Below are 135,364 nucleotides of genomic sequence, written 5' to 3' on the forward strand. Positions count from 1 at the left end.
GCAGAAAGAAGGGAAAGCCCTTCCTGGAGGTGAGCAGCAATCCCCATCAGCAGGCGGGGCGAAGGAGGGCTTCATCCCGCTGCAAATTGCTTGGGCGAGAGAAGAAGGGAGTAGAGGAGAACTCCCCGTCCTTCCTGAAAGAGAGCACACAGTGCCTCAGCGTTTTTCATCTTTCTAAGAGGCTCTTCAAAGGTTTCTCCACAAAGAACCCAAACTTTCAGATCTCCTTCGCTGGCAGCCCGGCCATGCGAAGGGTTTGCTCGGCTGGTGGCTGGCCCTGGGCTGAGAGGTGTTCAGGCAAGGAGCAGCCCCAGATGTCTTCGCACAGCCCCCCCGTGCCCCTCCCCTGATGAAGGGGAACCGCAGCCCCCCCCCCTGCACCCACCTCCCTCTGCAGTACTGCAGCTCTCGTGGCGGGGGCAGACACAATTTGGCTCACGGAGCCGACAAAGAGCTGCAAGAGCCTGGCCAGGTGGCTCCCGACACCGCAGCGCTGGGTTACGAGGGCAGCAGGGGAAACTGAGGCATGGAGGTGCTCCGGCAGGCTGAGGGATGCAAACAGGGGAAGCCCATGCCAGGGTTACGCTGCAGTTAATGATGCTCTAATTCTGCTGGCAGTCCACTGAACGACATCTACGATCGCTGTCAATTAGGCTAGATTATGGGATAATCCCTGCTAATTACATACTGTTACATACCGAGCAGTTATCTCCCTGTAAAGGGTGCCCCTATGATGGACAAACGCTCTTCTTTTAACGCAGCCAGCCCAGATGGCAAAACCCTTTTTCCTGCAGCCAATATTTTGCCTCAGCTGAAACGCCCACACTGCAAACACCGCGCTCTTGTCCCGGATGGCCGGAGGAAGAAGAGGGTGGCCGTGAGGGGCAGGGCCAGCCCGAGAGGGGAGGCAGGGGCAGCCTCGAAGCCAGACCCCGCGGACCTGCCATGCTGCCAGGGCTGGGAGCGAGCACCCCAAGGGCTGTGCTGCAGCAGGGAGCCCTGCCAGCCCCCAGGGACGCTCGGGCAAGGCTGTTGGCAGCTCGGGGTTTGGGGTAACTTGTAAGGCGATGCCATCCTTTGAGCATAACTGCTCCCCGCGTTCCCCAAATGCCCCGTTTCACCTCTACACACCAAAACCCCCAGGGAGCAGGGGGGGAGGATGACCTTGCCGTCCCCAGGGGCGCGACGGCCGGGAAACGGGAGCGATGGCTGCTTAAAATAAGCCGGGAAACAACAACTCCCGGTAAACGCTGTCGTTGCATTTTTAATTGTCCATATGCTTGATCCATTATGTCTCCCCAGCTGGCGGGGCTGACGACGGCTGCCTCCTCATCTGTGCTGCCGAGGGTCTCCGGCGGGTACCTGCATCCACAAGGTAATAGGGCAGGTAACCAGGAGCACGGTGCTGGGGCTGGCTGTGTCCCCACGCTGTGCCCACCTCTACCCCGGTGTGCTCGGGGAAGCTGGCGTTAAACACCCCCCAAAAACCTCCCCGGGAGCAGCAAGCAAGGAGGTGTGAGTCTACCAGCTCCCCGTGCCGCCGCCCCAGGGCAGTCGCTATTAAATGAAATGTAGAGGCTTGCTCGAGGAGGGGATGCAGGTTTGGGCGGGGAGAGCGGATTAGAGGAGCAGAGCTGCCTCATTCCTGGCATTCTTGGAGAAAGGAAAAAATAAGATAAAGAGTGAAAGCGGGTTCAGAGCCAGACTTCACGGCCCCTGCACGGGACATCAGCTCACCGGGGCTGCCGGTGTTACAAACCCCGGTGTCCTGGATAACCCCAAACGTGTCCTGCACAGGGAACACCAGCATCTGCTCAGTATTTTGGAGCTGTTGCCTCTAAGGAGCATCTCTTCCCCGAGGCAGACAGTGCTGCTGCATACCGTGGCACGCTCCCAGCCACAGGGCATGCTTGGTGGGAAGGAGAAACAGCTCTGCCGAGGGACCCTCCGCAGCAGCGGGGTCTGTGCCCAGCACCAGCATCCCAGGCACCGCTGGGCTCACCAAGGAAAAAGCTCTTGCTGGGTATTTCACGGAGTAAACCACCAAAGAGGGGTTGCCTGCTAAGGGGGGAGCACCGAGCCAGTGCTCAGAGTTTTCTTTTTTTCTGCAGCCACCAAGCCCACAAACGTTGTGTTTTTACCTTGAAAAAAAGGCGAGAATCAGCAGAATCTCACTGCGCCCCTCAGGCCACATAAATCCCCGGCAAGCAGAATGTGCGACACGTCTGCTTGAGAAAGCATTGGGACGGCGTTAGCTTTTATGGCCGGGTTAGCGTGCAAACCTGGACCTTATAAACCACCCCTGGATGGAGACGGACAGGGCACCAGATATAAATGGTGCCCCGGCCGCTGACCCTGTGTGCAGCATGCCCAGCATTCAGAGCCACAATAAAAGGTGGAACAAATCCCTGTGATTATCCAACATTTCTCATCCTGGGACTCGCCGTCTCCCGTCACGCTCGGCAGCTCAGTGAGCACCATGTGCACAGAGCCCCATTGACGGCGAGAGGTTGTCCGAGGCCAGGAGGGTGGCAGGGAGCCCAGCCTGTGCTTCGGCCCCGCGCCCTGACCGGCTACAAGGGGCTTTTGTCCAGCCTGGGAAGTGCCAGCACGGTGACCTGCCCCGTCCTGGGGACAGGGAGGGGACGTGCTGGCGGTGCTGCCCGCAGCCGGGTCCTGTGTGCAGGGGCAGGGGGTGCTGGGGCCGGTCCTGCACCGTGCCCCTGGGATGGGGACACGGGTGGTTTATCACCGGTGGCTGGCTGTGGCTAAAAACTGGTGGCCAAAAGTCCCTTCCCGGCCTCTGCCACCACTTTTGCCACCCAGGACACCTCGGGTGGTCTCCATCCTGTCCCTGTTTTGCCGCAGGACAGGAAGAAGACCTTTCCCAACCTTTCTTACACCAAAAATCCCAAGGAGGGAGCGATGCTGAGCAGGCACCGGCAGCATCCATCCCTCACCGAGGGGTCGGTATAAAGCAGAGGGAGCCAACCTTTCTGTGCTTTCTTTAGATGCCGCTCCCCCAGGTGCTCAGCGATACCTGCCCCCGGGTTTAGGTGTGAGGGGCACGCTGCTCTTCTGGGCGCGCTGGGAAGGAGGAAAGCACAGAGGAAAGGACAGATTGCTCTCATTTTCTCCAGCCTTTGGGTGGCTGAAGCGTTCAGGTAAGCCCTGTGAGAAGACGACACGTGGAGAAGCAGTGGGGAGCTCAAGGACACGAGATGAGCACGTCTCATCACATCCCCACCGCTCCGACACCGCATATGGGCACTGGAGACACCTCCCCGAAGCACCTACGTGCGCTGCACCCATCGCTACGTGCCAAGGGGAGACGTCGGCGTCTGCAGCCGCCTCCAGCACGGATCCATGGCACCCACACAAGCACGGATGGGAGCACGGAAAATATTTGTCGGAAATATTGCTATATTTGGGGGTAGTCTGTGTGTTCAAGAATTCAGCGAGAAATAATTGACAGGATTATTTGCAGCCATCGGCAAACAACGTTACTTTCCCGAAAGTAGCGGCACCAGAGGGAAAATAAATGGAAGCAGGTGCGGGAAGAGTTACGGAGCACGAGAAGTGCGTTCCTGAGCCAAATGGACAGATTGAGAGACAGAGGAAAACCGATGGGGAAGGGAAGCGGCTGCCTATTGCCCAGATCCCTCAGGCGCGGGGAGGAGGTGGAGGCTGGGCTCGGGCTCCGTTTCGGGGCCTCCATCTCAGCAGCTGCGTTAGCGCTAAGCCTAGGCCGAGGGAGGATTTTGGGGAGCATTTCCGAGCAGAGCAGGGACGAGTTCACTACAGCAGCACGAGCCCGACCACGGCGATGACCATGAGGAGCCCGGCCAGGATGCAGATGCTGATGAAGACGATGTCGCTGGTATCCTGGCTCTTCGCCTCGCGGGCGTCCGCCCCTCCTGCCTCCCGCTGCTGGGCCTCCACCAGGTTTTCGGCCTGGCTAAGCCTGTGCGGGCCGGGGCCGGCGACGAGGGTCACCGTGGCTTCCTTCCTCTTCGGCTCGCACTGCACCTCGTACCGGTGGACGTCCTCCTGGTCGCCTGCTGAGAAGTCGATGTAGAGCGTGCTGACAATGATGTTGGTGTTGTTTCGTCTCTGCAAGACAAGGGTTGCGGCCCCTCAGGGCTCAGCTCCGTGGGGGCAGCTCCAAGCAGCCGCTGAGAGGAACCAGGGCTAACCCCTGCCCAGCTGGCTTTAAGGGAAGGTTTGCCAAACCTTTACCTGGGACTCGGTGCCGCAGGTATCGAAGCGGGTATGTATCTTGAAGCTCGAGCCGACCACGTGGGCTGCACAGGAGGGCATCCCCAAATAAATCTTGTTCCTCTCCAGCTGGGCCAGGGCCCGCACGGGGATCTGGATGTGGAAGTCGGTCCGCGTGCAGCTGACGTTCATGGGCACAACTATTGGGGCAGAAAAACAAGACATGGGTGAGGCATTACTGGCATTTCCCCAGCTGTGCCACCTACAGCGACCACTGCAACTCGGCCCAGAGCCACCGCTGCTGTCCCCGCGACACACGGAGCTGGTGGTGGCACTGGGGCTGGCGGGGACACCAGCCTTACAGCTTTGTTGTGCCTCGTGTGGTACCCAGCACTCCTGCCAATTTGATCAAGGCAATTAAATGAATATACAGGGAAAAAAGAGCTACACCTGTAATGCAGAAAGTGTTATTTGATACGAAACACAGCCCCTCTCCATCGCTCTCCCCCTGGCACCCTGTGTAGCCCCTTGGGGTGCAGAAAGCAAGCAGTGCAGGGAAGGCAGTAGGGAGGAAAATGCCCCACTCCTTTAAGGTTAATCCTCGCTGAGCTTGAACCAAGCACTTGGGCAGTATGAATTATTGAATTATTCCAACTCCCTCTGAATCTTGGCCTTACGAAACTGGTAAGATGCAATAAAATCAATATGAAAAAACAATGTCACTTTGCTACACTCAGTGCATTATAAAACCATTAGAAGATTTACCAAATAACTAAAGTGCATTAGATCAAGAGGAGAAGGATGAGAAAATGGATCCTCTCTCCCGGCGTGAAGGCTTTCATTCAAACGGCCGTAAATCACACACGCCCTGCCCAACTCACTTTGTGGGCCCAGACAAAAGGGAAATATTTGCATGGACTAAGAGCAGTGGAAGCTGAGATGCCCCTTTTTTACATTCCCATGGTCCTGGGGATGATATGTAGCCCTGCTGGGTGCCTGGTACAAGCTCTCTCCCTCTTAGGCTGTAGAGACCTAGGGGAAAACTCCATCCCCTCTCCGACTCCCACAGCCATGTACTCCAGTATCCCTCCTGCTACACCCCAGATGATGTACGGTTCTGCTGCTGAGGGATAAAAGCTTGAGCACCTGGCTCAGCCGCCACGGCTCCTGTGCCGCCGTGCGAGCAGCTCTGCAGGGCCATGGGCAGGACACTGCGCCCAGGTCTGCCCACGGATGCCGAGGCTGCTCCTCCGCTCCATGGACCCGAGGCTCATCCTGCACCGAGGGCAGGCATGAATCATCCCCGACACGTGGGTCAGCTCAGATGTAATTATCCTGAAATACAGCGAACGCCATAAATTCGCCGGCTTTTGCGGAGGCTGACAAATCTCTGCACAGCATTCCTCCTGCCCGCCACCGCTTCGGGTGTGCCGGCTGGGAGACAGGGATCAAATGCAGTGGGAATGAGCCCGTGGGGCCAGTGGGGTCCTGCCCCTCCTGTGCCGCTCATGTTGGAGGAGAAAACAACAAAAATTTCCACCCGTGGCTGTGCCACGCAGGGCACTTGGTGGCCTTCCAGCAAGCGGACATGCGATGGCACAGCCACAAAGTGACTGGTGTTAATGCATGAGCTGGCACCTGGGTGCTTGGCCACCTCCCCTAGTGCTTTCATCCCCTAAAAGTCCCCTGGCTCCTGCACCCCGCCGGGAGGAGCGGACGCCTCACCTCCGACGTAGGCGAGGGAGAAGCCCCTCTTGGCCGTGCTGCGGTCCGTGCGGAGCACCAGCAGCAGCCGATGGCCGCGGGAGGTGACGGGCGCCGGGCTGTCGCGCCCGCACCACGTCCCCAGCAGCGAGGCGTTCTCAGCCCCGCCGTCGAAGGCAGACAGGCGGTCGTAGTCGCAGCCGCCGGTCAGGCTGCTCCGGGCCTCCAGCTCCAGGTCCAAGAAGAAGATTTTGATGCGGTAGCCTGGGGGCAGCTGGATGCTCCACTGGCACTGGAGGTTGTTGGGGTAGAAGCTGGGGTACTGAGGGCTGGAGAAATTCCCCTTGATGGCGGTGTAGACTTCCTGGCACTCTCCTGCTTGGGGAAAAAGAAAGGAAAGCTGAAGTCTCCTGGCTGCTGAGCACTCATTTATTGCTAAAACTTGTTCTACCCTCCACATTACTGCTCCTCAGCCTTGTGGTTGGCCAATGTCCACCCGTGAGTTTTGGGGGATGGCAGCAACCCAGGTAGCTGGGCCCATGGGCAGTGTCCTACAGGGGCAGAGAGGGAGGGCACTTAACCCATGGCACATCACAAGCAACAAAGTGCAGTTCTTGTTCGAGAGAAAGAGAAGCTAAGGCCTGGAGGAGCCGTAACGCAGATATTTGCTTTGCATCATGGTCTTTAACTCCCACCATCACCTCACGAGATCTCCCCAAAGATCTCCCCCCCAGTATCATCTCCTTGAGCTGCCGTGGAAGGGAAGGCACCAAAACCCAACACCCCTTCCCCACATCCCAGCCACCCCCTCCCCACCCCCTTCCCACCAGCCCCCCCAAGCCCCGCACCCGAGTAGAAATGGGCCTTGAAGCCCCTTCCCACGATGTTGAAGTCCGACTTGAAGAGGACGAGGAGGTGCCGGGTGGAGGAGACGGTGCGGGGCGGCCGGGCGCTGCCGCAGTAGCGACCCAGGCGGGGGGCGGTGGCGGTGGGGCCGTCGAAGAGGGCCACGTAGTCGAAGCCGCAGCCCTGGCCGCCCTCCATCTGGAAGTCGGCGAAGACCAGGGTGATGGGGCCGCCGGCCGCCCCGATGCTCCAGCGGCACTCGGCGTCGTTGGGGTAGCTCTCGGGGTACCGCGGGCTGGTGATCTCCCCGGACAGCCCCATCAGCTGCCCGCCGCAGGCATCTGAGACACAGAAGCTGAGGTCAGAGGGAGGACGGATGGACGGGTGGATGGACACATCTGCCATCCCCCACTACCTTTGCGGTAGGCGGCGGCAAAGCCTTGCTTGGCCACGTGCCGGTCGGAGCGGAAGACGACGGCCATGACGTGCCAGGCGGAGGCGAAGGGCGGCGGGGTGCTGTGGCCACAGAAGGTGCCCAGGAGGTTGCCCCGGTCGCGGGTGGCCCCGTTGTAGACCTGGAGGTAGTCGTAGGCGCAGGCGGCGTGGTACTCCAGCTCAAAGTGGCTGAAGGAGAGCAGGACGGAGGAGCCCTCGGCCACCACAATCAGCCACGTGCACTCTGTCTCGTAGGGGTATGGCCCCGGGAAATTGGGGCTGGAGAAGTTGCCGGAGGGTGCTGAGAGCACCCCTCCACATTTGATGCCTGGGTGGCAGGAGAGAGGGGTGGGAGGCAGATGAGACACCCCCCTTTCAGGAAAACCCTAAAAGGATGGTGTCTGGGCAGTGGGACAGGGTGCGCAGCACCAGCTCCATCCCACCACCAGCTCCATCCCACCACCAGTGCTGCCAAAACACAGGGCTCACCCAGCCCTGAGAAGACATCTCAAAGGAGACCTGGAGGACACGTGTCCTCCCCGCTGCCTTTTGTCCCTCCATGTAAACCCCTTCTTCCCTCCACCCCAGCCCTGCTGAGCGGTGCCCTCCCACACCCAGCCGTGTCCGTGAGCTTGTCCTGCTGGTCGCAGCCCTACAGCTCGGTGCCCGCTTCTGTTTCTTGATGGGGAAAAGAAGGTAGAGTTAGTTTTAATAGAGCCGTGGTTACATCCCAGCTGGTTTCCAGCAGCCCCATCCCTCGTCCTGTGCCTGTGGGGAAACCTCAGCACCCTCTGGACAAGAGGCGCACCCCAGCCCCCCGATTAGGGGATTTAGGGAGAGATGGTTAAATGTGGGGTCAGCCTGCCGGCTGCCCAGCCCTTCAGCTTTTTGCTGTCTGCTGCTGTTTTCCCTGATTATAAAGGTGATATTGGTGAATTTGGGCTCAGAGATGTACGGGTGAAGGGCTCAACCCAAAGCTCAGCCATCGCACGCTGCCGTTCACTGCGACCTCCTGGCGGTTGCGGGTACCTCGGAGGTGCACGGTGCGGTGCCGTGAGCAGTTCTGGTGTGCACACGTGTGTGAGCAGGAGTGGCAATGTTGGTGGATCCGCCACCGCCTTGCTAATTACCGGGGAGAGGCGACTGAGCAGTACAGGGCTGTGCTAAAGGACTGACGTTATTGAACTAAACTTCCAGGAGGGAAGCCCACAGGAGGGGGGGGGAGCAGATGTGGCGCAGGCAGCCGGGTAGTTAGGGACTCGGTGCCTGGGGAGCTTTGTGTTTTGGGGAGGGATGCTGCCAGTTAGCGAGTTGCTGGGCTGAGCTGTCCCCCAGCCCCTCAATTACTGTGCTGTGTGCTGAACCCGTTCTGCATTCAAGGGGCACGTTGTACAGATAACAGGCAGGTTTACCACATACACCGCAACTTGTATGTGTATATATACACATCTATATGCGTCTGTGGGTATATATACATATATATATGTGTGTGCAACTCCACGAGCTAACAAACCCTTCAGCAACGTGCCTGTAACCGCAGCAGGATGATCCCTACCTGCAATCTTCAATAAAACCAACGTGATGCAGCAAACCAAGCGCACACCCATCTCACACACTTGCACACGCCTGGGTGGCTCCCGGGCTGGATCCTTCCCCCGGCCAGCCCTGGTGTCCCCGCGGTGTTCAGGCTCTTACCTGTGCTGGGGGCCACCCCGAGCGCCCCGCAGAGCAGGGCCAGCGCCGCCAGGCAGCCCGTGCCCCCGCACCCCATCCTCCCTGCGCGGGCAGCGCTCCCGTCACCGGTGCCCGAGCATCCCTCCAGAGCTGTCTGTCCGGGAGGGAAAAAAATAAATACGGGGAGAAATAAATAAAAAGCAGGAGGACTGCAGAATTAATAGCGGAATGAATAATTCATCGCTTGTTTGAATTAAGAGCGGCAAGGTAACTTGATCTATTCCTCCCTTCCTTCACTCAGTTTTAATGATCTGGATCAAATGTCCCAAGGATTTACACCATACCAGATACCTTGTCAATACACTATATTTAGAAGAGATATTAATGTTTCAGATATGGTGTATAACGGCAGTAAGTCTGGGCTGACAATATGCCCTTAAGGGGCCATGAAAATAATTTAGTTCGCCAGGCAAGACAGCGAACCAAAATGGGAATTTCAGACTCACCACGGAAAAGCACCTCAGGAATTAACGTGATTTATACTGCGGCACTCGCTGCACAAAGCCAACTGTTGATAAAAGCCGGAGAAACACCACGAGCGCTCTGGCCCCGCTTCGGGTGCCCGGCCGTCTCTTGGAGGCGCGATGCTGCAGCACCAGACCTCGCCATCCTGCGGTGGACGGAGGGCAGCAGATGTAAACCTCACAGCATCGGGCTTTTCACAGCCTGCCCGGGAGCAAAAAGACTTCGCAGCCCACTCTCGGATGAGTGCTGGGGAGGAAAAAGCCACAAAGGCCTCAACAAGTAAAGGAAGGTGTGGGAGAGACCTGTGCTTCTAGAAGTCACCTTCAGAGCAGTGGGGAAAGAAGCAGCAAGTAGCTCTAAATCTCAGCCGGGGAGGCAAGTTGTGTTTATTAATTAAGCAATGAGGATCGATGCCTGAGACATTTCCTGTGGATTAATGATGGGCTGGGAGGAGCCGATGGCCCGAGGTGCCGCTGAGGACCATTAACACCAACTGGCCATTAATCGCCAGGAAGTGCTCTGTGCCAGGGTCATTAAGTGCCTGCATATATTTATGGGTAATAACAACAACAATAACATTTGTCCGGGCTCTCTGCCCCATGCCTGGCCTTGCTGGAGCCATGCTGGTGAGCACCAGGAGCACGTCCCAGGGACTGCATGTGGATGGAGATGCCCGGTGGTGCCGGCTGATTGCGCTCCAGCCGCCCGGTGTGCCCGGTGTGCTGCCTGAGCCACAGCCATGAGGGTCTGAGAGCAGCCCTCCCAGCCATGATCCCCTGGGAGCAGGGGCAGCGTGCTCCTGGCTTCTCCTTCGCTGCGACGTGGCCGTCCTCGCCGTGGCCCCATCGCCAGCATCACCCACCTTCCTCCAGCCCACGCACTGCTGTCCTCAGCACTGCATCCAGCACACCCACACCTACACGGCCGCTCTCCTCCAAGCCTCCAGCTGCTCTCAGCCGTCCTGCTCCGTGCCGTGGTACCCCCCCCCCCCGAGAAAACAGGAGGATGGGGCTGTGCAGCACGGCAGCTGTGACCCCATCCCGAGGGACGGCATCCATCAGCCTCAGACACATTCACCCTCTCCTGACCTGGGGATGGCAATTCCCCGGCTGGGCCCGAGCCCAGGCAGCGCCATCAGAGCGGGCTGGAGGGCAGAGGGGCCGAGGGGAGGCCGAGGAGCAGCAATAACCCTGACGAGGAGCCAGGCAGGGCCTGCAGCACGCAGCTCTTGCCAGAGGTGCTCTGGCTCAGCCCAGGGTGCCTTGGCTCGGGCCAGAGACACTGCGGGGTTTTTTTTTTTTGAGGCGTGCTGTACCGGGGGCTCCCTGAATTCCTCGGCGGGCAAATCTATAAATCATGAGTCAAAAAGGCATTTGATTCGTTTAAACAGAAAGGATGTGATCAGGGCTGCGAGACTTCAGAGAAGATCAAAGGTTTAAACACAGTCCCCAGGAGGAACAGGAATTATTTAGGCAGGAAATAATGAGATGAAATTAAGAAGGTATTTAGGCTGCCCACGAGGAAGAAGAAAGAAAGCGAAGTGAGGCCGCTCTCCCCAGCGGAGCCGTGGGGGCCTCCGGGGGTGGCCGGTCCCCGTGCCCCTTGCTGGGGTGGCCGAGGCACCTGAGCCTCCTGCCAGCACCCAGCAGGACACGCAGCGGCCACCCTGACCTCCGAAGGGAAGGAAACCTCTCCTCTTCCTGCCATGGGGCACAGCCTTTCCACCCCGTGTGCCTTGCGGTGGCAGAGGGGACCCGCCGCACGCTGACATCCAGCCTGAAAAATGACAAAAGGAGAGAGGGGGAAGGGAGAGAGAAGGGCAGAAAATGCAGAACAAAGCGCCGGGGGCTGTTTAAAGGCCCCTTCAAGTTGACCCCGCCAAGGACATCGCCTCCCCTACAGAGAATTTCTCGCAGGGACCCCTGTCCCCTCCGGCGCGGCGAGCAGGGCTGCCGGCTCAGCGTGCGTCGCCTCCTCCCGCTCCCCTGCAGTCTGCCTTTGCAGGATTGCAACCCGCAGCATTCACAGCTTGCTCCGTCTCTCACCACCCTCCCTTTTAGCCACGAACAAAGACAGGAGGCTTCGCGGCAGAATGGCCAGACCAGCTGGGTAGGGTTTAACCATCGTGGCCCATATGTGCTGAAATACCCAGACATATTGGGGTTGCGCTTAAAGGAACAGTCCCAGCTTTTGCTCGGAAATTCGTCGCTTTCCCGAAGCAAGCACCAAGTTTTACCTCGGGCCTTTGCAAAAAAAGGCTTTGCGGATTTGTAGCAAAATCTCAGAAAGGCAGAGCGTTTAAAGCAAGAGCGAGGTTTTCAGAGTATGTGATATCTGAGGAAAATACTTTGTGTTCCTAGCTAGGGACAAAGCAGGGAGAGCAACTCCTTACTTTATCAGCCTGCTGCTGCAGAGAAGCACCTCCGCTTCAGGGTGGCTTATGGTGGCTGAAACGTGGTTTGGATGGGAGCTGAGAGTTTGTCTTGGATTTAATGTGGGCAACTTTATGGCATCTGCTTGTGTTAAAGCCAGAACCCATTCTGGGTTAAGGGAACAGCTTTCCTGCAAGCCCTTGCTCTGATGAAGTCAGCATAGAAGCTGCATCCGTGCTGGACTAAGTCCGAGTATTTGGTAACTGGAGACAAATCCCACTGATGTGAGGGGAACCTGTGTAATTCAAGACCATATTTTGTCACGTAAATGAGCACACTTGTGCAAGTGCACCAGACTTCTTGTGGTTTAATGGCAAGCACTGCAGACTGTGTCCTCAGGGCCCAAATTGTTCACAGCTCTGACCCTGAACTGTGCCACTGCTCAGCATGGGAAGGCAGACCCCCCCATCATTTTAGTGTGCTCTGCTTCTTGTGAGTAACTCTCACAGTGCATCTTCTTTGTGCAAGGTGTATTGTTTGAGACGTGTAAAAATGGGACAGGAATGACGATGCATCATCATCTGTCACCCTGGGAAATCCCAACACAGGATGAACAAGGAATGAAGGGAAAAACACAAAGGTGTGCAAAAAGGCTGTACTTGCAGGTGAAGTTAGTGAACATGGTAGTCTAAGAAGGTGAAAGAGTGGAGAGAGGATATCTTAAGCCAAGGGCAACAGCATCTTGGACAGAAAAGAAAGGGGCCGGAGCACACAGAATGTGATTCCAGGGCAGCCCCAGGGCTGCACAGAGCACGGCTCTGCCCGTACCCATGGGAGAGCACCCCAGCAAGTTCCTATGAAGCTTTTGTTCCTCGGGTGTTGCTGTCGTATGCTTAGAGCATTTTCACTCTGTTAAAGTCCTGTGACAAAAAGAAACAGCTATTTACTTGGAAAGAACTTTGATTTAATGAACCAGGGCTGTTACACAACACTTACGGGACGTGAAAAGCAGAGAGCCATCTTCCCGGACAGATAGCAGCTATGGCCCTGATGGCTTCTCACAAGGGCATTTAGGACACTCCCTTTCTCCCTCCAGGCAGCACTTTGAGGGTTAAGGTTCAGAGCAGGCAGTGTAAGTCCTCACTGGACAGCACATGTAATTCCATCCTCATATATATCTTTAAAAAAGGGCTCTTTACAGAAAGCATCCCCCTATTAGTGTACTACAAGGCAACTGAGGCACAGAGGGGCTGAAGTGACTTGTCTAGTATCACCCAGCAAGATAACAACACAGCTATGTGAACCCCACAGACTGCAGAGTGCTGTGCCAGTGCTCTGCTGTTCCTCTGGCCATGCAATCTTCTCCCTGAGGATTAAATCTCCCCAGGGTACCTTTAGCAGAGCACAATACCACTGCAGACTAACATGGATTTCAAAGCGAGTCATTAGTCTTCATGTTACAACAGAGCTGTATACTTGGATGTTTCTTAGTACCCTTAAGAGATCTCTCTCAAAATTGCACATGAAGACTTCCACTGAAATTAGTATGCTGTTCCCTGACATATGGGTGGTTGCAGCAGTCATTCTGGAAGGCCACCTGATCCTTAAAACACTCTCAAGATTGAGAATCATAATGGAGGCAAATATTTGATCCAAAGACCTATGAAAGTATATGCACAAGGAACTCTGCTCAAAATCAGTCATCTCGATAAACTATGTCTTGAAACAAGGATGTCCAAGGCTTGGCCTGAGGTTCCTTAGGTCAGGAATATCCTGTTAAAAGACAAAACAGGAATTTTCTTCAATCCCTGCAGCTTTCAGATATCGCCTCATATCCTCACTGAATGAAGAAGAGCCACAAATTAGTACGAATGGCTTTCTTCGACAGGAATTTATTATCGTCTTCATCAAGTCTTCATTTAGGCGACCAGTGTATGTGTTTTCCTGATAGCTCCAAGGAAGTTTTTCCAGTGATGTTTCCTGCAAAGGCAAAAAGGTTTGCAGTGTGACACAGTAAAAAGGACAGTCGATTGCTTACTGCCAAGTCTCCCTCCTCCCCTCAGGGTACTGCACAGGACATTTTTCACCCTCGTGACTGCATTTGGGTAGAAATGACCCACTCTGAACAAAACCAGAGTGTAACTACTGCCAAGAAGCACTGCAGAACCTTCTCCTTTGGGAACCATTTCCCACCATGCCTTCTCTATTCCCCAGTCCTAAGTCCCAAGACTACTCCTCCCTATTGCCTCTTCCATTCCCAAGTCTCTTTCAGTCCCATCTCCCTTGACCAAAGCAACGGAAAGGAAGCCAGCCCTGCTCCAGACACGGCTCTGATCCCATGAGAAATGTCAGATCCAGTGGGACCCCCTGTACTATTAACTAGAAATGGAAGTGTTCAGATGTGATGGGAGCAGTATTCACTCTGGCAGCAGAGTGAAACGCTGGGACAGGCACATATAATCCTAAAAGGGAAGATGCACCACTCAGAGCTGGAGTACAACAAACCTGTTAAGAGAAGAGACAAAAGGGAGAGATGTACGTGTGGGGCAGGCTGTGCTGACAGGGGTCAGAAGGGTTTCTTGCCCTTCACTGAGTTGAATTTCAAGACCTCCTCGGGCTCTTGAGAAAGCACCGTCCTGAAAAGGGTATCTAACCTGTGTCACCAGAGACAATTGCTGATTACAGTCCTACAGAACGGCTGAGGGGATGCCTAAATCACAAGTACTTTTCTCTATACCTAATTTCAACTTGCCAAGGCCATATGTGGAACATAATGTATGAGGCAGATCCACCATGAGATACAAAAAATGATTCATCTGAGGAGCTAAAAATGCAATGGGATTCATTCCCTTAGCATAAATAATTCTTTCTATATCCTCCCTGCAATGAATCCTCATTTCTGAGGGAAATAATTTTCAACTACCAAATCTGTGCAGAACACAGGCAACTTTGGGACTAAACGAAAATGAAAAAGACTGCTCAAATCATAAGACCACTGAGAGAGGTATGCCCTCATCCCATGGATTTGGCATAGAAAATAATTTTAGAGAGTGGGACACAACTTTAAAAAGTTTGAAAATGGGTCAGCTGGGAAAAATAATTGCTGGGAAGTTGGTGCTAACATACTAGAAGAAGAGAGACGTAGCCATGAGCAATGAATGGAACATAAGGACAGACTAAGGTGCTGGTATTAGGAAAAAAGAAATAGTTTATTTGCTGCGAGTCTCCCAGAGTCAAGTTTTCTTTACATAAATGCTTAGGTGCAGCAACAGCTGTCAGAAGTGGGGGGAAATGGTCAATGGTGAATAGGAATCAGGGGGTCCTTGCCAACAGAAGGGCTACCGAGGGGGTCAAAGAGGGACAAGCAGCGATGGTCACTTCCCTGAAATTCTTCAGACTGCTAGCAGCATGAGAATATTTAGTAGATTTAAGAACAGCAGCTGCTAGATCACAAAGTAGCCTTGATGACTTGGGAAAGAATTAAGATCACTGACAGAAAAGGATCGTCCAGCACACAGAACCCTCACATAAATCCACTTCATATCCATTTATTTACCTGGCTTAGAACGTAAAATATTCTGATGTTCCAGTATCGAGCCAGATCCTGGAGAAGAGGTTTCAAATAAATTGTTTCAAATGTACGGAAGCAGCCAACAAGAGTTACAAAAGTTTCATCCTCTTCATCATCTGTTATGGACTGGAGAATGGGAAGCATCGGTGCGAGGCCAGTGCCAGAAGCCAGCATGAGGAGTTCTCCGTGCTAACGACAAAACAGAATTTTGAATTAACCATCGTGACTGAAAACAGACGTGCTCATTGCCAGTTCCTCCTTCTGCCACACTGGTAAAGGGTCCCGACACAGAGACCACATCAGGTATCAGGACATGAACTGGTAAATGCAAATCTCAAAATGTATTTTTCTACAAAATCCATCAGACGGCAATCTACAAAATCCATTACAGACGGCACTTGCAGGATTTTTATATACCAAACTTAATGAAACTGGATTATATCCGAATATAAACATTTATAACTTCAGCCTTCATTACAGTTCATTTATATTTCGGTTTCAGTTCAGCTGTACTCTTTGCTGACCCACTGTGGGTTGACACGCAGGCAGTAGGGTGCTGTGCGCAGGAGGACAGCGGGTTCCCAGCACCTTACCTACCAGTGCACCAATCCCAGAAGTGGGTCTTAAGCCAGTGTTTTGGGGTCTTCCCTCCTAAACCATCTTATGCCTACCCTGTTCATCATAGCAGGGGATTTGGTAACCCCAATCCTCTACAGCCAAAGTCTGATGGGGTGCTGGAAGCCAGAGGGCTTCAAGATGTGGAGTGCGACTACATATAGCAGAGAAGCTATCAGCACGAACAACGTCCAGATGGATTTGCTACATATAGGAACTGGTCCAACTCCTACCAACTTCACTGAGAGCTTGAACACATCTTTTATGCACACATCCATCTGAATTTGAAATGATTTCCTTTGTGCTACACAAGACATTAATTAGTCAGAGCCAGTGGGAACACACGGCCTGTCAGATCGCGGAAGGTCAGGCCTTAAGTATGACCACCTTGCCACGAAACAGGCTCTGAAGCTTAGATGCTCACCTATCCTGACAGTCAGCAGCCTCTTGGAGGAGGCTGGTGGTGGGAAGGGGCTGCTGCTCAGGGGCTGCTCTGAGGGCAGTTTATTTCGAATGGCTTTGATCTGCCTGAATCTAAATCCTATCCTATGGGCAGCAAATAGAGAAAAAAAAAAAAAAAGAATTTTTACTCTCAAATTTATATTCAGGACCTTTGTTATAATTCATAAATATTAACAGTTCTTCTACAGCAAGCTGTTTTAAGGATCACTCAGGTGCTTTGTCAACTGCACCTACAAGGATCACCCAGCCAGCCCCTGAATGCACCCACTTCTAGGCACCGCTGCTATGTTCTGTCCCAAATGATCTGGAAGCTTTTAGGAACAGAAGTGAACAGTAGCCTAACACAGCAGGGACACTATTTCAGGAAGCAGAACACAATTGCTCTGCATGGAGCTTGGCCACTGGGATTTTACAGCCCTATTTTTGCTGGTTAAAAAAAATTAAAGAAGAAGAAGAAGAAAAGAAAGAACAAGAAGAAATGAGGCTTTGGGATCTTAATGACCAATGTTTCGATTCTGCTTCTCATTTGAAAGGTCAGAATTAAGTAACGCAATTAGTTTGTGTGAGAAGCCTTCCCCTGAAACTGGATCTGCCTTTCTTTGCAGAGAGCCCGGTATCAGTAGATAGGATCAGCATTTGCAGAGTGGTTGGGTGACGTGACACCTCACTGGAGCTGCTATAGTTCAGGGAACACCCAGGAGAGAAGAAGATCAACATCTCTTCTTCACTCGTGCTCAGTCACAAAACAGCAACGTGGTTCAAACAAATCAAAACCAATCTGCACTCATTGCTGGTGCCGAATAAGTTCCCTTTGTTAAACAAATCAAGAACGTTTAATGCAAGTGATGAACAGACAGCCTTGCTAATTTTCCAGTCTCCCACCCACCTCCCTCTCCTCTTCTTCCTTAAATATGCTGCAGTTCAGTAAGGTCTACTTTCTCCAGCTGACTGCTAATGCTGTAGCGCCGTACAATAACCCAGGAAGTCCCTAAAATAATCATGAAAACAGTAATCAAATTGATGTCTTCCCTTTGGAGTATTAAACAAAGCTAGCTGCCACAAGCTGATACATCCTATGTCTCTTAGGAAACTAACCTTATTAGGTCGATATGGGAACCCTCCGAACGGCCCACGCCAAAAGACCGTGTCTCCTTTTTTCCAAGTTTTTATGTATTGTGACATTAGCCCAGCTTCATAGCACTAATAAAAAACATTGCACAAAAGAAAAGAATAATTATACTCTGCTGGAAAGTTTCCCAGCTTAAAGTCAATTATAAAGTTATCTACATTTAAACGAGAAGGGGGCAAAAAACATTTCATGCATTTAAAAAGAAAGAAAGATCGTTCTATTTGAAAAAATAATTCAAAGTTATACCCAAAACAAAGACATTTAAATTAAATCATATTGGATCCATTCCAGCTTGACTATAATGTAAACACAACCCACTCTCATGCAGTCTGAATTTCCAAAACTGGAAAAAGCTTATCAGAGTTCTTGCTTACAAAGCACACAGAGAAGAGTGTCTTGAATGCAAAGCACAGTCCAAGTCTTCAAGTGTTCTCCAGATCTCCGGGTATGGGATCTGGAAATGCCCTCTGGGTACTGATAGTTATATAAACACTGCATAGCTCTTTCTTTATTTCAGTCTCTCAAATGCTGTGTTGATACAATTAGTGACCCAAAGTCAGGTTTCTCATTTATAAAACTCTGTTTTCAGAACAGATCATCTGGATGCTAAGGGATGCCTCCACATTTCAAAAATATATATGTTAATTTGGGCCTCACAGAAGAAAAACATTGGCAAAAAAAAATGTTTCACTTTCTACCAGGCACAGAAGAAACATTATCTAGGCTTTTTCCCCACAGGAATGCTAGCTTCACTTGTGACTGATGAGAAAGGGTCAGTGCTTGCAAGAAAAAGAGAAGCAAGGAGATGCTGAAAAATGAAGGGCTTATCCAAGCAGTCTTGTTGCTGGATGTAACGTGCTCTCTTGCTCGCTGTGTGTGTCCTATTTGTACGATGACTTTATGGTTGACGAGAATGAATACGCGCAAAAGAATGGCCACACTTTATGGGGTCTGGCCAGAGAACAACGTCTGGCCCACCCCACAAGAGCAGATAAGGCTAACAGTGGTGGCAGACAACTGGTCTCGCACGCAGGTGATGCCACTGATAAGCCTGAGGAAGAGCCACACAACCGGAGGTCAGAAGATGGGATGCGATACAAGCCTTCAAAGTCTCCAGCCCACATAACCTGAGAGAAAGGTACTTTGGGGTGTTTTCTGCACACACGCTGGACAGAAGCCCAGCGCCACACCCCAGTGCCTTGGCTGGCCACCAAGCAGCACTGCAGGCAAACAAAACTGGTGAACCACAAAGCAGCTAAGAAAAAGTGAGTGAGCGAGCAAGCGTGCGTCTGCGCTTGCAAGCAATGTTGGCTAATAAAGAGCACGGATACTCTTCCCCTTGTAATGACCTCACTTAAATAAGATATCTTAGCCATTAAGATCTATTTGCACTGGTTGTTAGATTCAAAATGTAAATGCATCATATACATACATCCAGGCTCTGAGTTACTGTCAGAAACATTTTATGTTCAGAGGGCCCTGGGCTGGCACTTAGTTTCGTGCAAACAGTGTGTGGTTGCATCAAAGGAACAGTGTTTGATACTTACCTTCTTCAACCATACATGGAAACCCAAAACAAGTGGAAAAAAGTCAGCCCCACCTTATGGCCCGTTCCCAGTGGAACATGGTAATGGCAACTAAAAGAATCCTTCTTTCACCAAAATTATTTCCAAAAATTGAAGTGAGAAGTGATTGAGTGGGATTAAAATGAATTTTTCTAAACAAAAAGAAAAAAAAATAATTATCTCCTGGGGGAAAACTTCTACACCCAGTTTTACATGGAGAGAAACCCTAACATTATAAATCACTCAAAAAGAGGGTTATGCTCTGTAAATGGCAACTCCCTCACTCTTAACTGTAGTATCACAAATGCAATGCTATAATAACAGGAGACAGAAGGGTTTGAACAGTGCTTGGATTGCATAGTAATAATAATAATGTAGTACTTTCCAAAATTGCCTGAATAGTGTGAAATATACCACAACCTACAGAGTGAGTTATAAAAATGGCTGCTTTACACTAGGTGTTACCAACCTCTTTTGTCACCGTCAGAGAGTAACTATAGCTCCCTTTGGGATGAAAGGTTCTATATAAAGGAAAGGTATCATTACAATCATTACTATTATTATTGAAATGCAAAACCTGTGAGTAATAAGCAAGTATACATGAAATTTCACAGTCATCTTGTGAATGTATCCTATTAATACAACTCAAATGCAATGTTTCTCTCCCCTACCACACACCAATTGCCACAAGAATGGTGAAAGGACCCTCCCACAGGTGTCTTATACAAGCTGTACACATTTCTAAAGAACAGGGCTTTCGTTTGAACATACAACGCATAATAGACCTCCAAAATGTGAAATCCTGGAGGACAGGCAGAGGACAAACGGTCATTTTGTGCAAGCCACCCGGGACACTCAGCTATCAGACTTTCACACCTATACTGAAGTCTCTGTCTGCCCTGAGGAATCACTAGTGACATACAAATACAATATCAGAAAAATCTTCAATTCGATATTCGCCACACAAAATGATTATTTATAAGGGCCCTGCAGACTTTATTCAGACAATTTTCCAACCAAGTTCTCCTATAAAACCCTTTCGAACTCAACCAGCATTTTGTGGTTGCCTCCAAAAGGGCTAGGACGCTCATCCAAAATGGGGCTTTGCCACCGCATCCACCCTGGTAGGTGCAGCCTGTGCCTGTGGGTTACCTCTCTGCCCTGTGGGCCATGGGGACACTGCTCAGACCACAGGCAACTCCAGAGCCCTACCTGCGCATCAGGAACAGCTGCCTGTTTTCTTTCCATATTTCTCACCAAAATGAAAGCTTTTTATGAAAAATGTCCTTAATGCAAAATAAGGCAGGGAGAGTAAGGGCTGGGCAGCGACTTTCCAAAATCAGTGGTTCAACTGGGCAGACTGCTGGGTGTGATTTCAAAGACAGATTGAAAAGGCAAAATGAAATCAGGGAGGTGGAATGGGCACCTCTTTCCACACCGGCAACTGCAAGGCTCCCGAGAGGCTCTCTCAAACGCTTAGCAGGGCTTATGCTGCAAAGCAGTTGTTTGTGTGTCACCTTCTTCTGCTTTCAGTTTTGTGGGAGGAGAAAAAAAAAAAGAAAAAAAAAAAAGAAAAAGCAATTTTTATCAGCAAAGCACAACTGCTTCAAAACAACACAGAAACAGCCCATGAGGGATTTGACAGAGTCTCACTTGAAGTACTGACAGCGTGCTTGGTTCCTAAAAGAAAACACCGTCCCCAGCACCTTCCACTCTAATCTATATTGTATAGACTTACTTACTTTCATTAAAACTTCAAAGTAACCTTCTGCATTCCTTGGGCTAATCGGAGTGTAGGCTCGCTGGACCTCCAAACCGTTCACCTCTCCTCTGAGAAGAGAAATACAGGAAGCCACTGTAACTCGTGTCATTGACAGGTATTACCAACACTTGTGCTTTTCCCTGGGGAGATGAGGCAAGGCTGAGGGAGGCAGCAGATCCTCTTCCCGATGGCCCAGCCTGTGCACAGATGCAAAACATTTCCCTGTGAGATGTACAAATCGATGGGGGACATAACTTCTAAATGCATCTATTGTTTTCCTGGTGCTGGCCCCATCTGTACCCCACACTCAGCTCTTGGACACGTCCATGGAAGGAGGCTTGAGATGTTTTATGAGAAACTGTTCAGTGCGCAAGAGTGGGAAAGGAGAGAGAAAATGCTTTCTTGGTAAGTGTGCTATTCCTTTTGGACTGGGGTATACCTTTCTTTCTGTGTTTGGACAGCATCTGGCAATTAACTAATGAAATTTAGGGCACAGCCTTAAATTGAGCTCTTGTCAATATACACTGTATTATCATGTAAGTCTTCTCTTTCCATAGAATGTATCCACATTGCTCTTCACTACTGACTACGTTAATTGACGGACGTGACCAAACCCTTTCCTCTGCTGCATTAGGAGAGAGGGTGGAATGAGAAGCATGTACTTTCAGCAGCCAGCCAGCTGTATACATCAGCTGTTAACGTACAAATAACGTCAACAGATACAGATCAATGGCATCATAACATGACTTTTTCTAACTGGCAATGATCACCACAGATGGCTGAGAGAGACATAAACTTTTCCCAAGTGACCCCTTTCTGGCAAGCAATAAACTACACAGGAGGGTTGTTTTTCTAGAAATCGGGAGATGCCTGGACATCAGAAATAACACCATGGGTGCTGAGTTACCCCAAGATACAGACCCTAAAATACTGAGCCCTGGGGTTAGCGCAGCTCATTGTCTTCTTCCAACACGCTGGAGTAAATCATCTGTTGTAACATCTATTCTTTGACTCTTTCTTTCTGCAAATGGATTTTCTTAATCACACCTAGTTCTTTCTGACCCACCGATGCAAGGATAATGCTGAAGAAAAATACAGCTTTGGAGTGGCTTTTACCATAAAATTAGTAGAACTAATGAGCTCACGAGGCCTTTCATCTGTATCATCATGGAGCTATAGAAATTATGATTTGCCTGGTATGAAGGCTTTGTCTATTGACAAAAACCTATATATTAGGTTACATAATGCAGACTGTTTAACTAGCACAGAGAACAATACCTTAACACGATATGTTGTCCTAAACTCAATCGCAGACTGCTATTTCCCGGTAATTCAAATTTGTACTGGTAGGTGTCCTCTGTTAGCTGCTCCACTGAGCTTATGTTGAATGCAGTAAATGTATCTGGATTTAGTTCTGAATTATTGCTCTGCAAGAACAACAATAAATAATTACTTGGTTAGATGGTGTCTTTTATTATTTCATTTTTCTTTGGAAGCAACCGTGTATGCTAATTTAGCGCCTGAGATACTGACTCCAGAAGAGCGCATATTAAATGCTAGGGCCCAGTGCAAATTTCAGCTCTCTGCTGATTCATTATGGTGTTCTGCAGTATGCACTTTGGGATCTTGGATCCCCCCCCCTTTAAAATTACATTTTTACACCTTAGAGCAAGGTCATCTTATTATGACTCACTGCACTCATTTTCTCGTGTCTGGAAACAAACAGAAATAATACTGCTAAAAGAGCTGAGCACTGCTTTGGGGGCAACTTTGAAACCTACTGATGACCATTCGGAATAGGAAGTACTGTTAGCTGTTTCAACACTGAACATTTTTGTTTGACCCAGCACAGTAAATCTTACGTAACAGGGCACTGACAAGCTTAAAATTACACTCTGAAGACAACTATTTGAATATCAGGCCATGCACAGTGCAGGCTTTCTCATTCTCAAAATAAGAATCTAAATACCAGGAAAAGACAAAAAAGGTCAGGAAAGTGGAACTTCTCGGAGGAAACCATCAGCAGAGAACATTGTGATTCTTTGCATCTTTCCCTCTGTTCCCACTTTTCACAGAGGTTTGCTCTGCCTGCCCGGGGGACGCTTCCGCAGCACATGGTCTGGCAGAAGCTGCAGACCCAGGGCTGTAATGCGACACCAGGGCGAACTCGACACTTGGAAAATCGCATTACAGCAGGGAGAGAGCAGGCAGGGGGAGTGGGTCTGGGAAGGCCGAGTTTGGGGAATTACATTTACAGTCTTAAGACACCGCTTTAATCTATAGCTGCATCCCTCACCCACCAGCACAACCCCACATGCTAGCAAGTATATGATCAAAGCGCTGGCTCTAGGACACGATGAAGACAAATTAACCTGCTCCTTCTTTTCCGTGAGGAGGCTTTTGTCTTGCTTTGCTTTGGCCCTTTCCCATCGTGCAAGATCCTTCTCATATACGTCATAAATGCAGGGTTTGCAGCCGCTGCCACAGCACTGGGATGGAGAAGGTTCTTGGGGTCTGAGAGCCAGCCACTCATCCTCATTTCCACTCATTGTCTGCAAAACACAAGCCTTGCATCACAAACAGCAGGATCAAGAGAAGCACGTGCTCATCAGCTGAGCGTTACTTGGAGAAGGACAGAGAAATCGCTCTCGAGCATCTCGCGTGCGTGTCTCAGGGGAATCAGAAAACTGAAAACCTGCGAGCTGAACTGCTGCCTGCAACGCTCCATTTCTGCTCAAGCGCCCGCTGCCTCTGCTTTGCGCGGAGCAGATCACCAGACACCGCCAGCCCTGAGCTGCAAAGCAGAACCCAGCTGGCCTTCCCAGCAAGAGCTACCTTCGGCAGCAGCAGGCTCCTGCCTGTCCTGCCACCGAGGTGGTGATTTCTAGAAAAAAAGTGGCCCAAAAATCTGGAGGTCAGTCCACAAGAAGGGCTAACCAACCCCAAACTCTACCAGAGCACTGCCTTAAAACGGAGGGAGGGCACGGAGCTGAAGGTGGGTTGTAGAGCCAAGAAGCTACAAGAAAACAGTAAATTCACAGGCAAATGAACAAACAATTTGGTTATAAGCAGATTTGGCTCTGGCTTTAAATGTAGACATGTAGGAAAGGCAAGAAGCACACGCAGCGTGATTTTCATCTCCTACCCTTGGCCCACACAGAGCTACACCCAGAGAGTGCTCCTCCAACAAAAACCGAGATGCCGACCTCTCAGGGACTCTGTTATTTTTATACAATGGTTTAACAGTATCCCCAATACATTTATATCGGTACCATTTAAACAAAAGGTCTGGAGGAAATTATAAAACCACGGGTGACGAGGCTGAAGAAAAGCACACTTAGCACTCGGAGCAGCTTCATTTCCAAGCTCCCGTGCAAGCATTAATTAATCTTCACCCCTGTGCGAGAAGGACGATAATTTGGATTTGGCAGGGGAAGAGGAAGCCAGAGGATTGCCGGCCGTGCTCCCAGCCGGATTGCTGTGCCCGGGCTGGGAGGCGAGCAGCCATCGCTCAGCCTGGGGACCCGGCGGGGGCTTTTTGCTCAGACAAACTGCCCGAGGAGCGTTTTTGAGGGAAAATTCGGGCAGAGACAAAGATGGAAGACGCTGTTAGTCAGGGGCTCGGCCACGTTTGTTGTGCTTTGTGCGTTCACTGGGGGTTTACACGCGCCCAGAGGCCCCACGGCCTCGGGCTGCCCCCAGGGCCCTGAGGGGCCACAGCTCCGCTCCCCCCCCCCCCCGCCCCGTGCCTCTCTCCCCCCCTCCCTCCCCCTCCCCTCACTTACCCCCGCACCTGCCCTTCCGCCCGCCCCTCCGCCGCGCCATTGGCCGACCTCCCTCCTCTCTCGCCTCCCATTGGCTCCCTCCTCTGTCACTCACCACGGCCAGCGGCGCGGCCCCGCCCCCCGTCCGCCCTCCTGAGGGCGACAAGATGGCGGCGCCGGCGGCCCTTGAGGCGATGGCGGCGGCGGCGGCGCTGAGGCGGGCGGCGGGGGCCGGGACCCAGACCCGCGGCATCGTCACCCACACGGGGCCGCCCCGTCCCCGCGGGCCGCTGCCCCGCACGCCCTGGACCACCCGCGGGCCGCCCCCGGAGGTGCTGTCCCGCAGGGCGGAGCGGCGGCCGGTCCGCGAGCAGGTGGAGCTGGACGCGGTCACGTACGCGGGCCGGCAGCACCGGGTGCCCGGCCTGGCCCGGCCCCGCTTCCCGGCCTGGCAGCGAGGCTGGCACGACCCCTGGCACTCCCCCGGGCCGCGCTACGAGGACATGGCGCTGCGCAAGGAGCGCGGCTGCTTCGTGTGCCACCAGCGGGTCCGCATGCTGGAAGGTACCCGCAGCGCCCGGGCCGCCTCCCTCGGTGCAAAAATAAATGAAATACAGGTTATTTTTCTCTTAGAAATCCACGCTGCGAACCCCTGCCAACCCGCCTGCTGGTCTCAGTAACAGGCCCGCTATTTTAATGGGAACGGCCTCAGGTTGCGCCAGGGGAGGTTCAGGTTGGGAATTCGGAGACGTTTCTCCTCAGAAAGAGCGGTCAGGCGTTGGGACGGGTTGCCCAGGGAGGTGGTGGCGTCACCGTCCCTGGGGGCGTTCAAGGGAAGGTTGGACGTGGTGCCTGGGGACATGGTTTGGTGGGTGACATTGGTGGCAGGGGGTGGTTGGACCAGATCATCTTGAAAGTCTTTTCCAACCTTAATTCTCTGATTCTAGGGGTTCGGCAAGCGCAGTGGCTCACCAAGACGAAGCTGGTGCAAGGTTTGCCTCCGTCGGTGCTCAGCATCGTCAACGACCCGGCTCACCAGCTCCAGGACCAGGACGAGGCAGTTCACCGTGCGATCGCACACGCACGGCTCTGGGAGACGACAGAAGTTTCTCCCAGCAGAGAAAAGTATTGGTAAGTTCTCAGTCCTGCGCATGGCTTTAGTGTAAGCCAGCCATTAAGAAGATGGTTTAAGGACCAGAGTTTTTAACACTACAAAGAAACTCATGCATGGATCTACTCCTGAGAGATTCGCTTACCATGCAAAACTGTCAGAGCCTTTGTATAAGGTTGTCACCTTATAAAAAAACAAAACAACGCAGGTCTGAATGTTGACAGTAGTACCAGTGTAAACACGTACACTCTATTAAAGCTCCTTTTAGGCGAAGGTCTCTGTTTCTACTTGAGATACAGTTCTAGCTGATTCAGAATGTCAATTTTTAAATAACTAATGGTAAGCATTACCTCTGCCAACTTGGAACCAGGCTGGTTTGTTGGGTATTAGTCTGAAATCTGTGTTAACCGTTTGGAAATGTTATGCTGTTATATATTTTACAGGCAGTAGTGTTCTATAGCATTCACGTCCCAGAAGCATCTGCCTACCATGATAATATTTTTACTTTATGTAACCTTTCTTTTTTTCTCTCCTTATTCTAAAGCCCTGTGCTGTTTGAAGACTTGATACAATTGTGCCGGTTAATGACAATGAAGTATCCTTCCCTGGCTAAAAGAATGTTGGCTAGGAACTACAGGATTGCCGCTGTGTGGGAAAGAGGTTGGTTGCTGCTGGGGTGGAAGCCTTTGGTTCTTTTGGTTAACGTGAGAGGGGTAACAAAGTCACTAGCTTGAAAGCTGAAAACCTGGAAAAAATGAAACAAGTTCTGGAATCGAGCAATTCTTCCAATTTTAAACAGTGCTGTAAGGATAGACATGGTGACAGGGCACTTGCCCCAAGGAGATTATTGAGGTGTTAGACAACATCAACATGACAGTGGGGGAAGAGAGCCAGCGTCTTAGAACTGGTTATTTATTTTTGGCATCCAAATCTGTTCTGTTGTCTTTGTAAAATATGCTTAGTTAAGAAACTAACGCTAGTAATTAACGCCGCTGTTTTGGAAAAAGAACCCACGGCGGAGCTGCTATTCAAGATTAGTCTGGAGGCGAGGGGGAGAGAGTGGGCCTTGCAGAACAAAGACTTACTAGAATGCTGTTACCCAGAAGGAAACGTACGCCTTGCCCTGATGTTGTTTTAGTGATGTCTGAATGCAGCCTAATTTCCGTCCCCAGAATCCTTTCTCCTTCAGGTCCGCGGCCTGAACGGAATACTTATGAACTCTGTGGCCCCGATACCACCAGTAGCCTCCAAGGAGGAGATACTGGCCACCGAAGAGCACGTTCTGGAGACCTTCTATCCCATCTCGCCTACAATTGATCTTCAGGAAGTGAATGTGTACAGGGAGCTCAACGACACAGGTACATCTGGCAGTTGAAAATAATTTTCTAGCGGTCCATGCCTTTGTGCCAGACGTCTGTGGGAGTGGATGGGAAGGGGAGCAGCGGAGCTGGGCGCAGGGTGTGCAGTGCAAGCACTCCGGACCAGTGGCAAGTTTACCCCGGCCTAGGCAGTTCTGTGGAGAAAAACCTGGGCAAATTCTTCAAACAGTTCCTGAAGATACGGGAGAAAACGTTGGCCGCGCTGTCTCTTACCGAGCGATTTCTGACGTGGTTATCTGCCGTTTAGGTTTCAGAGATGGTTATCCATACCCTCATCCTCACACTCTGTATTTCCTGGAATCGGCCAGCGTTCGCCCTGACAGGTTCAGACCAGAACAGCTTCGTGCTAAAATGCTGATGTTTGCTTTCGGCAACGCGCTGGCAAAGGCTAGGGTGCTGTATGGGGTACGTATCGGAGATGGCTGCTCTCCTGCTTTCTTCTTTCTCTAGCACTGCAGCTAAGGGAAGGAACTGTGAAATTCCCTTGCCACGGCGGGTACAGTAGTTTTCAAATCTGCACTGATCTTACTATATCATAGCTTCCCACTCCGGGGGTCTGACTAACCTTCAGGAGTGGTTACTGCTGATCCAAAAAAACCACCTCGGCAATGAGCGTGTTCATGATGTAACATGCACCGGGGCGGTATTAGGTAGGAAGCAGGGTGTAGGTTTAACTGTAGAACCTAACCCATCCCACAGCTCAGTATGCAAATTGATACTTCATTGCTGGCTGAAGGAAGAATTTTAATTAAAATCCAAAATCTACATTCAAAACTTGTTTGACTAGAGTAATTTTCTGGGCAAGGTAACAATACATTTATTAAAAACTTGGCTTTAAACCAAGTAGAAGATGCAGAATCAGCAACTAGTCCTACAGTTTTTGTGGTAACTGGCTTTTTCAATGTTCTCCTTCTTCCCTTCTTTCCTAGGACGATCCCAAGGTTTTGGAGCAGCCGATAGTGGTGCAGAGCGTTGGCACAGACGGCCAGCTCTTCCAGTTCATGGTGTTCCAGTTAAATACAACGGACCTCGTGTCTAGTGATGGCATAAAGAATCTCGTCTGGATTGACTCTGATCAGAATCTGTATGAAAAAGCCCAGTGTGTTCCAGAAGTCAAGAAGAGAGTTGTTACGGTAAGCAAACCGGGGTGAAACAGCCCTGGACGGGGAAGTGGCCCTGGAAGTAAAACCCTCTCATCTCTGCCAGAGGTGTGGGAGCTGGCAGAAGGCTGTGGCACGGGTTTTAAACCAGCCGAAGGGAGCTGATGCAGGCACCGTTCTGACTGGAGAGCCTTAAGCAGGTGTAACTGCCAGGGAGTACTTGTACCGCCGCGGCACCGCACGGCGTACGAGCCGCAAGCCAAGCTTAATACGAACTCCTCCACAAAGATCGCCCCAGCTGTAACCTACCGTCTCCTAGCAGGCTTGTTTAAAATCAGCTTGTGCTCTGACGGAGGAAGTGCTTACATGCAACTGTCAGCTTCGCTGTCGAGTAAACAGAGCGCAGTTACACGGGAGGGCGTCTCGCTTTGGTGGGCAGTGCTGGTGCAGTCTGAGACTTACACCAGTGGAAGTACCTCCACACAAACCGTTCGGGGATGGAGAGCACGATTTGGAAGCTACCACCTTTGTTCAAGTGCATTTAAAGCCATTGTTTGTCTACATTAATTACTTCGCTGCAAACTGAGCATCCATGTCTTCTCTCTGCAGAAGCCCGCTGGAATATATGGCTTTCAGCCAGAAACATTCAAGAAGTTTCTGGCACTGTATCTGCATGGAGCTGTGTGAAATTCAGCTCAAAAGAAGATTCTTCACCAACTGTACCTGCTGCTTCTCTTTGCCAGAACCATCACATATTTAAAGAAAGGTGGATTGGTTTACTTTCAAAAATAAGTTATATTGCTACTGAAAGTAAATTCTTTTTTTTTAAACAAAGTTGTGCCTGAAGAAGTTTTCATTTGAGGGGCTTATCTCTGGTGTCTGGTTAGAGTCATCCAGTGCATCCTCCTGCTGCCTAGAACCAGTCCGATTCCTTTGCACAGCTTCTGCTCTCCGTGTGCTTTGCACGTACTGCCCAGTGCTTAGCTCCCAAATTATTTAATCCTCAAGCTTGCTTTGTCGAATTTAGAACCACAATTCTTTTACCTCTCCCGCTACCGATGAAGAAACCTATCCATTTTGGGAAAGCGATGTAGAACGTAGCATGAAACTTTGGTGCCTGGTAACGGGTATTTGCTGCTAAAAACAGGAATTTCTTCCTGCCACCCAGAGTTAAGTGAGCAGGAAGCATATTCGTTTTAAGATGGGAGGATTAAGTGTGTTTTTTGTAAAGTGAAGGCTAAATTAGCTCCTACCAAATGTAAAATGTTTTGCAGCTCTGCACTGATACCCTTCAGCACATGGGAAGGCATAGGACAGCCTGCGCTATTTTAAGGTGTGGAAGAGCACATTTCCAAGAAATTCATAATCGCTGCAGAATCCTGTGGCAGAGACTGGTCTGTGCTTTGTGATCCCGCCTGGCCATCTGGATGAACATCTCAGCCGCGGGTTCCCGGCTCAGACTATCAAACAGCTCCGCTCTGCAGGTTGCAGAAAACAGATTTTCACTAGTCAAACCTGAGAGCAACAGTTGCACACAATGACTTGGGGTACATCTCTTAGGTTAAACTAAAAAAAATCCCTCAGTAGCTGGGAGCAAATGCTTCAAAGAGAAACAATTTAGCGAGCGTTGCGTTGGTCTAATTCTGCCTGTTCGAGGGCTGCCCGTTTCAGCTCATCTGTTTAAATCCGTAATTTATACTCGGTTATTTAGGAGCGCGTTTTAATAGTTGTGCTGTGTGGAGATTGTTTCTGAAGGCGTTTCCTTTCAGTTTCATTCAGGTTGGCTCTCTGTTGTGCCGCAGAGACCCTGCTGCACAGCTCTAGGGAACAGCCCGCGGGCTGGTGCCGTCCCCTCACCCTTCCTGCCTTGGGTCAGTGCCCGTCTGAGGGAGGTGACCCCGCTGCGCAGCGAGCGGCGCGGTCACAGCGGCGTCAGCATTCCTGAGCAGACCACTTTCACTGAAGAACCATGTGAAAAGAGTGATGGCAGCAAAGAGGGGCATGAAGAAACTGAGCACCTTGCGTGCTTGTAGTAGGCGCGGGAGCCTGAAGATGGTCTTTATGGGAAAGAGCCAAAGTCCCTTTAGATGCTTTTACCGCTCCACGGAGCGATGGCTATTAGTAACGGCAGCAGAAGAGCACAAACCAAGCAAGGCTGGAATCCTGCCTTCTCCAAGACACAGCAGAGGCAAAGCCAGAGCACAGGGAGGGATGGACGAGGGCAGAACTCGGCAGTTTTGGGAAATGGCAGAGGCAATAAGACATCGGGCAGTCGGGAGGGGAATGAGTTCACTTCAAGTGCTGGCTTTGGTCACAAGAGGCCTCAGAAATCCACGTGAGATGACTTGAGATGACCTCAAGGTGGGCAGCGCAGGGCTCCTGGGACGGGTGCAAGGGAGGTGGGAGCGGGAGGAAGACGACAGGTCAGGGAGGCACATCTGGGTGGGCATCAATAAGTTATAAAGGCTCGTCAGCAGCATTACCTCAGCAAGAACCAGCCATTAACTTTTAATGAGTGGCAGGCGGGGAGCAGGACGTGCGAGAAGGGGCTCCTGCCTGCCCAGGGATGTGTGCGGGTGCACGGCTGTTCCCCACCGAAACCCCTGGTAGCTGCATTTGTGGCATGTCCCACCTGCGTGAGCGCTTTCGGACACGCCGATGGAGCCAGCCAAGGGACAAAGTGCTGACGGCACCGGTGGCCGAGCGGCTGATGACAAAAGCCTCCTGCTAACGCCTGCCGCGACGCTGCCCAGGCTGTCCCCAGGGACCCTTTTCGGGCTGCTCCCACTCGCCCAGCTCCTGTGCCAGCAGTCTCACCAGGTGTCCAGCACGCACATACTTTGCAGGCTGAATCCCTCGCGCCGTGCAAGGCGAGAAGTGTTTCCTCCCCACCACCTTCCCCTGGCTCGCGCCTGGTACAAACCCGAACTCCGCGGGCTGCACTAGCAGGCACGCGCTGTACCCGACCCGCAGCCCCTGCTTGCTCGCAGCCACCTCCCGCCTTTAAATTAATGAAAACCGACGTGGGAGACGGTTCATCATCCCTGAGCTCGGGCTCAGGAGGCTTGTCAAGGAGGGAACGTGGCAGGTTCTCAGCGCGGTGTTTAACGGCATGAGCCTGCGACCCTGCAGGGAGGGTCTCTACACCCTGTGACGGCAGCCAGCACGCGGGCACGGTGCCAGCTGCCCCGCTCGTGTCACTGTCACCACAGTCCCTGGTGACAGTCCCTGGTTCCTGCATGCACCAGCTCTGAACACCCTCAGGGGCCGCGCTGCCGAACCTCTCCTCCTGCAAGAGAGGGGTAGGAACACACGGCCCCAGCCCTGACGGCTCCAGGTATGAACCCAACACGGGCGTCTGAGCTTCTCCGGCCTGTGACGGGGAAACCCTGGGGGACAGGGTGTAAAAAAAATAAATAATAATAATATTTATTATACATATATATATATATATATATATATATCCTTTTAGCCCCAGAAAGCTTCTCTGTACACCCTCACCTGCAGCCCATGCCCCCACCTTGCTCTACCAGCAGTGCACCCCCAGTGTGTGCACAGAAAGAATATTTTCTTGGGCTAAAAGCTCAATTTTCTTCTAAATACTGAAATAGAGACAAACCGAGAGAGCACCATTAAACGAACCTCCTCTCCCCAGCCGCTCCAGTCTTACTCCAGGGGCCGCACTGCAGGCACAGCACCTACACAGCGCGAACCTGCCCCGAAATCTCGCCCTGCATAGCCCCCCCACCCCAAAACGTGCCCCCAGCACCCCGCTGGGCTCCGAGCCCCAAGAAGCGCCTGCTCCTCGAGAACCCACGCGCGCGCCTCTCGCCGCCAGCACCAGGAACAAACTGCAGCGCACCGAGGTCAAATGTTTATGTCGATATTTATTACAGCATGGGGGGGAAGGGGGAGAACCGTTTCATTCAAAAAACCATCCCATACCAATGAAGACAATAATTTAGCTATTCATTTTAAAATACATTAAAACCGGTCCTTTCATTTCCTCACGTCAGAACAGAAAGAAGGAAAACAAAAAAAAACAAAACAAAACAAAACAAAAAAACCTGAACAAGATGGAAAGCGGAAAAAGAAAAAAGTTTGACCCCTTCTGGAGCCCACGGGCGTATTTTGCGATGCAACAAATCTTCATTCGGTCATTTCTTAGCATTACTTTTAAAATATTAACCTGACTGTAACTATGAGACTGACACCCTTCGCCCCCCCGTCCCACCCGCCCTCCCTACCCAGCGACTTTCTACAGGTAAAGCACAATTAAAATGCCTAGGAAAAAGAAGGCAAACATTTAAAAAAATTCGTATTACACACTAAAAAAAGTTTTGTCATCTCATGTCTTGCAGTCAGAATAATAAAAACAAGCCAAATGTTCCCAAAAACATTTCAATGAAGGGGTGCGGAAAAAAGACATCCCTTTAATAAAACATTATCAACAAATATCGTACACAAACTACAATGTATAATAATTACTTTTTTTTTTTTTTTTCCCCTCTCGGTATTTCAGAACCAGACTACAAGGTAAGAAAAAACACTGAAACAAGATACAATGCTTTCAATAATCCGCACAAGGGTCAATCCAGGGAGATAATATTTTACATAATATGATATACATGGAGCAGAAATGGAGCTTGAGAAAAAACAAAGAGCAACTACAGGGGTAGTGTAATGTACAGAGAGCCCAGACCTCCGCCAGCCTCCCTCCACACGGCTCGGCTGCCCCTCGGCTGCAGCCGCCTCCCCCGGAGCAGGGAAGGCTTTCCGAGCTTCCTGTTAAGTTTTTATTTTCTTACGACAGAGCGAGCCTACAGAATAGCAAGGATACATTTTTTTTTTTTTTTAACAACAATAATTCCTTAAAAAATATCTCCATCCAGTTCCAAATCATAGAGAAGTGAAACCCTGACAAAAGCACGTCTTCAAGAGAAAAGAAACCAAAATGGAACAAAAAGACGAAAGCAAACAAAGCCCCCAAAAGAACCAAAGTTAGCTGGAGATCACAGTTTCAAAGTCCCAGGTCAGATTAACCCTTTCTTTCTCCTTTCTTTCGGTGGATTTAAAAAAAAAAAAAGAGTCAAATTTGGTTTTGTAGTGAACCAGCTCAAGGACTCTCGGGAAGGGAGGGGCAGAGATTTCTTCTTGTACTCTGAGAGGGGGGGGGAAAGACTAACACAGTGCATGCCACAGTCACAGAGAGTAAGATCACAATTAATTCGAGGATGTGATCCTATAAGGGGTCACCTGCATTAACAAGTTTATAATGAGGTGGTGGAGTCTCTTCCACAAGCAGATCTTGTTACTGGAGGAGGAAGCGTTGTGCTGCAAACAAACAACCAAAAAAAAAAAAAACCAAAAAAAAAAGGAAAAAACCAAAAACCAAAAAAACAGGCCTTCTGAACGAAAACCACCATTGTAAACTGTCCAGTTTATTTAAAAAATGACTACAACAGAGACAACATGAGATTTCATATCTAGACTAGCTTCCTGGTGTCGCACGGCACAAACATACAACAGGGTTCTGTTTCTGTCTTTATTTAAAAGAACAAAGCAAAGAGATCGGAGTTGGGTGCTAGAGGCTTCCATTTGTTTCCAAAAAGAAGTGTCATGTACATATATAAACCCTTCTGCACAAAGAAGGATCTTGTCATGTCTTGAAATATTTTAAGTTTTGTCCTTCATGTTTTATGGAATAAAAAGTTCAGCCTTTTTATTGCATGAAACTAAACCTGGGGTTCTGGCCCCCGCCACGCGTCTCCCTGCCAATACACCTAGCTTCTTCTTGCATAATTCTTTGAGATCCTCCGAACGGCAGCTGACTCTCTTTATCCTGGAGAGGAGGAGGGGGAGGGAAATCACACACTCATCGTCATGCTGGGGGAATACTGCAAGAGAGACAAAGCCAGGGTGAGACGCCAGGCGGGCCGGACCTGAGCACCGCGCTGCTCCGGCTGGGGAAGGGGATGTAGCAGCAGGACTCGGGCTTATGAGAACTACAAAGCGACCTAATTGGAGCTAATAAATCACAAGGAGCGTGTGCTCGAGACTCTAATTTTTCAGGACGTAATCTGCTCTGTAACTTGGCTTTCCAGGGAGAAAATAACCAAAGCAGTATGGGGTAAGAAGCAATTAAAAAAAATAATTAAAACGCACGCATGTACATGACGCTGATGTAGTAAAAGCAGGAGAGAGGCCCGTGCCCAGGCACAGCGCCTGAGCCAGCGCGGCGACCGGGCTGCCGGCCACAAGGCACCGACCCGGCTCGGGGCGAGCCCAGTGCCCACACCTGTGCTGGTAACTTGGGAGGGGGCGGCCACCCGGTGCCATTAAATTGGTTCGGAGGAACCCGAGCGGCTCCAGGGATGGAGGCGGGGAGCCGAGCTGCTTGTCCCAGCTGGCCTCCGTCCCGTGGGAGCCTCTCCCACGTCCTCCTCTCCTCCGTTCCCCCTGCGTCTCGCCGCCCTGGGAGCACCCAAGCCTGCACCCACCCACACCCACCCCACGTCTTTCTTCCTCCCCCGCCTTTCGTCCCGGGGCAGCTTGCAAAGAGCAAAACCTCGGTCAGAAAGGAGGACGGAGGGAGGCGGCCTCCCCTGCGCACAGCCTCCGGCTGGGCACCCGGTGTCGGTCGCGCCCATCCCCAGGGACTCACATTGTCGTTTTGGAAGGAATGGAGAAAGTTGCCTCCCAGCTCCCCGTCGTCTCTTGGAGTGCCCGGGGGATTGCTAATGCCACTTATGTTGTTTGGAGAATTCTGCAGAAGACGAGGGGGGAGGCGGTGAGCAGGTCCCCGCGTCCCCAGAACACCACGGGGGAGGGACACGGCTCCACCGGCCCCGCTCCCGTCCCCACCCAAGGCACGGTGAGAAAAGAGGGGTCAGGCAGCCGCCCACCAGCTCACTTACTTTTGGAAGTCCATCTATGTCTCCTGACCCTGTGGCGTGGAGACAAAAGGAGAGAAGCCTTGTTGAAGGTGCACCGACAGCCCCGGCTCCCTCCTGCCCCGCTCCCTTCCGCTTTTCCCCCATGGTCCAGAAGCCGCGGGGGCTCCCGGGGCGCGGAGGTGGCGCTCACCTAACGATCCGTTCATGTGATGGGGCTCCATGCCGCCCATGCCGCCCATGGGGCCGTCAGAGCCGGGGCCCATTGGGAACTGCGGATGAGAAAACAACACCCACGTCAGCCCAAAGGCAACACCGGGGTGGCCACGGCGGCTCCGGGTGACCCGTCCCCGCAGCCCGGTCCAAGAGGAGCTTGGAAGAGGGACGTGGCCACCTCCCAGGGCTGCAGAACACCTCCCGGGGCCCACGGTCACGTACGTCCACCCATAACATTTGGCCAAACCAAGGTGTGCAAACCCAAACACCGTGCCGGCACCAGGAGCTCTCTCCAAATGCAAAAAGAACAAGGTCTGCAGTCGCCCGTATGCCCTAAAACCCGTACGCTTGCGGGGCGCGCAGCTGCCACCGCCTTGACCAGAGCAGCAGGACGGCCGCTCTCTTGATAAGCATAAAAAATGAACAAAGTCGCCAAAGAGTTAATCGCTTTTTGATGGTTTGTTTTATTCCTGTTTTGTAACAAATGGCTGAAATCAATTAAACTGCTTTACTCTCAACTGATGAAGTTAATTATGATTTGTTATGGTATCTGATATGTAAATTATTAGAAAGCAGACTTACATTCGATCGGCTGCCTGCGGGCGGTACTGGATTAATCATTGTGTAGATGTTGTCACTTGAATTTGTTGAATCTGTGGAACAGTGAAGCCCAGTAAGTCGGGTGATTAATTCATTTCTTAATTAAAACAAACTCATGCCACTTGAACTCATTCTTTTGTATTTTATCACCTAAAATTCCCTCTAAGTACCACCATTTTCTGGCTAATTTGTATTTAATGAAGATCCACAAAGTTTTTAATCACGGAAATTCAACTGTGAAAAATAATTCAACTTCTAACCGGGAACCGTGGGGCTCGCTTGTCAGGGGATGCGCGGGGCAGTAATTCGTGGCCGCGTGTCGCTTCACACCCCGAAACCTCCCCGAGCCCCACTCCCTGAACCTGTGAATACAGAGAGGAATATCCCGAAATATCGGGCGGGTGGGGTGGGAGGGAGCCTGGTGGCAGCGAGGTGCCCCGGCTGCGAGGGGGCACGGCACAGCAGGGCAGGGAAGCGCCGGGGGTGTTTTGTTAGGACCCAGCCTGAAATGTAGGTCAGGGCTTCTCATCAAAATGCAGAAGGAGAAGGAGCAGCCGCAGCCTGCGCCACATCTCCTCCCCTGCAGCTGTGGCACCGAGCCCCCCCAAAAACCCAACCTGGGGGGGCAGGGCTGGGCCCGGGGAGGGGCTTGGGGCTCCTACCTGCGGGGCTGGGCATGATGGGTGTCCCCGGAGGACCGCCGCCGCCGGGAGGACCCTGCGGAGAGATGGAGCTGGGGTGAGCCGCGCCGGTGCTGCTCCACATCCTTGTCCCACCCGTGCCCCTGACGCAGCACCCCCGGAGCTGAGCACAGCTCTGAAGCCTTCCGGTTTCACCCCAGCACCGACAACGGGGCGATCTGAGCAAGCAGGGGGAATATCCCCCGCTGCCCCCCCCGGTTCCTAACGCCCTCCCAGCCCCGAATCCGCCCGCTGCCCCACGTGCACCACTTCCACCCGCACGGCGCCGGCGGACTCACCACGTATGTACCAGGCGATGAAGAAGAGTATGGGATCTATATGGAGAGAAGAGCGGGGGTTTAGGCACCGTGCGACCAGCCGTGGAGCAACACAGCTGCACGCTCCGGGGCATCCGAGCCCCGCCAGGGCCAGGAGGAGGCTTCTCCAAGCACCCGGCGAGCCCCAGGCCGGACGCCCCGTTTTTGGGACGCTTCCCAAGCAGCCCTGGTGTTGTTTAAGTAGGAGGACAGAGCATACTCACTGAGTTAGCACTGCTGGGGTTGGGCCATGGTCTGCCAGCTCCCGGCCCCCTGCAGGCAAAAGGAAACAGAAAAAACAAAAGTTCTGCTTTCATCCATCACCCTGCGTGCCACGGGGGCGGCCGGGCAGCGTCCCGGGTACCAGGAGCGCACGGCCACGTGTGCCCAGCGTGGGGCCGGGGGCTTACATGTTAATTCCGGGCATGCCAGGGCCTAACGAGTTGGGCGGAGGTCTCATGCCGCTGCCATAGTTCTGCAACGATAACCAAGGATCAGTCTACCATAACGAGAAGGGAAAGCGGAGAGGAAAAGAGAAGGGAAAGAAAAAAAAACACAAACAAACAACAAAACGAGAGGGTTAGTTCGCGGAAACGAACACCGAAGAAAATTATGGGCTGCGTACTGCGGACATAGGGGCATCTAGCCAAAATGTGAAAAAAATAAATTAAAAAATAAACCCAAAGTAAGGCAAGGCTCCTCTGTTCCCAGGCAGTGCGGAGCAGCAAGGTTTGTTTTCCCCCAGCTGCACAGCTCTGCTGAGACCCCCCGCAGCCAGTCTGCGCCTGCGGCCGCCCTGGCACCCCACAGCCACGAGGTGCCCCCCGAGCCCCCGGCCCCTCGGGGCTTCCCTCCCAGCTTATCTCGCCCTGCTCGGCCTCCAGCGGGGCCGGGGAGCCTCAGATCAGCATCCTTAATCTGGTAAAAACAGATCCAGCACAAAGCCCAGCCCAAGGCACTGAAGGAACAGGAATCCCCCAACGCCGCGCTCCATTTGGTTCGTGTTCTGCTCCCTGCCCTCTGGGCGACGCGCTGCCTGATTTAGGTCGCGCTGCCGCTGGGAGAGCTGCGCCGCCACCTTCCCCCACTAAGCGAGCCTGTTCCCAAACATAGGTTTTTTATTTTCTGTAATTCTTTCTTTTTTTTTTTTTTTAAGCAAGACCAGCCCGGACACGGGTTAGGGAGAAAGCTGCGTGCTGCAGTCCCCGTGCCCTGCAGCGCCGGGAGGCTGCAGGAGGAGGAAGAGGAGGAGGAGGAGGAGGAGGAGGAGGAGGAGGAGGAAGGTGTCAGGGTGGGAAGAAGCTGCGGTGCTCGCTGGCTGCCTGGGCTGAGGTTTCCCCCAGGAGCAGGGTGCCCCCAACACCCCAAAGCGCCACTCACATCCATCAACCTCAACGCACCTCCGTCGGGGTCAATCACCCCGTTTTTGGCAACATTTCTGCCCTTTAGAGAAAAAACGCTCAGGCAGGAGAGGGGGACTGCTGGCTGCTTCCTAGTTCGCAGCCCCCCAAGCCCTCCAAGCTAAATTTTTAAGCTCCTACTCCAGCACTGTTGACTTTTCCCTGGATTTACGCGCTGCTCTGTTGCGGGCATCTACAAAGTTTGTTTTGAGGAGGCAGACAAGGGCTTCCCCAAACAAATTACCAGCAAGGCCTTAATTGATCAAAATTCCAGCCATTTACGCTGAATAGCAGCATCAAACCCCTTGTTAAAAAAAAAAGCTCAGCATGTTTAATTGGAGCTGAAAGGATGGCAAACGAAGCCATCTGAAAGATGCTCAAGGAGGGTGGGGAGGGAGCGCAGCTGCGCCGAGCGACCTGGATGCCGGGCAAGCCGCCGACGGAAGCCAGCGAGCTACAAAACCTTTTAATAGAGGCGCTGGCAAACCTGATCCTGGCATCAATGAGCGGGGCCTCCGCAGAGTTGAAAGTGTGACTGTTAAAGGGGAAAAGCAGCGGAGCTGGGTTGTAGGAGGCGATTGATGGCCGGTTCGTAAGTAGTTGTCGGGACACCGGGACGTCCCGGTTGGGTGCTGGATGCGGAATAACTTGTAGCTAATGTTTGGGAAGGTCCTGCTGCAACACTTAAAAAAAAAAAAAGGAAAAAAAAGGGCAAGGAGCTATGGGCTGCTGGTTTTGGTTCAATGTTTTCCACCACTCCTTGCACACACGAGCGCTCCGAGCGCGCCGTTTCGGGAAGGCCGCGCCAGATTGGGGAGGCAGGCAGCCGGCGCCGCAGTCGCGCTTCTCGGAGGGAAGGGCACGCTTCTAAAAAGCTCTCTCTAATGTACGTACACAGGGAGCGGCGGAGTCAAAAATAAAGCTCCGAGGATTTCACAGCTCCTCCCGGCTCCCAGCCCTGCCGCCATCCCACGCAGCGCTCAGCCGCGGCTTCCAAGCTTCGCGGCAAGCTCTGCGAGTGGGAAGCCAGCAGCCTCCCGGCCGCGCGCTGCCAGCGCCTGCAGCTCTCCCGGCACGCTCCCCTTGGCGCCGGCCGCGCTAGCAAATGCCATTTTTTGTGTGTTTTTTTTTTTTTTTTGCCATCTTCCACAACGGGAGAGTCGCAAGGGAGCAGCAGGTCCCGCATCGCTGGCATCGCGGTGCTGCCAGGGCATGGGCTTGTCTGGGAGGTGATGTGTGAGGGGTTTTATCCTTGCCCTAGGCCGGGCGGACGTGAAGCTGGGCTCTCCTCCCTTCCCGGGCTCGTGTTAGGAACCGACACGACTCTCTTTACGCTACGCTCGCTTTCGCTCAACAGTCTCGAGGGGAAAAACAAAACAAAACCCAAGCACACGCGCTCGTCTCCTGACAGACTCTGATCCTCGCGCTAAAAACGCGACGTAGGCGACAATGCAGAGAGGATAAACCTACAACCGAAATGTGGTAATCTGTTTTTGAAGTCTCTTCGAAGGAACAAACAGAAGTGAGTCAACAGAGCAGCATGCAAATCCACTTCGGAAAATGAATCAACAGAAAGGCAGAATATATTAACCCAGATCTGCTTAATTTTAGAGTTTGCTCCTCCTTGGGCTGGTTCTCCCCACCCTGCCTCCCCTTCCTCGAGTAGCTGAGCAGGATTTGGGATTATTGCAGTGTAAGAGGAAACTTTGATTTAGTCTGAGCAGCTCTTTGAGCCGCGGTCGGGTGCAGTGAGAGTGCAGGGAGCTGCCACACTTTCGCAACGTATGGAAAACCACCCGGACAGCCACCGCCAGCGCAGGCACCCTGACCCCCACGGCACACGAGCGTTAGAGGTTTGAGTGAGCTTAAATGCCTGGGACAGGAGCAGAGCTTCTGAAACCCCCCTGGCAAAGCCAGAAGAAAGGTGACCTGACTTCTCTGAAGTGCAGAGGGCAGCGAGGAGGCACCGCTGGACCCCGGGCTGTGAGTGCCGAGGGGCTGCCCAACTCGCAGGTGAAATCTGTCCCCCCTCAACCCACCTCTCCTCCCAGGCTGAGGAGTTCCTCTGTACCAACCCCTTCCCCCTTCACCCCTCCAAAAACTTTCTGAATAAGAAATGACCGAAAAGGAAGAGAGCTCAAGCAGTCCGCAGATCAGGGCAGGAGGAGGAGAAGCTAGCAAAGGGAAGGGCTATTCCCTTGCTGAAGGTACCTTTCCATTTGTTTTTATTTATTTATTTTTAATGTAAGCATCCCTCCCCTTTCCTGCTGTTAGGGTCAGAGCTATTTCCCAGGCACGCTGCATAATGCACTCAGAGGCTGCTCGGGCTCGGTGCTAAGTGGCATCCCCTTCGGCTGAAGGGCAAGAGGGGGGCTGCAATCCCCTTAATGAGGACGTGCAGCCCTGAAGACCTCACTAACGTTAAAAGGAGGGATTTCCAGCTGCAGGACTAATGTAAAATGCATTAACACTAATGGGGGGACGGGGGGGGGGGGATATCTCCCAGCCCTCCCTGCCCCCGGGGGCCGTGGAGATGGTGGTTGGTGTTGGCAGAGCTGCGCGAGGCTCTTTGGTGCTGCCGAGGTTACCTGCGGACCGGGACCCATGGGGCCCATCCCTCGCGGAGGATTCATCCTTTGCATGGGTCCGCCCATGTTCGGGTGCCCTGCCGGAGGAAAGAAGACACATTAGGTGGGAGAAGGGCGACTTCGGGCCCCGAACGAACAGCTAACGAGACGGGGGAAACGCTCAAACCCCCCTCTGCGGGTTTACCTTGCTGTCGCGTGGGATCCATTGAATTGGGCAGCAACGGCTGTGTACCAGGAACGGCCCCCGGGGGCTGGGAAAACAAGGTGGGGAAGAATGAAACAATAAATTAATTGCCAAAACACAGCAGAGGCAGAGAGGTTTGGGTCAAGGCTCTCCGATTCCCAAGGCAACAGGGGTTATGAGGGACCCATCAGCCCCCCTGTCCCAAAGGGCCGCCTCCCGCCGCATCCCTCCGACTCCTGGCACCGCTCCCGGTTCCCTTTGCGAACACCTCCTAAAACCCAAACCAGATGCCAGAATTTCCTCCTCTCCCCCCTGCCTGCCCGCAGCCCCCTCTGTGATTTAGGAGGGCGGGGAGCCGCGTGCTGTGCGGGGCAGGGGCTGGCACCGCGGCCAAATCCCACCAGGCGCAGGGATGGGTTTGCCCGCGACGCATGTGCCACGCGGCACCTGCAAGAGGGGCGGCGGTTCAGGTTTGTCCCCAGATGCTCAGGGTGGTGGCAGGGGACGTCTGCTCCTGTGGTTTTGTCCACGGCTGTCCCCCCTCCCCAAAGCCACACACTATTTAAAGTTCAGCGGCTGCCTTCCACGTGCTGCTCCGAGCAGATAAAGGGGGAGAAAAGGCAGATGCCATCTGCCTCGGGGAGGCAAACTGCAAACAGGTTTGAGGCGGAGCTGCCTTTTCTTCAAATACCAACGCGAAACCAGCCCCCCCTGCGCCAATGTAGGCAGCGAGGACCAATGAACGAGGCTGAGCCGAGATCCGAGATTTCACCCCCTTTTTTTTTTTTTTTACATCTCGGAAGATGGGAGCAGGAGGAAGATAACCCAGGGTTGTTGTAGTGGCGGGTACTGACACTTCTGCTCCCTGACTTTTCTGCCTTCCTCTTTATTCCCATTTATTTATTGTCCCTCTGGATGTGACCGTAACCTCACCGAGCTCTGGGTATGCACAAACCTGTGTTTTATACGTGGTGTTTGGGGAAAAACCATGATCCTTCTAATTAATTTTACAGGGAAAACTAAAGGCTAGGAGCCCTGGAGCCCCTGCACCACGCTGCCACACGAACCGTCCCCGGGCCCTGCTTGCCAGCACGCTGGCCGCGTCTGTGCAGCGCGAGGCGGGACAAACCCGCAGCTTTAGGGAGAAGTTTGGGTAGGACCTAAGAAAACAAGCGCTGGGAACAGCAGCAGCTCCACCTCCAACAACAGAGCTGGGGGGGCCAGGAAGCAGCGCCTGTCCCTGTCCAGATCCATGCCTCCTCCCCATGCCAGGCCCCAGGGCTGGCGCCGGAGGCTCTCCCACCCCGAGGGGACGCAGGTGGGATTTCTCCTGGTTTTTGTGCGCAGCGAGACACTTACGTCTCAGCTGCCGCCTTCTGGAAGGTCCAGTGACTAAATGCAGCAAATAAAAACACCCAGAAAGCCGCATCCCACTCGCTGACTGCTCCGCTGCCTAGCCGCTGCTGTTTCTACTCATAAGAGCTACGCGAGAATAACATTACTTGGGAGAAGTGTTAGCACAAAACGAGCTCCCGAGACAGTTTTTCCTAAGTTACTTTTGCTACCCGAAGGAATTGCGTGTTTCCTTTAATTTCACTGTAATGGGAAGTACCCCCTGGTTGGGTTACTGCCGCAGAGGTGGGATAAGAGGATAAACCCAGCCCCAAAATCCAGAAGCGACCTGCCCCGCTTGACCCCGCAGCGGAGCCGGTGAGCCCGGCGGCAGGATTATCTCCGCGGCTTCGATCTGCTGGGATCGCAGGGAAAATCCACCCGGGGAGCGGGGTCGGGAGCGCAGTACCTGGTTTCCCATCCTGATGGGGGGCCGGGGACCTCCTGCGTAGCGCGGTGACATGAAAGGCTGCAATGACACAAAACCCGGTTCAGCGACACACCGCGAGGAGACAGCACGTGCCCCACACACGCCGGTTAGACTTTACACACTTTTTTTTTTTTTATTCTGGAGAAATCCTTCTTTAAAAAAGTCCAGTTGAAAAAGGAAAAAAAAAAAAAAAAAGGTGTTCGGAGTCCATTTATTTAACGTTTTCTGTCGGTTTATTGTTCGAGAGCATTTGACATACTTCAGCAATACTCTGTGAGGCTGTTATAATTAGTGCACGGGAAACCCTGAGTGTTAGATACCGTGTTTAAATACATATAGAAAAATATTAAAAAAAAAAAAATAAAGGTGGGAAATAAGCACATACAGACACGCACACACAAAAAAAAAATTCCCCAATGCTACGCATCGAAAAAAAGAAGACTTAAGCTACTGTTTTACAACTGCTGCTACCAACAGAAGCTTAAAATCCCACATCCAGCTACATTTCTCAGGCTACCTGGGGAAGGCAAAACAGTCTGATACCCACGAGTGACTTCTCAGTCCACTGTCACCTGCACACCCAGCAAAAACAATCAGAAACTGGGAGGAAAGCCACATCCCACGGCGGAGCTGGGGGGCAGCGGGTGCCCGCTCCCAGCACGCTTGCAGAGCAAAATGGAGAGCGCGTCCCGATTCACAGCCCTACCCATCGCTAGTGTCGTTACCTGACTGTGGGGTCCCATCATGCTGTTAGGGTTGTGGGGTGGAGGCTGTGCGTGTGGCGAGGGCTGTGAACCAGGCGGTCCCTGTGAGGTCAGACAGTAGAAGGAGGTTATAGATTAGCACATGAAAGCGCAGAAAGAGCTAAAAAGGATTCACGGGTGGAGCTGTTTTGTCGGGAAGGCAGTTCGCCAATTTTTTTAATGTTTTTTTTTTTTTTTCTCTCCTTTTAGTTGAGTTTCTATTCATTTGTAACTGAACAATGAATAATGATATATGCAAAAAAAAGAAAAATCAGAACATCTGTCAAAGCACAGCAGCCACATTACAGTCAACGGTCCAGTAGTTCAACCAGGTCTGCAATGATAAACACACAGGGAAACACTTCGCAAGGGCGTGCAACGAGCAAGAAAAATACGCAGGAGAGGGTCAGAGAGGTTGGGGGAAAATCCAAAAAAAAAAAAAAAAAACCACAAAACCAAAAAAACACCCCCAAACCAAAAAAAAAAAAACAAAACATTTTCTCCTCTCTCCTCCCACGTCCTGATGGTTGGAAGCACCTCCCAGGGTTTGCCACCCGAGGGTCCGCGGCGTGCTGGAGGGCCCTTTACGTTCCCCTTTGCGGATGCACCATCCCTCCTCGAGATGGGTTGCCTAATGGTGCAAGGAAAATGTCTTTCGGGTAAAACGCTACTAAGGCCGTCTAGGGGAAAAAAGGAAAGATTAGTTCGTGTAGGTTTCGAACACTGCAATGCAGCAGTTGCTGACATTTTGGGGTTGAACGCCCACTTTTTTTTTTTTTTTTTAATTTCTCTTGAAAGCACAAAATGAAAAGTTTGCTCGGAGGAACTGCGAGCTCGGTGCAAGAACATACCGGTGCATGTTAACGTAAGGAAAAAAAAAATTAAAAAAAAGTATTTTTGAGTCAAAGAACGTGTAATTGGTACAGAAAGCAAATAAGCTCGGTAAGTACGTTATGCGAAGCGACTACACACTCCAGGAAAGGCGCAGGAGCAGATGTTCTCTACCTGCCTCGTTACTAATTTCAACAAGTGTTCGCCTTCTAGCTGCTGCCAGCAATGGCATGGTTTGTTACCATGAGCAATTTTCTTAATTAACAGACATTAATTAGCCATTTAGCAATTTTGCAAGCATTTGTTTAGCAGCTTTCCTAAACATGAATACCACTGTGATAATGGTACTGATTAGAGGGTCCCCTAATTAACAGTACAGGGAAGGAAAATTGAAATCACATAAATTAAAAAGGGAGGGGAAGTTAATGAAGGCAGGACATATTTGCACCTGCAAATCTTTTGTACCGCGGAAACTTGAGTGCAATGTAAATAAAGTAAGAGGGTTGCGTGTGTGTGTGTGTGTGTGTGTGGTGTTTTTTTTTTTTTTTTTTGCAAACTGTTACGCGGGGAGATGTAGCCAAACAGACTCCAACCAGCCACCCGGCTCTGGCGGCCGTGGAAATGGAGCCGTGCTGTTCACAAGACTTTCTCTGCCACTTGCTTTCCCTGCTCCCAGCCCCGGTACTTGGAGCCGGAGAGTGTCTGATGCTGGGGCTGCTGTTAGGCGTTACACCCGGGGCACGATCCTGCCCCACGCGCCGGCCCAGGGCATGGCGCGGGTGCCCTGAGGCAGAAGGCCTGCGGCCATTTTGGGCTGCTCGCCCTTCCCCTGTCAGGGCAAACGGCGGCTGGGCCTGGGGCTGCCACCGGTTTCAGAGGTTTAGGGCAATTTGGAAGGAATTCCTCCTAGGCAGGGAGGAGGAGGAGGAGGAGGAGGTGTGCTTTCTTCCTCCCAGGGGCACAGAGCAGCACATCTGAAGTGCCGGCTCCTTCCTGTCCCGGGGCCGGGCCGGGCCCCCTGCTCACGGCAGGGCTGCCCAGCGCTGTGTGCTTCTGGGCGAGGAACGCCGAGCCTCTGGAGGCGGCTATCGGCGGTTATCAGCGGTTATCGTATCGCCGTCACCATGTGCAGATGGCGCAGGGCCCGCGCCTGTGTTCCAGCCGGGAACGCCTGCTTGCTTTTTCTCCGGCGGGTTCCCCTCATTACAAACAGGAGATGATCTTGACGGACCGCAGCGCTGGAGACAAATGTTTTGCAGAGCCGACATGTGGGCTCCAACCAACGGAACGACTCCCTTTTTTGTTTAAAAACGTGTGTTTAGCAGTCATTAAGCGGCGCTGCCACAGGGGGAGGTCAGGCCCGCGCACCCTCCTCCTCCTCCACGCCTCTTCCAGGCCCCAAGGAGGAGGCCCTGGACGTGGCTCCTTACCTCCAAAAATCCCCACAACCAACCAACCATTTAAACCGGTGTTAGAAGAAATTGTTTCCGACAGCGCTAGGTGTCCCAGCCTGCCTGCCGACCTCCTCTCTGCTTCATTTTTTTTTGCCCTTTTTACTACAGAGACTTTAAAAGACAAATCTGGCCTACCGGCTGACAGAGGTTTGCTGCCGCCGCCGCCTTGCAGCAGGAGTTTCCATGCGATCACATTATTTCCACTCTGTCTTTCATGAGCTCAACTTCTCAAACTTCTTGTAAAATATTAAACATGGAAAATTGCACCGGCGATCATAGTTCTGTATGTGTCAATTTATGTTCCGAGAGTAATTCACCACAAATGGATCATGTTTTATGGGCTACATACTTTCAGCTAATGGGGGAGTTTTTATATTTAAAAACATTCTCAAGTACCTCTGGGGGTGGCAGAACAATGAAGAATGGTATAAGAAGGCAAAGCAGCAACGCAACGAGATACCAACAATTTAGAGTTAGCAACAGGAAGGCGTCTTGCATTTTAAAATACCTGCCTCTGCCCTACCAGTTTCATCATTAAAAACTACCGAACTAAAGGAAATGGGTATTAATTAGAGAAGTGCCTGAGTTCACTGGGTAAGAACCTGGAGCTTTGTTCCTGTGAAGGGAGAGGGAAGTTTTGTGACATGTAAACAACCAAATCTCCCTAAGCAAGCGTTTAGGGGAGATGCTCTGGGCTCCCTGTGAGCAGGCGCTGCAGCCCTTGGAGGACCACGGCCACCTTGCAGCGCCCTGGGGCTCCTGCTGGCTCCTCCAGCTCCACAGGCTCCTCCGGTGCTTTCAGCCAAGCCAGCCCAGCCTTCGGGGAAGGTTTCAGAGCCCTAGCGTGCACCTCCAGGAGTCTGAAGAGAAATAACCAGCCAGCCAGTGTCCTCCTGCCCTGCAACATCTCCTCAGCACCGCAGCCCCCCACAGCCCGAGGTGCAGAAGGACTCAGCAGGCACTCGGTGCTGGAGGAGCTCGCCAACCCTCTGACAACGGGCCAAACCCAGGCAGCTGTGAGCTTGCAGGAGGACACTGCTCACAGCCTTCGCTCGCTAAATAAAGTTTCCCGTTCCTGGAAGTTCTGTGCCCCACAGAGGAGCTTTCTTCTACGTCTTTCCTGAAATCTGAATTTCAGAGCCTCTCTGAGCCTGCTGCAACACCCCCGAGCCCAGCACAAAGCCAAACCCCTCTGCTATGCCAGATGTCTTCTACCGTGCAGCAAGGCAGTGCCTGGAGCCCACCAGACGGGGCTGGACAACACCGGGTCATCTCCTGGTTGTAAGGGAGAGGGCAGCAACGCCAAAAAGGCAGGAGGTGCTGCCTGAAGACCCAACTGCGCCTTCCCGCGAGCAGCGAGACCGCGGCACGGCCAAGCTCGCCAGCAGCCGGGAAGGGAGCCGTGGGCAGGAGATCTGCCTCGCCTGCAGCTGGGGCTCCCGAGTGCAGAGTTCTGGTTTGAAGGAATATGTTAAACACAAGCTCTTCAGGAAACAAACCCGTGTCAGCCGAAGCCAAGAACAGTCACCTCCATCTGGATGGAGCACCCGAGAGAAAGTTGACTGCAAATCCCACCATATGCTCCAGACATTCGGTACAAAAGCCTCGGGCATCCTGCTAAACTTCCAGAAAAAAAAAAAAAAAACTTTCTCCGACACTTGCTTTTTCTTCCCTCCAGCCCTGCTCTCTCTCGCAAGCCGTGTTCCTTCCCATCTTGCCTAGGAGCAATCTTCCCCTACAAAAGAAGCCCTAGCGGGACCAGGAAAGCCGACGGCGTGGGGTTCCTGGCTGCTCGTGGGGTTACGCAGCACTGGCAGTGGGATGCTCGGCGAGCGGCCTCATCCCGTGGGAAGCTCCATGAAGCCAGCCGAAGGAAGGCATCGTGGAGAGGGCTGCGAATTGAGGCACGCGCAGGAGGAGCCACTTGAGCCGCACGCCCCACTCCTGCGGCCGCGCGGGTCCCTGCTCCGGGGGCTCGGTGAGGACACCGGCTGCGGGATGCCCTTGGTGCTCCTCCTCGCCTCCCGTCTGCCAAAATCGGGCGGTGGCAGGGCGCTCAGGAGGCTAACACCCCCGGCAGTGCCCCCCTGGCTGGGAGAGGGGCTGCCCCCGGGCTGGACGCCCCTGTCCTCCCCGGCTCCCGAGGCTTCTCTGCATTAGGGGGCAGTGTAGGAACAGCGAGCGGCCGGCGCTTTGTTTTGGTGCATCTCGCAGGCTAGCTGCTGATGCATAGCTAACACGGCCACAGACATTGATTTATGTGCAACTTTCCATTTCATCAGAGCCAGCGGTACAGAGCCAGGCGGGGAGCGTGCGTTTGGGAGAGGAGGCACAGCCGCGGGGGGGCTGGGACAAGCAGCCCCCACCTCCTACGGCCCCGTTATTTACTACGGGGAAGGTTTTGTATTAATAGCCTGTAATTTTTAATTTTACCTTCTACGTCTCCCTGACACTCCCCTTCCCCAGTGCTGGAGCAGAGGAGACAAACGCGAGGGCTCTGCGAACGGGCATCAATTCAGCTTTCAAAACAAAAGCAGAAATGACTTCGATGACCTTTAGGAGGATGAGAGAAGGGTTTGTTTGCTCGTCTTAAAGGGACAAAGAGGCGGATTTAAATAAAAGCACCTACCCACGCTAGCCGTGAACCGGGCCACCGTTTGTCAGGAGCGCAGCCTGACGCCAGGCGCTGCAGCCTGCTGGCACCACGCAAAGCCCAGGCAGCCAAAGGGTGCCCAGGGCCTCTCCTTTCCTGTTGGGCACAGGCTTTGGGAGACGCCGAGGGCTGCATTTCCCTTGGCCCCGAGCCTAAAGGTCGCTGCTGAGCTCCAGCACGGGGAAGGCTCTCTGCAAGCCAGCAGCTGCAGGCGGGTGCTGCAGCCCGGCCTCCTCCTCTCGCCTTGCCAGCACGTCCCTGCTCCTGCAAGCTCACGCTCGAGCTCCTCGTTTCTTCCCTTTGCCATCTGAGCCCACGGGGCTGCAGGGAGTCCGTGCACCCCGGGGCGGCAGCGCAGGGTTTCCGCAGCCTGCACCGAACAACCCGGTTTGCTGCCACTGCCGTCTCAGCTCCTGGCCTGATGCCACCGCGGTGCCAGGCCAGGATCTGTCCCTGTCCCAGGACCTCCAGCAGCACGCCCACGCCTGCTGTCCTCGGGCAACCTGAGCCCTCCGGGTCCCCGGTGGCTGCGGCACGGCGCGGAAGGGTGCAGGCAGCTCTGTGCAGCCAGCCCGGTGCTGCTGGAGGGAGGCGCTGGTGCTCCCTGACGCTCCCTCCGTCCTCCAGTCCCCCGGTACGGAGACAGGCTGCTGGGGTGGTACTGCTGGAAACCTCGCCCACGCCTGGGGCTGGCACGCAAAGGGTCGGGGGAAAAGAAGCCCAACTGCTGCAGTCCTCTGCACCTCCCGTGACCTTTTTGGTTTTGCCCTCTGAAGTTCAGCACTTTTATTTCCTTCAGAGATAAGAAATTAACCCCGAGCTGCAACCAGCTCGATGCAGAGGCTCCAGCACACCTCTGCAAGAGCTCGGCTCGAGCACGTCCTGAAGCTGGAACGAGCTGAACGCTCGCAATAAATCAGCCGGGCTTTCGTGGGGGTGATGTTCTGACTGTGTTAAAAGGTGGGATTTTTCTCCTCCCCTCCTCCCTTCTTTCCCCAGGGCTGGGAGGAGAAACCAGATGTTGGAGGGCTTTCAGGAAAGGCAGTCTCTCGAGACGTCACATGCGATCCATATGCATCGGCGCCCGTCCCTCCTCCTCCTCACCTAAGCCAAGAGCAGCGACCACACTCCCTCCCTCTCCTCCCGCAGCTCCGGGGGTGGGCGGCAGCTTCGCACATGGCCTGTTATTTCTGCTGCCTTTTTGGGAAGCCCCCAGAAAAGATCCTGAGAAAGAGGGGCTGCGTCTGGGCACCCCGTCCCCAGGGGCAGGGCAGCGGCGGCGGCTGCTGGCAGCCCGGCTCCCGGTCCGGCTGCACACGGAGGTGGAGATCTGGGGTGGGTCGTCTGCTCCCCAGTCAGGCCCTCGGTGCCAAAAAGCTACAGAAAGCCAAAAAGGAAAGCGAGGGGGGAGGCCTCGGAGGCTGTCAACGAGAAGTGTCAAGACCCGAGCATGAGCAGCGTGTCTGGGGCATCGCAGCTCCTCTCCCTCACCTTCCCCTCTCGGCGAAATCCAACCCAGGCTTTTGAAGCCGTGCCCTAACTCCTTGCCAATTTTGCAACCCTCGCAGATCTGTGCGAAGTGGGAGCCTGAGAGGACAGTCATCTTTGCAACGGGATGAGATCAGGACTTTTGGAAACACATTTGTTGGAAGTAGCAACTTGGCACTCGAATTGCTGGCAGCAGCTATGACCTGCGAGATAGCATCTCTTCTGCTCGCTTCACCCCGCGTCGCGGAGCGCTGCTACAAGACCGGCCCGTTTTAGGGTTACCAATCAATATCGGCTACTCGCGTTTTGTCACACGCGTGTTCAGGAAATGGGATCTCTCTAAAACCAGAAACAGCCCCCCTTCCCCTTCCCCGGCTCCGCGCACGCACCGGCTGCGATACCGCGCTCCGATACCGCCACCATAAATCACGGGCCCTTTATCAGGTTCGCCTGTCCACTGCCCAAGAATTTCTCCCATATACAAATCACAAACCCAGATAAAAAAAGCAGCTTGCCAAAACAAATATCCCTTTCAACTGCTATCCCATTTGTTACACGAACAAGTGCTTATTCCTCAAGCAGGAAGACTTTAATGCACTGCGAGCTTACGTCGCTACGACCCAGTGCATATCATGCCATACAAAGAGATTCCAAAGAAATTAAAAAAAAAAAAAAGATTCAGGCTTTGAAAACTTCTTTTCCAAGCGCTTGCTGAAGTCCTCTCGGTTAGCATCACTCAGTCATACGTTACCCTGTCTTCAGTCAGAGCTCAGCGTGGGAGAGGGAACGCGCAAGACAACTTTGGGGACTTGGCTAGGTATTGTCTTACAAGGTGCCTCCATGGCATTCGGGGCCGTGCACTTGGACCGAATCCGCTTCTGCCTGCAGCCACAGCCCACGCCAGCGTTTGTTAATGCTTTCAGTGATTGCATTTGGAAAAAATCAAGTGGTTAACCAGAGGGGGAAAAAGTTTCAGGAATCAAAATCCAGAATGTTTTCAATTACGCACGTCTGTTAGGACCGAAGAACAAACACAAGCTCAACCCAAACACAAAACAAGCAGCTCTGGAAAAACATCGATTGCAAATACGCAGTAACCTCTTCAAGCAAGAAACGGAATCGCGTTAAGGCCACGGAAACCAGAAAGCGAACGTGGAAGGGGAGCAGATCACTGGTTATTCACAAACGGGTCATCTACGTTGGCGTACTGCTTGGCTAGGGTCCCCTCGGGGACAGAACCGGAGCACGGGCACCGAGGCGCGAGCAGACCCGAGCGCCCCGTCGACGCGGGCGCCGGGAGGAGCGGCAGCCTACCTGGAAGAAACCTGGCGGGATGGGGCCCCCGGGCATGCCGTCGTTCGGGGGAATGTTTCCAAGCACGGGACTCGGGGCGGCAGCTGCGCTCTGCGGGGAACAAAACCAGGACAAACACGTTGGTTTCGAGTCGGAGGTCAGGAGGAGAACATTTTAAAAAAGCCGTCTCCCCCGGCCGCGCCGCGCCGGGTCGGTCAGCGCGGTCCTCGCACGGCCCCACAGCATCTCTCGCGGCCGGAGGAAGGAGCAGAGGACGCTCGGGGCCGTTTCGGTGGCCGGGTTTGGGAGCGAAGCTCGCCCGCTCTCCCCTTCTCGCCGTGCTCGCCCGATCCTACACCAGCTTCACCGGCGCGCTGCTGGGACCACGGCTCGGGCAGAGCTCGCGTTGCAGTTCACCCCCCCGAGAAGATGGCCGTGCAAAAAGCAGGGATGGGTCTGGGGCTCATTTGTTTGTTTAACCAGCCATTCAGCCTCGTTAATCCACCCAGGAGCCTCACCTAGCGCGTCACTCCAGGCAGGAGCTATTTTAAGGCTTTTTAAACGCTTCTCGTAGCCCACCTCCCCCCCACGCACTCGCTTGCTTCGCTTCTGTCCTCCGAAAAAGGCGCTTCCCCTGCTTCCCCACCCACCACCACGAGGGGTTTTTATCGCAAAAAATCACACCGAACCGTGGCTCACGCCTCCCTGCCGCGAGCCCCCGGCGCGGGCACGAGCGGCTTCGCCACGAGAAAGGGAAGGGGACGGCGGCGGGTTACCCAGACAGCCCTGCTTAGCGACTGGATTAATATTTACTTCCTCTCCGCCACGCACGCCGATGCACAAAGGAGGTTTTCTGGCCGGGGGACCGGCCCCAGGGCTGGCCGTGGAACAAAGGGCACCTTCCCGGCCTGGCGGGCACGCCGCCACGGCACCGAGGAAGCACCCAGGAGGACAGGGATAAAAAAAAAAGTCATCCCGGCAGCACCCCGAGGAAATCCCGAGCTCGGTTTGAACCCAAAGCTCGGCCACCACGGCCTCGCCAAACCCCGAGTCCCACCGGCAGCGGGGCCAGCTCCAGGCACACGCCGTGGGCCGGGCGGGATGGAGATGACTGCGCTGCGCCAGTGCTGCTTCGCCCAGCCCCGGAAGCATCCCGGAGGACAGCAGGGGCCAAATCTCCCCAAAAAAAGAGCCTTCCGTGAAATAACCACCCCACGAGGGGCCGGGAGAACGGGGCATCCCGAGCAGCCTTCCCCGCAAAAAGCAGCGAAGAAGGCCAGATCTGAGCGCTTTTACAGTTAATAAAAAAAAGGCCTGGCAGGAAAAATCAGCCTACCCATTCCAGGCTCTTTTTATACTTCAGACGGCAGCAAAAATAGAAAGGAGAGGGAGTGAACCCAGTTCTCCCCCCTTCCATCCCCCCAAGTGGGTCAGCTATAAAAGTAAAACCAAATCTTAATCCGAGGCCATGAACATATTGCAGTTTCTCTGCAAAGCAGATGAATGTTCTTAATGCAAAAATACAGAAGAGCAAGCCCCCGACTGCAGCGAGCCCATTTGGAATTTCCTTTATTAAACCCTCTATCACGCAAAACGCCGCTCTCCAAAGGCGGCGCGCGGCGCAATAAAGCTGCCAAGGTGATATTTTATGGTTTCAAGAGATTTCCAGCACACCATAATCCCTTGCCGGGGAATCTCCCGCGGCAAGACGGATCCCCCCGCGCGGCGAGGCCGCGAGCCCACCCCGGGGGCCGCCGCCGGCCCGGTGCGGGGCCCGGGTTTGGGATCGGAGCGACGGGATCGGAGCGACAGCGGGGTCGGCACGTGGAGGGGGCAGAGCCGCCAGAAAGCCCCTTTTCGGTGCAAAAAGTGCTCGGCCTGCTAAAACAAATCTGAGCTTTTTTATGCCTTTGTGTTGAACCGAAGTGTGCTGCGCTCCTCCTCCCTCTGCAACAGGGAGTAGGGGGAGGAGGGCGACGCAGCCAAAGAAAATCTTTAAGCAAATGCACATTTTTCCACGAAACCACAGAACCCTTTTTTCCGCGATAAACACCCCCAAACCTCACCTCTGCGTTCGCCGCGTAAACGCGGGTTTAACGTGCCGCGCACATGTGGCGCTTGGCAGGGCTCAATAATTAAAAACCCACAAGTGCCCTGAGCATATTGTAGGATGGGAGCCAAATTGGTCAGCCCTTGATGAATGATTTACAAGGCTGCGAAGTGACATTTCACTTCTTTTTTCTTCCCCTCCCCATCGCCGCCGCTCAGGTGAACGCCGAGGCACCTTTCGGAGCCCCGGGCACCGCGGGATGTGCCGGGGCAGAAGGAGCAGGGGCGATGGGAGCGCTGGGAACAAACCCTCCGAACCCAAAGGTGCGTGCCCCAAACCCAAGGGTGCACACCCCAACCCCAGAGGGCCTTCCAAATCCTATTTCCAGAAAACCAGGACGTCTCGGCTCTCCCAGCTTCACCCCGCCTGGCTTATTTTCGCTGCTTCAGCTACGAAACTCTTGCTGGGGACTCTCGGCGTTCACCTGCCGAGCCCCGCTCCCCCCAGCCGACCCCGCGAGGACGGCACGCCCGGCGCCTGCAGGAAACCCCGGACGAGCGAAACCCAAGCGTGGATGCGTGGCCTGGGGTTGTCCAAGCCCGTCCCTGCTCCGGGGCTGGGTTTATTACCGCCGGCATTCAACCGGAGGGGGAACGAGCTAATTCACCTCGGCGCGGGGGGCGGGGGGGGCCGCTCGGCGACAGCCCCGCGCAGGCGGCGCGCCTGCTCCTTCGCGTTTTATTAGCCGGTAAATTCGGCCCGCGCTGGAAACAAAACGCAGTTCCCGGGGCACGCAGGCAGAGGTATCCCCCGTGCAGGTTGGGTTTTTTCTCCCCGTTTTTTTTTTTGGTGGAGGCGAGCGGCGCGCTGACGATGTGGATCGCGGCGCTTCGCCTCCGAAGCCAGGCGCTCAGTTAACACAGCGCCTCGGTGCGCCGGCAGATGCCGTCTAAGCCCTTAAATCGCGCACTAATTGCGCTAATTGAGCTAACAGTCTCTGTTTCGTCTCCCTACCCTGAGTCAACCAGCGTCTTCTGGTACTGCTGTAGAGATCCAAGCTGTTGACTGCAGTGTTATTTTGTCAGCCATTAAGCGATTCATCAGAGTCATTAATTGATTTATTACCGCTGCCTGCGAGTATAGCTTTGCAAATAAAGAATGATGTAGGTCAGAAGGCGAGAGAAATTGGACAAAACAACACAGCCAGGAGCTGGAGGCTTAAATTATCCGGAGGAGTCCGCTCACGCAGGCCCACTGGCATGGGGTTACGGGGGGAAAAAAGCTGGAAAAAAAAAGACAAGACGCGTCGCCTGGCCCCGCTGCCAGAAACCCCGCTGGCCGGGGCGATGCGGCGGCCGGGAGAGCCGCGGCGCTCAGCACCACCTTGCAGCGCGCCCGAGGACGTGCTGCCAAGAGGCAGCGATGCTCCGCGCCGCAGCGCGGCCGTGCCAGCCCCGCCGGGGACGTCGTGGTGGCGGGGAGGTGACGGCCACCGCGCCGGGTGCCTTTCCGTGGGGCTGCCCACCTGCGGGAAGTTTACGGGCGCAAGGGGAGGCCAGGAGGACGCGCTGTGGCCGGGGAGCGCGGGCGCATCTTGTCCGGCGAGGTAGGAAGCGGAGGCAGGGAGCGGCTCTCCCGAAAGCGGGGCGACATCGCAGGCGCCGGGTGAAATCGGTGCGGAGCCTGGGGGCAGGCGGCTTTAAATCTCGGTTAGTTTTTTCAGCTCAAATCTATCCGGGACGTAAAAGGGCTATTAAAACAGCCTTATTTTCTTAACCTAATCTGTCAGAAGAAGCCGGGTTATTCAACCCTGCTAATTGCCTGTAGGGGCGGAAGGGCAGAGGCCGGCACGGCCGCGCCGCGTGCCCTCGCTCCCCTGCCCCGGGCTGCCCCGCGGCACCTCGGTGTCACCGGCGGCGCGGGGACATTCAGCGACCTCCTGCCCCGGGCTGGACGACGACTCGCCTCCGCTCCTCCGTGCCACGCGAGGGACGAAAGGGACACGTCCCACCGGGACGAGGATCGAGGTTTTGTGCGTTTTCTTGAGCTGAGAGCCGAGGTCTTTGCTGGGCTCGAGGGCTCGGCGGGAGTGGGCGTTGCGCGAGCCCCTCCCGGCGCCGGCAGCGGTGGTTTCCTGCCCCCCCCCCAGGCTGATTCAACCTGCGATCAGCATCTTCCCATGCGTCACCACCGAGGCTGGAGGGCTTCAGGGCCGCTTTCTGAGACCTGATGCGGGTTTGCTCCGCTCCGCGCCTCAGCTCGCCGCAAACCCGTGTCCTCTCCGCCCCACAGCTGCCCTGCCGCCAGCCCCGGCCAGCCGGGCTGCACCGCCACCGCCGCTGCTCTCCGCTCACCGCGATGCCGAGGCCCCAGCTCTGCCCGGCAACGCTCACCCTGCCATTAAGCGCGAGCTTTTTCCTCCCGTGCACGCTTGGGGTGGTGCTGTGCACGCAGCTGCGGAGCAAACCCCAGCGTTCAGGGCCTGGCTTTCGCCAAAACCTTTTTGTTTTTTTTAAAATAACCTCAAAACACTGGTGCGAGACGCCAAGAGGCTCTAAGAGAGGACATTTCCTTCCTGGGAAGTGCCGCGGGCACCGGCTGCTCTGCAGCAACCCAGCAGATGGGCTGAGGAACGAGGTGGGGAGGGCAGGGAGCGCCGCAGCACGGACCTGCTGAGGGGTGCTGCGGCCAGCCGAGCGCTCGCGCTGCTGGCATGGGAGGTTTCTGCCCCCCTTTTCCTCTCCGCGAGGGCCGGAAGAGCAGCGCGGAGGACTCCAGCTGCACCTTGCACCTTGCAGAGGGAGCAGCACAAGCTCCAGGACGGACCCTGCAGCAGGACTGGCACCGCCAAGGCGTGCAGCGTGCAAGAAGTTACGCGAGAAGCCCCAGTTTGCAGCGGCTTTACTTGGCGCGCCCTTTGTAAGGCCTGGCCCGAGCCCACCTCCTTGCTACGAGCGCGCAGAGACGGTGAGGACAGAGCTGGCCCCTACCTGTCCGCTGCTATTTATTGTTTGCCAGCAGCACGGGCTTTGGAGCCTGAGAAAGAAATGGGCGTGCAGGCCAGGACTTAAGCAGGCTGCATAAACAGGTACTACCGAATTAAATCGGACTCCGGTTAAGCCTTCTCATCTCATTAAAGCTGCCTTCATCTTCCGCGGCGAGGCTTTGAATTTAATAACGGGACACTCCCACACCTCGCCGTAACCTGATTAGTGCCGGGGGGCGGCCGCAGGCTGACGGTGTCACGGGGCTGGCACCCTGCGTGTCCCCACCTCGCCTCGGCGGCAGCTGGGCTGCGTCACGGCGAAACTAAACGCCGCCGGAGGTGGGCATCCTCCCGTGCCCCCAGAGCTGCTTTCCAAGCGCCTGAAACCTCCCTGCGTCACGCCAACACGTCCCCGCGGGAAAAGGAAAGGAAGGGAGAAGAAAGGAAGACCTCCGGGAGCGAGGCGCCAGCCTCCCCGGGTGCAGGCTCTCCGGACGAAGCGGCGATGCCGTTTTTCTTGGTCCTGCACGGAGCCGGTGCCTCGCAACGAGAGCTCCGCAACAGGTTGCTGCCTCCTCGGAGGAACGCGAAAAAAAAAAACCCTAAGCTGTGAGCGACAGCAAAAACAGGAGTTGCGCGGTTTACTCGCGACTTTCCCTTCCCGCATCGCTCAAACCCCTCCGAGCCCGAGCCAGCGCCGGCGCGCTGGGAACGCTCCCGGCGGCGCAGGGGCCGGGCTGGGGCTGGCTGCGGCGCTCCCCCGGCACGCGCTGCCAAGAAGCGCCTCGGCGAAGGCAGGTTTGGCTGCGTTACCCTCCGGGAGCTTTCTGCGACGACTTTAAGTGCATCACCTGAGAGCAGGGGAAGCGCTGGTGAGACAGCAGCCGCTCGCCTCCCCCAACCGGGGGCTGTCTCCCCCCTCCCTGTCTTTAAAAAGAAAGAAAACGCCAGCCTGCACCTTCACATCTGGAGCCGGAGCTTTAGAAAGGAGGGGAAAAAAAAAAAAAAAAGAGGCAAAACATTCATCCAATGGTGTTTCAAGCAAATACGGAGTTTTTTTTCCCTTTTTTTTTTTTTTTCCCCTTGTAAAGGATAATCTGAGACAGCAGCTCCACCAGAGCGGCTTCGGCCCCAAAACAATAGGATTTTAATCTCTTAAGTAGGCGGCCCCCTTATCCCCGGGAAGGAAACCCCTTCAGTCATTTACAAGTTTGTAAATAAGGATCCTGGTAGCATCGCGCGGACATCTGCTCCGGGATCCTGACAGTGTTACTGCTAACATTTACAAACATCCTTACGCAAACACGCATCGCTCTCTGCTGATCTGGCTTCAGCTAAATATATCCCAAGGAAATAACTTGGCAGGGCTGCAAAATTTCACGGCAACCGAATTAAAGGGGAGACGAGGGAAAATAAAAAAGGAGGGGCGGGGATAATAAAAGCGCGAGGTGTAGGACGGGCTGAACGCAGCCGGGCCGGGCGCGGAAAAGTTGCGGAGGGAAACTTTGGGGAAGCTCAGTTCGGCTCGCCGAGTTGTGGCAAAGCTGCGCTGCCCCCAGCTCCGTCGGGCTGAAGCTTCTCCAGCTCCAGCCCCTTCCCCAGCACCATGCCCAGCACCCAGGCCTCGTGCGGAGAAGTTTCGGAGGCCTCCCCGCTGCCCAGCGGCTGTCCCGCAATTAGCAGCCTGGGAAGGCGCCCCGACCACGCAGGTTATTAATTACGATAAATTCCCCTCGAATAATTCCAGCGGCAGACACGCCAGGCTCTTTTCCAGCAATCGATACCATCCATTTGAGGGCCCACCTGCCAAAAAAGTTATATCAAATAATTATCTCAAATTTTCATTAGATAATGCGATCGCTCCGGGCTATTAATCTGCCGCCCGCCCGTCGGCGCGGGGTGCTCAGCTCCGCGGCTCCTCGTGGTTCCCCGTGGATCTGGTCCCGAGGCACCTCCGCAAGCTTCGCAGAAAGCTCGTGGATCCGTTTTTTTATTTGGTTGCCCCCCCCACCTTCTTATTTTTTGAAATGAAAGGGGAGAAGTGCCGCCGGCAGCGACTGGAGGAGTTTGGGGCCACAGCCACACGCTCGCCCGTGCCCCAAAACCAGCATCAACTCAACATAAAGTCCCCAGAGCGACTTCTCCCACCTTTGCCAAGCGCAAATCAAGGACAAATTTTAAGGGAAGCCCCCCCCCCAGCTGCTCCCACCCCGGGCACGAGCCACGCCAGCGTTTGGGGAGAAAGAGCGAGGCTTTGGGGCAGGTTGCTTCGCAGACGGGCTTCGGCTCCAAGCCCATCAAGACGGGGAGCAGACCTTGTTGGGGAAGTGCCACGCGGCTCTGATGCGATGTAAACATTAATAAACCGAAAGCACGCGATGCAGCTTTAATTTTCATTGTGTTTTTTTTTTCTTTTTTTTTTTTTCCGAATCGGGAGCCTGTTGGCTTTGGCAGCTAGGCTTCTGTTTCACAGTGCCTGTCTCCACCGCCGCTTCTGGTTTTCCTGCCTTGTTAAGAGTTCGGAATTGCCAAGTGAATTCTGGAAGGGGTTTCAAGAAGAGCTAGATTTAAATTGGTAATCTGATTTAGAAAGAAAAAAAAAAAAGAAAAGGATCCACGGCGTTAGGAGAATGCCACCCCATTGCTCTGGGGTTTAACGGGGCCGAGGGGCTCACCGACAGCTAAGGGGGATGTCTCTGGTCATGTAGGGCAGGCAGCGCACTGCAACGTGCCTTGAGGGCGCATATGGGAAATAAATGAATATATATATATATATATATATTTTTGCTGCTTTACATTTCCTAGTGGATTTTATCCCGTAATCCTGGCTGCTGCTTGTGGTGCTCTTAGCCAAACACCAAGTGATGCATGGGGTCGGCGCTGCATTTGGGTCAGGAAGGGCTCCCAACCCTGACCCGAAACTCTCTGCCCCCTCGCCAGACCTCATTTTTGGTGCGGTTTAGCTGCAAACTGCCCCGCATCAGCCCAGACCAGCCCCTGCCATCGCCGGGAGCTGCGGTGCCCCCGGGTCACCCCCGTCTCAAACCAGGCCGGCCCCACAAAACGTCCCTGCTTGGTGCGTTATCTCCCGCCACGGGGAAAAAGGGGGGGGGAAATTAATGCAAATACTGTGGCCGTCCTCTCGTTCTTGTCAGGCATTTGAATGCCAAAATATCACATTTGCTTAAGCCTATTTTCCTGCTAGCAGCTGGCTGTTATTATTCCCCAACACCAAAGGCGAGGGGGAGAGAGAGCCGGTCCCGAGCAGGTGAACGCCATCTGCCCGTCCCCGACGAGATGCCCGAGACAAAAAGCCGAGGGCTCGGCGGCCGCCGCCTCGGCACGGGGACGTGGGGACCCTTTCAGGGGCTGCTGTGCCCCGCGGCGGCCGCTCGGGGGGCTCCGTGGACCCGCGGGGGCAGGCACGCTCCTGCTCGGCCCCGAAAGGATGCTCCCGATGGGGAAGCGTGGCGCAAAGGGGAGCTGAAGGGGAAGAAATCGGGCGCCCGCCGTTCTCAGAGCGACCTGGTGGGGTTGGGGAAAACCCTCCCTCGTCCCCGTGTGCCTCCTGTCCTTGCTTCCAGCCTTCAAGACGCCGTGAGCGTCCCTGCGGGTGCTGGGGAAGCTGAGGACCCCCCCTTTTTACCGGCAGGGTTTGTTTATTGCAGTTATTTGTGGGTGCTGCCCCAAAAAATACAGTTTCCCAGGGCCGGTAATTGCTCGAGGCATTTGAAAATTAATAGAGCAGCTAGAGCGGGGGACAGGAGGAGTAAATCTGACGTAAGCCGCCGTGTAATTCAGCGCCGCGCGCGCTAACGGGTGGCTTTCTTCACACCCGGCGGAGCCAGGGGCTAATCGAGCTTGGAGGCCGGTCGGGCCCCCAGCCCCTGCTCGGAAGGGATTTGGCAGGAGGAGGAGGAGGGCGAACCCGAAGCGGCTCGTTTCCAGAGCACGTTAAGCTACGTGGGCACGTTCTGCAGGAGGGCACAAGGTGCACGGCCCCGGGACCGGGGGATTCAGCGTCCGGCTCCGCGAAGGGGAAGTCGGGACAACCTCAGCTGCGTGCTGAAAGCACGCCCGGGTACCGAGGACAAATAATCACATTTTTTCCTAGCTGCCGTTAGCCAAGGACAGCTTGTTTTCCCCTTCCCAGGGAGGGAAAAGAGCCATCTCCCGGGCTGCGGGACTTCGCCCGCGCCGGCCAAGCTCCCAGCCCAGCACGCCGACCACGGACAGAGCCCTGGGATGGGGTGCTGCCCCCCTCGCCAGGACAGGGTTCTGATAAAAGTGCCATTTTTAACCACCCCCTTCATCCCTGCGTGCTCACGGGGCAGTTTGGGGAGCCGAAACCCCGAGCCCTGGTTTCCTTACAGCCCGCAAAACGCGATTGTTTCGCTTCTGCGAGAAATTCTCCCCATCTAAGGGCGGCGACGAAGGCGACCCCGCGGTGATGCGCTGGGAGCTTTCTGAAGCAGGCTCTGGGGGTACCCCATAAAACCAGCGTGCAGCCCCCTGCCCCCAATAAACTACGACATGAGGCCGGAGAACTTAAAGTCTCGGGAGCACAGGAAGAAAATTCGCTGCGGGTGAGCCCGGCCACGGCGTGGGCTGGAGCGAGCAGAGATTTGATAAGGACGGGGGCTCTGGTGGCCAGGAGCTGCTGGAGGAGGAGGCTTGGGTTTTCCCTCTTGCCCTAATCCTCTGCCCGACAGCCGTAAAGAGGGGACTGGGACGCGTGGGCACCGCGTTCGGGTCCCGAGCCCCCGGCTGGCCCCCAGAGCCCAGCATCCCGCGGCGCCGTCCTGGGAAAACTTCTGCCGGCCGCGGCGAGGAAGTGACATCAGGGACGAGGGGCTTTTGTGCGAGCAGCCCCCCGCCACGCCGCACAAAGCGGGGGGAGGTTTCTAAAGGCTCCCGTGGCAGGGAAGGGCCTCTCCATCTTCCCCCAGGCTCCGGCTTTTGTATCGCCCTCGCCGCCGCTGCGGCCGGATTCAGCGGCTCTGCTCTCGGGAGCCCGGCCTCCTTCGCCCGCGATCGCTGCAGATTTCACCTCCGGGCGAAAGCAGAGAGAAAAAAAAAGAGGAGGGGGAGGGAGGGAGGGAGGGAGGGAGGGATGGGGGGCGCAGCCCGCCTCGCGTGGTCGGGAAAAACAACAGAATGTGGTTGGGGGATAGCTACGCGGCGGCTTAACAAAAAATCGCATCGCCGAGGAGATTTTGATGGCTCTGCCAGAAAGAAAAAAGTGTCTTCCCACTTGCAAACAAGAGTTAATTATAGAAGAGGAGAAAAAAAAAAAAAAAAAGGAAAAGAAGGAAGAGGAAAGCGTTAAAACCATCTGTGCCACGAGGAAGAGGCCGGGGCCGCGTGCGCAGGCAGCAGCAGTGCCGACAGCTGTGCCGTAGCCGCCGGGCTGCGCCGGCGCCGCGGGGATGGCAGGAGCGCCTCGGGTCCCTTCCCCGCGCCCGCTGCCGCCTCCCGGGCCGTGTCCCGGCGTCCCGGGGGGTGTCCCGGCACGGCGCGGCGTGGCACGGGTCCCCACCGGGACTCTGGCACGGCGGCGTCCCCCCCCGGCGTAACCGCTTCACAAATATTTACCTAGCTGGTTTTTAAACAGAACCGAAAAGCCGCAGGGTTTAAAGTCCACGGCCCGAACCGCTCCGGCCTCTCTCTCGCCTGGCGGGTGCGTTAACGCCGCCCGGGGCCCCGGCTTTTACAGAAATTCCTAGCAACTGGCTCAAACGCTGCTCGTGGTCTCCAAAGAAACGGGCTGAGCAGTTAAGACCCCATGTGCTGCCTGTCCCCCAGCATCCCGGGCACCCAGCAGCCCTTGGTATCGCGCCCAGCAGAGGAAAACCCATCCGATTCTCTCCCCTTTGGGCGAACGATTCTGCTGGCGGAGGAGATGCAAGGTCCGTAAGGGCCACAAAGACGGACGGGATGGCGAAGCCAAACGGGGCGGCGAAGCCACGGCGGGACACGGGCAGGGGGAGCAGGGTGCGCGGCGCAGGAGGCTCCCACCCGGCCAGCGGCAGCGCTCCCGTGCCCTGCTGGGGCCACTGGGGCTGGATGAAGGCTGAGCACGCAACCGGGTCGTTTCAGAGGAGACCTCGTGCCGCTGAGCTCCTACATAGATCCACCGCAGAAAATAATTAGCCATAATTAAGGGCTTCTGGTTTATGGCTCAAACAATTGTTCAGCCGGCAGAGCCCTGTTGAAACGAAGTTCCGGACTTGCCAACAAATATTTCTTTGCCGTGAGACGGTTCGGTTTCACCTTCTGCTCCAAGCAGCCTGCTAGGAAGGGACCGGCGCTGCTGACCCCGCCAGGAAGCACCGGGGCTATCCCGGGCACGCAAGCCGGGCCGCGCCAGAGGTTCAGCCTGCCGGCGGCCAGAGGGACGAGAGGAGGAAATCGGGTGGGGAAAACCTGCTGGGAGCTGGAGAAGGCGGCAGCAGACGAAGCACCGCGGAGCACGAAGCCGCTGCGGGAAGGTCTGGAGCGAGGCGGGGACGCCGGCGACGGAGCCACGCTCAGCAGCTCGCCGTCCTTTAATCGGTCAGGGACGGGAACGGCGAGGCAGGCAGCAGCACCGAAACCCGCAGCATCCTCAGAGCGAGTGGGGTTTGGGCTCACAGAGCGGAAGGAGCGGCTTCAGGAGCACCCAGCGCCGCGCGCGGCCCCCCGCGCCCGCCCCACCTGCAGCGCTCTCCCCGCGGAGAACATATGGCCCGTCGCACGCAATTAGGGACATAACGAGCAGAAATAATCAGCGAGTTTGGGTCCTCCTCCACCACGCGCCGCTCTTAAAAAGTCATCGCCCCTCAGCCTTCAGCGCCGAGCCCGGAACGCTGTGCTGGGACGAGCCCTTCGGCGCTGATCTATGGGAGCCCCGAAGCGCCAACCACCCTCTGTTCTCCCCAAAATTTATTCCCAAATCCGCATTTTCCCCATCACCAGGCCAGGGAGGCGAAACCGAGCTTCCCCAAAAGCCCACCCTGCGCTGCCCTGTAGGTTTTGCATCTTGAGAGGAGTGGGTAAAGCAGAGCTAAACCCCGAGATCAATATTCATACTGAGACAGCTCCTAATAGGCTGCAGTTGGTTAAGTAGCCTTGAGATTTTCGCCTCGAAACGCCACGCTGCAGCCACGGCCGTACACTGTCCAGACGCACTCAGAGGGTAATTTATAGAATTGCGCTCTCTGGAGTAAAGAGCCACTGAGGGGAATATCAGGTTAGTAGGGTAGCACGGAGAAACCTGGCTTGGGTGAAAACCTGGAAGCCGCTCCGCGAAGCACGAACCACAAGTTTGGTTTGTTTTTTTTTTTCCCCTTTTTCATTATGAGCAGCCCTCCGTTAACCCACAGCCCGGCGTGAGATGGCTTTGGTGCTGCCTCTCCTTTGGGAGAAGCCCGTTTTTAGGGACTGACGGGCCACGCGAAGCAACTCGGGGGGCCGGAGATGCCCTGGGCGAGGGCCGGCGGAGCCGCGGTGATTCAGCGCCTGGGAGCGAGCGCCTGCAACGCGCCGCCGGTAAATCTGCGCGGCGAGGAGGTTCCCCCAGCGCTGTTTTTAAGACGGATTTCCCTGAAACCAGGCCAAACGCGTCTCCCCGCTTCAGCCCAGCGCCGGAGAAGCCCGACACGGGGCGGGGAAACGCCAGGGACGGGGCGGCCACCGGCTCACGCGGAGCCACGGGGATGGCTGATGCCACCCTGCGAGGCTGGAGCAGGGCGTCGAGGCCGGGGGGAAGGAGGAGGAGGACGGTGAGCAAGCCGTGGAGAAAGGCCCCGAGGCTGCTCCGGAGCCGGGAGCGTCCTCCCGTGCGGGGAACCGGGAGCCCCAGTGGCTGGGGCTTGTTCCGAGCGTGATCTAGGAGCACTGGGGGAAGCATCCACGGCAAACGGCCGTACCACAAACCAGCTCCACTTTACGGCCCCGGCGTTTGAAGACGTAGCAGGAGCCTTTGTGCTGCGGACACAGCCGCCGCAGCTCAGTTAGCGATCGCTTACACCGAGATCCAGCACTCGAGATTTTTGCAGCGAGCGCTGACTTAAAGACCCATATCAAATACATTACGATACCGCCGCTTCCCGTTACCCACGCTGATGATTCAATTAATTTAAAAACAGCAGTGAAATTTAATTTCCCCGTTAACCCTGCCATCCTCAACAAGGGCGGGCAGGGAAGACAGCAGCAGCCTTCCCGGGTTCGGCTGGACCCGAGGGGTGGCAGGGAGAGGAGCGAGGGGAGGGAAGGAAATAGAGATGCGAGCTGGGGGAAAGGGGAGCACGAGGTCTTTCTAAGCCCTTTGTAGGAACGGTCAGCGGGAAATACGGGATGGAGACCAGGTGAAGGGCCGCAGAATAGCACTCAAAATGCACTTTGGTGGAAAGGACGCCCTCCCTCTCCTCCTCCTGCCCCCTTGTCTCGAGACAAGGCTGCCCGCCCCTCGCCTCGGAGCCATCAGTAGGGCTAAGGGTTAACGGGGCCGTCGGAAGGCGCGTGAACTCGACGAAGGAAGGCAAGCTGTTCTTTTCGAGGGGTGGGGGAAAAGGCCGCCCTCCAGACATCTGCGCGAACAGCTTCCTGAAAGCGAGCGCCTTCCGGATGGCCGCGCGCGTCCGCCCGCGCTCGGTCCTCGGCTCGCCCGCGGCTTTTCGGGGAGCCGGCCGCGGAGGGGCGGCCGGAGGGAGCGACGTGAGCCTTCCTCCCCGCCACGCAGCCGGAGAAGAACAGTCAGCCCATCCGGAGCCCTCCCATCTGCTTTTGTTTTCCGACGTGCGCTTCAGTCCCGGGCTCCGCTAAGCCCCTGAAGTCAGCGGGCATCTGTTCTCCTCCACCCATCGCAATCTGCCAGAGCCCGCCACTCTGACAGCCATCAATCACGCCGTAATGTGCTGACCACAAGACCCAGTGGGACATAATTTTCAAGTCAAATGCAGCAGTTAGCATAAAATAAAGCATTGCCCTGTTTTTATGATTCTGCAGCTGCAGCTAGGGACTCTGCGCGCAACAAAAGTGAGGGGGAAAAAAGGCACAGGAAAATGGCAATTCTACTCTTCTGAGTCATAACAATTATGACGTTGTGATAAGAAACGTTTTCTATGAATTTTTAAGTACCAGTAATCCTGTTTTGCAATTGTCCCCCGGGAACAAGGCGACAGATTGAATGGGGCTGACAGTTATTTCCAGCCTGACAAACACGGCTCCGACTCGCCGTCTCCTCCCTCGCCCTCCTCCCCGTGCAGGGCTCGGCGCGCGAACTTCCCGGCCCCGCCGATCGCTCCGGCTCCTTTCCAGCACGCGTGGCCCTGCTCCTGCTCCTGCTTCTCCGTTGGCCTTCCCCGATGGGATGCTCTCGGTGCCCTCTCGCACCCCTTGGGACGGCCCCAGAAGGGCAGAGCCGCCCCCCCGCGGGACCCAGACCCACCATGTGCGCGGCAGCGAGGCAGCGCCGCCCTGAGCCGTGGGCACGGGGGGGAAGGCACCCGCTAAAACCCTCCGGCTCGAGCGAACGCGGCGCAACCCTTTGCAGGAAGAAGAGGAAGGCCTCTCCGGTCGAGTATTTAAGGTCGGGAACGAAACCAGCACCTCCTTTGTAAAGCGGGCACCGGCGTGGGAATCAGTGTGCGCCAGCGACTTTGTTTTGCAGAGAAGCGAATAAATAATGGATGGCGAAGGAAAGCTGCCACGGCGAGGCTGCCGGGGCGCCGGGTGGCCTTGCCCACGCCTTCGCTTCGCGGCCCCTGGAGCAGGCACCAGCTCCGGCTTGGGAAGCCAGGCTGCACGCAGCCACGGGAGCGTGCTGGGGGCCAGAGGAGTGCCCTCTACCAGGAGCCGTGCCGGATATCCCAGATCAACTCAATGTGAAGGGAAGTTCTCTCTGGTTAAGCATCTTTGAAGTGCAGAAGGAGCGGAGCCGTGCACCACGTGGTGCTCCCCATCCCCTTCCCCGTCCCCATCCCCGCCGCCGCCCACGACACGTTGCACGGGTCGGGGTCCGAGCAGACGGGCACGGAGCGGGCTCTCAGGGGAAAGCCCGGCCAGCACCGTGCCGCCCGCCCTCTCCAGCAGCGATCTGTCACCAAGTCTCACTGATACGCTAAAAAAAAAAAAAAAAAGGAAAGGAAAGAAGGAAAGGCAAAGTTTCTGCTCAGACCCACTGCAGAGCAGGGCTGGCGCGGTCGGAAGGCAGCGCCGTCACCCCCTGCTCCGAGGGGACTCGGCCGGGGGCTGCGCTCCCCGCTCACCTCCAAGGGAAGCCTGGGCCTTTAAGCGTTATATAGCCAGCAGACATTAAAAACAGCCTGTCAATTTAGATGCAAATTTATTTTAGATGCGACAGAGGGCTTACAAAAGAAGGTGCACTATATGCTGTTTTCTTCTGCTAGCACCATTGTGATGTGGCTCCCAAGTGTATTAGAGCGTATTAGGATGGGTGACTGGGTAGCTCGCGGGATTGGTAATGGGATACGGGGACTTTCACCTCCAGGTCAGCCTCTGGTGCAAATCCAGCCCGGCTCAGCAGCGCCGGGAAGCCTTCACGGCCCCGCGGCTGCTCGGGCGGGCTGCTGTCAGAGAGGGGCAGGTACGGAAGCGCGCCCCGAGCTGTCACCACCGCCACCAAATCCTGCTTTTCCTCCGAGCAGCCCCGCACCCGTCTCCCCGCCGCCTTTTGGTGAGCTCTTCCAGGCCGGCCATCCCCGGCACAGCGTCCTTTGTTTCCTGCTTTGTTCCCTTTGCCTCCCCCGGCGCGGCACCCGCCAGGCGCTGCCCGCAGGAGCACCGCCACCCAGCCACACGCCCAGCGGGGCAAGGAGCAAGCACGAACCCTCTCGCTTGCAGGGGCCTTGATGACGAGGAGGTACGAAGCGGAGCGCAGAAACTGCCTGGCCAGAGTTTTCCTCGGGTTTTATTAACCCCGCTGAAACATTCGCCGCGCCCTCCACCTCTCGGCTCGCTTCTGGGACGCGGCCGCAGGACCCACGGGCGCCCCGAACCACGCGCCCCCGCTCTCGGGGCAGCTTCTCAGAAAACGCAACCGTTTCTGCAGAAAGTTTGGCTTTGGCTGCTCCGGCCAATGGCGGGCGCTTCTTTAATCAATTCAAATTGCGTTTTCGGGAGATAAAGTGTCGCACTCCCGGCTGCCAATAAACAGCGAGCTGGACGGCAGCAAAAAGAAAAAAAAACCCGTGCGCGCTGCAAAGTCACCGTGCGAGCTTGCAGGGTGATTATTTATAGCGTTTCCCTCTGCAAAAGCCAAAAATAATTGTTCCAGCCCAATTACCGAATTTCTGAGCGCCCCGCCCGGGGGTAGCCGCCGCGCCGCCGCGCCTCGGGCTGTCCCCCCCCCACCCCGGGGCTGCCCTTTGGGACGGTGCCACCCGCTGGGCCGGTGCCCGAAGCAGGCGGCGCGGGGCAGGGCGCTGAGCCAGCACCGGCACGGACGTGGGGGCTCGGTGAGGAGGATTTCTGGACGGAACCTCCCGGACGGGTCCACGGGGTTGAGTGGGGGCTCAGAGCCTTCTCCAGCCCAGGGCACCTCCAGATCCTCTGGAAGAGGTGCCGGGAGCTCGCCTTGGGCTCGCAGCGCGTGTTCTCCGGCAGCTTCAGGCGTCCTCAGGTTTCCCAGTTCTCCTCAAGGGCCCTCTGGTTTTGTTTGGAAAGCGCTTCTTCCTTCTCCCTCCGCTCAACCCACCCACTCCTCTGCTGCCTTTTATATCGCCGGCGAAGCCGTGCGAAGGAAAGCGCCGGGGCGATGCTGCAGCCAGCTCAGGCAGCCGGCGCAGAGGTGAAGCATGCCCCGAGCACTGGGGAAGGGCTGTGGGTGCCCGCTCCGACTCCCCCGGCTCCGACCACCTTCCCCGGCATAAAATAAAAAAAAAAATTGTGCTTGAATGCCAGCAGTCCCACAGCGGAGCCAAGCCGAGGGGCGACTCAGGACTGCGCGCTGCAAAACCGCCGCGCGTGCAGTCAGAGCCGACCTCCCGGCTTGGGGTGGCCTCCCCAACACACACATTTTGGGGATGTTTACAACGTCTTGGCCAAACCGATGGAGGATCCCCCAGAACCCAGCCCGAGCCTCCTCAGGAGGCTGCAGCCCCCCAGCAGCCAAGGACACCGACTGCCCTGGCGGCCCCGGGGGGCCCGCGGGAGCTCGGCTACGCAGCAAGCTGCACGGGAACCCAGACACAACCCCGCAGCGAGCTCCCGAACAAGCACACTTCTCTTCGGAGACCGCCCGACATCTCTCCTCGCTGGGGAAGGAGTTTCCCCGCGGGGTGCAGAGGAAGGAGCCGGCCCCAAATGGGCGCACCCGAGGAGCCTCGGGGGCTGCAGGAGCCGGTGCCGGGGGGCACCGCCCGTACCCCGGCGCGCTGAAATCCCCGGTGAGGCGGCGCGGGCTCCTGCCGTCCCTCGATCCAAGCGGAGCAGATGGCACGCGCAACACTTGCGGTTTCGCTTCCCAGCCGCCATCACAGAGCCGCTTCTCGCAAGGGCGGAGGCGAGGGGGGAGACGGCGTGGTGCTTTTTTTTTTTTTTTCTTTCCCTGGGAATTTTGATTTTTTTTTCGTTTAAAAATGCGTATAATCCCGTGGTTAAGGTGCCCTCAGCACGAAGGGCACGGCGCTCTGCGCAGCCCCCGTCTGCCAGCTGGCTGCCCATCTTCCATCCACCCGCTGGCGGCCCATGAGCGCGAGGCTGACCGCTGGCAACCCCCTGTCGGGAGGGACAAATCCCAGAAAGCCTCACAAAGCGGAGAGCGAGGCGAAAAGGGATGAAGCGATCAAAACAAGGGCTTTCTAGGGATTCTGCTCGCTTGCCTGGATTTTCTCCTGTTTGATCGCTCATCCCCTGCTCGCCGAGGGGCACCTCGCAGGGAGGGCAGGGGTTTGGGAAGAGGCGTGCCCCAGGGGGAACGGTCCCGGGGTGGGGGGAGAGCCGTGTTTTGGCTCCGTGCTGCACCACGGATGAGATGAAAGCACGGGGCGAGACGGGGGCCGGAGCCACCCGGGTGCCGCTCTGCCCGCCGCGGGTGCCGCGGCTCGGCACCGTCCTGCCGGAGGCAGCTGAGCCCCCGCCGAGCCACGCGATGATAGCGCGGGCAGGAAGCGCCTCGCCGGGGTCGCCGTTACACGCTTTTGCTCTCCGAGCTGGAGGTGGAGCCGCAGGAGCTGCGCCCCGAGCCGAGGGGCGGGCGCCTCCAGGAGCAGCGTGCTCCCCGCTCCCCTCCTTCACGCGCCCACACCCTGCCTCCAGCGGCACCGAAGGAGCAGGGAGGAGCCCAGCCCTTCCCACCTCCACCCTACAACTTGCGGGGTGAGCCCAGCCCCGTGAGGGGGCCGCCTGGACCACGCTGCGGCATCCCCCCCCCCCACCCCGGCGCCCGCCTTCGACGCTGCGCAGGTCCTGAGCGCGCAGCACCCCGCGGGGATGCCGCTTCCCGGCCAGGTTCCTCCTTCCCAGCAGAAGCCGCCACCTCCAACCACGCTCCGAAGCCGTAAATCCGGGCATCGCGGGCACCGGATTGCTTTCGGCGCTCGCGCTCCGCGCAGAGCTCGGTTATGAGGAACAAAAACCCGCGCCGGGGTCACATCCGGGGATGGATAAACGCTGCGAGCTGACAGACCAGCACCTCCATCCAAGCCCAGCCCGGCGCTCGTTCTGCTGGAGCCGCAGAGAAACAAAGGCAGCTCTCCCCCGTGTCCGCACGCAGCTGCCGGGGCGGCTGAGCAGCGGCAGCGGGGCACAAAAGGGGCCGGGGGGGAGCCAGGCGCCCGCTCTGCGCACGGCAAGGAGGAGCTGGTGCAGCTCACGCTCCCCCGGTGCGCGCACACGCCTACACGTGCCCGGCCTCGAGGGTTTGGCGAGGCCGAGAACGGGGCGAGGGAGTTTTCCGGTGTCCTTTCCTCGTTCCGACGGCAGCCGCAGCTTCGCGCGGGTGCTCGTGATGGCAAGGGGAACGGCGCAGGGAGAAGCCGACTCCAGGGAGGTTCCCATTAGAAAAAAATAAAAAAGCCAGGAGTGTGGAGTGGCCACAAAAACCCTGCCCCGGTCCGTGCTCCCCCAAAACCCACCCTTCTTCCCCAAAACGTTTCCAAATCGCTGCTGGACGGGGCCATCTCACCTCACCACCTCTCCTATCACCTCCTCCCGCCCCCTCCTTGCGCCCCACTGGTTTTTTTTTGCTCCAGCCCCGGCTCACGGTGGAAAAGGGGGAATAGACTGGGGCAGGACGAGGGAATTGGGGTTTCAGAGGGGGCTACAGGAACATTTGCAGCTGCAGGATGGGGGAGGCAAGGGGGACAGGCGTTACGCCGCCCCGCCGAGCAGGGCGAACCCTTTGTGCGGCAGGAAGCAGGGGGCAAGGCAGGGAGCCCAACTCGCCACCCCAAAGCCGCACAGCCACCACCTGCCCCGCTACAACCGCGGGGGAACCTTCCCCCAAAAAAACAGACCCAGAAGAGGAGGGCAGGGGCAGCTCGGGCCGGAGGGGGTGCGGGGGGACGCGGGGCCCCCAGGGCTGTGCCGAGGAATGCCCGCGGCGCCGGGCGCTGGGAGCCAAGCAGCTGGAGAGCCGCAGCCTCATGAAATAATGAAATGCCAAAGCGAGCCCTGCATCTTCCACAGTCTCTCAGGTCACCTACCAGATTAGGAGGCCTGTTGCTAAGGCAACCATATCTTGCAAGTGCTAGCTGAACTTCCCCATAATTTTTAACCCTTTCGGGAGCTAAAGGGAAAAAAAAAAAAGGGGGGGGGGGAGAAGAAAAAAAAAAAAGATTAAAAAAAAAAAAAAGGGTAATGCCGGCGGCACGACCCGGTGGGGCCCGTGGCGGGGGGCGGCTGAGGAAAACGAAGCGAGAGGCGAGGCGCCCAGGAAGGCTCCCTGCTCGCTGCACGCCGCCCTGGCTCCCTTCCAGGCGGCTAATAAAATTATTCAGCGTATGCACGCGCAGGCGAAACCCGGCAAACTTTCTATGTGCCTGGCAAGGCAATGAAAAAAAAAAAAAAAAAAGTCGGGTTGCGCATATGAAACGGGGACAAACAAAGCAAAAAAAAAAAAAAAAAAAGAGGGGAAAAAAAAAAAAAGAAGTTTTACTACCCCCGGCGGCCCCGAAGGCGAGGGGAGGAAGGGGACAGATGGCCGGCGCTGCGCCCCAGGACCGGGTCCCCTCCCCGCCGAGCAGCCGGCGAGGTTTGGAGCAGCCCCCTCGCTGCCACCCCCCTGAGCGAGGGCAAAGCCGGGTGGTTTTGTCAGCCGGGGGGGGTTTGGGAGCAGGGGAGGCTTTCCAGGAATTCATCCCGCTGCGGGGAAAAGGGACCTCGCGTGCATTAGTGGTGTGAAGGGAGGGGGAACCGGCAAGCTGTGCGCCGGGGGTGTTTTCTTGCTCGGCGAGAGGAGCGAAGTTGAAGCACCCCGGAGAATTTCACGGCTTCCCAGCCTGCCTGGGTCCTGGTCCCAGGAGGGAGGATAAAAATCCACGGTGAACGCACGAAAACGGGGAGCCCCGAACGCTGCACCCATCTGGGAAAACGGGGGAGCCTGCGAACGACGACGAGAAAAAGGAGCCAGGCAGCACGAGGAGGGGGGAAACAACAACAGGGAGGGGAGAAAAAGGCATGGAAACGAGGAGAAAATGTGGAGCAGCATAAATCAGGAGCGCGGGGGGGGAGAAATGCCTGGAGGAGAGGAGGGAAGCGGGGCCGGGGAGGCAGAGGAGCACGTGCTGCTGCCTTCTGGATGTAAGAAAGGGCAGGCAGACGCAGCCCGGCGGCCTCCAGGCCCCGGGTGCACTCGCGGAGACGCGGGGATAAGGAGGGGAGCGGTGCCGGGGGCTTATCGGCGGGCCGCACGCCCGACCTGCCGCGGATACGGCCCCGGCACGACCCCGCGGGGAGCCGCCCCCCCCAGCATCTGCTCTGCGCCCCGTTCCTGGGGCTGGAGTCTCCCTGTTCCTGGAGTCTCCTTCGGAAAGGCAAAGCCACCGCTGGCACCAGGAGCAGAAGCTGCTCGACGGAAAAAATTAACCGTGCGATCGCCAGGAGCTGCTTCGCCGCCGGTTCCGCCTGGGTTTCCGGCTCTGCCCCGCTGCGGGCGTCAACGCTTTGACGGTCACCGCGCTTCGCGCCGCCCGCTGCAGCCACGTGCTGTAGCAGCACAGGGCCCTCTTTCCTTCGTCCCCCTTCCCACCCTCAGGTCAAGGCAGGCACAGCAAGCACGGAGATCCCCGCAGAACCCCCTCAAATCCACGCGGTGCGAGGTCGGCGCTGGGAATCGGGGACCCCAAGCGCTGCCAGGGCCCCGTGCTCACAGCCCCAGGACAACGCACACTTCGCTTCTTCCCAACGGCCCCAGTAAATAAATAATAATAATAATAATAGGAGCTGCAAGGGTCCATGCAAAACCTGCTCTGCTGGTGGCCAGGCCACCCTTGCAAAGGGCTCCCACACACTGCAGGTGCTCCCCTCCTGCCCCGCACCTCGCCAACCGGCCCGCGGAGGAACGCGATTAGCTCTGCATATCAACCCCAAACATCTGTAACCGGCAAAATTTACAACCAGAAATAAAGAGGAGTGACCTTCCCCGTGTTGAAAGACATCTAGGTTCTTGTATTACAACGATGGGGACAGGCAAAATTCATTATCTCTAATAGCTGTCCTTATAACCAGATTAAACACAAAGGCATCAATTTCATATTCCTTGACCCGCCACCGTTCCCACCCTGAGCCGAGGGGAGCTCCCCTCCGCCGCGGCGCAGCCGGGCGACGCGCAGACAAAACCCATCAGTTCAAATTAAGTTCATGTTTATGCATGCAAAGGCCTCGATCCCTCCTCCCCGCGCGGAGGGAAGACAATGCCCGGGGTCGCCCGCACGCGCCCGGCCTGTGCCACAGCCCGGGCACGACCGACGAGGCCGGGGACACCAAGCTGGCGCCTCGTACCCTGAGAAGGACCAGGAGGGACCAGAGGGCAGCACCAAGAAAATGCACCTGAAGCGTCCCCATCCCTCCCGGTGGCGCGAGCCTCTCCCGTCGGCTGGGCGAGGACCACGGGACGCGGACGCCACGGCGCCCAGCTCGGTGTCAGCGCGGGGGGAGCGGACGTTGGCGCGCGGGATCCAGGAGGAAAACGCCTGGTTTCCGGCGCGCACACAGATCCCAGCCCCCCAGAAATAACGGGGGTTACATCCAACTGCGCCCACGTCGCCCAGCACGAGCTCCCTGTTGGGGTGACGTGCCCGGGCTTCTGTCCTGCAGACGCACGCAGCGCGCTCGCCTCTCCGGGCCCTCGCGACGCCAGTCAGCAGGCGGGGAGCGAAAACCTGTTATTTCCATCAGAGGATGCTGTCCGTGGGGACCTCCGGCTGCCAGCCGGGAGAAATAAGCCACTGGAGAAAACTTACTTTCAGCACAGCCTCCTAATGGCTTTCCTCACCCCTCCCCTCAGCCCCCAGCCGATGCGCGCGCCAGGGCAGCTCCTTCTGCAGGAGGCGAGCACCGGCGGGGCCAGCTGGCTTCGCTCCTCCTCAGCAACAAGTCGAGCTGCTGCGAGAGCTGGAGAACGCTTAAGGTTGGGGGGGGGAAGCTTCAAATGGACCAGGCGGACGGCGTACCATGTTGAAGCAACAGTGAAAGTTAAAATTAATTAGCTGGCACGATGACAAAGAACCCATTGTGCAGCACGGTGGAGCAATCCAAGTACAAAGGCTTTATATAAGTCATGTTGAAAACTCCTTGATGACTGCAGGTAAGGACAGACAAGCTGTCAGGACATGCCATGACACCCAGAAGGGCGCCGGGACAACCAAACAAATGTGTTTTTAACGAGGAAAAGAGCCCCATCTCGGACCTCCTTCTCCGAGAGGAGAACAGCAAAGGCCTGAAGCACCTGGGCATCATCGGCACGGCCACGTCCAGGACAGAACAAAACAGCAATTGTTTTTTTTTTCATGGAGAATTGCCCTTGGACCAGGCTGAAGATGCCTTGGAGCAGCGTGGGCCATCAGTTTCCCAGGAGCTCCTGCTTCCAGCCCCAGCCGTCCCCACGCAAGCACGTGGCTGGTGACCAAGAGCCTGGCAGCACGCCTCCCCGGGCAAGCTGCGCTACGCCGGCCCCGGTTCAGCAGGGTCTTCCCAAATCAAACACGCCTTCCAGGCCGTGCCTTGAGCCTGCTGTGCCCGGAGGTGGAAGAAAGTCCCCTGCTGCGATAGCTGCGATGACCCCGGGACGCAGCCCTAGGCCGCTCCTTTGGGAAGGAGCTCGCACGCTCCCCGAGCCGCCGCTCTCCTCCCCCGGGCACGCAGGAGCCGCCGGCAACAGGGGCAAAACACGAGGGCGGCCGCAGAAAGCCAGAGCAACGCCAGTGCTGAGCAGCCCGGCAGCACCGGGAGGACTTGCCTCTGCCCTCGAGCCAGGGCAGGGCTGAGACATCCACGAACATCGCTGGGCAAAAGGAAAAATCCATGGAGAAGGACGGGCGTGATTCATACCCTGCCAGGGGGCCCAGGCCGTGCCCACGGCGAGCACGGCGCCCTGCTGCTGCCCGACCTGCCGGGCCCGGCGCAAGCAGGAGCCCACGAGGAAGCGCCCTGCCCCTTCTTCCCCCGCGCACGCAGCCTTTTATAGGCAAAAAAAAACCACCACCAAAAAAATAACCACCGCCACCAACCTCCCCATTCTTGCCTAGCCCGAAGCAGAGCTGCAAAACCAGGCTCCTGCAGGCAGCTCACCCTGGGGTGTGCGGCGGCAGAGGGGTGCGGGATCAAACCGCAGCAGGCGCGGGGGATTTGCACTCTTTTTTTTTTTGGGGAACAAACGTCAGCATCACGCCGCGGCCGGAGGGCTCGTGCCTCCCTGCGGGGCACGTCTCCTGTGCTGGAGCTGCTGCAGCGCACCCTTCGCTTTGGAAGCTTCTTTGAATCCCCCCCCAAAAAAACAGCAATTAGGTGTGAGCTCAGCCTGGCGTGGTTGGTTGAGAACCGGGGGAGAAACGGACGGAAAAAAAAAATAATAATAAAACAAACCACCCAGCAGCTGCGAGAGGCGGCCAGGCCGGGCAGCAAGAGCTCATTTTCACTACAGAAAGCTGCTGCACCCTGGGAGGAGAGACGCTCGAGATCAAATGTTTAAGGGTTTATGCAGAAGCATTAAAAAAAAAAAATTAGAAAGAAAAATGTTAGCTTAAGACACAGCCAGAGGTCTTCCTTTGGACTTTATCTTGACACCGCAGGCTGTGGCGACAGGGCCTCACGCAGCGCCGTGGGGCGTTAGTCCCTGCGGCCGGGGGGCTCCGGGGTGCCCCCAGACCCAGAAAAAGGGATGGGCACGGGGTAAACGTGCCCCCGCTGTGCCTAGGGGGCTCCTGCCCCTTCCTCCCCCCGTCCTGGGGAGCCTGTGGGGCTGTGACAAAGGACAGGGGCCGCAGGCAGACTGACAGACCCCTACTTGCAGCTGGGGCCGGGGGGGGACACAACAGTGGCACGGAGGGTCCCGACCGAGGGCCCCCCGGCCCCACGCACGGAGCCTCCTCGCTGTTACCCTGCCAACGGCACAGGAAAAAAAATAAAAAAAGTCAAAACACCCAAATTGCTGTTGTGACTGAGCCTGTCAGGGAGGCAGAGAGAGCGGAGAAGGGCGGCGGGGGGGGGGGGGGAACGGTAAAAGCGCCAGCGGGGGCCCCGGTGTCGCTCCCACAGCTTGGGGACGGGGACGCTTTGCCTGAGCCGGGGCCCCGCAGGTACCGGCGGGGACAGGCGTTAATTTTACACGACACCGTGTCCCACCACGGCCGTTTCCACGAGGCAGGGGTGGAGGCGGCCTGCGCCTCAGGCCGGGGCCTCGCCGCCAGGCCACCCCGCGCAGCCAGGCACTGCTGCCCCGGCGGCAGGCCCCACGTACGCACAGACACATAAATATATATATATCTGTGTGCGTTTATACACACACACACGCAATAGCTTAATTCCAACACCAGCAGCCCCTGAGCACGCAGCAGGAGCGGGCATTTCTCCTCAGGAAAAAAATTAAATTGACCGTAACAGCATCCCTCAGAGCAGGCCAGCAGCACCCCGCTGCTGCCCGAGCCCCCCGACACCGCCCCGTGTCCCCTCCGTGCCCCCCAGGGACACGGGCATGGCCTCGCGGCACGCAGGGGAAGCAGCCGGGCGCCCACCCCGTGTTTTGGAAATCCCCCCCCCCCCCCCCCCCAAAACCACCCGGCTGTAAGCTTTGAACTCGGCTCCTGGCACCAACCCCTTCAGCAAACAGCCCCGGCACCGGCGCTTGCGGCCACGAGCAGGAGTTTCGAAAGGGAAAAAAAAAAGAAAAAGGCAAAAAAAAAAAACAACAAAAAACCCAGCCCCAACCGAGCCCGCGGGGCGGTATTTGTTTACTCGCAGAAGAGCCGTTTTCTCTCTCCCCCCAGCAGCCCGGGGCTGCTCTGCAGAGGAAGGAGCCGTTTCCTCCTGGCACGGCCCTCCAGCGCCCTTTTGGGGCCCCCCCCACAACCCCAACTGGGGGCGAGGGGGCTGCCCCGGCCCCCCGAGGCGGTGCCCGCAGCGCCCAGCACCCGCCGGCAGCCCCGTCCCGCAAGGGGAGCCCGCCGGCACCGCCCCGGGAGATGCTCGGCGGTGGCTGCACCAACCCTTCCCGTGGCCTGGAAACACGAAACCCAATTAGCACCGTCTCCCCGGGGCGTGCAGGATGGGATATTTATATATATTTTTTATTATTTTATTTTTTTTTTCCAGCAGCCAGACTCCCCCCGGGCACCCCGTCTCCCACCGCCGGTGCGGTGCCTCCTCCCTGACAAGACCGCGCCACGTGCGTCAGCCCAGCCTCGGGCACGGCTTTTGCCACCCCGGTGGCACGGGGAAGGGCTCAGGGCAGGGCTGGGCACCCCAAAACCACTCCCACCCCAGGGACCTGTCCCCACAGAGGTGCCCGCACGACGCTCAGCAGCACCGGAGTGGGGAGAAGGCTGGGCTGGAGCGGGACGGGGCGCGCCGAAGCTGGCACCTCCTGCCCCTGCGCAAGCGAGGGGTTTGTGCGACCGGCTGCCATTTGATTTGGTGAGGGCCGCCGGCAGAGCGGGGAGCAGGATTAAGGAGGAGAAAGAGCCCAAGCACGGCCCCAGCTCCCAGCAGCGGCGCGGCAGCTGTTTCCAATAGAGCCAGGGGCTGCTTTAAAAAGAGAAAATATGGAACAAAAGGTAGGAGAAAATCCAAGTTTCCAAGGTGAGGAAGGAAATGATCAGGGGAACAGGAAAGCCTCACTCGTACCCAATATGCTCCGTGCCGACCTCCCGCACCTCCCCGCGGCAGCGACGGGGGGGCTCTGCCCCCTCCCCGCGAGGAGCCGAGGTGCCTCGCGCACCCTCGCCCCCGTCGCCTTTGTTCCTGCGCGAGGACCCCAGGAAGGAAGCGAGGGGAAGGTTTACGAGCCCGCTGTTTACCCAGAGCCACAAATCTGCCGGGGGCCGGGCCCCCCCCCCTGCCGCGGGGAGGGCGGCGCGGAGCCGGGGGCCGCGGCACGCGGGTCCCCTCGCACGTGGCTGCGGCTCCGGGGCAGACAATGGGAGCGCACGCAGCCGCCACGCTGGCCCCCGCGCGGCCTTCCTCCTCTCCTCCTCCTCCTCCTCATGGGCTTCGCCTCCACCAGAGCCGGCCTCTATCGCGGTGCCGGGTGGTTAAAAGCAAAACAAAAAAAAAAAGAAGCACGCACACACACACACAAAAAGACTCTGTTGCATCTCCTCGCCACCCATCACTTTGCTCGAGGCTGGCTCTGGCAGAGACACGGAGCAGCACGAGCGCCGCAGCCCAGTTGTGGGGGCGCCCGTGCACCCCCCAGGAGGCACCTGGAGCCTCCCCTCTCTAAACCCACCCAGCCTCCCCTCGCCAAGCAGAATCAAAACCCCCCACCGGCTTGGGCAGCTTCCTCTCTTCCCCATCCCGCCCCCACTTTTCGGTGGAAATCCCTGGTGGATTCAAGCCGGAGAAACTTTGCATCTTCACACCATTTGTTGACATAAAATACATTCCAGTGCCTTACTTTTACAGAGGCACTCCGAGTGGAGGGGGGGAAACGTCTGTTTCCATTTGAAACTGTCAAAATTAGCATTCAGTAATTAAAAATCACACCCTTTCTCTTAATAACCTAACCAGCATGATACAATCAGGTTGTGCCAACTCTTTAATCTAATTGACTAATTACAGATTTTAATTTAGTCAGTTACTGAACAACTGTTGACAATTTGTTTTCATTAGGGACAGAACAGGATAAATATTTAGGCTCCCCAGTCAAAGACTAAGACATAAGCTCCCTGCTCTGACCTCGAGTTTAGCACACTTGGCTTTTCCATCAATAGCAGCTCCAGGAAGACAGCGCTCCGAAACCGCGTGTTTCTGCCGCCCTGCGCCGCAGAAAGTGCAAAAGTAGAGGTTGCTCTGCACCAACCACTGATGCTGTTTAAAAAAGTAAAAATAAATAAAAATCCAGCTTTGCACAGAGCTCCGGGAAAGGCAAGGTTGGCAGGGGTGCTCGTGTGCAGCAGGGGCAAACCCGTACCTGTCCCCGGAGAAGGAGGGGAGACTGAACCCAGCACGCTGCTGGGAGAGGGAATTTCTCTGTTTTTCCCTTTTTTTTTTTTTTAGAAGCGATTTGGAGTTTTGCAGCTGTTCCTGGCAGCCTGCCACTCCTGGAGGAAACTCCTCTCTCCGGTTACCTGTGGGGATCCCTGTCCCCGCAGAGCAGGTCTGGATACGGCCCAGCTGTGCCGAGAGGGGCCGGAGCTGTGCAGTCGCTGCCCGGGGCTCCAGCGACGCCCATGGGGGCTGGCAGGGCCCGCACAGAGCTGTGCCCGACCCACATCCCCGCACCGCGCCAGGCCTGGCCCCAAAGCACCAGCTCTCCCCTGAAACACCTTTTAAATCGGCTCCGAAGAGCACGCTGCGGATGTACCCGGGGACCACCGCCTCCACCCCGCTGGTCCCGCAGCCACGAAGCCTCAGGGGCTCAGAGCACCAGCCTTCGGCGGTCCTGGAGCAGGCAGAAAACCCGAGCTGGGGGAGGCGACGCCGCGCCAACCCCCCTGCACACATGTAGGGCATCGGCTCCCAGGAGGGCTCCCACGTGCTGTCCCGCCTGCCGAGGTGCCACGCTGCGCCGCCCGCGCGCACCCCTGGGAGCGCCCAGCTGTGCTAACGCCCAGCACCGGACAAAAAGTGCTGTGACGAAGGAGGGAGCTTCCCCACAGCCCGGGGACGGTGCCAGAGGCAGAGAGGGGCTGGCAAACGGCTTGAACAGGACCACCCTTTCGTGCGCGTCGCCTCCTGGGCACAGCTGGGAGGCATCTCCTCCAGCCAGGGGAAGCTTGGGGTTCAGAGCCGCTGCTGACGGCCCAGCATCCTTCCTGGTGGCCATCCCACCCCGGCTCCCTCTGTACCGGCTGTCACATCCCTCTGGCTTCAGCGACTTCCGAAACCTGCTTGCTGAGATCCGAATCCGACGGGAAAGGTTCCAGATGTTGGGGGAAAAAAGGAGGAGCGCCGGCTGTCCCCCAGCCAGGCGCTGACACCAAGCTCCCCATCATCTCTGGGACCGATCACAACCTCCCCGGCTGCAGCCACCCGCTGCTGCGCCAGAGCATCCTTCCAGACAGGAAAAGTTCTATAGGAAGAACTGCATCGGTTTCCTGAGGTTAAAGAATAAAATAAATCAATGCCCCGCTCTAACAAGCACGCTGCATACGCCTAAAAGCAACCCGAAGCCGCTGGTCTGTAAATCTTTCGGGGCGAAGCCAACATGGTTCCAAACACGAGCGCGGGTTTTGCTGGGGGGGAGCTGGGGGGAGCAGAGGGGAGGAAGGATGGAGCAAAAGGGCTCTGGCAGCCGAGCACCATCCTGATCCTCCTCTCCTCCGAGCTCCCCTCCAAGTTGGCTGCGCAGGCAGAGCAATACCACAAAAAGTATGTAGCAACAGTCAACTAGATTTAAGTTCATTTTCTGTAGCTGGAGGCCAAAATCGACTGAAGTGGTTCTGGTGATCAAGTTTTCTGCAATTCCCCTTTCTGTGTATTAGCTCTTTGACAGAAATTCACTGCGGTATTTAAACTGGCAGTCATCACCGCTAACTCAAATTGTATTGGCTTTCACCATGTTGAAACGCTGAACTGCAACCATCAATCGGCCAATTCCGAGATAAGGCGGGGGCTGAAATCCCCCGTCAGGCCGGCACGGAGCGAGCGGGCACCGCGCTGCGCCCCCGGGGCGGTGGGGAGGCAGAGCTGGGCCGCATGTCCCCCCGAGCACCCCACCCAGCAGCTCCAGGGCTTGAGGATGGGAGCAGAAACCTGCCCAGTTGGGTAAGAACACGATAAAAAACACCCCTAAATCAATCGCTGCGGGTCAAGGGAAGCCCTTAAAGCAGGTCCAGCTGTAGGAGTCGGCTGGGGATCGGCGGGTGCACGCAGCTGTAGGGGCCCCCAGCATTTTAACTTCTGGGTGTTCTCCTCTGGCACAGGCGGTGGAAGAGGCTGACTGGTGAGAACCTACCAACACGACTCGGTAGCTGCGTCTGGGGACAAAACCGCCGGGTCCCTCCCGCCTGCACAGACCCAAATCCCAACGGGACACAGCTCTCCCAGCAACCAGCGTGCCTGCGCGGCGCCCCGACGTCCCACCTTGGGAGGAAACAGGGAAAGCAGAGCTCCTCCGCCACAGCAGCCAAGGAGCGGCCCCAAAAGGGAGGGCGAGCCTCGGTTTTGGCTTTTTTTTTTTCATCCCCCAAGAAAAAGAATTAAATATTAAAAACTGGAGGGGGAAATTGGTAATTTGTCCTGCTGCTCCTCACAGTTTCCGTATAGTTACGCTGGGAAATGAAATGGAAATCACACAGCACGCAAATCCCACGGTTAACACCCCGCTAACAAAGCGCGCCGCTCCCCACACCTCTCCGAACCGGGGCTCCCCGTGCCCCCCAGCGCCGCACCCCGCCTCTCCCGGGGCTCTTTTTGGGGAGCCAGGGCCTCGGGGCACCCCCCTGCCTCGCACTCACGGGGGCACAGCAAACACGTCGCCTTTTGGGAAGCGAAGACCGCACTCCACGCGCGCAAACCGGGCGACCGCTGCGCAGCCAGCTCTGCGCTTGGCCACGTTTCAACGCCATCTCCCCCGAATCTGGGGCAAGGCCTGTATCGGGATATTTTTAACCACAACCAACAGATGAAATTACTCACTGGTCCACCCAGCCCGGGGCTCGCAGGAGGCCCGGCGTCGTTTTTGAGCTGTCGCGCGCCCGCCGGTGTGTTTTTGGGGTTGGCGGCTGCTGAGGTGCTCCCCCACCCCGCGCGGGATGCGCCCGGGTGCGCGGCTCAGCCCTGCGGTGCCGGCACCCTAAAAACAAGGCGCTATTCACACGCACCGTTTATCAGCTGGTTCCTGTCCTCGGTCAATATTTAAGTTTTAGCCGGGCAGGTCCCTGCCCTGCAAAGTACACTCGGAAAGCGCCGTGAGCATCCCCAGCCAGGCAGCCGGCCACAAGCACCCGTTTTAGGGCCAAAACCGGGCCCACCAGAACAAAAAAACCGGTGCAGGGAAGCCAACAGAGGGCTGAAAATCTCCTTATGAGCCTTCGCAGGGAAACCCAAAAGGTAAAGCACTCAGGGCTGTTACAAAACCGTCTTACAGCGAGAATTAAAACCAATCAGGATTGTGCCTCTGCCCCGTAAGCTCACGGCAACGTGTATTAAAGAAGTTTATGCGAATCATCTAATGCACTCGTGCCTATTGTTAGAATTATTACCAAGCTAAAAAAGATTAATTTCTCTAAACACACTAAATCCTCGGATATTATTAGAAGGCTGCTGCGAACGCAGCGTTACCATGCCTTAGCCGCTGACGGCATCTTTACCTGCGGATCTCCTTACCTGAAGGCCTGTGTTCAGCCCTGTCCCGCCTCCCTGCCCGCCAGGCCCCGAAGCGGCAGGATTTGGCCCCAAACACGCGAGGGGCAAGCAGCAGGCGGCGCCCAGCAGAGGACTGAGCAGCAGAGCCGGGCACTGATGGATTTGCTGACAAACCCCAGGTTGTCAGCTCGCCCTCACCCCCGGTTCAGGAGTTCAAAATTTTAATCTGACCCAGTAAATAAAAACCAGCTACGCAGGAAGCGGCGCAGCCAGGGGCTGAGCGGTGGGGGATGGCCGCGGGACGGACGGACGGACACCCAGCACAGACCCGGAGCGGCCCCCCCAGGGGACAACCAAGCCACCCGTCCCCACGTGGGCTCAGCCACACCACCACATCCTGGGCGCCTCGAGGGGAAGGACGCGGGCTCGGTTCGGCTCAGGAGAAGGGACGCGCCGCTGGGCTCTGCTCCCCGTGCGGGAGGAGCCGCGTGGAGGTCCCCGCGCTGCTCCCAGCCAAACCTCGCACATCTCCCGGCGGCTCAACCCAGGCATGTCGAGGCAACGAGAGACCGGGGAAGGGAGGAAAAATGGTTTCCATACCATAGGCTCCCAGGAGCAGACAAAAACAGCTCCTGCTACACAATTTCAACTCGCTTGACTCCAGTCCAAGCCCACAGCCAGGTGACTAATCCTTTGATTCAAATTCCTCCCCGCTGCAGATCAGCGCTGCGGATCTGGGCGACTTCAGCAGGACGGGAGCAGGCAGCCCACCCTGCTCCCACCGCATCCAGCGCCAACAAGCCCCGCGCCCGCGGGACGAGGACGCTTTCGGGAGCGCAGCACCTCGGCCCCGAGCATCCCAGGCGAGGAGGAGCATCTGCTGGCTTCCACCAAGACCTCTGCAGAGGACAACCCGCGGTCTGCTGTCACCAAACACCCGAGGACCCGCACGCCCAGGGCAGTGGTTGGAACGGGGTCTCCAGAGCCACCGGGCTGGAGAGCAGTGGGCTGTGGCATCTCTAGGTTTGCTCCTGCGCGCACCAAGCAAGCGGACTCGTGGCAAAGCAGGTCCAGCAGCACCACAGCGGTGGCTCCTCAAAGCGTTCTGCTCCACGTTTTGCACAAGGACCAGAAGCCCACGGCACCAACAGGCGAAAAAACCACCGCCGACCGCAGAGGGAAGAGGGCAGGTCTGCACCATCACCAGCAGCTCGCGCCTACCTCCCCGCCGCCGCTTCTGGGGGAGGATCCCCAGCCAACCAAGGCAGCCCCAAGCCTCGCCAAAGGCGGCGAGGTTTTCGGAGGCTGAAGACGGGGGATGGCATTTTGGGGAATCCCCCCCTCTCCCTCCCCGCCTCCCAGCTGTGCCCCAACGCCTGCCCACGCGCCGGGGCTCGCCAGCGAGATGTCCTCGGCACGCAACCCATCGCCATCGATCCTCCACGGCGGTCACAGCAAACGCTTTGTTGCCCATTGCCACGCAAAACTGCTTAATTCTACCAGTAGCCTGAACGCCTTTAAGTGCTTAAGATAAGTATCTGGGCTCATTTACATAATTGCAACATTATGAAATACTGTGCAGTCAAATCAGAACGCTGTTGGTTAAAAACACGCTTTTGCCAGTTGGTTACGTTCGCTCTCGGCGCGCCGAAGAAGCCCGAGCTCCCCAACTCTATAATTACCGCGAGGATTAGAAACTTGTTACTCACATAGTCATGAAAGGCTTTTGCTTCACTTGAATGTTCGCAAGTGTCTCGCCTTTCGGGAGCTGCACAGTAAAGGTCCCAAAACACGCTGCACGGCACAAAAAGCACGAGAAGCTCCGGTTACCGCCGACGCCTCCGCCAACTGCCCGGCGCACTCGGTGAGCATCTCCCACCCCAGCTGGGGGGACCGGGCACCCCAAAATCAAGACCTCAGGTTTTTTGGGGCCCACCGAGCCTCGCGGGACCACACGTGGGTAACGCAGCGGGTGGGAACCGGCCGCAGGGGCGCTCCCCCAGCCCCACCACCCAAACCCAGCTCCCCGCGCCGTGCTCCCCACCCCACCGCCACCCCCCAGGGGCTACCACCTCCCTGCTCCTCCCGAGTCAACCCCTCCCTCCCCCCCCCAGACCACGGGGACCCCAGGCGGGCCGGAGGGGCGCACTTACCACCACCAGGAGTGCAGGAAGCCGGGGGGCTCGCCCAGCGTGATGTTCTTCTCCCACCGGATCTGCGGGGCGAGAGGCCGCGAGTGGGCGAGAGCCCGGCGGGCTGGGGACGGGACGGGAAGGGAAGAAGGGACCGGGGGGGGGGGGGAAGGGGGATACACACACGGGGACCCCCCCCCCGGGCCGCCGCCCGCACAAGATGGAGGCCGGGCGGCGGAGCACAAAGGGCGGCGGGGGGGCTCACCTCGGACAGGAAGGTCTGCGCCGACTTCTGGGCGCCGACGTGCAGCAGGTACTCGTAGACGTACAGGGCCAGCCTGCAAGAGCCCGGCGGCGGCAGCGTGGGCACGGGGCTGGCGGGGCGGGCGGGCGGCCGGGCACCACCACCACCGCCGCCGCCACCAGCAGCAGCAGCAGCCGCCGCCCCCGCCCCGCACAAAGCCGCGGCCGGAGCCGGGCAGCGCCCCCTGCTCCCCCCCACCCCCCTTCCTCCTCCTCCTCCTCCCGCAGCCCCGCTTACTTCTCCCGCGCCTGCCCGTCCGAGGGCACGGCCGAGCCCTTCCCCTTGGCGAACATGTTCGGCGCGGAGCTGCGGGGGCCGCCGCCGCCCTCCTCGCCGCCTTCCTCCTCCTCTCCTCCTCCTCCTCCTCCTCCTTCTGCTGCTGCCGCTGCCGGTCCCGCTGTGCCCGCCCCGCTCCGCCGCTGGCCGCCCCCGGGCTGTCAGAGCGCCGGCCCCCGCCGCGCCCCCATGGCCCCGCCGCTGCCGCCCCGCTCCGCCGCCACCCGCTGCCGCCGCCGCGCAGCCGAACGTGGCCGCACCGCGCGCCGCCCCCCCGCCGACTGACAGGCGCCGCGGCCAATCGCCGAGAGGAAGGGGCGGGGCGACGCGTGGCCACGCCCCCCGCTCGCGCCCCCCCTCCTGCGCGCGGCCTCCCGCGGAGGGGGGGAGCGAGGCGCCGCGCGGGTCCTAGCGCCGCGCCGCTTCCTCCGCCGCGGTGGGCTCGCCTTCGAGGGGCGCTGGCCCTTTAAGGAGCAGGGCCGCCGCGCACCGCGCGCGCTGATTGGTCGGCGCCGAGGGTACAGAGGGAGGGGGGCCTTGAAACCGCCCGCCGGGCGCTGAGGGGAGGGAGAAGGGGGGGGGGCGGGCGCTGCCTCAGGGCCGCGGCGCCCGGCTGGGAGCCCCCGGGGGGGCCGGAGGGGGGGAGCCCCGGTGCCGGTAACGGCGCCGCCCGCCCGCTGGGGCCGGCCCGCGGCTGAGGGGCGCCGTGGGGGCAGCGAGGGGCGCCGAGGGGTCGGCTTCGTCCTCGCCCCGCTGCGAAACTTTGCCGGGTTTCGGCCGTTTGGTGACGGGGCGAGGCTCGCGCGGGCGGGCCCCGCTGCCTCTCTGGTTAAAAATAGAAAAATAAAATACAAATAAAACAAAACGGAGTGAAATAAAATGGAGAGCGCACGTTGTTTGGGGAGGGGGGTGCTAACCGCTGCCTGGGGGGGTCTGGGTGCTGTGGGGTTGTGCCCCCATACCCAAGGGTCCTGTCACACCTCGCCCCTGTCACACCTCACCCCTGTCACACCTCGCCCCTGTCACACCTCGCCCCTGTCACACCTCGCCCCCTTCTGTGGGACCCCCTCTGTAAAACAGGGGCGAAGGCCCGGGAGCAGATCCCAGCAGAACTCAGACCCCCGCCACCCGCTCCCGGCCGCGGTTCGCACACAAGAGCTGTGGGAGCACCGCAAGCACCAGGGCTGCAAAGGGCTCGGCCCCTGCCCGGCCTCACCTTCCCAAAAAGAAAAGAGGCAGAGGAGATGCGCGGCTGCTGCCTGCGCACTGGGCACGGGTTATTTTGTTAGGGATAAAACACCAATTGTTAAAATCGAGCCTGGTGCTGCAGAGGCTGAAGTGTTCGGGTGGCGTGAGCAGGGCCAGGGCGCCCGGCGAGCCTCCTGCGGGGTTGGCCAGGCTTCGGGATCGGGGAGCCGCCGGGCGTAGGAGTAACTCCTCCAGCGGCAGGCAGCGCCGCGGCGCCCGTGGGAATACTCACGGCCATCGGGACCTGCCTGAGCAGGGCCGAACTCGCTTTAAAGCAAACAGAAAAAATCCGCGTGCGCTGTGGTAGGTCGGAAAGTATCAGGGCTTGGAGTCGTCCGAGATCCTCGCTGGAAGGAGCGAGCGTAACCTGGCTTGGCGCACACGTTGTGCTCTGCGGAGCGGGTGCCTGGCGCTTGTCCGGGTGGCAGCGGACTCGAGAAGGGCGTCTGTGGCCGTCCCGGGCTCTGCTCCACGCGTGCTTCTGCAGCGGGGCTGCAGGGCCCAGACCCGAGGGCCAGGACAGAAAAACCACGGACTTTGTGTCTTCCCGCTGCTCCTCTGCCGTTCTGGCGGGCTTGGAAATAACGAGGGGCCTCCCCTGGGTCTTGGGCTGCGGGCCAAGTGTGACCCTCTAGCATGAGGGTAAACAGGAGATGTTCACTAAATACCCCCGTTAAATACAACACCCTCAAACGGCCGTGGCTGCCTCTGAGCCTGCTCGCGTTTCGCAGCACATGGAGCTCCGCTTCCGCTCCCGTTCACGGGGAGTTTATTTCCCTTTAACCCGTCGATTGTCTGAGATACTGAGGAGACAAAATCCAGCCGCCTCCTTCCCCCTCAGGCCACCTGGGACCTGGAATCCAACAGCGGCAGGCGCCCAGCCTCCCCGCGTGCCTCCAAGGGCCCGCGGCCGCGAGGGGAGGACGGGGACGACGCCTCCGGCGGAGGACGGCGGCGGGGAGGCCGGGCAGCCTCCACCTCGGCGTTCCTCCCGTCCTCCGGCCCGGCTCTGGTTCTTGGCTGTTGCTAAGGGAGATGGAGAAGCGCGGCTGATTGGAAGCTTCCCACAAGTGGCACCAAGAGAAAGTCGAAATATTGCCACCCCCGGCGCGGGGAAACGCGGAGCACGACGCCAGGCCGAGGGTGGGGACCCCGGTCCCGTGTGAATTCACCGGGTACCGCTCCCTCCAGCCCCGGCTTCGCATCTGCCGCGACCTGATGGTGAGGTGATTAGAGCGAATTATAAGCCGTCGCTTTGGACCAGCCTCGCCAAAGATCAGAAGGGAGACTAATTTCATATCTGCGCCACCGCAGAGCACAATTAAGTGGCTCTGCGAAGTTTTAACGCAAGTTATGACAGGAAAATTAAAAAAAAAAAAAAAAAGAAATCCCAACACCCGCAGCCGGCGGCTCTGTCTAGCCAAGTCACGGGAGGAGGCGCTGAGCCTCCCGAGCACTCCCAAGGCTCTGAGGGCAGCCCGTGGACCAAATTCCTCATCCCGGGCTTCTCTCCGTTGGGATTTTTCCTTGGATGGCGGTGATTAAGGCATCAGAAACCATTAAAAACCCAAACCAAGAGCCCGCCGGTCGCTTTAACCACCCATCTGACGGCTCACAGCCTCCCTCTCCACATCACCCAGCGCCCGCCCGGCGGGTACCGAAACGGCCCCGCTCCGCCGAGCTCGAAGGCAGGAGAAAACGCTGCCGGGTGCCCGGGGAGGGGTGGGTGAAGGCAGCAGCCCCCGGCGCCCCAAGGGGAAGGCAGCGACCGCGCCGGGCGTTGCTGGAGGCCGAGCCAGGGCTGCTGTGGGATCCCCGTGGGCAGGGATGCGCAGCAGGAAGGGCAGGTTTGGGAGGGAGTCGCTGTGGGAAGAGCGGCCTCGCCACGCTGCATATTAACGCGCCGTGCGATTTAATTGCAGCGGGACCTATCGCGCGGGGCCATTAGCGTGCAATGCGGAGGAACACGTCTTTTGGGGATCCCTGCCTGCCTCGCGGCCTTGCAGTCGTGGCTGGGGGCGGGGGGGAGGCTGGGGGATGCAGGGAGAGGTGTCTCATCCCCCCCCCCCCCCCCCAGGGACGCCGCTGGAGCCGCAGCTCCTTCCTCGAGGCCCTGAATCATCCCCGCTGCCATCTGCTGCGCCCTCGCTCTTCCCCGCAGATGTCCTTCTTCCTTCCCCAGAAGACGAGAAGCGAGGATGAGGTGCCAAAACGCGACTTCGAGCAGCATCTAATAAAACGCGGGATTAATTTCTTCTGACTGGTGTTCGATGGCTCTGATTAAGCCGAGCAGCGTTTAATTAGCGTGTTTGGACTGCCTCGAAACCCATGCCAAAGGTGGGGGAGCATCAGCGTGCAGGTCCCCTGGTGTCCACGAGCTGCTGGGGCTGCCTTCACCTTCACCTTCACCTTCACCTTCACCTTCACCTTCACCTTCACCTTCACCTTCACCCCTGGTGCAGAACCCGCTGCCTGCCCCTTAGGGCTGGGGCCTCTTTTGGTGTCTCCCCGCCACCCGTTTCAGCCCTGCGAGCCTCGCAGGTGGGCCGGGTGCTGTTTGCTGGTCTTACTGCTGGTGGCACGTGTGGAGCGGGCCCTCGGGGAATGCGAGGAGAAGGACGGGTGCGATGGACATGTGGCCGGGTCGGCAGCCCCGCCATAGGGACGCTTCTGGCTTCCCGGGCTGCGCCTCGTCCTGGAAACCCGGAGCCTCTCGGCATAAACCAAACTCGTCCTGCCACTGAGTCCTTGAATGTAAAGTAACCCTGTTCTCTCCCTGATTTACTACGAGTTGCTGGCTCCTCTCCTCTCCCTCCTCCTGTCTCCTTTAACCCACTTCATTATCTATGCTAGCTTAGGCTTGTCTACGTGGGAACATCACGGCGAAGTTATTGCAAAATAGATGGGCTGTGAGTGGAAAGCGCAGCAGCGCTCCCCCAGCAGCTCCTGCGCCGTGGCTTTGGTCCCGTACCCGCGATACCTGCGCTCGGCTCGCCCCGCACAACGGCCCTACGGAGGGCAGAGCAGCGGGTGGGACACGGCACATGGGAGCTGCTCTCCCCAGGGCCGTGCTGGGCTTCCCCCGGTGCTCCTGGAGCTGGCACTGCCGGGGCTTCGTGCTGCAGCTTCTGTAGCTGCAGACGAGACGAACACACGTGGAAGGCCTGCATCTCCCTCCAAGGGATGTTTTGCAATTAAGCATCCCCTCCCTACGCAAACCAGCGCTCAGGCGAGTAACTCCAGGCCAGAGCCGGAGCCCCAAACTGCTGATTTTTAGCTATCTCTGGCACCTTTCATTTCCTATATTAAAAAGCAGAGAGCGCAGCGGGCGTTATGGCGCAGCGGGAGATGTGCTGACCTGTGGCGCAGCGAGCCGAGGCGGAGGAAGGGACCCGGCAGCCCCTATGGTCCCTCCAGACGAGGAGGGTTTTACGGGGCAGAGGAAGGCGCCCGGCTGGCGCTGCAGGACCCGTCCCCAGCCCTGCCCCTCGCTCCCCACGGCCGCCTCTTTGGGCCGTATCGCTCCCACCTCTCCCACCAGCGGAGTCACTTATCGGCCGCCTCTTCCATGTGTCCCCGCCTGATATGAGCTGCCCGCGGCGCCCCGAGCCACCCCCTGCGGCGCTCATTTTGGGACAGGAGCTTCCCTTCAGCATTGCTGTGCATGTTTTTATTTCAGCACCTTCGTTTTTAGGCAAAAAGCCGCCGGTTTTTGGGTGCAGCGAGCCAGGGGCTGCGTCCCGAGGTGACAACTCCGCTGCATAGGGAGCGGGGTTTTCGGCACCGAAACTCACCCCTGCAGCGTCCTGCAGGGTTGGAAAGCCGCTGCCGCTGCTCGGAGGGCTGGTGGGGTTGTAAGCGGGGTGCTGCGTGCGTCGGGCATCTCTCCAGCCTCCTGCTGCTTCCTCCCACCCGCTTTTGGCCGTGGCGTGGTGCGTGCAGCCTCTGCCTTTGCCAAAGGGAAGAGCTGTGGCACGGGAGCCGCTCGGAGCATCTCAACTCTCCTGCGGCGTCGGCATGGCCAAACCTCAAAGCTGGGCTCTTGGAGGGGCTTTGAGCATACATTAAACTCCTTGGGAGTGCAAAGGGTGCCCCAGAGAAGCCCAATCCTTTGGTTTCTCGGTGAAATAATAACCGAAACAGGAGAGTCCATAAAGGAAATAAGAAAAGACAACTACTTTTATATGTGCGCTTAAGTATTTAGGTCAGTATTTTTAGAATAAATAGCCGTGGGTTGGTTCCTATCTTTTCACTTTCATTTTTCACACTTCAGCTTCATTCTCCCCAAGCTGGTTAACTGAAGAAGCAATTGGGTTTCTGCAAGCCCTCGCACCTACCAGCACGCCGACCTCACTGCCTCTGGTTTTTCCACCGGCCCCTCCGTCCTCCATCCTCCCCTTCTCCCCGTCTCGTGGGCTGAGCCCGGCCCCGTCTGCGCTGAGGGCGTCCCAAATGCTGTGGGCACGCCTCGGGGGCAGCGCTGGTCCCCGTTGTGCTGCACAAGCACACCTTTTGCTGTTCCCCTCCTAGGTCCCCAAACAAGCCTTGTGATTTCGGGGCCGAAACCCCTGGCAGAAAGGGGGGATCGCAGCTGGAGGGATGGCGCCCAGTCCTCTGGGAGCCAGGATTGGGGGCATCACATCCCGCTATTAAAAGCGAACCCTCCGGAAGGGTCCTTCGGAGCGAAGCCGCCTTCCCGAGGAAACATTGGCAGCCTGCAATAGCGCTGGGTTTGCTGAAGGCCTCCAAAATTAGACGAGGCTCTGAAACTTGTGATGGATGGGTACTGCAGTGGTGCGGTGGGGGGAGGCTGGAGTGTGCTCAGCCTCGGCTGTGCTGCCCCAAAAATAGGGGCATGGGGGGCACGGGGCACGTCCCTGCTGCCCCCCGGGGCTGGCGCTGGGCTCCTGCCGGCCCCGCATGGCTCCCAGGGCGATTTATCCTGAGACAAAGCTCGCTCCTCCCCGGCTCAACGGCCGCTTCACCTCCGAGAGTTATTCACCGATAAACCCCATAAATTTGGGGGACAGCCATTTTATCACTCCTGGCAGCTCCACGCGTTTACGTGCGCCAAGGTGAAAGCGAGGGAGCCGGGAGGAGGTGGGGAACGAGCTCCTGGCAGGGCCGGGGCCTCGGAGCACCCCGGCACAGGGCCGGCCCTGCACCGGGGCCGCATCCTGCCCCGGCCCTCGCTGCCGGGGGCGCGAGGGCTGCTCTGAAAGGCGGGCGGCGAGAGCAGAAAGCCTCCTCCTCCTCCTCCTCCGCGTTGCCTCCATGGATGATTTATCTCGCCACGCGGCTCCGGCCTGTTTTGCTGCATCATTCCAGGCGTTTTTATTGCCTCCAGCCGGGGCTGCCGACATCCCCGGCGGGGCCCTGAGCACGAACCAGCCCCTCGGCCCCCCGCTGTCTGTGGGGACGCCGAGGAGCCCACGCGGCCCACCGAGGCCCCCCGGGGCAGGAGGACACCCGCGTCCTCAAACGGCTCCTCGCCGCGTGCATCGCGGTCACGCGCGCGCCAGCACCCAGACCACGGCGTGCCGGCACCCGCCTCCTGTCCCACCCTCGGTGCCCGGCGTTCACCCGTGATTCTGGGGGGGATTGGGGTTTTTTGGGGGCGTTCATGGGTTGTTTTGGGGGGGGTCATTGTTTTTTGGGGGGTTCATGGGTTATTTTTTTTCATTCCATGGGTTATTTTAGGGGGATTCATGGTTTTTGGAGGGGGTTCATGGGTTATTTTTTTAGGGTGATTTATTGGAAGGGGGTTATGGGTTATTTTTTGGGGTTCAGAGGTTATTTTTTTGGATTCATGGGTTATTTTTTGGGCTCCATGGGTTGTTTTTTTCAGTTCACGTTTCTTTTTGGGGGGGGATTCATGTTTGATTTTTTTTTTTGTGGGGTTCATGGGTTATTTTTTGGGGGTTCAGGGGTCATTCTGTGTGTTCAGGGCTTAATTCGGGGGGGTCGGGGTTAATTTTTTGGGCTCGGGGGTTAATTTTTTAGGGCTCGGGGGTTATTTTTTTGTGTTCCCAAGGGAGCAGCAGCGCTCAGGCTTTGCGGTGCGGGCTTCCTGTTTACCCGAGCGGCCGCACATTTGGGGACGCTGGCGGGGAAGCGTCACCGGTACCGGTGGCCGCGCCGTGCCGCGCCGTGCCAAGCCGGTTCTGGGCCGGGCCGGTTCCGTTCCGTTCCATTCCGTTCCATTCCAGGCCGTTCCGAGCCGTTCCGTCCCGTCCCGTCCCGTCCGGTCCCGATCCGTTCCGTGCCACCCGCGCTCCCCCGGGGGCGGGGCGGACGGCAGCGGGGGAGGGGGGCGGGGCTAGGCGCGGAGGGGGGCGGGGCCTACCGGGACGCGGAAGGGGCCTCTTGAAACCGCCGCGCGCTGATTGGCCGCGCGCCCGCCCCGCCCCGCCCCGCCGGGGCCCGCGGGTGCCTCCGACCCCCCCCCCCGCCCCCGCCGGAACAAGATGGCGGGGGGGGGGGGGAGTGGGAGCTCGGGGCAATGGCGGCCCCTGGCGGCACCGGGCGGGGCGGGCGCGGGGTGAGGGAGCCGTGAGGGAGCCGTGAGGGCCCTGTGAGGGCTCCGAGGGCCCCGTCCCTCGGCTGCCGCCCCCAGCGCCGCCCGCCCCGCGCCGTGCTGCCGCCTCCTGGGGGGCTGGGAGCAGCTGCTGGATGAGGAGGAGGCGGCTCGGGGGGAGCCGTCAGCGGGTCCTGTCAGCGCGGCTCAGCGCCCGCCGTAGTGCTGGGTCCTGGTCCGCGGCCCCTCCGCATGGCCCGTCACCGCACCAAGAAATCATCCGTACACACAGCCCGTCACCGTGTCCCGTCACCACAGCCCACACCTCACCACATCCCCGTATCCCGTACCACATCCCATCCCCACCATCCCACCACAGCCCACACCTCACCACATCCCCGTATCCCGTACCACATCCCATCCCCACCATCCCACCCCATCCCCACACCCCGACACCACAACCCGTCGCCACGTCCCATCCCCATGTCCCACCCCCACGCCCCATCCTAGAGGCAACGGCCTCAGGTTGCGCCAGGGGAGGTTCAGGTTGGGAATCCGGAGACGTTTCTCCTCAGAAAGAGCGGTCAGGCGTTGGGACGGGGTGCCCGGGGAGGTGGTGGCGTCACCGTCCCTGGGGGCGTTCAAGGGAAGGTTGGACGTGGTGCCTGGGGACATGGTTTGGTGGGTGACATTGGTGGCAGGGGGTGGTTGGACCAGGTGACCTTGGAGGGCTTTTCCAACCCTAATTATTATAGGATTCTAGTGTTATAGCCCACCACCCCACCTTGCTGCCCCATCCCGCCACCCCATAACGAGACCGTCCCACGGCAGCCCCCTCGTGCCGCCCTCCCTTCTCCCCACTGGCACCCACGAGCCCCGGGGCCAGGGGCAGAGCTAACGGAGCCTCCCCCCGCTGCCCCCCGGGGCCGCGCGAAGCGTGGGAACAGCCCCACCGCGTTAATTAACCGTTAGGGCGAAGCGCGCCGTGAGGCGCCGCGCTGCCCAAGATCTCGCCGCCGATAGCGCGGGTGCCTGCCGCAGCCTGTTGCCGCGCTCCCCCCAGCCCCAAAATGGCTCCGGGGGCAGGGTCGGTCCCATGGGGCCCCGATGGGACTCAACCGGCCTCCCAACCGGCCTCCCTCAGGGCAAGCCTCGTGGCTGGCCTCACGGGGAGGACGTGAGCGGCCGCAGCCCTAGCTCAAAGTGCTCCGAGCAGCACCGAAGCGAATAGGTCAGCTTTTTTTTTTTTTTTTTTATTGCTCCGGAGTAATTAAGGGTGTAATTAATAATCGCTGTCCCGGTTGCTCGAGCAGGCTCAGCCCGACACGGGGCTGGGCTGAGGATCCCCGGCCTCTCCTGCAGCCTCCCCAGCGCCGTCCCCAGCCCGACCGCGGCTCCTGCCCCTCTGCCGGCCTCGCGGAGCCGGGGACCGTCCCTCGTTACTTACTCTGAAGGGCTGCCACAGTCTTTTAACCCCAGTCCCTGAGAAATTTCAGTCGTCCCAAGGAGAATAGCTGCTCGCAACCGTTGGCTAATTACACGTATGGATGTCAATTAATTCATTTAGCTAATTATCCGCTCCGTGAGCACCACGCACCGAAGAACTGTAAAAGACGGGCACGCCGTGGTGGACGGGGAGTGAGAAGCTCGCGCGCGTGCGGGCTCGGAGGTGGGAGCCACGGCGGGGACGCACCTGGTCGGTGCGATGGCTGCAGGCCGTAATTATGGCAGCGCTCTAATTGCCCCGAAAAAACACCGAGCCTGGCCTCGAAACTTTTGTTGGGAGCACACGTCGAGCACCTGAAGTGTCTGCAGCGCCCTCCAGCATTTCCCACCTCCAGCCTAAATTTGGCCCCGCCGCGTCCCGCAGCATCAGGTCCAGATGCTGGGTACCCGCTGGGACCACCCGTGCTGTCCCCGGGGTGGCCGCTCCGAAGCCTCGTGATTTTTATTTACCAAAAAAAGCGAGGCCTTGTTTCCTGTTGAGTTTGTTTATTTCACCGCTGGCTTTCCAGTGCTGGGTGTGCCTGTGAGGGGCTTTGTTCGAACTCATGTACGCTGATGGCCAAAGGTTTGCTTATCAAAGCACGTAAATAAAATGCAAACACAACAACACCTCCCGAAAAGCTAACAGGCTGCGCGGCTACCGCAGCAGCACGGCAATTTGCATTTTCTTTCCTTGTTTCTGGAAACTTTTTTTTTTTTTTTTTTTTATGATCCCAGCCAGATCAGCCTCAAATGCAGCGGGGCCAGGGAGCGACCGAGGAAATTGGAGAAGCTGCGGGGGCTGTGGGGGAAAGCCAGCGGGCAGGAGTCCTTCCAGGTGCGTGCCGTGCCCGTGCCCGCTCGGACGCGGTGCCGTGGGGAAGGAGGACGCGGGGAGACGGGTGCCGTGCCCTGCAGCACCCCGTGCCGGAGCACGGCGCTCCCCGGCACCTCCGTGGGTAGGGAAGCTTTGTGAAGCGCTACCTTAAGAAAAGTTGAGCGCTTATTTAAAAGGAAGCAGGGGGTGTGCGCTGGCTGCGTCCCAAAAGCAGCGTAGAACTGGCCTCGACACCCGCACCCCGGGTGCTGGCCGAGCCCAGCGCCGCACGCAGGTGTCCGGACGCCTCTCCTCCTCCTCCTCGCTCTCCTCCTCCTCTTTCTCCTCCTCCTCGTCTTCCTCTTCCTCCTCACGCCGCTCCGCCGCGCTGCAAATGCTCAGCTTCTTCTGGCTGAGGTGAGGGCAGAGGGGACACCCAGGGCAGGGGGGGACGGGGACACGAGGGACGGTGGCACGCGAGCGGGGCGAGATGCCCTGTGCCACCCAAAGGAGTTTTCACGGCGGGCGTTGGAGCAGTGCCTGCAGTGCCAGCGCTGCGGGGAGAGGGCCTGGGGGGGGAGTCCCTCCTTGCCCCGCTTGCCCAGGGGATGCCCCCTTGCCCTTCAGGCTGCCGATGTCGGGGCTTTGCACCGAGCCGTGCCGCGGGGCGCGGGGAGGGGGACGCTGGCAGGGAGGCGCTGCACGAGCCCGAGCCGCCCGCTTCCAACAGCCCCAGGGCTGTCCGGGGGTGCGGGCAGGGATGTGGGGGCACCGGGGGTGAATCGGACTCCTTGTGCTTCAAAGGGGGCAAATATTTGGGAAGCGTGGGCATGGGGCCGCTATGGGGCCGGCTGGGGTAGTGTGGGTGGACGGATAGGGCGGCTGCATGACACCGTGGTGCTCTTGACCGTGGTGGTCCCAAACGTGGTGGTCCCAATCATCATGGTCCCAATCATGGTGGTCCCGGCCGTGGTGGTCCTGGCCGTGGTGGTCCTGGCCGTGGTGGTCCCCTCCCCAGGAGAGCCGTGGGGAGCAGGGAGGTGGGCAGCAGCCACGTGCCGGGCAGTGCTGTTGGGCGTCCCCACACTCGTGCCGTTTGTCCCTGTCCGTTTTGGCGGCACCTACAAGGGTTCATGTGCAGCTCTGCTCCCTCCTGGGGCTGGCGGCAGTGGTGCTGGGGACCTTTGTCCCCTGCAAAGCACCCAGGGGACTTTGGCCCCCTGCCGGGGCAGCTGCGGCCCCATTGCCCCCACGGCTGGGGACGGGCAGGGACGGGGCTGGGGGCTGCGGACACCCCCGGGAGTGGAGCAGAGGGAGGAGGAGGAGGAGGATGGAGGGACCCCAGCTGCTCTGGCAGCAGCGAAGGCTTCCCACGGGCTGCTGATGTACAACCTACAGCAAACAGACCCGTCCTCGCGGCCCCCACCGCGTGTGGCCCTCAGGTTGCTCTTTCCTGGCCCGACGCCTCGCTTTGCTCCACGAAACCCCCGGGGAAGGCATGACATGCAGTCCCAAAAAAGCTCTCGCAGCGTGCCAGGAGCTCACCTCTCCGGCACGGGGCCCTCGCTGCCCAGTCGAGGCGGCAGGATTTCCCTAAGTAGGTCAGGTTAATTTTTTTTAGGGCGTGCAGATTTGCTCGTTACCATGGATATTGTTCAATTACACACCGATAATCCACCCCCCCGCCCCGAGGACTCGTGTCGCCACTTTCCTTCCCCCCGTTTTTTTCTTTAAGCATTCCCAGGGACGGGTAAGGGCGTACCGCGGGGACGGAGGGGAGGTGGGAGAGCGAAGGCGGACGAGGGACGTCTCGGTTAGGAGCCGGGGAAGATGTTTCTGAGCCGGTGGGAGGACAGACGTGTCCGTCGTGTGCACCGTGCCCCGTTCAGACCCCAAGGGGGACAGCGCTGGGGACCCCCCGACTGTTTGGGGGTGGCTCACCCGTGCTCCTAGGGGCTCAAGGACTTGGGGACCTCTGTGCGAGGGGAAAATGAACAAACATCCCCATTTTCCCTACTATCAACTGCTCCCTACTATTTTTCCCTACTGTTCAACTCAGACTGGCTTCGTGGACACACAGCGCTTGGCACCCCGCTCTCCCCAGCCCCACACCCCAAATCTGTGGGGCCATTCGTGCCTCTGCGCCTCTCCCCCCTCTTCGGCGGCTCAGGAATTGAACGTGGCAGGAGAAATATTCCGCTTGAAAGCTTTTTTTTTTTTTTTTTTCCAAGGCAAACTTTATTTTTTTTCGGTAGAAGTGGGTCACGCGAGGGGTGACAGAGGAAGAGCGGCACCGCCGGGGCGATGCATCCCGTTGCCATGGTGAGCCGGGGGCTGCATCACTCAGCGGCCTTCCCCACCTGACAGCTGAGCAAGACGGAAGGTTTTAATGAGGACAGACACTTGCGAGCTTACTCTCGATAACCTCCCACCCTGTAAATGCCCTCGGTCCGAGCGGCTCCGGGTCTCGGGAGCGCTGCGGCCGTGCGCTTCCCTCCCCTGTACGTGGAAGGCGGGCGTGTGCCCGCGCCCCGAGCAGCCGGGGGATGCAGAGCAGGTGGCTCTTTTATTTTTTGGTCCCCTTCCTGCTGGCGCTGGAACGAGCAAGGTGACACGAAGGGTGCGATCGGGGCCAGGAGCAGCTTTGGGTTTCCAAGGCACGGTGCGGCCGTGGGGCGGGTCGGGGCCACCCCCGGCCACTGCCACCGCCTCTGCCTGCAGTAAACCACCCCCGGGAGCCCTTGGTGGGGAGCTGGGCTCGGCGTGCCCCTGGGCTCTGTGCCGGGAGCAGCGGTGTGGCCGGGGACGGGAGCATCCCATTTGCTGCCCTGCTGTCGGTGTGAGCCCGTCCCGCTGCCAAGGACACCTCGGCCGTCTTGTGACTGCGGCAGCGAGACGCACGGAAAGTATTAGCGGAGCGTCACCGGCTGTGGGATTGGCCCGGCACCGCCCCTGGGCTCAGTCCAGCGCCCCAAAATAGCCGGGAGGCTTTCCAGCAAACCTGCGAGCGCCGGGCCTGACCCTTGGGGAATGGCAGGTGCGAGCCCAGGCTCTGCCCTTGTCGGTTTTAAGTCCCGCAGCCCCCGGCTGGGGCATCGCGGGGGGCTGGCGGCCTGCGGAGGGAGGGACGTCGGTGTGGGGCGCAGGGGAGAGGGGGGGACACCCCGCTGCGAGCATCCAACGCGCACCCGTGTCTTGTCCCCGCGCTGCTGGCCGGGGACGGACCCTACACGGCCGGACCAGGTGGGTGAGGGTGGCCGAGCCCTCTCTGCTCTTGCTGGATGTCGTATTTTCTGTTCGGGGCTGGGCTCCAGCTTCCCCCATCCCTCCTTGGTGGCCGTGGGTGAGGCCAGGACCACCCTGCGAGCATCCCTGCTGCCTGGGTGAGCCAGTGCGGCCAAGCCCCATGCCAAGCCCAGTGCTGACCCCTGTGCCGATCCCGGTGCCAAGCCCCTCCGTCACCTTTTGTCTGTTTACAAGCTGCTGGCAGCAGCCTCCGTCCTGCCCACGCCGCTCTGCTCCTCTGCTCCCGCTTGCGGATTTAGCCGGCTCCTTCCAAACAAAGTGCCCAGCCCCGAGAGCAAACAGCCCCACCGCCGGCCGAGCCCTGCTCCAGCCCCGCGGGGAGCTGCCGGCAGGTCCTTAGCAGGGCTGAGCCCCCATGCTGTGGCTAACAGGGAATTTAGGGGATGTGAAGTGGCTGAGCCGTGCCCATATCCCCCCCAAGAGCGCTCCAGCACCGCTGGGGGTGCCCCCGGAGCCCCTTTATGGCAGCGCCCCCAGCCCCCGGGTTGCTGTTCCTCTTTTAACCCCAGCCCGCTCTTCTCCTTTCCAGGTGTCTTTTAAAAATGGTCAAGGGGAACATAGTCCCTGAAGACATCTTGAGCTTCTGTTGCAATGGCCTCCAGGTACCCCGCGTGCCGTGCCCGTGACCCCGGCGACCCCGGCGTGGCTGTGCCGAGCACCCCGCACGCTCCCTGCCCGCCGTGGCCACCGCTCCCCCCCCCACAACACCCGTCCCTGTGAGCATCCCCAGCTGCGGTGCGGGGCCGGGGGGATAACACAGCATGGCAGCTTCTCCCCAAAATCTTCCAAGCGACCAGCATGGAGGAAACAAACGCAGGGCGCTCTGGCCAGGCTTGCTGCTCACTTCGCTGCAGGAATCTTTGGAGCTCTTTGCTGGCTGGCTCCCCAGCGCCTGCCGGCTTCCAGAAATAGCCGTGTCCTTGCGTGCTGCCCGGGTGGGCGCCCTGGCATGCTGCAAACCAGCCCGGGGTGGGGGGGGGGCTCACGAGGGGGTTCGGGGGCTGCCGACGTCCCCGCGGGACGGGGCGCCCTCCCCGTAGGGTTCGCTCGCCGCCTTCGCTGCCGTCCCCGCTGAGCCGAGGTTTTGTGCCGTTTCTGGGATGTCTTGGACCAGTAGCTATGGAAACAGAGGTCTCCTGCTAGAGCGGCTGCGGAAAAATGCTATTCTGAGAGGCGAGCCCGGGATGGGAGGGAAGGCTTCGCTCCGAGACGCTCACAAAGGCGGCGGGGGAGAGCCGAGGGGAGAAGGAGCTGCCGCCGTTGGGATCTTGCAACGGGGGCGATAAATGGGGGGGACGTGGTTGGAGCACAAAGAGGAAGGAAGCGGCGTAATGAAGCCCAGACGGCTCTCGTGTCTCCTCGGTTGCTCACGGGGCTAACTGAGTTCATCCCTTGTGTAACACGGCCCACTCGGTGTAACACAGCCCATCGAGGGCTGATCCGCCCCCCTGACGGCCCCGCGGCCACCCCAGGCTCTCCAAAACCGCCCTGCGCCGAGCCCTGTGCCGGGCGAGCCTGGAGGCTGCTGGGGAGCAGACCTGGCCCTCCACCACCCCGAACAAAGGCGCCTTTCCCCCGATAACACAGCTCCATCTGGGGGGCCAGGATCCCGGCTGGTGGGCTTGGGGTTTTTTTTTGGGGGGGGAAGCGACCGGGTCAGCTCCTGCGCTGCACCAGTGCTGATGAACGGCCTGGAAGCTCGCTCCAAGCAGCCAAAGAGCTCTTTTTTTTTTTATTCTCCTTTTTGCTGAGGTCTGTAAAATTCCTCCTGGTTGCCCTGCTCCCTGTTGCATTCAGAACATTTTTATCCGTTTCTCCCCAGCGATCCCCTGCTGGGTGTCCCTGGTGCCCAAAGCATCCCGCTCCGCCGGGCAGGGGCTTGCACGCGTCCTCGGTCCCGGGGGGGTTTCTCCTGTTTGTGCAAAGGGAGCCAAGGAGAAGATGCCCTTTGTGGTGGCGGATCTCCTCACGCAGCCAAAATCTGGGACGCGAAAGGCAAACAGCAGGGTTTGAGGGTCACCCCCCCAAGGCTCAGCGCCCCCGTAACGCCCGGTTCCTAACGAGGCCGGGCTAACGACCCGCAGCCCCGTGCCAGCGTCTCGCCCCTCCGCCGCAGGGCTCGACCTCGCCGCCGCCGCCGTGCAGCCGGGACCCGGGGGAGCGCGAGGAGGCGCCGGGGGCCATGGGCGGCCGCAGCCCCACGGAGGTGCAGATGAGCCAGCTGGTGCTGCCCTGCCACACCAACCACCGCGGCGAGCTCAGCGCCGGGCAGCTGCTCAAGTGGATCGACACGGCCGCCTGCCTCTCGGGTAAGGTGCCCAGGCACGTTTAACCCATGGGTGGGTTTTGGAGAGCTCGGCTTGCCCCTGGCACCCCGGGTGGGGAGGCAAAGGGGCCGTTCCAGGACGCTTGGAGCAGCACGGGGTGATGGAGGGCAGAAGGGACAAGCGGATGCATCCTCCTGCGGGGTGAGCGGGGCCGGAGGGCAGGCTCCTGGTGCTGGGAGACGTGGGGCTGCGTGCAGGCGGCAGCGTGCCCGTCCCTGCCCCTGCTGCCCACGGCGGCGCTGACGCCAGCCGGGCCGGGCACGGTGCCAGTGAGCTGAGTAATGAGAGCGGCCAGGAGCAGGACGGAGGGGGAGGAGGCTGGCTCTGCAGCGCACGCGGCTTTGTGGGGCCACATCAAATGCAGCAGCTGCTTCCCCCCCAGACACCTCCCGCTTCTCCATAGTCGGGGTGCAGCCAGAGCCAGGGCAGCACGAGGGCTGCCAGGGCAGTGGGGCAGTTTTGCAGTTCGGGGGTGGTTCTGCGGTCCTGAGGGCAAGCCGAGCCGGCAGGGTGGCTTTAAAATGTTTGTGCTGCTGCCATCAGCTGCTGCGCATCTCTGCGGCCGGGGCCAAACCACCAGCGAGGCAGAGCGACGTGGCTGGGAGCTGCAGCACGCCCACCCCGCGGGGCAAACCCTGGGCGAAACATTCACAAATCCCCAAAGGCTGCCAGCGGCTGGGCAGCCTGCCGGCGGGGAAAGGGGCAGAGGCAGGAGCAGGGCTTTGGAGGTGCCTGCCCCCCCCAGACACGAGGCAGAGGAGCGAGGCACGCTGCTGCGGGTTGCTGACGCCGTTTGTTTTTCCTTTCCAGCCGAGAGACACGCCGGCTGCCCGTGCGTCACCGCCTCGATGGACGATATCTATTTTGAGCACACGATTAGGTAAATGCGCTGCTTTCTGCCCGCTCCCGTGGCCGGGGCGTGCTCCTGATGCCGCAGCGCGGCCGGGCGAGCCGGGGCTGGGCTGGGCAGAGCCTCGCCGTGCCGAGAGCTTCCCACCTGGGTGTGTTACAGCACCCTGCTGCCACATCCATGGCTGTGCCGGAGCGGAGACGCACGGTGCCAGGTTCTCGGCACCTCCGTCCCCTGGCTGGTGGCAGGGCTGGATGTGAGCAAGCAGTGTGATAAAGCATCCATGAACCCGGCCAAACCTGGGAAACCTGCTCCGGGTCTCACCGTCACCCCCAGGAAGCTTTAACCCCCCACTTTTGTCACCTCACAGCCACTGCTGGCAGCTGGCACGGGTGAGGACGAGCCACCCCGTGCCGTGACCGTGTGCTGCCGCGGCACCGTGGCGTGGGGACGCGGCACGGCAGGGTGCTGCCGTGCGGGATGGATGGAGCTGGGCAGGGTGCTCGCGCTGCCGAGCAGGGAGGAGGCAGCAAAGGGACCTTGTGGCCAGACTGGATGAGGCCCCATGCCCCACGGTGCGGCATAACACCGCGTTATACTGGCAGGGATGTAACGTGGGGCCGCGTGAAGCCTGAGAGACCTTTGGGGAGCTGCAGGTTGCCTCTGTTATCTGTCCTCCTCCGCGCCTGGGTCTGTCGCTTAAACACTAACCAGCTGCATGCCGAGTGCTCCGCATCCCCCAGCCCTGCCCTGTGTTTCTGCCTCCGTCCCTAACCGCCCCGTATCTTGCTCTTTCTTTCCGCACCAGCCAGACGTATATAAACACCCCCGGGCAGCAGCGCGCGAGGAGCGGTGTCTGGTACGGACGTTCGCAGCCCTAGAGTAGCCGGAGCGGCCGGCATAACGCAGCGCTGCCGTGAGTTGGGAGCATTAACCCCACTGACACGGCCTCGGGGCTGCTGGCCTAACCCCGCTAACGCCCGGGCACGCCGCGGCCGGCGCCCGCTCCGGCCAGAGTGACCTCGCAGAGCTTCGGGGGCCGGGGCTGCCCCCCGGGGCTGCTGGCAGCCAGGAGTCGTGCGTGGGGACGGCGGAGGTGGAGAGGACCTCCCCGTTTCTGTTTTTGAGCCCTCGATGGTGCAAACTTACGGAGGCAGTAACAGGGCTCATTGTTCCACTTCGTTTTCCAGCATCGGTCTCTTTTAGAGGATGAGGAGCATTCCCGACCTAGTCACACACTTATTAAAGACTTCTTCCTCTTGCTATTGCCAGCGAGCTGCATTTGCTTATTTGCTTAGTCCCAGCCTGGCGTGCGTTAGGCTGCAGCTGTTCCTGTGTTTACCCTGAAGCCTACTGAGGGCTGGGAGGGTTGCTCCAGCAGCTTGCTGCCAGCAGGTGTTTCAGGCACGAGACAGGGCAAAACGCCCCTGGACGGATCCTGCCCTCTGCCACCTCCCGGCACCGCAGCGTGTCCGTCGCTGCAGGCCCTGCGAGCGCTCGGGGCGCGCACGGCTTCGGGGCCGCTCTGGCTGCTGCCGGCCGAGGGGGTCCCCACGCGTGACCCCAAACAGGGGGACACCAGGGGCAGGAGGAGGACAGGGAGCCGTTTGCTCTGGCGGGAGCGCGCGTGCCCGCGAGGCAGGGGGTGCATGGTCCCCCCCTCGCCCACACCCCTGGGCAGCTCTGCAGCCCCTCGGGAGTGCCCCAACCCGGGCACCTGTTTGCACGTGGCTGTTTGGGGGGGCGACATCTCCCCGCCGGGCTGAACACCAGCAGGCTGGGGGGGTCCCTCAGCTCAGCGGGGTGTCCCCGTGCCCGCTGGCACTCACACGCCTCGGCGGGGAGATGCTCGGTGCTGTACATCCGTGGGACGTCATCCTCCGCTCACCTCTGTGTTCCTTCCCCTCTCTGTCTTTTCCAGCGTGGGGCAGGTCGTTAACATCAAAGCCAAAGTGAACCGAGCCTTCAACTCCAGCATGGAGGTTTGTATGGCACAAACCCTGTTTTCCCCCTCCGCCTGCCCTGTGCACCCTCGCTGTCCCCACAGCTGCACCCTCATGAGCATTGCAGCCGCGTGCACCATACCCGCACATCCCCCCGGGCTCCAGCTCTACCCCTCATCCCACGCAGCTTTTTGATAAACACCCGCTGATGCTCGGCCACCAAACCGCTCCTCCTCCTCCCTGCCCAGCTTCAGGATCCCAAACATCCTGGAAACCTCTGTGCTTCACGCCCTGCTTTAAATGCAGGCTCCCCCATCCTTCCATGGGGGGATATTTGGGGTGAGGAACCCCCGTGGGTGCCTCTGCAACCCCCCTGCCCCGTGTCGGCGGTGCTGTGCATGCGTGCTCACCCCCCAGCCGCTCGCCCCCGCGGCTCAGGAGCCCTTGTGCTGTGCCCCCCGCCAGGTGGGCATCCAGGTGAGCTACGAGGACCTGTGCAGCGGGAAGCACTGCAGCATCTGCAAGGCTTACGCCACCTTCGTGGCCCAGGGACCCCCCGGCACCAAGGTAAGCGCTGCTCAGCGAGCCCCCGCGCCCGGCCAGCAGGGAACCAGCCTCTGCGGCAGGGACCGGGGCTGCTCCCGTATCCACGGTGGTTTTGGGTACACGTTGGGGTGCTGGGGCTATGGCACGGAGGGCGCCTGCCTCGGAGGCAGCAGCAATGGCGCGTCCTCCACGTTTCCCTCCGGCTCCTCCAGCTACAGCACAGCCCGGCCACGCTGGCAGGAGTTTGCCCAGCTCCTCTGCGCTTGGTTTGGGATGTCGCAGGGGTGCTGCCCCGCACAGGGCACCCACCCCATCCATCGCCCGTGCCCAGGTCAAGCTGAAGCCGCTGGCCCCGCAGACAGAGGAGGAGAAGATCGAGCACAGCATCGCCGCCGAGCGCCGCCGCATGCGGCTGGTCCACAAGGACACCCTCAAGGACCTCCTCACCCGCAGCCCCCGCGAGACCGGTACCGTGCGTCCCCCCCCCGGGGCGGAGCAGAGGGAATTGGGGTGCCGGGCGCGGGGGCAGCCGTGGTGCTGAGCCCCCTGGTGCCTCCCCGGCAGAGCTGGAGACGCGGGACGGCAGTGTGGTGGTGCCGGCCGAGAAGACGCGGGTGGAGAGCGTGGAGCTGGTGCTGCCTCCGCACGCCAACCACCAGGGCAACACCTTCGGCGGGCAGATCATGGCCTGGATGGAGAACGTGGCCACCATCGCGGCCAGGTGCCCGCAGGGGGTGGGCAGCCGGGGTGGGGGGGCTGCAGCTGGGTGCTGGGGACCCTTGGGAGCCGGCAGGGTGGCAGGGCCGGGGCCGGGCACAGCGCCGGCGGGGTCGGCACACGGGGCGCAGCACAGCGGGGAAGGGCGAGCTCATGGCACGTGCAGGTCCCCCGGCGCTGACCACGCTGGGAAGGGACGTTTGGGGTTCTGGGGCACGGGTCCCATGGGATAACGCCCGCCCCGCAGCCGGCTGTGCCATGCCCACCCCACGCTGCGCGCCATCGAGATGTTCCACTTCCGCGGACCGTCGCAGGTCGGGGACCGCCTGGTGCTCAAAGCCATCGTCAACAACGCCTTCAAAAACAGGTGGGTGCCTTCAAAAACTGGTGGGTGCCCGCAGCGGGACCCCCGGACCCCCTCCCATGGCCCCCTGTGCCTCACCCTTTCTCCGCCCCCTGCCCAGCATGGAGGTGGGGGTCTGCGCCGAGGCGTACGGCCAGGAGATGTCCGTCAGCAGAAGACACATCAACAGCGCCTTCATGACCTTCGTGGTGCTGGACGAGGAGGGCCAGCCCCGCACCCTGCCCATGGTCGTGCCCCAGCCGGGGGTAAGGACCAAAGCCCCCAATTTGTCCCCAGATTTGTCCCCACCACGGCAGCTCCGGGCCCCGGGGAAGCGGCAGGCAGCTGCCGAGCCCTGAAAGGCTCCGATGGTTTTGTGTGCTCTGATCTGCTGCAAAACAAACGGCGTTTTGTTGGGATGGAAATCAGATTGCTCAGCGGCAGTGAATTAAATCGATCGCTCCGTGTAACTGCTAACAGAGTAGCAGGCCTGCCCGAGCAGAGGTGGAAACGCGTTAGCCATGCAAGGCTTCGCAGAACGTTGCCTGTGAGTTTGAGCTCAATGTTCCCGCAATTTCAGGGAAAGAATGAAAACCTATCAGGTTGTTTTCACCTTTCAAAGCATTCTAATCCATAATTTGCTCGGGTCCAAATATTTTCGAACGGATGTCACACAAACACGGCAGCAAAGCAGACATCCGTGCGTCTCAGGGAGAATCGCAGCGTGAGCAACACAGCTACAGCTGGGCTGAGCCGTGTCCGCACACCTGGTTTTGGGGCCTTAAAGCCAGGATTTCTCTCTGTCCTGCTTCCACCAACCCAACACATCGCAGGTCAGGGCAGGGAGTGCCGGGATTTCCCAAACCCCTGCTGCTGGGGCTGCAGGGACATGAGCTGGTGGGCTCCAAAAACGGTTCCAAACACACCAAAATGGTTCTCGGTTAACCTCCGGCAGGTGTGGGGCTTCACCCCACCGAATGTTTTCCCCAAAAGCTGTATTTTTACCCCCTTTCCTCTTACCCTGCTGTGCGTTTCCCATTGATCAGGACGGAGAGAGGAGGTACAGGGAAGCCAGCGCCAGGAAAAAGATTCGGCTGGACCGGTGAGTGGAAAAAACAAGTGGGGACGGAGGGGGGAGAGCGGGGAGCCGGGAGATGCCACCCCCAGCACTGGGGAGCACGGGCACAGTTTGTGCCCCGCCGTAAGGAGAACGGTTCCCCTCCTGCAGGAAATACGTCGTGTCCTGCAAGCAGACCGAGGTGCCTCTGTCCGTGCCCTGGGACCAAAGCAACAAGGTAGGGAGCCTGCGGGCAGTGCTGCCTCCTGCCTGGGGCACCTCCAGCCCCTGACGTGCTGCCCTGCCGCAGGTTTATCTGAGCTACAACAACGTCTCCGCGCTGAAGATGCTCGTAGCCAAAGCAAACTGGGCGCTTGCCAGGGAAAAGGAAAAGGTACCGGCCCCTGCCCTGGCCCCTCGAGCTGCCCCCAAAATGGGGACATGCCATGGGTGCGTCCCAGCCCTGCCCTGTGCCCCCAGGTGCGGATATACACGCTGGAGGAGGACAAGTTCCTGTCCTTCCGCATCGAGATGTCCGTCCACATCGCCGCCGGCCAGGCCTTCTCCCTGCTCTCCGACCTGCGGCGCCGGCACGAGTGGGACAGCCACTACGCGTGAGTGCTGCGGGGCGGGAAGGGACCCCTTCCCAAAAGCACATCCTCGAGGCTGAATGTCCCTTTGGGTTTCCCTGGGAGCACGTGTTTCACGTGGGAGCTCTGCTCGCTCCTCGAACCGCACGTCCCCATCCCCGGGGCTGGCGGCTGCACGTAGGAAACGTGGATTTGGGGTCCCCCCGTGGCTGGCTGTCGGTGCGCAGCCCGTCAGCGCCTCTCCACGTGTGACCGGCGCCCTCCTGCCCCGCAGGAGCGCCGAGCTGGTCCAGCAGGTGGACGAGGACGACGCCATCTACCACGTGGTGAGCCAGACGCTCAGCCACGAGAACAAGCCCCAGGACTTCGTCATCCTGGCGTCGCGGCGGAAACCCTGCGACAAAGGGTGAGCGGCGGCCGTTTGCATCCCCGTCCCCGTCCCTGTGGCCCGTCTCACCTCCTGCCCTCCTCCCCAGGGACCCCTACGTGGTGGCCTTTCGGTCGGTGACGCTGCCCACCCACCCGGCCTGCGCCAGCTTCACGCGGGGCGAGACGCTCTGCTCCGGCTTCTGCGTGTGGCCCGAGTCGGAGGAGGCGAGCAAGGTGAGCCGCTGCGGCCCTGCCCCGCGCACGCCAGCCCCGTCCCAGTGCCCGGCCCTAATTCTCCACCTCCCGCACGCCGCAGGTGGCCTACTACAACCAGGCGACGCCGGGGTACCTCGCCTACGTCACCACCAACGTGGCGGGGCTCTCCTCCAGCTTCTGCGCCACCTTCGAGGCCTGCGAGCGGTTCCTGCTGAAGAACAAGGACGACCTGATCGCGCGCCTCAGGGACCTCTAGGCCGCCCGGGGGGGCTTGGAGGCTGCTGATGGACGGACGGACGGACGGACGGACAGGGGGCTGGCAAGGAGGAAGAGGCACCTCGGCGGTGGGACGGGGCACTCGGGCCCTGCCTCCCCGTGGAGTTTGGCCCGAGCGAGGTCGGAGGGATGAGGACGGAGGGGCGTCACGGGAACGCGTCGCCCTCGCACCGACATGTCACACACCTGGCCTTTTTTTTCTCCTCTTTCTTTTTCTTTCTAATTTTATAAGCTGCTGTACAGGACTTGATTTTCTAGTTCGATTAACGCTACTTGAATCTTTGTAGGATCCGAACTCTTCCCCAAACTGATTATTTTTTTTTTTAACTCTTTCTTTATGGGGAAATGTTCTCACAGTGGCGGGGCGGGCACAGACACGGAGGTGCCGCTGCCCCCAGCACATCCCGGGCCAAGACATGGCTCTGGGGCCCTGCTGCCCCTTGGCTCCCTGCTCAGAGCAGAGGGCGATGGACACATTGGGTGGAAAATGGGATGTTCTTGCAGGGTTTTGAGTTTTTCTCAGCTCTGGGCAAGCCGGAAGCAGAGGCTGGGCTGCCACCGTGCCTCCGTGCTGGAGCTGTGCCTCTCCCACATCCAAAAACCCGTGTTTTCCACCCAAGATGCTGACAGGACGCCTGCGCTGAGCTGAAATCCCGATCCCATCAGGCTGCCCTGCGGTCCCGCTGCCAACCGGGGCCGCGGGGGCACGTGGAAGGAGCGGCAATAAAAGTGCATTAAAAGGGAAAAAAAAAAAATAATGACCTGTGCATCTGCTTGGGGGTGGCGGTGCTGCTGCCCAGCCATCGAGCGCGGGGCGTGGGGAGCAGGTCACGGACACAGGGCCACGGACACGGGGCTGCTCCACGCTGCTGCTCGCAGGGGATGGGGCCGGGGGGGCTCGTGCCCGGCTGCTCCCCCCCATCGCCTCTGTACGCGGTCCCCAGGAGGGTGCTTTGCCCCCAGATAAACCCGCGGGTGCCGGCCAGGTGCTCGCAGCCCTATCGCTGCCGTATCTCAGCCCATGGCCATCCCCTGCAGGGCCTCCGCCGGGCTGCCGCCTCCCCCCGCCCTGTTATCACACGAGATAAAGGCGTTTCGAGCCGGCCGTGGCACCAGACATTCAATTTTTACAGAGAGTCCTTATCTCCCCCAACTCGGGGCAATCCTGCCCCTTTATCAGCGGGATGCGAGCCACCCGCTCTGCTTATCGCTAGGGATTGCTGCTGGTGGATTAAGAGCAGGGAGCGATGCTTCTGCCACAGCATTAAACTTTAACTCACCTCTCCTCCTCCTGAAGCACTGCGCTTTTACTGCTGCGAGGTCACCATCAGCCTTGGCCTGGGGTGCCGGGGGGGTGGCATTTCCAGCTCGTCCCCAAATGTTCCCAGTGGCTCCTTCACTGCCACCTTCCTCGCCGGGTGCCAGCGTAGGGTTTTGGGGTGCTGGAGGGGAGCTGGGGCAGGATTCCCCCAGCAGGGACTTCTCCCCGAGGAAGGTACCTCTTTAATACCCGCAGCGTGGGCAGGTATCCGATATCTGTCCAGGCTTTTTCTTTCCCCCTTCTATTGACTCTGCTTGCTGCCAGGGGTCAGAGCGGGCTTTGGCTGGACTTTGCTGAAAGTCCACCCAAACCAGGCAGCGGCCGGGTGCTGACGCAGTGCCCCGCACCTCCGATATAAGGGGTTTGGAGATCGGGTTTGCAGCCCGGGTGGGGTGGCTTGGCTGACATGGAGGGACCCGGCCCCGGCCAGGGCACGACGCCGACCAACGCGGAGCCCACCAACGCGGTGAAACTGCTGCACCTGCTTTTCCTCTCCACCTTCTGGGGAATGCAGATCTGGGTGACCTTCGTGGCGGGTAGGTTGGGGTCCCCGCACGCTCCTCGCCGTGCCTCTGTGCCCGGGACCCATTTGCTCTCCCCCCCCCCCCGGCAGGGCTGGTGATGCGCAGCCACCTCCCCCGCCACACCTACGGCTTCATCCAGAGAGAGCTCTGCCCCTACTACTTCCACATCGGCTCCACCTGCGCGTTCCTCAACCTGACCCTATTTGCCATGTACCACCCCAGCGAGCTGCTCAGCGAGGAAGAAACTACCCAGGTAGTAGCCTCTTGCTTTAAAAGGCCAGCTGGCTGCAGCCCGAAGCCCTGCCCCTGCGGGGGCCCGCTTCATTCCGCTCTGCTGGGGCTGCTCTGGGGACGGTGACGAGGCCCACACGTGGCTTTGGTTAAAAGAAAGTTACCCTCCAGCTTTCAGCGAGCCTGGTTAAGAGGGGCACGGGAGAAGTTTAATCCACCGCGTTTCACAGCGGGCGTTGCTCCCCTTGCAGATCGTCGTCTTCTTCGTCTGCGTGGCCGTCTCCGCGCTGAACGCGCAGTGGTTCGGGCAGGCCACCTCCGACATCGCGGCGGACATGCACCGCATCGAGCGCGGCCGCGGCCTGGGGCAGGAGGTCGGGCTGTTCGCCGGCAAGGCCTGCAGGGAGCTGCGCGCCTCCGACCCCAGCTACGGGCAGCTGGCCCGGCAGCTCGCCCTCTACCGCGCCGCGTCTGCCCTCTGCAACCTCTGCTGCATCGCCTGCAACGGCTTCAGCCTGTACTACCTGGCCGCCCACCTCTCCGCCTTGTGAGCGCCGCTGTGAAGTGACCCCGAGTTTCGGAGTTTCGCCATCCTCAGAGATGCTTCTACTCAATTTGTGCATAGTGCAGCAATTTAGAAATAACTAAACACAACGCCCAATGTTTACTTTCGTTCGAGCTGTCAGAAGCCAGAACTGGAAAGAGAAAAGTCCTCTGTGACCGAAGCAGAAGCTTCTATGGCTGAAGAGCTCTTTGACGCCCTCTGAGCTTGATGTGTCTAAAACTGCAGCCACTATTCACCAAGGCAGCTTAGGGATAGAGAGATTTGAGATTCGGAATTAATTGTAATTAAAAGTGGAAGCTCCTACAGAAGCACAGAAGGCTACGTTGCCACTGCCAGTTAACGTGATGGATGAGGCTGTTGGGTTGGGGTTTAGAATTACCATTTGTCATTCGCTTTTAGTATTTCATACAGGGAGAAAAAATGATCACCGCATTTATTAGGCAGGAGTCAATCTGCTTAAAATAGACGCCTTTATTTCCATTTCATATAGGTAGCAAAAGTCGGTAAAACACACCGCTCCAGACAAAGAGCTCTGATTTACTCAGGCTGGCAGCAGAGCTGAGCGGTGAAAAAAGCAGCTGCTGCTTAATCCTCAGAGCTAGAACGGCCCAAGCAGGAGCCCGACCGCGTTCAGCTCGTGGCAGCAGGCAGGTACTCACCCCAGACCACTGCTGTTAAACCCCGGCAACTACAACCCACCTCAGAAGGAAATCCGTGATTTTTCACAGGTAAGTACATTCCCAGCTGCTGTTGCTTCAGCTGCAGCCAATGTTTGGCACCGTTTCAGGTTTGTTTCAAAACCCCATGCAGCCTGTCAGAGAGGAGACCTTCTGCAAGCCAGCTGGATTTCTATTTAAACAAATAATCCCCTCTTGTAAGCCCTTCGTTCTCCTTCTATGCTTCTTTGCTGGAAGTTTCCCCACGTGCCAAGATTATTTCTCCCCTGAAGTGTGCGAGGTATTTTTGTGCAAGCAGAAGTTTGCATTCTGTAGCTGAGATAGAACAGAAACAACTGTTTTTTGCACCAGATTCCTTGTTTCATTCTCACTGTTACAGTCGATGCACCTTCCTGCCAGTGAAGTACTTCTTGGAGAAAGGAGAACGCTTCACAAATGCCAAAACTGTCGGCGTCCCAGCCTTCACAAAATACCTGCAAAGATTAAAGAGAGTCCTTTGGTTTTCCTGTGTCTGGCAAAGCATTCTGCAAAGCAGGAGACTTCTGCCCAGCTCAATAAAGGCTGACGAAAAGCTTTTGGCTGATTGGCAGAGCCTTTCATAGCTGGGACTACACACATACGAGGAGGAGCATCTTATAAAACAACGCTTCTCCCAACAACTACTCCTAATTAAGAGAGAGCTGTTATTCTGTCCCTGGAAGGAGGCTTCTGCATCTGCCCGTACGGCCTGAAATCTGAGGGCTTGTGCATGCTGCTGTTTTATGGAGTGCCAGTTCAGACACGGTCTGCAGCAGCAAGACCAGAGCTCTGCTCCCCGGGACAGACCAAGGCACTGCTGCCGTGCCGCAGGCCTTCCCCAGCTAGCTACAAGACGGTGCAAGCTAACAGCACGAGCTTTACAACGTGTTTTTTATTTTTTTTTCAATTTCACAAACAGCCGATTCTTTTCTCTAAATAACCGCACAACACTTGAAAGTCAATTCCAGAGAGTGAAACTGTGCTGCATGCTGGGTGGGGACCTGCTCGCACAGCGTCGTGAACAGTAAGAGCATTGTTAACCTTCAACACGCTCTCTTTATACGCTGCTGCTCGTGTGTAGTCCAACTCGCCCTTCCCAACTCTATGCAGCCCTGGAGAGAGCTGCACATTTTTTTGGAGGGAAAAAACAAAAAACAAGTCACTAAAGCCGGCCACAAGGTCACGTGGTCCTGGTGTTTTACATCTTCCCCGCTTTGAGACGGCCACAAGTTAGGACTGTTAAATCAGAGGAAAAAACCGCCCTTAAAGCACAAAGCTTGTACCTTGTGCCTTTGTGCTCCCGCTGGAAGCGAACAGGTACAGCCTCACCTTTGGTGCTGCAGCGCCTGTAGCAACGTCTGCTCTGGGTTCAGCTCATACATTTCTGCCCTTTCTTCGTCTTCAAAGTAGAGCTGAAGAAATTTGGGAGGGTTATTACAGACTTCAGATACAAGAAGGCAAACTACTACGCTGTTGAAAGCCCAGGAGCAGCACACCACAGATCTACTAGAGGTTTATCAGACTTCCGTACCTTGAACTGGCTGCGTCACACGCTGTTTTCAGCCATGCATACCGCTTCGTGTAAATTCAAAGTCTTCCAGGTACAAACCAGCTTAGCCTCTTATGGCAGTGGCAGCAGGAACACAAATACAGGGGCTGCTCCTGTGCTTTACAGCAAAGCAATCCCAGCCTTCTGGGATTTCACCTTTTAACAGGTTAAATGTAGCAATGGGAGGAATTAAACTGAGTAGGTTTTAAAGAAATCCATTCGATTTGTTTAAATAGAAGAGATTCAGATCTGGCTGTGCCTTAGATTGTAGGTACACGCACACAGCTACAATCCAAGTTTCTAATCTGGTAAGGTACACAGATGTTGTCCTTTTGGACCTGCCTGCCCACCGCACCACCAGCTGCCCTGCTGCCTGGCACGTGTCAAGTGGAAAATGAGACAAACATCAACAGCTTTCTAGGTACAGCTCCTGAAAAGTTCTTCAAACCTGCTGTAGCCACAACAAAATCACATTGACTTGATGGGTTTAACAGGGTGGGTGTTTAACTCACACCAATTAGATCTGAAAGTAGTATCTTTTTTTTTAAAAAAAAGTATTTTATCATTTGTATTGAACAATTTCACCACAATGAAGTGAAAAAGCAAGCAGCTTACCCACTCGATGGTCTAAATCTCAATTATTGTTACAAAAATGAGAATCTAGGCAATATCTATAAATACCTTCGACCAAATACAATGTAAGTGCAATAAAAAAAAGTACTTTGGAAAATGTTCGAGTTCACAAGTGAACGCAGATCTCCAAATCCTTATTTCACAGCCACGTATGGTAAACAGATAGTGGAACCATTGCTTTCATACACACAAAGATGCTTAATATCACAAACAAACTCAAATAGAAGGAAAGTCAAATTTCTCACCTCAAGATTGCCAGGAAGGTATTTTCTTTCTAAATCCCAAGGAGGTAACTCAGCAAACATCACTGCTAAATGATCAATAAATCTAAAAAAAAAAAACAAATGGACTTGTTAGCTTAGTGTTCGGTTTAATTTGTACAGTTGGCATGTGAATAATGGTAAAAATACGTTAACAAATCAGTCTACAGACTGAAAATAAGTTTAGATGTCTACAAGTTTAATAGCTTCTTCCTTTGAAGCTCATTGCTTTCACCATGAGACCAAGGCCCTGGTTTAACTCATACTATTGGCTTCAAGCTTGAGCAGTGCAAGAGCAAGTTATTTTTAATTTTCGTTTTCACACTGAAAAAAGTGTAAAAATAAACACTGTGATTTTTTAATCTACAACTGATTTTCCTTGGTCCCATCAGCACCGTGCTTCACCAGATCAGCGCTCAGAATATGCTCATGTGTCAGTCACTTGTTTATTTTGGTACGTCGGGAGAACTGGAAGCACCAGCTCTTGGAATTTGTTCCAAGAACCCATTTTCACTTTCTTTGGTCATGAAAAGAGTACTGTGTAAGAACTACAGCTTTACTAATCTGTTGGCACTGTATTTTCAAGCTGTAATGTTGTTAGCGGATCTGAGGGATGCATATGTCCTACAACAAAATGTTACAAATTCTGAGTTTGTTTAAACTTGCCAGACCAGAAACTGAAGTTTATGTCAGGAAAGTGGAAGTCCCTTGCCAGTCACTTGCTTATAGTCTGTAAGGTCTACAGCACTTCAGCTAGCCCTAAGAAAAGCCTAATGGCTCATTAGTGATCATGAGAGGCTCCTTTATGGAAGCATTTTACAATTTTTTTTAGTTTAATCCTCTTGTCAAGACCCACATATTGGGAGGGTTTCAAAACAGCACAGTAGTGAACCTCTGAAATCCATGCATGCAGATGGGTCACAAATACCGCTGCCTAGTGGTGTAGGCTGGCAGTGTACGCCCCTTTAATCACACTCACTAGACATGTATGATGCGTTTCTCTGAACTATAAACGTATGCAATATCTAGATTTTGGCCCTCGTATTTTAAAGCAGCATTTGTAAATCACAGATCCCTTCCAACCTGAATTATTCTCAGGAGGTCATCCAGCACAACCTCCTGCTCAAAAGCAGGGTGAGCTACGAGATTCAAGCTCTGGAGCTACTTCAGTGGTATGACACTGTTTCACTTACGGGCCGTTGACATTTACTCAAACTTTTCCTTCATGCCAGAATGCTGCTGACGGTTCATTTACCTGGAGTTCTCATGGAAAGCCTCAATGAAGTCTGTCTGCTCGTGCTCAGGATACAGAAAGAGGACAGGCCAGTTCAGGTTGCCATCAGCATCTAAGTGCACCTTGGCCCCCGTGGCATTGTCGGAGTGGAACCCATCTAAAGATATCTCAGCCAGACCATCCAATATTTCCTCTTCATCATTCGAAGGTTCAAGAACCAGCTTGATATTTCTTTCCTAGGGGGAGGAAGGAAATTAAAAAAAAAAAAAAAGTATATGCGTGGAGATAAGATCAGAAAAATTAGCAGTAAGTAAAAGAACAAGTTGTGTCACTCTTGTTAATGAGTCTGCTCTTAAGCATACCACCAAAAACCTTCCTACAGTATCAGACTTGGGTGACTGGTCTTCCCCATAGATTCCAGAACCTCATCCAGGCACCCAGACTGCTCATTAAATGAATGATGAGAGGTAGGAATCCAGAGGAGTTAGCGTGCTGAGACAAAAGGCCTGGGAAAACATGGGGAAAGAGATGCAGCTGAAGTTCTGTTCTTTGGGACCTAGCAAGCATAACTTCAGGGTGCAACGACATGCAGCAGCTCCTGAGTGCTCCTCTTGGATAGTTGGTCCATCTCCTAACACTAGGTTTGTATTTTGCATTAGTTGTTACCTAAAATGTGGTAACAGTCCTGGGAGCTGGGGCTAGAGCCAAGCATGTGAGGAGAACCATGGCTTTATCTCGGTATTTTTGGCACTAGCCCTCAAATCTGCACAGGAAAACAAATCCTTAGAGGCAAACAAGAGAGTTCTTAAGGGAAAAAAAAAAAAAAAACTAAAACACACAAATCCCCTCACTGACCCACCTTTATTGCTGCAAGCAGAATTTCCTTTTGACCTTGTTCTTTCTTCTCCATCACTTTTGTTTTCCTTGCGTCCCGCTCCTCAGCTCGCTGCGTGTAAGAGAAGATTGCACCATGTTCAAACACAGCAAGTCACTGCCCATCATTACTCTGCTGCTGAGTGGAGAAATCAGCCTGGATCTCCAGAAAGGCTCCAGCTCTTTTCCCTCCACATCTCAACAACACATGCTATGCAGAACCGCCTCTCAGTTCTGTTTTGGGAAGAAATTACACTACGGAGAAACTTGCACAGAGTACTCTTTGGCCAAAGAATTTCTAGACGGAAAGCAGGCAGAACCCATCCCGAAATAAGCACAGTAGATGCTAGACTGCCATAATATTTACCTTTAATTTGTCAGCTTTAGCTCTCATTTCCACAAGCTTTTTCTCTTTTGAATCTATTCGCAAGCCCTCCTCACACCATGCTATTGCTTCAGTGAAATTCTTTAGCTCCATGTGACAGAGAGCTCCTGGAAGGATTAAGACTTTAAGTGTCTGGTATTGGAGTCAGTATATAACTACTATACAAAGTGGTGATAAAGACAGCTTTAGGCCTAGTGCCTTCAAAAGGCATATACAGCAACACATGCTATTGTTTTGCGGGGTCATGTTCAATCACAGACTTCCAGCAGGTGTGGTAAGCCGAGAAGAACATCTAAGACATCTTAGCAGCTATAGCACCATTTGCTAGTCTAGTCACAAGTCTGTGAAGGATGCTAGCAGTGTCTGTTATGAGCAAAATTTCATCATCAGAATTAACATTTTAGTATGTCTCAACAGGAAAAATAAAGCAGTAATTTACATGGAATGAGGAATACTGAAAAAAACACAACCCCGCACCAAAAGCAAATATTGTAGAAAGCAGCAAAAGTTATGCTATCTTCTACAGAAAAAGGTCCGGTGAATGCATCTTTTACAAATAGGGAAACTGAAGAGCAAAAAGACAGCACTTTGATTGAAAATCCAATACAAAACACAAAGCTATGTACTGGAGAGAAACAGCAACAGCAGAACAAGAGAAGAGATCTAGTACCGTAACTGCTTTACTTTTCTGAAATGAATGCAGTCCTGAAAGAAAGCATGATGCACACTCAGAGTAATTTAAGGTTTATAAACACTGTTACTTAAACCACAGAAACATGCAGTGAAAAAAAGCAACAAAAGTCTACTCTGAGGTTTGTAACTACAAGAGTAACAAGTAAACACAACATACTTAAAGCTGTTTTGAGAGGATGTTCCTTGCACTCCATGCAGGAACACACGCTTTAACACTGACCTCTTACGATTGCTTTGAGATGGGTGGGCTTCAGCTTTTTTGCTTGGATTGCATCATTGAGAGCAGAACGGTAGTTACCTATAAACGAAGCAGAACTGCTTAGAAACTTTGATTTACACTTCAAATCCAAGCAGATCCCTAAGCAACAAAATAGCTTATGTGGAGACTAATTCACCACTTCTACAGTCACAAGGAAACAAGTGGGGGAAGAAGGAGCAAACCTAGAGCAAGAAGTGCAAGGACAGGAATCAGACAGGTGAAAGATAAGCAATGTGACTAGGCAGATGATCTACCAACAGCAACATGCAACAGCACTAAAAGGCCAAGAACAGCCTCTTTGCTGTAGCAGTGGTGTTGATAGGACGGGTGGTAGCTTTGGGAGGACACAGAGTGGCAGAATCTGTTGCTTCAAGAGATGCTTGAGATCAGTGCAGGCCCTGCACACAGCTGGGCTCCAGCGTGAGCCAGGTTTTCAGGGTTCCAGACGTCTTTTTACCACAAATAAGCTATTTATCATGCTGTATTGCAAGAAAAGGAGGAGAACATAGAAGGAAAGCAGCTCCGGACCCCTCACCCAGGTAGAAGTGTGCGGCCCCCCTGTTGGTGTGCAGCACGGCGTTCAGCTCCGCGTCCTCGCACTTCTTCTTCAGCCCCTCGCTGTAGGAGACGACGGCCCTCCCGTAGTCCTTCTCCCTGAAGTACTCGTTGCCCTCGTTTTTGTACATCTTGGCCAGCTCTGCAAGGCGGCACCAGGGCAGCGGCCTCAGGGGGGGCCGCGCAGCCCCGCCGCCCCCCGGGGCACCCCCAGCGCTGAGGGGCGGCCCCCGCCGGCTCCCGGCCCCAAACCTGCGGGGTCCTGCTCCTCGTCGAAGAGCAGGGACTGCAGGCAGGCCAGGTCGGGCTGCCGCGCCGCGTCGATCTCGGCCGGGCACCGCTTCATGAACATGGGGATGGCCTCCAGCTCCTGCGGGGCACACGCCTCGCCTCAGCCCGCGCCGCCATTTCGCTGCTCCCCCCGCCTCCCTCCCGCTCCCCCGCCGCCTCACCTGCTCCCAGGTGTCCGGGTTGAAGCCGCCCCGGTACCTCCGAGGCTCGCCGCTCTCCTCGGGCTCCGCCATGGTGCTCCTGAGCCCGCCCCGCTCCTCACGGCCCGGCCCCATCCCCTCAGCGCGGCGCCGCCTCAGCCCGGCCCCCCCCCGGCCGCCATTTTGGCCGCCCAGCGGCTGAGGGGCTGCGGGGCCGGGGAGGGGGTGCCGGGGCTGGAGATGGCAGCTCCGGGCCGGCTGCTCCTCGGGGGCAGCCCCTCACACCCTGCCCTGTTTCCTTATGCAGCCCCAAAAGCCTCCGCCCCACTCCGTGCCAGGCGGGAGATGGGCAAACGCGGTGTGGGTGCTGGTTTTGTGGGTGCTGAGGCAAGCGCTGCTCGCCTGTGGGGTGCGGGTATTTCTCTCTTAGCAGGATGGCTTTAAATAAAGGCTGTGCCAGCCCATCCCGATGGTTTGGAAGGGTCTCGGCTGCTCCTTGTCCTGCTTTTAGCTCCGTGCTGGCAGCACAGGGTCTGCTTTGGGTCTGTCAGCAGCAGGTGTGCAGGGCGGTGGGAGCGGCAAGGGGGAAACCAGAGCATCGCTGGACCCTCGGGAGGGACAGAAACAGCTTTTCTGAGGCAGGGAAACGAGCAGGCTTCACCTTGTACAGCTGCTTTGCAATGGTTATCAGTCCTGAGATAACACTGTTAGGATCTGCAAAGCTCCTCACAAGGCAAGTCAATATTCACGTGAGAGCTGCCTTACCTCTGGCTTACGGCAGAGCTTAAAGAAAAAACACAAACAAACGAATAAGCAAGTCAATAGCAAGATAGGAAACAGCTAATTCTTTGGCTGGATACTTTGGGTAAGCATCAGACTGCTGCACAGATCGCTGTGAAGGCTCCAGCACACGTGATGACAGCTAATTACGTCTCTTACACACACACAGACCTCCCATGTGCACATCGGCTGTGCAGACGAGCATCCTCTTAGCACGGACAAGGAACAGCCCGATGGCTGAGCTGGGACTGCAAGCACAAGCTGGTTTAGAGCAGGAGGGGAACTGCATGAGCCTACCAGCAGGAATAAGCCATTTTGTACAGAGAAAGTGCATCCAAGACAGTTTCTTTACTCTCGAGCAGAAGCAAGCAGGGCCCGTGTGCGCAGCCCCTCTGGAACTTGGCTCCCTGAGTCAGGTGCAATTTGCTGGAATTTCCCTGGTGTCAGTAAGAGCCCCCCAGCTTCCCCCCACTCCCCTGTCCAGCAAAGCAGATGGTGATATGCCGGGAAAAGAGCCAAAGCTTGCACCCCTATGAATCATAACAGCTTTTGCTGAGTTGATAACTTTACCTCAACAAGTAAGGCCATTGCTGTGACCTTACGCTGCTTGTGCGCCTGCGTGTAACTGCAGTATAAAGCAGGTCTTGAGAGCAATGGTAGACCGCACTGATGGGACAGACCCTACACTGCACCACAGGGTTACGATGCATGCTGCACTCATGCAGAGGCTTTCAGCAGCTGGTTTGTCTCCCACGAAGATGGCAGACAGAACTGATCCTGTCTCAGACGGGGGGAAGGATTAGACGACCTCCTCAATTCTGGGAGCACAAGGAGAGCAGCGGCTCTACCCTGAAGTCCTACGTGGCAGTGGCCCTGATGTTGCTTGTGATCTCTAGATGCAGCAGATCCAGAAGCTGCAGCATGGGGCATGGCAATTCTCTCCAAAGATCTCCCTGTCCAGGGCTGGATGGCAAAGTCACGTAAGGGTTCATGGGGAGATGACAGCAGTGTCACAGGGATGGGTGCATGCTCAGCATTTAGCACCATCAAATGCTTGCAGGAACAAGGCTGGGAAGGATCTCTCTGGGCAAACACATAAATTAATTTACACATAAAATTATGTGCAAATTAAACTCCACATTCACAGAACTTGGGTGTCTCCAAAGAGAACAGGCAAGCCAGGGAAAGGCACTTTCCTTTCTCACCCTCTGAAAACACTACACTTAAAGAATTCAGTACCTGAAAAGGGTGAAGGAAGGGCTGACTCCCCCTGTTGCAGCCTCTGCTGGGGCTTGCGTGGGCTGTAGCCAGAGGGAGGAACGTTGTTTGAACAAAAGCAAAGCCCATGAAACCACAGGGACAGCCCACGGGGGAATATGGCCTGACCCTACTCAACCCATCTCCTGGCGCTGCTGCAAGATGCTGCAGGTGGCTCTGATGTGAACTGGATATGGCTCTGCTCACCCAGAGCCATCGCTGACAGCCCACAGCTCCTTAAAAAGGAACTGTTCAGGCCTACTCAGTGCAGCAAAAATGACAGATTAGGAGACAGGGATTTTAAGGGACTTGCACTTTACTCAGTAACTCAATGACACCTTCCTTGGTGAGGTACAAAACCTCACCAGAGTTTTGTTCCCAAACCTCAAAGACCGGGGGGTCCTCACAAACCCTCTTCCCAGCTATGACCACGTAGGGATACCCCAGCTTTTTGGCATCTTTCAGCCTTTTGCCGATTGTCATCTGTGTCCTGTCATCCAGCACCGCATCACCCGCAAGGTGTGGATGGGCCTCAACAAAGTCATCGTAGATGCGCTCCAGCAGTGTGGCTCCCTGCTCCTCCTTGCTGCCTTTCTTGGGGGGAATGAAGCACACCTGGTAGGGCGCGATGAGGCTCGGCCAACGGATGCTGTCCTCCGTTGACAGCACCTCGATGGCCGCTGCCAGGATGCGAGTGACACCCAGCCCGTAACAACCCATTTCTGCCAGGTGGGGCTTGTTGTCTGGGGAGTAGTAGATGGCATTGTAGACAGCGGAGTACTTGGTACCCAGATAAAACGTGTGCCCCACTTCGATCCCTCTAGTCTGGGTGAGTTTTTCTCCACACGTGGGGCACGAAGTTTGCTCCCCGTTGAGCACCTCCACGTTGGCCGCAAAGTGTCCGTCGGGGCACAGCACCAGCCTGTCCTCGCCGATGTCCGCCGGCAACTGGAACTCGTGGGACGTGGTGCCCCCGATGTTGCCCGTGGCCGCCCGCACCTGGACGCAGCGGAGCCCCAGGCGCTCGAAGAGGCCGCGGTAGGCGCCGCACACCAGCTCATAGGTCTGCCGAGCCGCCTCCTCGGAGGCGTCGAAGGTGTACATGTCCTTCATGTAGAACTCCCGGCTGCGCAGCAAGCCGAAGCGGGGCTTGGGCTCATCCCGAAACTTCCTCGTCACCTGGTAGAGGCGCAGCGGCAGCTGCTTGTAGGACAGGTTGCTTTGAGCGGCCACCAGCTCCGTGACCGCCTCTTCGTGTGTAGGGCCCAGGCAATAGTCCTTGCCGTGCCGGTCAGCCAGGCGGAACAGCTCCGGCCCCATATTCTCCCAGCGCCCGCTGGCACGCCACAGCTCTGCCGAGCTCAGGCTGGGCATGTTCACCTTCTGCCCGCCGACGGCCTCCATCTCGCCGTCGATGAGGCGGACGAGCTTCTCCATAGCGCGGACGGCGGGCGGCAGGTAGCAGTAGCAGCCGGTGCTGCCGGGGTGGATGAGCCCCCCCTGCACCATCAGCCTGTGGCTGCGGCTCCCCGCCTCCCAGCCCGCCTCGCCTCCCTCGCCCTGCAGGTTTAGGGGCTGGAAGAGCTGAGAGAGCAGCAGCCGCCGCCGCCTCGCTCCGTGCGGGGCCCCGGAGGCTTGCAGCAGCGGGCCGGCCGCCGCTCGCCACCCGCGGAGCCCTCCCGACATGGCGGCGGCCGGCCCCGGGAGCCGCCGCGGGCAGGGGCTGGGGGCGCAGCCCACAAAATGGCGGCGGCGGGCGGAAGCGGGAATGGCCGCCGGGGGGAGGCTCCGTCATGGCGGCGGCGGGGAGGGACGGGAAGGGAAAGGGAACGAGGGCGCCGTCTGCCGTGCGGAGGCCGCGAGGCGCTGAGGGGAGGCCGTGGTGGCTGAGGGCAGCATCCCGAGGGGTGCGAGGTGCCCCGGTTTGGCCCCGCGGGCAAACCTCGAGGCCCCTCGGCTGCTGTTTTGTGCTGGCAGGCAGCGAGCCCTGACCCGTCTCAGCGCTCTCCAGGCACTGTGGATAATGCCTTCACGAGGCACATTTCGTGCCTGGCTGTAGTGTGGTGGCAGAGACATTAAAACACCACACCTCAGGCCAGCTCCTGGCCCAGGGCAGCGCCCCGTGACGGGAGTGTGATGGCTGACACCCACGGTTAGCAGCGCTAGGGAAGCTGTGCAGGCCCCAGGGACATCGTCCTGTTGGCCTTGGGTGTAATTTTGGTTCCTGGCGATCCTTGAAAGCAGCTGGTCCAGAGAAATGTTGTGCTGTCATGTGCCTGCAGTGTCCTCCGTGCTCATCTGCTCCCCTTCCCTGCTCAGGGCCAGGGACGAGGGGAGAGCATCCTCTGAGGTTGGGCTGCTTGGCCATCCATGGGAGTGTGCCTGAATAAAGGACGGGAGACCAAAAGCCTTTGTCCTGTGTCATTCCAGATTCCTCAAGTCAAACTGAACGGGTGGACATCCCCCCATGCCCAGTGACCGCCTCCTTGCTGCACTTCTCAGCCTCCTGCCTGGAGCTGGAGCTCAGTGGAAATTAAAAATCTCTGAAGAGCAGTTGTAAGCACATATAAAAGTACTCCACTAGGGGAGGAGATTTCACTTCACTGACCCTCATTTTACCAGGAATTGAATTATCATTTTAAAATATAAGGAAGTAAGAGTGAACCCTTATTTTATTCAGAAAAGGGATTTGAGGAAATCTTCATGATTATTCTATAACAGGGAATAAACACTGAGGTGCACTCCCATTTATAAAGGTGTGGAAATGGGAAAATCAAGGGATTAAAGGGGCCATTTTTAATGCTCCTGAGTGATTTAGGAGCACTGAAGCCACTAAATACTTGAGACGGCCCTGCAAGAGGACTCAGCATCCTGTAAAGCACTGCCCAGAGGGACAGGTCTCTCAGCAGCTCAGTGCCCAAGCCAGGATCTGGCTGTGGCTTCCAGGCTCCCACATAACAACTTCACTCCCAAACTGCCTCCACTGGTTTTGCCAGGTAATTACTTCTTCCTACGTGTTTCTCACCGCAATTAAGCGAGCAATGGAGACGCTGTTGGGGAGACATGCAGTGGCTGAGCTGCAGGTCCTGCAGGATGCCTGGTACCACGGCGGATATCCCCATGGCCATCTCCTGCTTGCTCAGCAAGTGGAAGGTTTTCACCAGGCGGTTCAGGGCCGGAGAGTTGTCCTTCACTGTTTCTATCGCTTGTTCCAGCCGCAGAAGTGAAACACTTTTCCTCCTTCCTTCAGTGACTTACTGCCTGCTGTGCTGATCAAAGAGACAAAACCATCTTGGATTGATTTGCCGGGGCGGTGTTTTAACTGTGAGGGTTTGAGGCTATACAGGAGACATGGTCTGCAGGGAAAGCTGATATGTCTTATTAAACCAGCAGGCAGCACTGGATGAGGAGCTAAGCCTGGGGCTTTGTGCCTGAAAGCCTGTCTGTGCTCTATTTTTTCCTGCTGTGCTGGGTGGGGGGCAAATAAAGGTGTCAGCCCTGGCCCAGCCACACTGGCTACAGGACCTTGCCAAAGCAGGGCAGGAGGTTGGTATTGGAGAAGCCAGAGTCCTGGATCCTTACTGGGTGGTGGAAAATGTTTCTTTCCTTGCCAGCAGGGCAGGTGAGAGGTGAAGTCGTTCAGCAGCCAAACCTCTCTCCGTTCTGTGGAGGATTTGCAGTTTGGGCCTGGGGTTCAGCATCCTGGCTGACCCTGGGCATGGTCTTACACAGTTTGGAGGGTATGCGAGCCCACAGCGCTGGCTCACATACCTCATCAGCTAAATTTCCTGAGAGCTTCCATTCCCTCCAGTGATGTTACTGTAATCGCACAGCTCTAGGATGATGTTTTTATGCCCAGTAAGGCAGTAATCTCAGGGCTTGTCCTAGAGCCAGCCCTCGGGAAGTTCCTGGGGGATATAACAGCACCACACGTCCCCTGCCCCCTGGCAGCTACCCAAGGTGCAGGCTCTGCTGAGCAACCCCTGGGAGCTTTCAGACAGCTCCTCCTGAGCAGATGACACTTTGAAAATAAACCACACTGGTACAAACACAGTAATTAATCAAACAGAAGAATGCATATCATAATCTGGGGCTCAGGGCTGCCTACGATTTAGGTGCATACAGCATCTGCCAGTGTTGGGTGCCCTACATCATGGGTCACACCTTTGTAGGGAGCAGAGATGGGTTTTACACAGATGGGTACCCCACTAGGGGACACCGGGTGGTGACACCATCCCCTGCATCCTCGCGGCACTTGGGCTGAACCGGTTCGTGTGACACACGGGAATGCAGGTGCTGGGAGAGCAACACTGGGTCCCTGGTGGGAGCCAGGCGTGGGCTGTGCACTTCTGCAGCCAAACTGCCCTCGGGCGCCCGCTCAGAGCCATCCCAGAGGGCTCGAGGGACCTGCTACAGGCAGGGTGGCGGGGCTGCAGGCTGCCAGGCCCCCGTTCCAGCCAGGGTCCTCAGCTCGGCCCCACAGAATGTGGGTACCATGGCGAGGGCTGCCACGGCGTGGGCTGCCGCCACAGAGCCACCTGCATGAGACATGGGCAGCCAGGTGAGGCCGTGCGTACATGGGGGGAGAGCCAGAATTACCAGTGCAGCTCCCACATCAGCTGTGACCGTTTTGCACACAACAGCTGGGGACACCTAGCTCGGGCTCGGGAGCACCCTGGGGTGTCGGCGTGGATGCAAGCTGCTCACGCCCCGGGCTCGGGAGCGTGCAGCTCAGCAGAGCAGCTGCTCCTGTGGTCTGCGGGCAGTGAGGACCCAAAGCAAAGGCCAGCTTTCCCTGGGAGCTGCCTTCCAGGCCACATGCAGGCTGCCAAGTCCCGAGCCACCCATGAGCAAACCCCTTTCTTGGTGCCTTACACCGGGATGAGCGACAGAGCCGGGACGAGCAGCGGGACGTGCGGCCGCGGTGTATGCACAGCGGTGCTCCGGCTCTGCCTTGCAGGGGAGAACGCCAGCCTCCGGCTGGGCCGGAGCAGAGACGGGCTCACGGCAGATCCAGCTGCCCCATTTCCACTTCAAGGTGATGAAGAAGAAACGCAAACGCCAGGTAGGAGCTGGGGTCGATCCACCCTCCATGCACATTTCCTGGGGGCCAAGTGACACAGGCAGCGCTGCCAGCAGCGCCCGGCTCATCCTCACGCTCTCCTCTCTCCTCCAGGAGGAGAGGCTGGGCCCGGGGACGTACAACATCAGGGGCTTCCTGCAGGAGACGCGGCCCTCCAGCCTCCGGGGCATCTGCGACACACGGGAGCCGAGGGTGGCCGGCGGGTACGTCTCAGCCTGACTCGGGAGCTGCCGGCATCACTGCGGGTATCGTCCCCCCTTCTAGGGCTGGTCGGGGGCTGCCCACACCCTCCCTTCTCTCCCCCAGGACTGCTTCCCCGGCCCCGGCACCTACGGCCCCCGGGGGAACCCCTACACCCCGCTGGAGGAGAGGGACAAGCACTCCGCCAGCACGCGAGGGCTGATGGACAGCAGGACGGAGAAGTGCACCCTACCATCAGCCATGGCACGTCCTGCCCCTCGCCCCGGGGACACGTCCATGGGGTGGCCCTGTCCCCCCGCTGAGCACGGCCCCATTGCCTTCCCCCCTGTGCCTGCAGGGCAGCGGCCCGGGGCCCGGCACCTACTCCCTGCCCAGCAGCATCGAGGAGGGGCTGCGGCGGGCGGGCGGCCGCGTCCCCTGCCAGGTCTCAGGGGACAAGGCGAAGCCCAGCGGTGGCCGGCGGCACGACTGGGAGGTGCGTAGCCCCGGGACCACGCGCCTGGATGGGGTTTCTCAGCAAGCTGTGGCACTGCCCCCACAAAACGGGGCAGAGTATGGTGGAGAGCTGCTTTACGCCAGACCCCGTTTGAGTTTCGCTCTTTGGCTTCCTTTGGATCTGAGCGGCCGGGTGAAACAGGCAGAGCACAGGGGAGCAGGATTGTGCCCACGAGCAGTGGCAAGGCTCAGCTCTCGAGAGACGGATGGGGTGGCTGCAGAGACCACCAGCAGCCGAGCCCCTCACGCCGCTCCCTTGCCCCAGCAGAGGAAAGGCGCCGAGCTGAGCGCTGGCACTGCCAAGAGTTTCCTGGATGAGCTGGTGTCGAAGGAAAACAAGAAGAAAGGATGCTTCAGCACCCTGCCGAGGAACCCAGGCTGCCCCTCGGAGAGGATCTTCTGGGCCACGCTCAGCCAGTGCCCGAGGGACGCGGTCAGTGGGAGCGGGGTGTCCCCACCACGTCCCCGTGGGACCTGCCTGTCCTGCCGGAGCCACCGAGCCCACCTGGGGGTGCCGGGGCCCTGGGGCAGCCGTGCAGCTTTCCGCACGCAGGATGAAGTGTAAGAGGTTTCCTTTCGCACAGCATGTGGTGGGGCCCGGCTCGTACGATCCCAAGCCCGTTGGGGGATCAGCAGACTTCAACCAGCCCCCGTTCTGGTCGTCTGCCAAGAGGTTTGACAGAAAGTCCGACCGCCTCTTCAGTGGGAACGAGGTGAGCGAGCAGGGAACGAGGTGAGCGAGCAGGGAACACAGCAGGACAGGGACACGGGAGGTGTCAGGCTGGAAGCTCCCTCCATCGCCGTCCCTGATCCCTTGAGGGCACGCCGTGAGGGTGAGAGGACAGGCCTCGCCAGCTGGAGGTCAGGTGTGTCTCTGAGGGAAGGGCAGGCTGACCTCAGCAGGAGCATTTTTCTCCCCCCTGACTATCAAGGAAACCTGGGGGAGGTGGCCAGATGCCTGTCCTCCGCACGGGAGGTGAGCCCCTCTCCGGGTGCCGTCCTTGCCCAGCACGTGTTGCTAAGGAATGAATGGTGAATAAAGCACACGGCCCAAACTCCTGCCAGGTCAACGGGAACTTGTGCTCCTGCACCAGCTGTGGGCACCCATGGCAGAGGTTGTGCTGCCCTCGGGCAGTGCAGCCCGGCTGACAGCAGGGCAGGAGCCCAGCAGCAACCACGGCGCCCCTGCCCATCCTCAGGCCTCTGCCCTCCCCTGTGGACGCTCAGACGCCCCCTTCCCATCAGGTTTGCTCTGCATCATTTGCAGGCAAGGGAAGTGCTTCATGGATGAAAGCAGCTGGACTGCCTGCTGCTCTGAGTCCTTTTAGGTGCCAGGAGCTCCTTGTATCCTCCCAGAAAGTCGTATTCTGCTGCTTAAAAGCCAGCTTTCCCTCTAGCAGCATCAGCAGCATGTTGAAGAGCCAACGCAGCTATGAGCCCTTCCCTTAGTACCTGTTCCCAGAGCTGTATTCAGCTGTGCAGCTTCCCCACGGAGAGCCAGAACAAAACCTGAAGGGCTCAAAGCAGGCAAGGAAAGCTTTGGTTTCAAACAGCCCACCTTGGCTAGGGACGAGGAGCAGACTTCCACACGGCTCGCTCTCTCCTTTGTGCAGCTGCGTGGGGAGCAGGCAACTTGCAAGAGGTCAAGACATCTTCATAATTGCTGGGGAACCTGACAGATTACTTTTCAGTGGCAAGGCTGCGATAAAGCCGCCCGTGGCTATCGCTAGCAGTAGGCAACCGGGGAGCACGCTTGAGCCAGCCGAGCTAATCAGGCCCAGCTACTTTGAGGGTCAGTGAGACGAGAGGAACTGCTTGTGAAGGGGCCTGGCTGGGCTAACATCAATCAGCATGTCTCCTCCTCCCTCCCCTGCAATACAGACCTTCTTGGTTAAGATATTCCACATATTGCTGGATTTTTGCAATTGAAGGCCTAGCCACAGAAAGCCACTGCCTGGTTTTGCCTCTGCAACGATGGGATGGGAAACCATGTGTGACCTTCTGCTTCCAGAATCCCGTAGGTGTTGGCCGCTACAATGTCACCAAGCATGAAAACTACCCTCGGAAGCTCAGGTACCAGTCCCTGTACCTGCACGACGCTCAGCGGTACCTGAGCAACCTGAAGCAGGACGCCTACCTGCTGTAAGTCTGACGTACGATGGGGAATGTAGCTGGTTTCACACCGGCCTGCAGGAAAACCATTCGGCTAAAGCAACTCTTGTGAGGCCAAGGGCACGTTGCTGATGCTTTACAACCGACGTGAGAGGCTAAATAGCAGAAGGGGTGGCTGTGGAGTTAAAGGGCTGCTGTGAGACTAAGGAACACTTGCTGGCCCCACTGCAGGTTTGCTCTGTGAATGAGCACGTTAATGTCTGTGAAAAAGCGAGGAGACCTCAGAGCTTCCCTGCCGTGCAAGGGCAGCGGGAGGTTAGAGAAGTACTGGCTACCCAGGCACTTCCAGGATACTACGGTGGTTGTTCTTCCACCTCGTGAAACGCAGCTTGTGTGCCATGGAGGTACGGATAAAGTTTCCCTCTCAGTTAGAGGAGGCAGCCTGGGAAGGAACTGGACAGGGGATGGGTGACCAGGCTTCCTCGATCCACTCCCAGCACCGGTTGATCAATGGCCTTGAACAAAAATCGCGTTCTCAGCCTGTGCCTTGGTTTACCCATTTGAAGAAGGAAGATAACAAGGCTCAGCTCCATCACAAAGGGCTTTGAAATCGCCAGGGTGAGAAGCCCCGTGAAGCAGTTCGGAACTGTGCTAATGAGGGACCTCAGGACAGCCCTCCGCTTTCACCTTTGCTTGTGGCCAAGATTAGCAAACTGCTGCGGTGGCACTACGGGCTGCAGCTCTGCAAAGGCTGTCTTGATCTCCAGAGAGTAGTTAGAAACGTGCCTTAGCTGAATATAACTTGACAGCTTTCAGTGGGGCAGCTCCGTTAGCTATCCTGTGATGAAGGAGGCACAATGAAATCGAGCTTTCAATATCGCCCAGCTTTGTTAAGTGTGCAGTTCCATTAGGAATAAAAAAAATGAAGAATCTGAACAGTGAGCAGGATGTTCAAATGCACCGAATTGCTCAATGATCAAACAGCGCTAGCTCCAAAATCACTTTTCAAGCTACAGCTGTACCTTCAAGGGAATAGGCAGGCTTTTACGAGCTCTGTTCACCTCCACGCTCATTAAGACTAATGAGATTAATCCGGCCAATAATTTGAGTCCACTGAATCACATCCTCTTTTCACAGTGAGCGGCTCAGGCCTGTTGCGAAAAACAATTGGAGAGATCTGATTTCTGCTCCACGCTGCCCAGACATTTGTGAAGAAATCACTCCTGCTTTCCACGTGTAAGGTGGTGCTGGGAAGCTCGGATCGGCAAATAAATCACAGACACGCCAGTAGAAGGGACGGTGTAGATGAGAATACTCGCAACAGGAGGTATGAAACAACTCTTGTGCTGTGGTAATAAAACACTCTTTAGACAATCATCACTCTAACTTGTCTGTTGAGTAATTATTATTATTATTATTTTTAATTTTCAACTTGACACAGTTGAGAAGAGGATGTCAGATAGTGTAAGTCAATGAAAGGAAGGTTTGCTGGCACACACGGGTCATTCAATATGTAGCATTTCCTTCCCCCTCAGGTCGCACTGCTCAAAGAAGTGGTACCTACGTGTTACGTGCATGCAGCACTGATCACAGCACGCAGATGAACACCCCAAGGTCTACTGCTGCAACTCAGAGAGCTGGGTCTGAGAAAACAATGCCATGGCAGCTGGGAGGGGTCAGGCTTTCTCCTACTGTCTGCGTACCTGTCCCGTGCTACCTCTGAAGTAGTTAGGTGCAAGCAGCTTCGCTACAAGATGTAACGCACAGCTCCACTTCAATTAACAGCTCAACTGCTTATAAGCAGCTGGAGGGCATTAGGGGGAATTCGGTGTAATCACTCCAACTTTTGTAGGGTATTAAGACCTGGAGGCAATGAACAAAGTGAAACGAACAGAAAGTTGTGTTGGTTGTAACAAAGGATGGCCATAAAAGTATACCATGAGTACGCTGGTTCACTTAGAGTTAACCTTTACGAAGTCTCATACTAGTGTTTAGACCGGACTGGAATAATTAAATTTAGGTGTAGTTACATGTTAGTTGTGGCTGATTAAGTATGCTAATTAATCTGCGATTACCCTTTGGTGGGAGAGAGTATTGAACACAGGTAAAACTATAGTAATTTAAAGAAATTGTGATTATTGTAAGAGAAAGGCAAGCAAAGGAAAAAGGAGGCCTCTGAAGGGAAATGCCTGAGCAGTGATGTGGGTGAGTACAGGCTATAGCAATCCTGCTGGGGTAGAAAAACAGAGGATTGCAAAACACAGCATAGGTCAGGGCTAAACATTTAGTTGGTTAAAGGAACATAGGACTTTAGCACCTAGATTGACGTTTCAGGGGAGTTTAGGCGTTTGGCAGCCTGGATTTTCAGGAGAAAGCACAGGAACTTCTGCCTGGAAGGAGCAGAGGAAGAAGATGTGAAAGCTGTGAGCAAGGTGTAGCAGGAGAGGAATACCTCCATCCACGCTTACAGAGTTGCCGTAAAGGCGTTTTTCAAAGAAACGGAAGATGTGGATGTAAAACTCCTCAGGCTGAAGAGGGCACTGTGTCTTCATCCTCACCTCTGCCGCTGGTCCTTCAAACCAGGGATCAGTTTTAACAGCGAGAAGAATGAGATAGGTGCTACAGCTAAATCCAAAATGTAGTTTTGTTCTCCTGTGCCACGAAATCATAGGCAGAGGGTGAGGCAAGGGGGAAAAAGCCACTCAGCATCATGAGGATCTTAGAAACATTCAAAGTTAATGTGACATAATCAAAGGGTTAAGGCTCAGCTACGAGGCGTGTCTTGGGGCAGAGATAAGGGGTCTTCAACGACATTCCTCCAAAGCTGTTTGCAGCGTTAGGCTGCTCACCTAACAGCCTCACAACACCTCTGCTCTCTGACCATGACAGCAGCTTTTCTCTGTAATTGCTGAGCACTTGTAACAATACAATAAGCACAAGAAAGAATAGACAAAACTGTTAAAAAGAAAGCTATAATTCATTAAAAGACACCACTTTGGACAGTACACGGGCCACATTTTTATTTTAAACAGCTTTTACAGCCAAAAATCAAGACCAGCAGCAATTATGCATGTGCGGGACTGGTACGGTTGCAGTACCGAATCACACCATACCAAGTTTGCCAATAAATAAAGGAATGAAAAAACAAGTACAGTGCATACCTAAAGGTCATCAGTACATAAGTGAGAGAAACACAGCTTAAGTAAAAGTATTTGCGTATTCTCTAGCTGCTTTAACGTTGCCCTTTAAGAACTAACCAAACCAACTCTTGCTCTGCACAGATCATCTTACAAGCGCTGGGCTAAATCATAGCTTCGCACAGGAACAAAGAAGTCGCTCTTGTGCCGTTCCCTCGCAGGGATGGGAAGAGAAGATCACAAATCTGAGGATCAGCGTTTGCCTTCCCGGGTACCCCGAAGCCTGGAGCGGTGTAGCGGACGCTCCTGGATCACTGACACAGCTCTGCCTCCTGCCTGGCCAGCTCCGTGGTGTGGGCAGCACCGCAGGCGCTGCGCTGGCTGTGTCTCCCCTTGGCAGGCCACTCCTGCTACCCAGCCCCCTGGCAGGGCTTTCAGGGGTACCTTATTCGCACGGAATTTGCCCGGCATGCATCACTGAGTAACAGGCCGAGCTTAATCTCGTTACTGCTTTATCATTGGTTTCATCTGGACCATAAACATCCATCTATCAATAAATAAAATCATTGGTTTAGCACTCAAATAAAAATTACAAAGTTTCCCACTGCAAACCATTTAAAGAGGTCTTCGCGTTCCCCTCTGTGCCACCCTCAAAAAAAATTACTCCCTCAAGCTCAGCAGGGTTTAGGATAACAAATTTACGTACTGCTTGGACAAGACAGGGGCTTAGTTTGGCACCACGTTTCCAGCTATGGAGTCAAAGCACTTCCACGCCTCTGCACCTGACTGCACGAAGTGCACATCTATGCTGTTTCCACCAGCATGCATCAAAAGGGGAAATCCAACAGTACTTACTATCGATTTCCTCCCCAGGTGACTGAAACAGTCCTTTTACAAAGCCTATCAGCCTAATCTAGCTAAAATTCAAAGCAAAAACGTTCTTCGAGTCAGAACCAATGCCTGTGTATACCGAGCTTCCACAGCAAGCTTTCTTCTTACCCACAGCCACTTGCTCTAACAAACCTTGTAAAAATAAAGCCTTAAATTGTGAGGACACGCTTCCTTTTCCTGCTGGACAGGACAGAATGGTCTCAAGTGACCCATGCCCTCCTCCAACTGAGTATTTATAAGGCACTAAAATTAAGCAAAAGCAAAAAAAAACACCAACAAAACCAAACCAAAAAAACAACCAACAAAAGGCAAAACCAAAAAAATCCAAATAAACTGACCCACAACAAGTAAAAAACTGAAATTAATACTTGCCTATATGAAATAGCAGCATTTTTTTTCAGCTGTACAAAGCCAGAACAATGACAGTTTGAGGCAAAAAAACCCACATACTATTAACCATTAAAGAAGTAACCCTATATCCACTTACATTTTATAATCAGAATCAGCACAAATCTGACAGGCACAAGTAAAAAGCATTTGCTTCACACCTCAACGCTCAGTTTTGGAACCGAACCAACTGTTGGCGAGTTTAACTGAGACTGCAGCACGGGATAACCCAAGCAACCCAGAACCACGCAGCATCATGCGGCGCTGCACAGCCAGGTCGCGGTACTGTTACTAAGCTGTCCTACAGGTTACTGACCGGGGGCAAATGTTTCCAACATCATGATTAATTTGACAATTAATTCAGCTTTGGCACCTATTTCTGTCACCTCCTTACCATTTTCAAAAGTAATTTTAAAAATAGCTATAGTGTATAGCCGGTGTTGCTTCGGTGTCATCTTTTCCAGTTATTTTTCTCGTGTTTGGAACTGGGTGAATTCACCCATGTTACTAAATTAGATCCAAGATACAAAGGCTAGCACTTCAGATCTCTTAAAAACAATCACTTTGAGTTTGGAAAAATGGTTTTAAAGCATCCTAAGAAATACTAAACGTAAGTTTATAAAGCATGAATTCATATCTTTAAACGTCAACAAGAATGAGCTTATTTGGAGGCAATAAAGCTTTTCTTTAAAAAGGATATACTGACTAGCTAGCTATAGGTAAATTCATCTTTCCCTGATTGCTTAATTAGGTCATTCAGGCTCAGTGCCTGGCAGCTTTGCAGATTTTGTCATACACTTCTGGAAAGGCATCCTTGCAATTCATTTGCTCCCTCAGCTTGTGGTATAACGAGCCATCAAACATATCCCAGAACTCCTCACGGGTCATATAGCAATCTGCATACAGCATCTGGAAACTGAAATTTAAAAAAAAAAAGGAAGAAAGAGACAGATTCAGTATTAATTGTGCCGCAGGGTTTGAAACAGAATCAAAAAGAAAACAGGGCAAGCTATGAAGAGCAAACATTCAAAAAAAAAATGCTTTTTAAAACCAAGCAAATCTAATTGCTCACATGGATTGTGCTGGGACACTCAGCCAATTATATTTTGCGGATTTAATGTTATCATGGTTTCTCTTCCAAGAGTAAATAACATTTGATGGTGTAAACAGCAGAATACTGATACAGTCATTTTGGTAAAGATGGGAAAAGAAAGCAACCGAAATTACTGCTGCTTTTAATATTTTGGTTCAGAAAATGTCTTCAGCCATCAGTGCACCGCCACTTTTATTAGTTTTGCTACTACAAAGAGAAAAGGAGAGGAACTAAAAAATGTATATAAAACAGTGGTTCATATTTAGACCTCCTAACTATCTGCAGCCAAATCTTCCAAAACTGTGTATTCTCACAGCTTGTGCTCGCAGAGACACAAGTCTGGAGAGAACTTCAGAAGTTGCCCCAAACCAGGAGTCTGGCCCCCAGCACCGAAAACCACGCATGACCTAAATGATCCCTAACAAATACTTTTCTATCTGCTTTGGAAAGCCTGCATTCCTTTTTCTTCTGTTGAAAGCTTTTTAATTTCAGCTTCAAAAAAAAAAAGCTTTTTTTTTTTTTTCCTGCATGCTTTCTTATGATCCATGGAGATACAGTCATGGCATCTCATACCAGCCAGCATTACAAAATGCATTCGAGACAGTGGTGTGTCCTTTTTGTTTTTAAAGATTTCTTTGAACTCAACACCGAGACTAAAACTGTGAAGGAAGAAGCCTGCCAAATTAGACTAGGGCAGGACTATAAGTTTATAGGGTAAATGAGGCACGGTGTAACAGAAGTCCATTTACAAAAACAAACGGAATCATTATTTAGCTGTGGATTCATTCTTACTCACTTTTCTCTCCAAAATGCAGCTACCATCAGAGTACGGCAGTAAAATACAGGTACATAAAAGCTCTGTTGTGGTTATGAACTGTGAGATCAAGCTTTTATACATTGTTTATTTTCCAGTGACAGGTACAGAAGACACTAAACTCGGTTAGTAAAGAGAATTAAATTAAAAGCTTAATTTCAAGTTAATTAAAAAAGCTTAAAATTAACTTTTGGTTGCTTTGTTCTCTGGCAGATGACTTATTATAGGTAAAAGTCATTTACATTCTCCAAATCACCTAGAAGCAGACTCACCACTGTTACTCAGACACATGGGACAGAATCACTGTTAGACTGAGAAATAGGTCAAAACAGAAGTGGAGTTAACTTATCCTGATGGTGTAAAAATACCACGTAGTTGGTTTTTTGCTCCTGAAAAACAAGTAACTGCTTCTCTACTGACACTACTACAGCAAATTAGGCTGGCACGAGCCGCTGACAGATGGTGGGTGCATGTCTCACTGTGGTCCTGTGTAACGAGGAGTGGGGCAGGGAAAAGGAGGCTCTGAAAGCGCCACTTGTGAGAGGAAGGGCTCCCACCGCCGCCTAGGGATGAGGGGGAACAGTCAAGGCTCAGCTCCCTGCACGAGGGCGCACCAGCCAAGGACAGGGCAGAGCTGCCACACGCGCTGCCAGGACCGCAGGGAGCGGGACAGCCCCAAGGGCAGGCCGGGAAGCTGTCCAAGCTCTAACAGCCTGCGGGATTCCTGAAGGGCCTGTGGCCAGCTGCGGCCAGCACAGCACTTGTGCTGCCCCTGCTCTGAGCCGGCCTCCAAACCAGTCAGCCTCAGTGTGCAAGCTCAGCGGCTGCCTTCCCAAGGACGGGGCTGGCTAGCCTTGCTGAGCGGTCACCAACGCACGCTAGCACCCGTTCAGCACGGCAGCTGGTTTACAACTGGTTTACATGCCCGTCAGCGCAGACCTGCTGAGGTCTTTCTGCTTGCGTGGACATATTTTGTTGCAGCACATTTTACTCCCAGAGCAGTCCAGAGCTGCAAGGATGCATGGGTGACCCGTTTGGAAGCTATCTAGCTCCCAAACACACTGCCAAGAACTTCAGCCAGCGAGCCCGTTTATTAGCTTGGCTTTGCAATCAAATCACTGAAGTCGCAATTGTATTTAAAAATTGTAACATCAAACCTAGTAATTAAAGTTAGCTTTTCATTATTGTGGTTGTTTAATTATTGCGATATCAAAGTGCCGTACTGTGAAATAAATGCGATTAAACTCCA

At 56.7% G+C, this 135,364-nt stretch overlaps 10 protein-coding genes across 24 annotated transcripts in view; 4 read left to right on the forward strand and 6 right to left on the reverse strand.

Moving 5' to 3' along the window:
• Window positions 1-2,261: 2,261 nt before the first annotated feature.
• Window positions 2,262-9,325, reverse strand: CDCP2 (CUB domain containing protein 2). Its single transcript, XM_083846654.1, has 6 exons — window positions 8,899-9,325; window positions 7,184-7,531; window positions 6,771-7,109; window positions 5,944-6,297; window positions 4,240-4,418; window positions 2,262-4,113 (listed from the first exon to the last, which is right to left on the reverse strand). The coding sequence occupies exons 1-6, from the start codon at window positions 8,972-8,974 to the stop codon at window positions 3,799-3,801; spliced, it is 1,611 nt and encodes a 536-aa protein (XP_083702780.1). The 5' UTR covers window positions 8,975-9,325; the 3' UTR covers window positions 2,262-3,798.
• Window positions 9,326-13,415: 4,090 nt separating this feature from the next.
• CYB5RL (cytochrome b5 reductase like) lies at window positions 13,416-24,732 on the reverse strand. The gene is made up of 7 exons (XM_083846653.1): window positions 24,664-24,732; window positions 23,251-23,430; window positions 22,157-22,305; window positions 20,859-20,946; window positions 17,518-17,622; window positions 15,331-15,534; window positions 13,416-13,754 (listed from the first exon to the last, which is right to left on the reverse strand). The coding sequence occupies exons 2-7, from the start codon at window positions 23,425-23,427 to the stop codon at window positions 13,551-13,553; spliced, it is 927 nt and encodes a 308-aa protein (XP_083702779.1). The 5' UTR covers window positions 23,428-23,430; window positions 24,664-24,732; the 3' UTR covers window positions 13,416-13,550.
• Window positions 24,733-24,773: 41 nt separating this feature from the next.
• Window positions 24,774-29,066, forward strand: MRPL37 (mitochondrial ribosomal protein L37). The gene is made up of 7 exons (XM_083846648.1): window positions 24,774-25,206; window positions 25,590-25,773; window positions 26,298-26,413; window positions 26,926-27,111; window positions 27,380-27,537; window positions 28,062-28,265; window positions 28,842-29,066. Exons 1-7 carry the CDS (start codon window positions 24,810-24,812, stop codon window positions 28,917-28,919), a joined length of 1,323 nt encoding a protein of 440 aa, XP_083702774.1. The 5' UTR covers window positions 24,774-24,809; the 3' UTR covers window positions 28,920-29,066.
• Window positions 29,067-32,645: 3,579 nt separating this feature from the next.
• Window positions 32,646-85,321, reverse strand: SSBP3 (single stranded DNA binding protein 3). 4 transcript variants are annotated; one of them, XM_083846652.1, is made up of 18 exons: window positions 85,012-85,321; window positions 84,736-84,808; window positions 84,492-84,553; window positions 84,048-84,132; window positions 51,416-51,505; window positions 43,658-43,738; window positions 42,912-42,971; window positions 41,111-41,177; window positions 40,927-41,003; window positions 37,349-37,413; window positions 37,163-37,211; window positions 36,921-36,956; window positions 36,604-36,658; window positions 35,924-35,994; window positions 35,319-35,397; window positions 35,150-35,178; window positions 34,897-34,998; window positions 32,646-34,074 (listed from the first exon to the last, which is right to left on the reverse strand). In XM_083846652.1, exons 1-18 carry the CDS (start codon window positions 85,065-85,067, stop codon window positions 33,955-33,957), a joined length of 1,257 nt encoding a protein of 418 aa, XP_083702778.1. In that variant the 5' UTR covers window positions 85,068-85,321; the 3' UTR covers window positions 32,646-33,954. The 4 variants fall into 4 exon arrangements, with proteins under 4 accessions (XP_083702778.1, XP_083702775.1, XP_083702777.1 ...); XM_083846649.1 differs by having other exon boundaries at window positions 32,646-34,129; XM_083846651.1 differs by lacking the exon at window positions 51,416-51,505 and having other exon boundaries at window positions 32,646-34,129.
• Window positions 85,322-94,840: 9,519 nt separating this feature from the next.
• ACOT11 (acyl-CoA thioesterase 11) lies at window positions 94,841-108,412 on the forward strand. 11 transcript variants are annotated; one of them, XM_083846861.1, is made up of 19 exons: window positions 94,847-94,886; window positions 95,039-95,138; window positions 98,953-99,025; window positions 100,540-100,732; window positions 101,561-101,630; window positions 102,409-102,459; window positions 103,522-103,582; window positions 104,009-104,110; window positions 104,421-104,556; window positions 104,654-104,810; window positions 105,054-105,173; window positions 105,271-105,415; window positions 106,196-106,251; window positions 106,378-106,444; window positions 106,517-106,600; window positions 106,687-106,820; window positions 107,071-107,202; window positions 107,273-107,399; window positions 107,482-108,412. In XM_083846861.1, the coding sequence occupies exons 1-19, from the start codon at window positions 94,877-94,879 to the stop codon at window positions 107,635-107,637; spliced, it is 1,974 nt and encodes a 657-aa protein (XP_083702987.1). In that variant the 5' UTR covers window positions 94,847-94,876; the 3' UTR covers window positions 107,638-108,412. The 11 variants fall into 11 exon arrangements, with proteins under 11 accessions (XP_083702991.1, XP_083702987.1, XP_083702990.1 ...); XM_083846865.1 differs by lacking the exon at window positions 98,953-99,025 and having other exon boundaries at window positions 94,841-94,886; XM_083846869.1 differs by lacking the exons at window positions 94,847-94,886; window positions 95,039-95,138 and adding an exon at window positions 95,350-95,412.
• Window positions 108,413-109,273: 861 nt separating this feature from the next.
• Window positions 109,274-110,609, forward strand: TMEM205 (transmembrane protein 205). Its single transcript, XM_083846876.1, has 3 exons — window positions 109,274-109,514; window positions 109,592-109,755; window positions 109,985-110,609. Exons 1-3 carry the CDS (start codon window positions 109,385-109,387, stop codon window positions 110,282-110,284), a joined length of 594 nt encoding a protein of 197 aa, XP_083703002.1. The 5' UTR covers window positions 109,274-109,384; the 3' UTR covers window positions 110,285-110,609.
• A 142-nt stretch (window positions 110,610-110,751) lies between these two features.
• On the reverse strand, window positions 110,752-118,122 carry TTC4 (tetratricopeptide repeat domain 4). The gene is made up of 10 exons (XM_083846875.1): window positions 117,887-118,122; window positions 117,687-117,804; window positions 117,415-117,576; window positions 116,841-116,918; window positions 115,910-116,034; window positions 115,529-115,615; window positions 114,691-114,905; window positions 113,421-113,502; window positions 112,323-112,405; window positions 110,752-111,448 (listed from the first exon to the last, which is right to left on the reverse strand). The coding sequence occupies exons 1-10, from the start codon at window positions 117,998-118,000 to the stop codon at window positions 111,349-111,351; spliced, it is 1,164 nt and encodes a 387-aa protein (XP_083703001.1). The 5' UTR covers window positions 118,001-118,122; the 3' UTR covers window positions 110,752-111,348.
• A 2,078-nt stretch (window positions 118,123-120,200) lies between these two features.
• On the reverse strand, window positions 120,201-121,663 carry PARS2 (prolyl-tRNA synthetase 2, mitochondrial). The gene has a single exon (XM_083846874.1). It carries the CDS (start codon window positions 121,586-121,588, stop codon window positions 120,203-120,205), a length of 1,386 nt encoding a protein of 461 aa, XP_083703000.1. The 5' UTR covers window positions 121,589-121,663; the 3' UTR covers window positions 120,201-120,202.
• Window positions 121,664-124,444: 2,781 nt separating this feature from the next.
• Window positions 124,445-129,157, forward strand: CIMAP2 (ciliary microtubule associated protein 2; the record flags this gene model as incomplete). Its single annotated transcript, XM_083845965.1, has 7 exons — window positions 124,445-124,463; window positions 124,789-125,177; window positions 125,292-125,429; window positions 125,524-126,114; window positions 126,266-126,414; window positions 127,680-127,823; window positions 128,931-129,157. 7 exons carry the CDS (start codon window positions 124,445-124,447, stop codon window positions 129,031-129,033), a joined length of 1,533 nt encoding a protein of 510 aa, XP_083702091.1. The 3' UTR covers window positions 129,034-129,157.
• Window positions 129,158-130,787: 1,630 nt separating this feature from the next.
• Window positions 130,788-135,364, reverse strand: part of DHCR24 (24-dehydrocholesterol reductase) — a 9,888-nt gene continuing 5,311 nt past the window's right edge. For both annotated transcript variants that reach the window (XM_083846872.1, XM_083846873.1), the window contains exon 9: window positions 130,788-133,124. In XM_083846872.1, the coding sequence (XP_083702998.1) occupies window positions 132,971-133,124 (154 nt within the window). In that variant the 3' untranslated portion in view covers window positions 130,788-132,970. The remainder of the gene's footprint in view (window positions 133,125-135,364) is intronic.

This window comes from Anser anser (assembly GCF_964211835.1).
Source record: "Anser anser genome assembly, chromosome: 8".
NCBI classification, from domain to species: Eukaryota; Metazoa; Chordata; class Aves; order Anseriformes; family Anatidae; genus Anser; species Anser anser.

Coding starts and splice junctions, on each gene's coding strand:
- CDCP2 (XM_083846654.1), bottom strand. CDS start 8,974: ATGGGGTGCGGGGGCACGGGCTGCCTGGCGGCGCTGGCCCTGCTCTGC. Junction 6,298..6,770: donor CAAGGCCCATTTCTACTCGG/GTGCGGGGCTTG, acceptor TTCCCCAAGCAG/GAGAGTGCCAGGAAGTCTAC. Junction 4,114..4,239: donor CCTGCGGCACCGAGTCCCAG/GTAAAGGTTTGG, acceptor CTTGTCTTGCAG/AGACGAAACAACACCAACAT.
- CYB5RL (XM_083846653.1), bottom strand. CDS start 23,427: ATGAGTGGAAATGAGGATGAGTGGCTGGCTCTCAGACCCCAAGAACCT. Junction 22,306..23,250: donor TCACGGAAAAGAAGGAGCAG/GTTAATTTGTCT, acceptor TTGTTCTTGCAG/AGCAATAATTCAGAACTAAA. Junction 17,623..20,858: donor ACTTTGAAGTTTTAATGAAA/GTAAGTAAGTCT, acceptor GTTTTTTATTAG/TGCTATGAAGCTGGGCTAAT.
- MRPL37 (XM_083846648.1), top strand. CDS start 24,810: ATGGCGGCGCCGGCGGCCCTTGAGGCGATGGCGGCGGCGGCGGCGCTG. Junction 26,414..26,925: donor TGCCGCTGTGTGGGAAAGAG/GTTGGTTGCTGC, acceptor TTCCGTCCCCAG/AATCCTTTCTCCTTCAGGTC. Junction 27,112..27,379: donor CAGGGAGCTCAACGACACAG/GTACATCTGGCA, acceptor TCTGCCGTTTAG/GTTTCAGAGATGGTTATCCA.
- SSBP3 (XM_083846652.1), bottom strand. CDS start 85,067: ATGTTCGCCAAGGGGAAGGGCTCGGCCGTGCCCTCGGACGGGCAGGCG. Junction 84,809..85,011: donor GACGGGCAGGCGCGGGAGAA/GTAAGCGGGGCT, acceptor GGGCTCTTGCAG/GCTGGCCCTGTACGTCTACG. Junction 35,398..35,923: donor CCGCAGGCAGCCGATCGAAT/GTAAGTCTGCTT, acceptor TCTCATCCGCAG/TTCCCAATGGGCCCCGGCTC.
- ACOT11 (XM_083846861.1), top strand. Junction 103,583..104,008: donor CCTTCAACTCCAGCATGGAG/GTTTGTATGGCA, acceptor GCCCCCCGCCAG/GTGGGCATCCAGGTGAGCTA. Junction 106,445..106,516: donor CCTGGGACCAAAGCAACAAG/GTAGGGAGCCTG, acceptor GCCCTGCCGCAG/GTTTATCTGAGCTACAACAA.
- TMEM205 (XM_083846876.1), top strand. CDS start 109,385: ATGGAGGGACCCGGCCCCGGCCAGGGCACGACGCCGACCAACGCGGAG. Junction 109,515..109,591: donor CTGGGTGACCTTCGTGGCGG/GTAGGTTGGGGT, acceptor CCCCCCCGGCAG/GGCTGGTGATGCGCAGCCAC. Junction 109,756..109,984: donor GCGAGGAAGAAACTACCCAG/GTAGTAGCCTCT, acceptor CTCCCCTTGCAG/ATCGTCGTCTTCTTCGTCTG.
- TTC4 (XM_083846875.1), bottom strand. CDS start 118,000: ATGGGGCCGGGCCGTGAGGAGCGGGGCGGGCTCAGGAGCACCATGGCG. Junction 117,577..117,686: donor CGAGGAGCAGGACCCCGCAG/GTTTGGGGCCGG, acceptor GCCGCCTTGCAG/AGCTGGCCAAGATGTACAAA. Junction 116,035..116,840: donor TCTCAAAGCAATCGTAAGAG/GTCAGTGTTAAA, acceptor TAATCCTTCCAG/GAGCTCTCTGTCACATGGAG.
- PARS2 (XM_083846874.1), bottom strand. CDS start 121,588: ATGTCGGGAGGGCTCCGCGGGTGGCGAGCGGCGGCCGGCCCGCTGCTG.